General features: G+C 40.5%; 4 protein-coding genes across 29 annotated transcripts; 1 reads left to right on the top strand and 3 right to left on the bottom strand.

Annotated features, from left to right (window-relative positions):
* Nucleotides 1-3091: 3091 nt before the first annotated feature.
* LOC139975994 (uncharacterized) lies at nucleotides 3092-50124 on the bottom strand. 4 transcript variants are annotated; one of them, XM_071984332.1, is made up of 13 exons: nucleotides 49915-50124; nucleotides 46632-46836; nucleotides 43357-43556; nucleotides 31451-31655; nucleotides 27934-28133; nucleotides 17074-17252; nucleotides 13312-13386; nucleotides 12558-12656; nucleotides 8974-9120; nucleotides 7970-8122; nucleotides 7170-7235; nucleotides 5985-6080; nucleotides 3092-4382 (listed from the first exon to the last, which is right to left on the bottom strand). In XM_071984332.1, the coding sequence occupies exons 7-13, from the start codon at nucleotides 13319-13321 to the stop codon at nucleotides 3583-3585; spliced, it is 1371 nt and encodes a 456-aa protein (XP_071840433.1). In that variant the 5' UTR covers nucleotides 13322-13386; nucleotides 17074-17252; nucleotides 27934-28133; nucleotides 31451-31655; nucleotides 43357-43556; nucleotides 46632-46836; nucleotides 49915-50124; the 3' UTR covers nucleotides 3092-3582. The 4 variants fall into 4 exon arrangements, with proteins under 4 accessions (XP_071840433.1, XP_071840430.1, XP_071840432.1 ...); XM_071984329.1 differs by having other exon boundaries at nucleotides 5985-6083; nucleotides 49915-50119; XM_071984331.1 differs by lacking the exon at nucleotides 17074-17252 and having other exon boundaries at nucleotides 5985-6083; nucleotides 49915-50120.
* LOC139976331 (uncharacterized) lies at nucleotides 33485-42094 on the bottom strand. The gene is made up of 2 exons (XM_071985011.1): nucleotides 41791-42094; nucleotides 33485-35570 (listed from the first exon to the last, which is right to left on the bottom strand). Exon 2 carries the CDS (start codon nucleotides 35565-35567, stop codon nucleotides 34896-34898), a length of 672 nt encoding a protein of 223 aa, XP_071841112.1. The 5' UTR covers nucleotides 35568-35570; nucleotides 41791-42094; the 3' UTR covers nucleotides 33485-34895.
* Nucleotides 50125-54788: 4664 nt separating the features above from the next.
* LOC139976068 (FAST kinase domain-containing protein 5, mitochondrial-like) lies at nucleotides 54789-66172 on the top strand. Of its 18 annotated transcripts, XM_071984485.1 has the most exons (12): nucleotides 54789-54893; nucleotides 57299-58765; nucleotides 59144-59247; nucleotides 60790-60955; nucleotides 61376-61417; nucleotides 61704-61745; nucleotides 61868-61909; nucleotides 62032-62072; nucleotides 62195-62236; nucleotides 62358-62675; nucleotides 64724-64838; nucleotides 66148-66172. In XM_071984485.1, exons 2-10 carry the CDS (start codon nucleotides 58138-58140, stop codon nucleotides 62376-62378), a joined length of 1128 nt encoding a protein of 375 aa, XP_071840586.1. In that variant the 5' UTR covers nucleotides 54789-54893; nucleotides 57299-58137; the 3' UTR covers nucleotides 62379-62675; nucleotides 64724-64838; nucleotides 66148-66172. The 18 variants fall into 18 exon arrangements, with proteins under 18 accessions (XP_071840586.1, XP_071840591.1, XP_071840589.1 ...); XM_071984490.1 differs by lacking the exon at nucleotides 61376-61417; XM_071984488.1 differs by lacking the exon at nucleotides 61704-61745.
* A 31848-nt stretch (nucleotides 66173-98020) lies between these two features.
* On the bottom strand, nucleotides 98021-102871 carry LOC139976173 (uronyl 2-sulfotransferase-like). 6 transcript variants are annotated; one of them, XM_071984685.1, is made up of 4 exons: nucleotides 102662-102871; nucleotides 100988-101313; nucleotides 100365-100448; nucleotides 98021-99604 (listed from the first exon to the last, which is right to left on the bottom strand). In XM_071984685.1, the coding sequence occupies exon 4, from the start codon at nucleotides 99457-99459 to the stop codon at nucleotides 98473-98475; it is 987 nt and encodes a 328-aa protein (XP_071840786.1). In that variant the 5' UTR covers nucleotides 99460-99604; nucleotides 100365-100448; nucleotides 100988-101313; nucleotides 102662-102871; the 3' UTR covers nucleotides 98021-98472. The 6 variants fall into 6 exon arrangements, with proteins under 6 accessions (XP_071840786.1, XP_071840784.1, XP_071840782.1 ...); XM_071984683.1 differs by lacking the exon at nucleotides 100365-100448 and having other exon boundaries at nucleotides 102658-102871; XM_071984681.1 differs by lacking the exon at nucleotides 100365-100448.
* Between the last annotated feature and the right edge of the window lie 21405 nt (nucleotides 102872-124276).

Here is a 124276-nt window from a genome sequence, read left to right as displayed (position 1 = left end):
TATTACGTGTAGGCATAAGAGAGGAGAAACGAGAAGTTTTGAGAAAGGATCACTCCAAGACAAGCTAGGATTATGTAGAAAGAAGAAGTGGATGCAATGGTATCACCAGACTTTATTATCTGGGGGGGGGAGGGTAAGGGGACAAAGAGTTCGAGTGGGGGCAGGTTTCATGCAACCAGTTCGGTCATTTGCAATATGCCCCATTCCCAAACACTTGTAACCAGTGGCGGAGAAACAGGGGGGTTGGGGGGTTTTAACCCCCCACTTTTTGAAGAGGGGGGTTGGCCCACACAATCAACCCCCCCTAGTTTTTGCCAGTAATGTTCTGCTATAGCCTTTGTTATGTGCTCCAAATTGCATAATAAATCAAATTATTAAATTTGAAATTGTTAAAGTCATTTCAACCTTTTACCTGGTAGGCTACATCAACAATAAACGACCGAAAACCGAGTTAGAATTGACCCACACATTATTTCTAGACCCTTTCCCCCACCTTGCGCATTGGAACTTGTAGCTCAAAGCGCTAACTTCACCCCACAACAGACATACACAAAATAACGTTTTGTTGCTGTTGAATAGCTTTGGAACTGTATACACTTGCCAACTTCAACGAGGTGAAGGAAGGAAAAGAAAAAGAAGAAAGAGAGAAAAGGAGAAAAGGATGGAGTAGAAAATACGGCAAGAAAAAGGGAAGAGAAAGAGGAACAGTGACAAAATTATTCGAATTTGTAAAGCAAACAGCAGATATCACATCATATCAGTGAGCATGAAAATGGCGTTCCACGATAAACAGCCTCCAAACCATGGACGCAGATCCTGGTGAGGACAGCGGGACGCGTCCCCACCAACTTTTTCAGTAGTGGGGACATGATATACCGTGTCCCCACCAATTTGTCTTGACCAATAGCTGCATTTCAAGTTCCCCTGTATTGAACTTTGGCGCAGTTTGATCCAGCATTGTGCAAATGACATGCAGCAGTTCTCATTTTATTGTATTTTATCCACAGTTGTTAAATATAGGACGGAAATTGCATTTGCGGCAGTCTATATTTGTTTTCTGGGAGAGGACCCCAGACCCATCGTATATACAAAAGTCTACTTGGATTATTTGTCCCCTGATTTTCTTTCTGCAGACGCCCATGTATTTCTCCAAACTAAATTTCTAAGCCATGAGATCTAAAACTTAAGGAGGTTTAGGAGCATCATTAGGTCTGGGAAGTGTTATTTCCGGCGATCTGGGAGGTACATTTGCCCAAAAAAATCGTACGCTACGCGCGAACCCATGGTCGCTCTCCGCTTAGATAGTGTCATAGAACAGACACGCGTCCCCACCATTATCCAAGACTGATCTGCGCCCATGCTCAAAACTGTCGATGTGTGTAGTGTTCGGTTTCGGAAATATCTGGTATATTTTTATTTCCTTCAACGAAATCTTTTAGTAGCCGTCTGAATTTTCGAAAATTCCCTAACCAACATACTTCATCATACTCGTGCAATTTTGACCCGTCTGTTAGGGTTTGAAGGAGGTTTTTCTATATCGGTTGTCCATAGATGATATTTTGTGCAACATTATGGGTATGTTTTGAAGTGAATTTATTCACGAGAATTGTGAATTTTCAAATTCTGAACAGTGGGGCTGACGGATATTGTGGGCCCCGATGAAGAATCACCTACAAAAGCAATGATCCACAGGATATGTGATGAAGTCGAACATGATGTGTGACTGGTGACAATCTTCAAAAAGGTTATAGATGAGAAAAAAAGTATTTGGAAAAAACTTGATTCTCAGGCAAAAGTGTACATATGGTTGGTCAGTTTCAAGCCCGAGAAGTGCCATTTCCGGTGATCTGGCGTTACCAAAACCAGAAATTTGCTTGTACGCTGCGCGCCAACTAATGGTGGCGCTACGATTAGATAGTAATACGCACCCCCGGGTTAGAAAATCCTGCATACGCCCCTGGTTAAATGCAGCTTTTCAAGGCCTGGGCAGTGCCATTTACTGCAATCTGGGAGGCAATATTTGCCAAAAAAATCTTGTGCACTTCGAGCCAACTTATGGTGGCGCTCCACTTAGATAGTGAGCCAGCAGTTATGACTTTTTATTTCATCAATGGCCTGCAACCCCCCCCCCCCCCCCACTTCTGGCAAGAAATCTCCGCCACTGCTTGTAACCATAGGCGTAGGAGCCCAATTTGATTTAGGGGGATGTTAGGACTTGCGCGAAAAATATAACCAACATTTTTTCGCGCGTTCAACATCTTAATGTACATTTCATATAGGGATGCATCGGTTATTATATCGTATTCCAGTTACATACAATCATTTGCTGTGTTATAACCATTTCTGGGGAAGTCGTTACAATAAAAATGATGATAATAATATGACTTTAACCATTGAGAAACACATTCCAATTTATTTTATTTCAGTAGGTGCCCGAAAAAATTCTCAGCATATTGCCCGAATTTTCACTAAAATTATTTGATTGGGGGGGGGGGGGGCTGCAGCAGCAGATTCAATGCTGATTCATTCAGCTGTCTGCTTTATATAAGTATGTCAGAAAAAGTGAGTCAGGAAATCAAATGATACATTTCCGAGTCAAATACATCATGGTCGCTCAAACTTATCGTATTAGACCGGAAATTCGAAATCAAACGAAAATTATGGGGACATAAAAAGTAATACTTTTGATGAAATGCCAAAATTTTGTCCTCTGTTTTTTTTTTTAAGGGGGGGGGGTGAAAACTTTGTCATACAAAGTCAGACTTTTTCTATAGACTTTCCCGATGAAACATCTGTATTGGTAGTTCATAAGTAGGTAATCCAATTCCATACATAATGTCAGCAGCATTGACTCATAATCGAAATTTTGCCATAAACGGCCATAATTTCAAAGAACATGTCGCAACACAGAGAAAGGAGAACTCTGAAGGGGGCTAACGATATATATGACTTAACTAATAAAGAACTTCTAACTTTTTCACATCTGAGACATAAAAATTGGTTATATAACAATTTCAGGTAGCCATCATGTCTGTCTGGTCTGCTAAGACTATGATTTCAATAGTTTGGGGAAGATAATGGACCAAGAAAATGTTTTGCTACCCACTCTTTATTATTTTTCACTTTTTCAAACAATATTATTTCAAGTAATTATGAAAGGAAAGAATCATAGCCTTTGATATGTTAGAGATTCTTGTCAACTCTCTGAATACTGATCTTATCAGTGTTTTCTGTAGACTTAGTAACAAAGTTCTCATTCTTCTGCAGATGTACAACCAAGTCCTCAAGTTTGCAGGTGTACAACCAAGTCCTCAAGTTTACAGGTGTACAACCAAGTCCTCAAGTTTGAAGGTGTACAACCAAGTCATCAAGTTTGCAGGTGTAAATCCAAGTCCTCAAGTTAACAGGTGTACAACCAACTCTTCAAGTTTGCAGGTGTAAATCCAAGTCCTCAAGTTTACAGGTGTACAACCAAGTCCTCAAGTTTATTACCTTTGCCATGTATTTTGTCCACTGTCTCCATAAAGTTACTAGCTGTGTTCTGTGGGAGTAAACCACTGTTCTCTAGTTTATATCATAAATTCATAAATCAAAATGATGAAGGAGTTCATGCTTCTTCAACATTGACCTCTGACCAAAGGCTCTTGGACAGTTCTGACAACGATAGGGTTTCTCTCCTGTATGAGTTCTCTCATGACTTTTCATGGCGTCTGTACGAATGAAAGTTTTCTCACAGTAGGAGCATTTATGCGGCTTTTCTCCTGTGTGTGTTTTCTCATGACTCTTCCAATTTGTGCACTGAGTAAATGCCTTTGGACAGAAACGACATTTATACGGTTTCTCTCCTGTATGCATTCGCTCATGTACCTTCAGACCTGCCGAGGAAGAGAAACCTTTGCTGCAGTATGAACAATAGTAACTACAAAGCTTGTCTTTGATTGTCCTATGCTGTCTTTCATCTGGAAGTTGATAACTGAGACTTCCAGCACCTCGTTGGTCAGTTCCATACACCCGTCCAGTCTGTGAGTTCTGAGGAACAGAATAAGACGACTTCCAGGACTGACGTTTCCTTCTGTTGGCTCCCATTTGATCCTGTGCTGGCTTATTATACCTTGGTGATAATGTTTGGTGCCCTCCACTGCCTTGTAATCTTTGTAAACAGCTCTTACAATGAAGAACAATATTGGAAGACAACTGTCCTTCATTGTCCTCAAATTGTCCTCTGAATGGTATCAGATTTGGACATGCAAGACATTTCTGCATTGCTTGCTGGGACTGTCCTTCCTGTTGGTGACCAGTCATTGTAGATTCACTTAACCTCCATTTGACAGCGGTGAAAGCTTCATCTTCTTCATCATCAAGTTGAACTACAGCTATCTCATCTAAGAAGGAGAAAAACAAAGAATGATATCATTGAAAAACAAAGGAAATGTATACATGTTGTATAACACATATGGTGATATCCAAACAACAGTTGATTTGGATAAATATTAATACAGTAATATACACTGACAACAATTCAGATGGAAAAAAAGTAAACATTTCAGATAGACAGAGTGAGAGAGAAGTTAAAAAATAACAACAGCAACAAATACAATAACAACAGTAACAAATACAATAACAACAGCAACAAATACAATAACAACAGTAACAAATACAATAACAACAGTAACAAATACAATAACAACAGTAACAAATACAATAACAACAGCAACAAATACAATAACAACAGTAACACATACAATAACAAGACATTTGAGATGAAGTGAAAGTATGTTAAAGAAAAGAGAAGATAGTAAAAATAGCATCACACAGATGAATGGCTAAAAAACATGACAATCACTTGATGGTTACAGATGGACAACTTGAAATGCATGAGGCAACTACTAAGCAAGAATTTATCTTTGAACATACAAGCAGTTTCTTTACTGAAACCATGGACTCATACATTCAGATAGTTGCTACATAAAACAACTAGCTGCAATACTACTATAATTTAAGTGCAAATGGTATGTCATTCCTTTACAGGGTTACATACTTAATAATTAAACATATCCCCCACCCCATCCTTGCCTACCTGTTCTCCTAACTCCACATCCCATTTTGTTTATTTTTTGTTGTTTTGTATTTTAATACAGCATAATCAGTTTATCAAGATTGGTTGCATATTTCCATATTTGGTGAAAGTGAAAGACTTTAAATTTCATTTACTTCTGAATCATGCCAATGTACTACACTTACATTTTCCAAACCACAGGTTCCACAACATTGAAAGGAGCAAGACCCAAATTCCTCAAGAATCCTCAAAAGTTATAGTTGTGAACTAGAGATATTGTAGACATCCTGAAATTATTTTAACAATTCTATTATCTCTGGAATCAGGAACACTAGTAACATAATTCAATTCTCTACAATCTTGAGAATTTCGATATCTTTATGTACTGTAAGTTATATTTCTATATTATTTTTGCTCTATCTTTTGTATTTGTCCACATGCATGTCATAGTCAATACAAATTGTCCATAAATGACTTTCATGAAAAACAAATATCAGAGCCCATGTTTTCTTTTACTTGAATATTGAGTATATGTATATCAAATATACTGAGCTGCAAAAATAGAAGCCTAGCAAACAAAATTTAAGTGGAAAAACAGAATTCTTGAAAAGTTCTTTAAAACATACAGAATGAAAATGATTGTTTCTCTTCTGTAAAACAAAAGTGTTCTAGTAAGAAGACAAACTTATAGCAAAAGGCTATATAGCATATGGATGGTCTGCCGTTTATCTTGCATTAGAAAATGTATACTTTGCAGGAGGGCAAAATAAAGGATATTAATATGTCTGTGTTCTGCTTAACCAAATAATCTGTCATATGTGTATTTCATCAAGTACTTAATGTTCCAGTCTCTGTTCGAGAGAAACAGACTAAAGCTGCTGATGCACAATTCAAAACATTTTACAATGAATTGATGGAGTTCCCTCACCTCCGTGCGATGACAGCCTGTCAGAACTTTCCATCTGTTCGTTCTGGTAATTTAAATTGTCCTCATTGGCCTCTGTTGGAGCAGAGTGGACTTCTCCTACTGTGACAGGTAAATGAAAGCATAATATGTCTTGACAACCAGAATGTCACACACATACAAACAGACACATCAATTGAAAAAAGCCTCGAAAAGGTATAAAATAAGTAACCTCTAAGCTACTGTAGGTCAGATGAGGTATTCTGTGAGTATATACTAGTAGCAGTGAAGACCAAAGAAGCTGCAGTATCAAAGTTGTTTGCAGTTCAATGTATACTTCAAAGACATATCTATACATACTTCAAATACATATCTATACATACTTCAAATACACATCGATACATACTTCAAATACATATCTATACATACTTCAAAACCTATCTATAAAAACTTCAAATACATATCTATACATATGTCAAATGCATAGCTATATATACTTCAAAGACATATCTAAACATACTTCAAATACATATCTATACAAATGTCAAATACATATCTATACATACTTCAAATACATATCAATACAAACTTCAAATACATATCTATACATACTTCAAAGACATATCTATACATACTTCAAATACAAATTTATATCTAAACTTATGTATACATACTTCAAAAATATATCTATACATTCTTCAAAGGAGGTCAGGGTTTCACTCGCCCTGAAACTTCAATTACGCTGTCTTGTGTGTCCTGTCTGTGAGCAAGCTATGTAATATGCCTACCTAACCAACTCAGACAGCTACCATGACCTTTGCTCAGTCTGATCATTACAAAGTTTTAACAAACAAGTCTGCAGTAAGGAAGTCGACAACAACCCCTATCTAGAATGTCCCATTTATTTGTTATTCTTTATTTTTATTTTTATATCCCTTTCATTTTCCTTATTTTTTTTTTGTTAGTAAAACTAACAGAAAGTACATTTTAAAATCATAAAACAATTCACATACCACATTTGTTTCACGAAGTTAGAAATAAAGATCAGAATAAAGTTTTGGAAAATACTGCAAAAAATAGACAAAAAATAGTTGTAATAGACAGCAAGTTGAATTTAAGACTCAGTTGAAGACGTGTGAGCTTTTGACAAGTATTTGTGTGATCTTAAAACTGCCCTGATTTAATGTGTTAAGCAGTAAAAGTAAGTACCTTGGTCACAAGTTTGTGGAACATCTTCTTTTTGTGCTTCTGACTTCACAGTGACATCTGTTCCCTCTGAATAAAAATATAATTATTAAAAACTTCAAGCCTTCATAAAGTAACATGTTAAAAGGTAGTACTTTCCAGTAATAGAAAACAATAGCCTCTGGCAAACTCAACATTACTGAATATTAATGTCAGTTTAGTGCATCCGTTGCCAAAGAAAGGAATCAAGTTGGAATATTTTCTTGCATACAGTGAAACCTTTGTATTTAATTTAATGATATCATCAAGGTAGAACACTGAAGAGACATTTGTCATTCTGTGGAAGTTGTTCATTTAAACTGGAACTTATACAATCTAGAGGACTCGGTATTGTAGCAGATAAGTTCAACACAGATGAGAGGATGATGGTAGGTCATCCCAAAACAGGCACTAGCAGATTTTTTTTTTTTCAAATAATGTTACACTTTGTTTGATAAACCAGTAATTTTAATAGAATGTAGCCCCAGTCTGTGTGAGATATAACTCCATCCCCAGATATGTGCCTAAGACCTGGTACTATCATGAGCACTCATCAGTATCTTCATGCAGGAGCGATAAAATGAAGTATAAATTCATGGAACCAAATTCATCGCAAGGACTGCCTGACTCTGATTATGTTAATATATAAACAACATTTGGAACACAAGATTCTCTCAAAGCTATTAATATCAAACTGCTAGTGTCGAGTACTCTATCTAGCACTTGAGGCATCATCATATAGTCACTTTAAATGTTAATTTCCAAAGATAGAGTAACCAGCAAACCTGAAGCAGCTACTTCCCACTCTTGCTGGAAATCTTCCTGATCTTGAGGGACTTCTCCACAGTCTTCAATAGCTTCTTCATCAAATCCAGTATCACCATAGTAACTTACTGGTTCTGTAGTTGGTATGGTGTAACCTGTCAGGTACACAACTCCTATGATTGAGAAAGTAATTTAAATTAAAACAAAGGGATATCTTTCAATTTTAGGGGTATCAGTGCCAAGACCATTAGAATCATTTTCACTCAACTTAATTTCAATATATATCTTCAAACAACATATTCAAAATATAACCAAATTAAACATTCACACTGGAAGTGAAATTGAAGAAATTCCAATCAGAAAAGTGTCAAACTTTGTTATCAGTTATGAATTTGCCAAACATGTGAAAACAGTATTAAACATACAATGATTTACTGTGTACAAGACATGTGACACCATCATTACAATAATCACTATCCCAATACAATCGATGCTGGAAGACTGTTATTCTAGAAGCTGAATGGCTTATTACTCTCACTTCACATCAGGAGCCTACCTAATTTACACTTTTTGGTAATTTTGGATCTTATACAATTTGCATGACTATTTCAGAAGGGAAGACTGTAGATTTCTCTTGGATGAAAAAAATCCAAATTACTTTTGTCCATGCTTCTTAAGCCATCGCCTTCAGTCACTGGACCATACCACTTGGTAAACAAATATGCTATATAGTCTAAAAATGGTCACACAAATTTCAAGAATCACTTAACTGCCAGTCTCAAACCCTACATTCCTTAATGAGGGATTTCATTTTGTAACCAAACACTGAATCATGTGGAGGGTCAGAACCTCCCAAAGAGTTTGCCTAGAAACTTTTAGCTAAACTACTAAAATTCCAGGTCAATAGTGAGGGAATTCTTTGAGATGTCATCTGAACCTATTAAAACATATTTAATTAACAAAATTGTTTAAATTTACTCCCAATTTTCAGACAATCATCAAAACAATAGCTGCATGACCGTACCTGATCCCTCCACACTAAATGTGATTTCTTCCTGCGGTTGAAGGACCAAGTCTAAATTCTGCTGCGGTGTTGGTCCATATCCCAAAGAGCAGAGCAGATACTCGCCAGTATGAGTCCTGAGAATAACATGGGCAGTCAGGTCTTTCTCTGCAAGAATAAACAAGTACAGTATATATAGAATTAATCAAGATGAGGGTCTCAAATGATGTTTGAAAGTATGCAACTGAAAACCTACTCTGCAATAGGCTATAAACTATAAAGAGATTTGATACAGTCAGAAACAAACTACATCCAACAGAACAAATCACAATTCCTGTCAGTGGTAGTGTTGAGGGGAGGAGATTGTGCTGCTCATTACAATAGTACATACCGGTCACTGTGCATTAACAACCACACTCAGCAACCTGTGTGCTGCTCATTACAATATTACATACCGGCTACTGTGCAATAACAACCACACCCAGCAACCTGTGTGCTGCTCATTACAATATTACATACCGGCTACTGTGCAATAACAACCACACCCAGCAACCTGTGTGCTGCTCATTACAATATTACATACCGGCTACTGTGCAATAACAACCACACCCAGCAACCTGTGTGCTGCTCATTACAATATTACATACCGGCTACTGTGCAATAACAACCACACCCAGCAACCTGTGTGCTGCTCATTACAATATTACATACAGGCTACTGTGCAATAACAACCACACCCAGCAACCTGTGTGCTGCTCATTACAATATAACTGGCCGGCTACTGTGCAATAACAACCATACCCAACAACCTGTGTGCTGCTCATTGCAATATTACATACAGGCTACTGTGCAATAACAACCACATCCAGCAACCTGTGTGCTGATCATTACAATATTACATACCGGCTACTGTGCAATAACAACCACACCCAGCAACCTGTGTGCTGCTCATTACAATAAAACTGGCCGGCTACTTTGCAATAACAACCATACCCAACAACCTGTGTGCTACTAATTACAATATTACATACCGGCTACTGTGCAATTAACAACCACACTCAGCAACCTGTGTGCTGCTCATTACAATATTACATACAGGCTACAGTGCAATAACAACCACACCCAGCAACCTGTGTGCTGCTCATTACATTATTACATACCGGCTACTGTGCAATTACAACCACACTCAGCAACCTGTGTGCTGCTCATTACAATATTACATGCCGGCTACTGTGCAATAACAACCACACCCAGCAACCTGTGTGCTGCTCATTACAATATAACTGGCTGGCTACTGTGCAATTACAACCACACCCAACAACTTGTGTGCTGCTCATTACAATATAACTGGCTGGCTACTGTGCAATAACAACCACACTCAACAACCTGTGTGCTGCTCATTACAATATTACATACAGGCTACAGTGCAATAACAACCATACCCAACAACCTGTGTGCTGCTCATTACAATATTACATACCGGCTACTGTGCAATAACAACCACACCCAGCAACCTGTGTGCTGCTCATAACAATATTACATACCGTGCACTGTGCAATTACAACCACACTCAGCAACCTGTGAGCTGCTCATTACAATATTACATGCCGGCTACTGTGCAATAACAACCACACCCAGCAACCTGTGTGCTGCTCATTACAATATAACTGGCTGGCTACTGTGCAATTACAACCACACCCAACAACTTGTGTGCTGCTCATTACAATATAACTGGCCGGCTACTGTGCAATAACAACCACACTCAACAACCTGTGTGCTGCTCATTACAATATTACATACAGGCTACAGTGCAATAACAACCATACCCAACAACCTGTGTGCTGCTCATTACAATATTACATACCGGCTACTGTGCAATAACAACCACACCCAACAACTTGTGTGCTGCTCATTACAATATTACATACCGGCTACTGTGCAATTAACAACCACACTCAACAACCTGTGTGCTGCTCATAAAAATATTACATACTGGCTACTGTGCAATAACAACCACACCCAACAACATGTGTGCTGCTTATTACAATATTAGATCCTGGCTACTGTGCAATAACAACCACACCCAACAACATGTGTGCTGCTTATTACAATATTACATACTGGCTACTGTGCAATAACAACTACACTCAGCAACCTGTGTGCTGCTCATAAAAGTATTACATACCGGCTACTGTGCAATAACAACCACACCCAACAACATGTGTGCTGCTTATTACAATATTACATACTGGCTACTGTGCAATAACAACTACACTCAGCAACCTGTGTGCTGCTCATAAAAGTATTACATACCGGCTACTGTGCAATAACAACCACACCCAACAACATGTGTCCTGCTTATTACAATATTACATACTGGCTACTGTGCAATAACAACCACACCCAACAACTTGTATGCTGCTCATAAAAATATTACATACTGGCTACTGTGCAATAACAACTACACTCAGCAACCTGTGTGCTGCTCATTACAATATTAAATACCGGCTACTGTGCAATAACAACTACACTCAGCAACCTGTGTGCTGCTCATTACAATATTACATACCGGCTACTGTGCAATAACAACCACACCCAGCAACCTGTGTGCTGCTCATTACAATATTACATACCGGCTACTGTGTAATAACAACCACACCCAACAACCTGTGTGCTGCTCATTACAATATTACATACCGGCTACTGTGTAATAACAACCACACCCAGCAACCTGTGTGCTGCTCATTACATTATTACATACCGGATACTGTGCAATAACAACCACACCCAGCAACCTGTGTGCTGCTCATTACAATATTACATACCGGCTACTGTGCAATAACAACCACACCCAACAACCTGTCAGATTTAACTGTGTTTACCATTCCTAAAGCCAAAACCGATCAATGTTCATAGTTTACGACAAGGGGAACGAAATTAAATTTATTGCAGGTGCATGCCTTTCGCATAACGGTATAAATCATTATCTGTTAATAGTCAAACAGAATCCGATAATCATAAAATTACTTATTTTCATATGGCAAAGGTGAGTACTGTTCAAACCATTGTTTTGTATATTATTTGGTCTAAGAAAAGAATTGAGGTTTTGAACTGCTGGTTGACAATGCTGTCAGAAAAATGTTCAAGTGACTAGGTACCACATATTGTCAACATGTGTTCATCAAGAACTACTCAAATTGGCGGTCATTATGCGGTAGTGTTAGGATCCCATGATACATAAAATGTTCTTGGTCATTATGTGGAGGTGCTAATATTGCCACATAAAGACTTGAATTGTTCTTGGTCATTATGTGGCCATAAATTTGTATTCACATAAATGACTTAGGTTTACATAATTTGTTTCTGCATTTTTGTCGGTTTTGGCGTTCAATACTTGTGGCACATGGACCACAAACAAATATAGTTTAGAGAACACAAAGAATTTTTGCCAGGAGGGTTATTCCATAGAATTATTAAGACACTGAACAATAGAAGCCTCTGGGCAGGCTCTTGCGTATCTGGGTCCCTTACCACTAAAAATCATATAAGATTTGCTATTCATTGCGACATTTAAACATTTAAGGAAGTACAGTATTATAGATTACTGGATGATAGCCTTGGTCTGCATTCTAAGGAAGCCATTGAGAGATGAATTTCACTGTCAACCACTTCTGTGAGTGATTCCCCTGGATGAAGGACTTTACCTGATGAAATAGAACGAAAGAAGAATTAAAAGTCCTAGTAATTATTTGTTTTTGCTTGTTTTGCAGAAAATAGCTTGCAGCGATCAATTATGAAGTCTTCAATCATAAATCTACAGTATATTTACATGAGAAGGCATCTAGGAAACATGCTAACAACCAGCAGTAAGAATTTTATAATGAAATCAAAATAATGAAAACAGCAGCTGTTCTGTGGTTACTTTTTAAAAGAAGAGCAAATTTGATGGCAATTACTTTAAACACTTGTTACTAATTCAAGCTAAGCTTCTGGCTGAGGGAGGAAGGTCATCACAAATGGTGATTTGTGTTGACCTCCCTCCCTCAGTACATTGACTGAGGCAATCTCTGAATCTCTCCATGTCACACACATATATGCAGTAATTATGCACACAGAACCCAAGAAAGGGTCTGAAGATATTAGTCCAATGACACCCTATCATTCCTTATTACAATATCATTAACTCCATTCAGCTAAAATATTGCTTTGATTTCTATTCTCGCAAAACCTTCACTTTGAAGTTACGATGTACTGTAAAATGGTTACAGACTGCCACTCCTGCAGTCATTTACATATAATTATGGAACATATTTCAGGGTTTTTACTCCCACCATTGTACAGCAATTATGAAACATTTACCCCATATCATTTTGATTTCTGTATGGACTTCTGAAGCAGGGCTTCCGTATTGTCTGACAGATGAAAATGAGAAACCTGATCAACAAAAGAAAGAACAATTTTTAACTTGAGCAAAGCAAATAGACTAAAACATGAATATATAGATGATTGGTGGCACAGATATGAGATTGTTTCAATGGGATGCACTGAAGGCATATAGCACCAATTTCCTCATTTCAGATTGTACCTCTTACAAGGAATAATAATAATTTCAGGATAGAAGGGGTGCAAACATGGGTGGGTATATAGTAATGGAAAATGGCTAGGTCCAACCTATATATGTATCATGATAGGCAGAGTAGATCCATGTCCGATTTGTCGATTGTTGATAAAACATAAATCACATTAAAAACAACTTGTTCATGTTTACAGGTTGAAAAAAGCATTCCAAAGAAAACAGTTAGGACTGTGAGCAATATTGGTCCCAATCATTAGCTTTACTGTTTAAACACACATAATTTCCTACTTTGTGATATATATATGCAGCAGATACTTATTGCAGTTTTCTAGAATGATATTTAGATAACAGTAAACATTAGCTACTTATACTGTACACAGTATGCTGCCTCAGAGGAGTGATCATCATTGCAATAAATGTTGTTTTTTGTTGTGTTGACTAACACATCATTATAAGGGTACATATTTCTGGTCACAAAATTTTCCATAAGATAAAAATGACCAAACACCAATCATAAACTACAGTACTGTAGTATTACAGTACTACTGTAGTCCTACTCAGCACCATCTAAGGTCTACTGTACAGTAGGATAAGTAAATAATATCAGTGTTAAGTCAACTTGAAGTATTACAAGGGCCTTTGAGAAAACACAGGTAGTTACTCGAAATGTTTATAATAAAAATAGTTTATATAGTGATGCATCTTGGTGTACTACTGGCTCCAACGATAACAGTACCCAGAAGAGCGTGTGACCTTAATTTTGAATAAAATGATACAAACAGCTGTGGAATCTGACGCTAGTGTTGTTGTTTTCGTTGGTGATTTCAACTATCCAAGTATTGATTGGTCTTTCTGAGTGACATCTCACTCAGAGTTGCATATTGAGAACATTTTTCAACAAGTAAATCAGCCATCGAGATTCCGAAGTACTGTACCTGTAGCGATGAACCACACCTTTAGGATTTAATTTTGTCAAAGGAAGAAGAGGATATATGCAGCAGGTGGATAATTTTTCACCAATTGGCAAAGCGACCATTGTGTTATTGTCTTTGATATTTTATAAAGTGTTTCCAAATTTTATGGTGTAAAGAAAGAATCTTGGAGGTACGATAAGTGTAATTTTGCTAAATTCTCAGAGGAATGGAGTAATATCAAATGGGATGATAGGTTCCTTGGAAAGAATCTTGATGCAATGTGGGATGAATTTGCTCTGAAATATTATTCTAGTGTTAAAAGCATACGTTCCAATGTCTGTCTATTATCCAAGCCATAATCCAAAGCCTACAGTACTTGGATAACTGCCGAAACTCTAAAGAGTGTTAAGAGGAAACAACATGCTTGGCAAAATGACAAGTATTCTAGGCAAATTAAAGATTTTGAACTTTTTAAAATTGCTTGAAAAAAAAATTCTGTGGGCTAAAGACACCAATTGGTCTCATGAGGGCTTAGTTGCCACCAAAATATAGACTGACCCAAATCACTTTTGGAAATATGTTAGAAGCAAATCTTAAGTTACCACATCTGTAAGTGATCTCATTTTGCCTGATGGTTCTACCACCAAGTCTGATTGATTTTACCAGCGTGTTCACCAAAGAAAAACAGGGTGAGGTTCCATTGCTGGCTGATAGGGGATTTATTGAGACTTTAAGCCACATTGCTATTACTGAGGATATTGTAAGCAAAGGAATTGAGAAATTAAATCCTAGTAAATCACCAGGTCCAGACAATATTCATCCACCACATCTTCTAAAGGAAATGTCAAGCATTTTTGTTGATCCACTAACAAGAATTTTTCATTCAACTATAAGCATAGGAAGACTTCCTAGAGCATGGAATTATGCTGCAGTAGTTCCCATTTAAATAGGGAAAGAAATCTGAGCCATGTACTGTAACTACTTTATCAACCAGGTAGCTTAACCCCTGTTGTCGGCAAATGTATGGAACGTATTATTAGGCATTAACTAATTTCCCATCAGTGGAGTTCCAAAAGGGAGTGTTTTGGGTACAGTGTGGTTCTTGATCTATATCAATGACCTACCAGAAGTTGGGCAGAATATCATAAGAATGTTTGCTGATGTTACAAATATTTATTCTAGAGTCAGCCTAGACAATGATAAAGCAGTCCTGCAACATGATGTTTACAACTTGCAACAGTGGTCTCAAGTGTGGCAACTCTCCTTGAATATTTGTAAATTTAATGTTATGCATTTTGGAAGGAACAATACTAAAACATCATTATTTCTTTCTTGGTTATAATGACACTAAATACAATCTATTGCAAAGCGTAAGTGAAGAGAAAGACCTGGGGGTGCTATTCCAGGATTCCTAAAATTTTAGCAAGCACATTTCTACCAAGGTGAACAAAGCAAACAGCATACTTGGTTTGATTTAGCCTTTCGAGCTGTAAATGCTACTTTAGTTATTATCTTATCATACAAAGCACTTGTGAGGCCACATCTAAAATATTGTAATGTTATTTGGCTCCCACATCTAACAAAGGACATAAGCAGTATTGAGAGTGTTCAACACAGAGCTACATGTTTTGTGCCTGGTCTGTATAACTATGATTATTGTGACAGATTACGTGCACTTAAGTTACCTACATTCAAATGCAACAGAAAGAGAGGTGATCTACTGTCATTCAAACTTATAAGATTGTTTATGGTTTGGAAGATATTGAGTGTAGCAAATTGTTTTCCTTTGATCAGTCTGCCAAAATCAGAGGGCACAGCTACAAGATTGCCAAAAAGCATTGCAAATCAAATACACGTCTCAACTATTTTTCTTACCAACTAGTAAGTACATGGAACTTTCTCCCTGAGTTTGTTGTCTCTGCAACTCCATTGGATAACTCCAAGGCAAACTTGGACAACCACGATGATGAGGAACATAGTTTTAGGCTTTTGGAGTTGTATACGTTAATGTGCAGGGCTGTTAGTTTATTTCTGTTGTTTGTGAATTTTTCTATCTGTTTTGTGCTGAAGTTGGGAGGGTTTGAAAAAGACTTTCCTTTCTTGGAGCCCGTCAAGAATCAAGACTATGTGGCATACCTTGGTAGACACTGTAATTGCTATGTTTAATTGTCAAGTTGTTTTCCACATTTTCATTGAAAGTTTTGATCCATAACATAACGAGAACAAAACCAGCTAACATTGATACCTTTAAACATGGAGATATTCATTTTTAAATTTGCAGCACTTTCATAAAATACTTCACTAACATACAGGAAATATATAGCAAAGATTAACCATGCAGAATTTATTTTTTTGGGAACACGGGATATACGTTGGCTTGGTATACACTCCCTAGTAATATAGCAAGTCAACACAGGCCTTATTAACGCGTGTGATTGTACAACTCGAAACATATGAATGTCGTGGAACTAAGCCTAACGTTACAAAAAGTGTAACATAACAATAAGTTGGTGTCCCCATCCAAATCAACAAATCCAGCCATCTCTGTCGATGCAAAAAAAAATTAATGCTATCCTCTTCACCTTCCGATAAAGGGGTTTTAAAGAGCTATTTTCGACAAGTGAGACTTACTGGTAATTATATCGTTGATGACTGCAGAGTTGGAAATTGTGTCTAGCTGGGCGCCTAGGCACAGATGTTCGCTAGAGTCCAATCCAATATTGTAAACAAACGGAGAAAGGACACTCGCTCCTTTTACAGATATATACAGTGAAACTGTATGACGTCACGTTTTCATTCCATGATGAAGTCTAGTATTATTACGGATAAAAATAGGAAACGGGTATCAGAGGACAACGTTAGAAATAAATATTTGGACTTGGCAAGATTTATCTTCCCATGTGGCCAATTGCATTGTCCTTCTTTTTTTTTGTACCTTAAATTTCATGAGGAAACACTTCAGGGGCGGATCCAGGATTTTGAGAAAGGGGGGGCCGACATCCCGATGGTAGCACTTTAGTGATCTGCGTCCTGGGGGAGGGGTCTAGGGGGAGGGGTTGTCCCCCTCCCCTTGGAAATTTTTGGTTAATTGTGAGTGCTTAGATGCAAAATGGTGAAACATTTCGCCAAAAACTAGAAAAACCAGAAACGTTGCAGACACGCTTTTTTGTGCACATATTTTTTCTCGATAGACACATTTAACAACGCTCAACAGTGCATGTACAATGGATACACTATTATTGCGTCGATTCGTTTTTTCTTTTGCGCGAAAATTATGACACCAGATTCACCCCAAGAAAAAACATAAAACAAGATATATTTAATGAGATAATTATGATATACTTATTAATGAAAAGGGGGTGTAGGCGGTTTTACACTAGGCCTATCTAACGCAACCTGAAGTATTTTTAAGGTAGGGCCCGATAATAAGCGGAAACGGATCACCGACCGAAAAAATATCGGAATTTGTGGACTATTTCTTGCTTCCTATTGTATTAAAACAAAGCACCTATGTGAAAGACACAAATCACATTCTGAAATTGTGGAAGCCACCCCGTTACCAAAAGCAGTATAGTACTTGCTACACTCGATGTCGTCGCCATGTATACCAATACTCCCCAAGAGGAGGCATTAGATATATGTCAAGAAGTCTATGAAAAGGCGGAAAAAAGCGAATATGGAATAAATAAAATATCTTCCATATCCATGCGCAAACTAATTGAACTTATTTTTAACAAGAAACTGTTTCGAGTTCAATAACCAATTCTATCTACAAAAGATCGGATGCGCCATGGGTAGCCAAGCCTCTCCGGAAATCTGTGATATCGTCAAGCATAGACTGGAAAACCAGATTTTACCGACAGATAATAAAATCTTAAAATGGCTCCGCTATAGAGATGAAATTCTATTGCTTTACGACGGTTCACTTCAGGAACTTGAACAACTACACTGTAAAACCCAACACGTCAAGACAACTTGAAAAAGTCGAGGTAACCCGCTGCCTTAACTTTTTTAAGTTCACTCTACTAACCCAGAAACTCCATAAGTAAGACTTGACAGTAGTGGTTACAACCAACTCACTGGTTTTACTTTGTTACACTTCATGTTCATCAGTTGTGGCAACAGATATCAGCAAAGTCCAACAAATTTAATCTTTATCTGTTTTTGAGAAAAAGCTGGGCAAGTTGTGGTAACTAAAACATTAGAGCTGATACAGCATAGCCTTTCCTCGTTAAACTGACAAGACCAATTCAAGTTTTTCCCACTTTCCATTATCTCCAGAGTTAACTTTGAATATTTAAGTTGACGCTACTTGGCATATTCTAGGCAGCGGGTTACCTCAATTTAATTGAGTTATGACAACAGACAATTTTAGTAAAGAAAACTATATATTGCTAAGTTAACAACACAACTTTATTTTCAACCTCTGAAGTCAGTAACAATGTACTTTAACAAGGAAATAGAAGAAATAATCAAACGCATAAAAAGTGCCTAATACTTTTATCGGTGGAAACAACGCCAAAATGTATCAATAATGAGATACAGAAGAACATGGAGCATGGGTACATGCCTGCTGCAATCATTCATTTCCATGATTCATTTGAGATAGTAAATACCAATTTCAAGTGCATGTGTTCTTTGGTATGAGATACAGAAGTAAAATTAATATGTTATGGCTGCTGGAAATAACCAATGTTGTTAAAAGCCAAGAAGAAAGAAGTAACCATTCCTCTCAGCCATTTACAATATGATTGTTTTAGCTAAAGACTTTTAATTTTGTGGCAAATAGTTTTATAGGTGAATCATAATTACATCATCATGTAAATAGGCAACGATGCTCAAAACACCAATGTTTCATTAACTAAAGGAATGCACTTAAAGTTGTCATTAGCAAAGCTATAGTGATGCGACCAATTGTTCTTGCATCTGTTTTTATGACAAAGACTAGTTATGATGGATAAGAGCATTGTTCAATTGTGAAAACCAAGCATAGAACAGGAACTTCATCTTTTCAATGATATGAAAAATTTCTTTTCAGGGTATTTTGATCCCTTGTATTAAAAATTACCATGAAACTAGTTCCCATGAAAGCTAAGGATATGTTTGGGGAATCACATACAACCTTTCATCCTAGAAAGGGGTATATGAAATCAAGCCAGGGTTCAGCAAATAGCCCCTGTTTGGTCCTTTGTACTCAAAAACTTACATTTTAATCAGAAGATAAAGCAACTCTGTAAAACTCTTTTAATAATCTGAGAGGAAGCACAACAGTCTTTGCTCATGAAAACCTGCATGCAAAGTAAAGTCATAATGAAAAATGTTTGTTTTAGATCTTTACAGCAAAGCACTTTATTTTTACCCATTTGGAACACAAAATACTTTGAAAGAATTCCATTGTCAATCCTGTCTTTTGCCAGTTTTTGGATCCTTCAAACACTTGTATTACTGTGATTTGAATAGTTTCATCACAACACAGATATATCTGATGCATTTTCCTTTATCAGTATATATAATATTAATACTGACTTCCTGTAAATGATTTCACAGTACATCCCTCATTGGGCTTTGTTTAGGATGAACATGTTTGTAAGTTCAAATTTTGCAAATTATTTCTGAAACATATACTATGATACCAATCACATTGATGCAAGCAAGCTGTTAGAAATTCTCCATAACTAAGCAAGTACAAAGTGATTATTTGACAAACAATGGCTCTGAATAAAAATGAAAATGTAAACTAGAGTTTAAGCCCGATAGAATTTTTTTCAGACATTTTTGGACCCTTCCAACTCACTAGAGGTGTGGGCTATTATATCATTTCTCTGCCTGAAGAAAACATCGGCATATCATAAAATTAACTTTGTTTCGCTCTTTGATTATTACAATGATTATTATTGGTGCCTATTCACCCAATCAACAATTCTTCATAAGTTGAAATGTAAAAGCAGAGAAACAATTTCCCATGGCATCCTGTTCCATATTACAATTTGTTTCAACACATTTTCAAGATTTACCAAGAAACAAGATAATTACCAGTCAAATGGAGTTTTGCAATATCTCTCTGGACACCACATGAACTATTTAAACACTTCAGATGCATGATAACTATGAATGTTTATAATGGAATGTAATGCCACAGGCATGGTTTTAAATTGTTAAGAGGGTTATTTAAGTAGTTTATTTTTTGTTAATAAATTACACTAAAACAGCAATATATTAACTTCTTTAACTAAAGAATATTATTGTTTAAGCTGTCAATTAGCAAAAATATTCAGCAGTCCCTTTTTCTTGAATCTATATCCAGGACACAATTTGTACTTACGATGGATCAAATAAACCAATGGTGTTGTTAACATATACAGTAGAATGCAAAAATGAAACAAACCAAAATTAAAGTAGATTTCCTCCAAGGTGGTAATAAAAACAGTGTAAGAATTTTGACCAAAGGTGACCATATTTGAATTTCTGGTATATTTGGGGCAAATACAGCATACAGTACCTTTATGCTACCAAAGGTAACCATATTTGAATTTCTGGTATATTTGGGGCAAATACAGCATACCTTTATGCTAGTTTTGCATGTAATATTGTACAAAATGTAACTGTTAAATTGTCACAAGGTAATTTCTAATAAAAAGTATGTACTCTTATTTACTGTATTTTAAGTATTGCTAAAACAAGAATATAGATGAATGAGCTCTTGTATTATCTGATCATACCATACACTACAGAATGAGTTATATAGCCTACCCCTGTCTCAAAGTGAAACAAGTTCTGAAACTTTTGTCTGGTTGACAATATTTCCACCATTCTGTCAAGGTGTTGGTCTAGTGAAGAAAAGAAACTGCTGTCCAGAGCAAGGTTGCTTAACCTCGAAAACTCAGCCTTCAACTGAAAGAATAAAATGAGAAATGTAGAAAACAATATTTAGTTAAGTTTGCCATATGAAAAGAAGATGGCTCCCTTTTGCCAGGTAGCAATATTATAGAAAGCCTTTTCCAAGGTGAGAGTATAAATGCAACTTGTAAGTGCATTTGTCGATGGTAGTCAACTGCCAATCGGAATCCTGGGTAAGACCATATATAATATACAGTTATAAACTAATTTTACAGGTATTTAGTGCAGATATTAGTGACAAACAAAATAAGTAATGGTGACTGACATCCATGGGTTAAAAAATACTAATTACTAATGCTAAAAAATGCTTAAAATGCTAATTACTGATCAGATCACCCTGCTGCACCATATTCAGACCACATACTTTGTATCTCTTTTTTTCTGTATTTTACCAAAATTTTATACATAAGAAATAAAACATCTCTAACACTAATCACCCACTGTGATTACTTTTATTACTCATTATACACTGCACTACTATATCATGAAAAATACAAAACAAAATGTCCAATTTTAGTGAAGGAGACAGCACCCCAATGAATTAATGAACAATTAAGGAACTTACTTCACTGGGAAGAAATAAGGCGGGCATCTTTCTACCATTTCGTTGACGGCTGGCGCATTTAAGACCAGGTCCTGTCTACGGTATGCATAGGTCCTTATCATCATTTTTTTAATCTGTCCATGTCCCTGTTTCTCTTTTGAACTTCTGTGCAAAGTTTTCTCAATAAGACTCCATACTTGTTGCATCTTCTCCAATTGGAATGTCTGGTAAGTAATTTATTTCTGCTCTCTTTGGTTTTTTGTGTTTTGATGAAGCATTCCAGGGTAGGAGCGCTTCCTTGGGTTAACGTTTAGATGTAAACGTTTAGAAACTGCCTTCAAGGCTTAACTTATCTTTCAAAGTTTCCATAAGGTTCTCAACAGACTCTGGACGTTGCTCAAGGGACACCTTCTGAATGTCCTTTGGTGACAACACTACCCTCAATTTGTACATAGTATCAATTTCTGAGCAATCCTATGCATGAAAAGAGAACAATGTAAGTGAGTTAGAAGCTGGCTATATCGTCTCGTACACTCCCCTTAGAATTACAGTACTGTACCACATAGTAATATTTTAGCAGTAAGTGCAACAACCCATTCAGCTGCAGTTTACCAAATGCACTGCATAAATATGCAGTATGGCAGCTGATCTACTGTACATCTACTCTTGGCTACTTGCAGGAGTAGAAATTTTGCATGTAAATGTCATCCAAGTACTGCATCTTTCAACGTTTAGTAAGGCTCATGCTTTATCACAGACAACTCAACTTAGGGTAACTCCAGTTGTTCTTCATGTATATCTACAGAGTGTTTTAACACAACCACTTTAGCTTCTCTCATAGTGTAGGAAGTTAGAAGGTAGTAATCTTTAAGATTACCTGGACAAACTACTTGATCATAGTTTTCAGTCTCTGTCACTTTGTATGCTCCAATGTGGCTCTGAAAAATAGATGTATGCAATTTTACTACAAGCCATCCATTGTTTTTATCAACAATAATAGTTTGTATATTTGCTAGTACAGAATGACCACTATCACTGCCAATCACAACAAACATATCTCTAACTTATACCTCATTCAAATTTGCTAATCAGTACCATGTATTAACCACATGAGCTCATGCTGATGAACCGAATGTTTTACTCCTTTGTCTCACACTGCGCAACTGTTAATGGTTAGGCCTATCTGTAAAGCTCTATAGCCTAACCTAATGCACAGCCTACGTTCAACGTGAAATGGAGCTTATAAATGTTGTAGGCTAGGCTGTTGAAATAGTAACTTTTCTAATCCAATTCAATCACGCATATAATTTCATGCTGCAAGTTTTAAACTTTGACTTGGGCTAATTTTAACAACATATTTCAGATTCAGTCGAATTTTTGCGAATATCATTACTGTATTGAGCATTAATCATTCTAAATACGAACCGTAAATCATCCAAGACTTGGAAAAGCTGGCCCCTGACGTATGTTATCTACTTAGTCGATATACGCGCGCGAGCGATCACTTACCGGTAATTTTGTTGAAAATACGCACAGTCTTCTCTTTCCAGTCGTTTTCATGTAGAAATCTTTTGATACTCGACCATCACAAGTTGAAACAACGATATCTTCATACGTTGATCTACGTTTCCGCATAAAACTTACGTAAATCATGTTGTAACGCTTATTTTAACATTATTGAGTCATCCTGACTGTCATAACCCTTGTTCAGAAAGCTCATCTACCGGTTGGGTTTTACAGTGTAGTAAACAGGTTGAATGAAATTCACCGCTTCTTAAAGTTTACGGTAGAAATATTACACACCGAGGTAACATACCTAGATTTGAAAATCTTCAAAGGTCCAAGGTTTGAAACCAATGGGTTATTAGACACCAAAGTCTACACCAAACCCACGGAAACCTTCCAATACCTCGACAGAAACTCTGCACACCCACTTGCCACTTTTAAAGGCTTCATTACAGGGGAAGTCTTACGATACGCACGTCTATGTAACAATGAGACTGATTTCTTACAGAAAAAGAATGCGTTCACAGAGAAACTGTTATTCCATAACTTTATGAAAGAGGAAATTGCCTCAGCCACGAAAGGCATAAAATTTGAAAACCGTGGGCAATACCTCACTACCAAACCTAAACAAAAGGAACCACCAATGGTGTTCAAGCTTACCTATACACCCCATTTCAAAACCACGCATTTGAAAAATGTACTTTTGAAACATTGGCACTTAATCTCGCAACACGCGGACAGGGGCGTAGCGAAGATTTTTTGTTGGGGGTGGGTGGGATGTGGAGGATTTGATTTGCCGACGGATCTGGAAGTGGTGACTGAAATGGGGGAGGGGTCTAAGGGGAAGGGGTGTCCCCCTCCCCTTTGGGAAATTTTTAGTTTTAAACGTCCTTAGATGCAATCTGGTGCATATTTTAAGTCAAATTTGGCACCGTAGAATTTCCATTTCGATATTATTTTTATGGCAGTCGGCAGAAGAAGAATTAATTGGGACCAATTATCGAACTGTGTTTTCTCTTTCACCGATTGTTGAAGTAGTGAAACTTCGTGATGAAAATGTTCAGAAAACTTTCCGGTAATGAGAAATAACAATATTCATAGATATACAAGCGAGAAGCGTTAAAAATTGTGTACAATTCGGGAGCCGTGTCCTTAAGTTTTCCACGGAGAACGAATGACATCTGCGATGACGTCATTCTGAACAGAGGATAATGTGTGACAACACGTTGTCACACGATAGCACGACTCATGGGCTGCGGCCTATACGGAAGCCTTTAATTCCATTTCTTTCACTGAGTTGCCGGCGATTCTGGCACTCGTCTATAACACAGAAAAAAAAATGTACCCTCCATTTGAGTAAACTTAAATCCCTGATACTACTAGTCATATCAGTGTAGATTTACTTGAAAAACGAGTATGTTGAGCAAAGAGAGCAACATATGAGGAGTAAAATTACTAATTTGGTTTGTAAACTTAAATCCCTATAACTACTAGGGCATTTGTTTAAATTTAATTCTAAAACAGGAATTTTCAGTAAAGTTACATGGAAAGAAAACACAAACAAGTAAAGTTACTCATTGTAAAAACTTTTATTAAACAACTTTAAAATAACATCAGCAAGCCTCACAGAGACAATAACCCCTTTTTTTCAATAAAAAAGGTTGATAAACAAATGTTGGTAAACACAGAATATAAAAGTTCAACTTGAAAAGTAGATATAGATAAAACATGCTCAATTTTTTGATAAAACAAATCATAAATAACTTAAAATGAGAAAGGAAGAAAATCTTGTGATGGCTTAGTACTTTAATTATATGCCCACCTTTTGAGGATTAAGCTGACAACTGGCTGATTTACTGAGGCAGGCGTTTGAAAGACAGTGTGATAAAAACAGGTACGGTAACGTCATAAACAATGCCACGAGCTCTCGGTGCATTACAAACGATCGAAATGTGCGGTATTCATGACGGTACACAAAGCAGATAATGCAGATACAGCAGACATAGCCGAGAATAAAACCTAGTAGCGTGGAGGATTCAATTATGACATACTAGGACTTTCTACTGGTAAACTTTGCTCATTGTCGAATAAATCTAATTTCTACCTTATCTAGCTTTTGCTCTGTATTTAACGTATTATGACCAAAACAAATATGAAATTCACGACAATTCCATGGGACTTGTATATTCGTTTAAAAATAGCTCCGTTTCGATTCTAACGCTCCATTGCTATGGTAACATCGTGAATAATAGCCCTGCCGCTAATGGATGGATGACATTTAGAAGATGGCCATCGATGGCGCCTACAAGAAGTAACCGACATATTACTGGCGCAATCCCGACCGAACATATTTTAACTCTCCTACAGACTTTTCTACAGTGATCCCAGAAAGCATTAAGTGCCGTCAAAATGCCTCAGTTGCTGATAGGTACATGTCCATGACGTAACACTGTTCTCGTTGTGCATAAAACTGGAGTCAAAAGTAAGGCATATACTGATAGGCCTAGACTAGGTTTACGTTGTAGACTATGCATATGCTAACTTCACAGACAGATATACATGCATACAGATCAGGCGCGTATCCAGGATTTTCTAACCCGGGGGGCGCGAATTACTATCTAAGCGGAGCACCACCATCGGTTGGCGCGCAGCGTACAAGAAATTTCCTGGTTTTGATACCACCCAGATCACCGGAAATGGCACTTCTCGGGCTTGAAAATGACCAACCAGATGCACACTTTTTGCCTGAGAACCAAGTATTTCCCAATACTTTTTTTCCATCCATAACCTTTTTGAAGTTTGTCACCAGTCACACATCATGTTCAACCTCATCGCATCTCCTGTGGATCATTGCTTTTGTAGGTGATTCTACGTCGCGGCCCACAATATCCGTCAGCCCCACTTTTCAAGGTTTTAAGCCCATTATTTGTTGAGAATTTGAAAATTTACGTTTCTCGTGATTAAACTCAATTCAAAAATACCCATAATGTTGTAGTTGTAGTTGCTAATGTAGGAATCTTCCGAATTAGAATTTATTTCTTGTTAATATCTTACGATTTTTTTCCATTCGAAATAGCTTTGAGTTTGACCCACAGAAATTCATTAGAAAGTCAGCGGCGTAGCCAGGATTTGCAAAGTTATATGCACAACTATCTGAGCGGAGCGCCACCATCGGTTGGCGCGGAGCGTGCAAGAAATTTTTTGGTTTTACAAACCCCTCAGATGGCCGGAAACGGCCCTTCCCGAGTGTTCATTCTGGTTCCCTGGCCTCTAATTGCTAACTTGAGACACCTCCATTTTTATGTAGAAAAAGGGCACATTTTTAACCTGAGGAAAAGTGGGGGGGGGGCACGTGCCCCCTGTGCCCCCCGGTTCCGCCGCCCTTGGAAAAACCTCCTTGAACCCCTAACAGACCGGTCAATATTGCACGAGTAGAGGGACTTGTGATGAAGAATGTGGGTCAGAAATTTTGGAAAATTCCGACACAGTTAATTTCTTGGTGTAGAAATATTGCAACCTGTTATAACGGCTATTATAAAACTTGGTTGAAGGAAATGAAAATATAGCAGATATTTCATGTAATAACCGATGCTTGCTTATATGATATTGACATTAACATGTTGGACGCGCGCGGGGCGCGCGAAAATTTCTGGTTATTTTTTTCGGGCAAGTCGGACAATTTTGAGGCTGTTCATCCTGGAACGCCATTTTCATGCTCACTGATATGATGTGATATCTGCTGTTTGCTTTACAAATTCGAACAGGCGCGTAGCCCTTGCCAAGGAAAGGGCGAAGCCTGTAGGCAAATTATCTAAGCGTAGCGCCCCCATGGTTGGCGCGAAGCGTATAAGAAAATTTTGACCGAAATGCCTCCCAGATCGCTGGAAATGACACTTCCCAGGCCTTGTAAGTTGCATCGAAGCACTTTCTATTTTGAAATTACTAGCGATATCATTAAATAATATGCTGAAGGGGGGGGGGGGGGGCGGTCGCCCCCCTTCCCGAAATTTGTCATGTTCCCCGACGATACGGTCGAGTTCGAGACAAGCCACAGTTGGTTTCATAGCACCGTTCTACAATTGATTAAGGCGTATATACACACTCACACACACGCGTTATGATATACCATATATAGTATATAAATAGATCATGAGTAAGAGAAGAAAAATGGAAACGTCAAAAATTGAGTTGTCGGTGTAAGGGGTAGGGTGAGGCACACGCCTTTTCCGAAATCCTTGATCCGTCACTGGCTACCCTGTGTATATATTAGGGATCAGCGCTGTAATAATGTCACTGTTCCTTTTTCTCTTCCCGGTGTCTTGGCGTTTTTCTTTAACTCCCTCCTTTTCTCCTTTTTCTCTTTTTCTTCTTTTTCTTTCCCCTTGCTTCCTCTCCTCCTCCTCTTTCCCCCCTCTTTTTTTCCTTTTTTCTTCTCTTTTTTTTTCTCTCCTCTTTTTCTTACCCGGGGGGCGCGCGCCCCCAACGCCCCCCCCCCCTGGATACGCACCTGCAGATAACTTCAGATAATGTAAAATATCACTAACCGTAATCACGTTATGTTTACTGTGTCTTCAAATGTCGTCCTTTTCTTCTCTGCAACCCCGGGCCGTCATTGGAGTCGTTCGAACAACTAAATTAAGGCGAAGAACGACGTCAAGATATATCCAACGTCTAGACTACACTGCTTGCAATGGAGAGAGAACTGCCCAGTACAGTACAGTACAGTACGTGTTGATATGAACGCCTACAAAATGACAACAAATATTTTCCATTGAAAATCCACTGTGTATGACGGTATAGTAAACACTCGTATATAGATCAACGCACACGCGCGCGCGGATGTATTGTGTACGTACAGCATGCAATGCAGACAAATATTTCGGAGCGAGCGCTTCTGATTTTATGCTGATATTATTGTGAGCGCTCTTGTATCACTGTTTGCATGCGCGCACGGACAAGATAGACGTCAGACTATCACGCTGTAGCTACTAAACCTTTACTTAGGCCTACATGTGTACAGCAGTAGACTACTGTGATGGTTGCATGTGGCCGTTTAATTTTGTGTGCACAATGTGTCAGCATTGTACGGTGGCTTAATAAGGACTTAGGAAAGAAAAACAGTGTCCCCAAATCTCACAATGTTGTCTTTTTATCTCAAAATGTTGCCTCTTTTTTTCCATTCAAAATTTGGATCCCCCAAAAAAAGTCCAAATGTAGAGACCAAAAGTCCAAAGTTTCAGATTAGAGCAGACTTGTTTCCTTTCCTATGTACCTATTAAGCCAACGTAGTATTGTAACTATTCTATGATCGGAAAAACTGTACAAATCTAACGGAATTGCTAATGTTAAGAGACTGACCTTTATCATCCCTGTAAAGTCAGAACGCGACGGTGTTTATTTCAGTCACAGTTGGCAGCCCTCTTAGGGTTTTAATCAGGAGCTTTCTATTTTATAGCTGTTGTAGGTGTCGTACCGGAAGTAATCCTTCCATTATCTTACTCACTAAGTCCGTCACGTTTAGGGTCCGCTAAAGTATAGCTAGAAGTTGTCAACTGACAAATCATACCCCCCCCCCCCCTCCACGTTGATATCTGAGGGCTTGGCCTGTCGGGATGCATGCAGATTTCTATATCATGACGCAGTTAAGACTTTGAGCTAGAAGAGGAGCAAGTTAAGCACACTGAACCGTCTGCTCGCACGGAGAAACATATCCAGATTTAAACACAGAATTTCTTAACTGCTCTGTGTCACCTCCAATCCTCCTTATTGGCACATCATCTCTACTTTGATTTATGCGCTTCCACATCAAGACGATCAAAACGATCGTGGTGACTGGAAATATGCCAAAACAAGCACTGCGTTAGGTCATTTTACGTCTTGTGTTTGTGTGCTTTTGTTTTACTTATCTTTTCGTGTTGTTTTTTTTTCGTTTTTTTTTTTTCACGGTTTAACTTTTGTGCGAATGTACAATACTCCAATTGGGGCATGGTATGCATTCATATCACATTGTTTTGGAACAATCTGGAACTCTAGGTATTATTTCGACCCAAGAATCACCAGGCTGGCGTGGTGGCCTGAACGGTTGGAAGACAGCACTACGCGTCGGTGTTTGTTGTCAGGCTGTGTGAATCGCGCCGATCGGATGACAGACACTGCTTTGTTTATAATGGCATCGCCAAGGTGGAATTTTTATACGGGCCTAGGATCCCAATTCCGTATCCTCCCTTAGTTCGCAAAAGCATCCGGGAGATTACGTTTAGAGTCCGGCCTTCGGGCCAGAAGTGGGCTAGCTGACTTGCAATGGAGGGCTCACGTCGATTCGGACTGGGTTGATGTTCAACGTTCAGTGAAACCATGGCCTCGATGAGGCGTAATCTCTTGTTAATTTTAGCTTTCTGTCTTCCATTTTATAATACAATAATTCAAATTAATTATTGCCTTTTTCATTCATCTTTTTCTTGCTAAGTAATCACAATTTATTTAAGATTAAATTGATGCTCATGTCTGCCTAGGTTCGATTCCCCGCCGAAGCACTCTTTTTTTATTATTATTATTATTATTATTATTATTATTATTATTATTATTATTATTATTATTATTATTATTATTATTATTATTATTATTATTATTATTATTATTATTATTATTATTATTATTATTATTATTATTATTATTATTATTATTATTATTATTATTATTATTATTATTATTATTATTATTATTATTATTATTATTATTATTATTATTATTATTATTATTATTATTATTATTATTATTATTATTATTATTATTATTATTATTATTATTATTATTATTACTATTTATTTTTTGGGTTGTAGTTAATATCTGCATGTATATACATGGTGTTTAACATTTGTTTTGCTTTGTTTGTTTGTCTGTTTTTTTTTTATTGGGGGTGGGGGTGGTTGTTTCTATTTGGTATTTTGTTTCGTGTAAACAAAGTAGGTCATTGCAATATTTTGCACAACTTGTCAATAGAATTCGATCGGAACTTAAGACCTGAGTAGTAAATTTGATTTCTGTCTCGCTCGTCGCCTTTCACTGGAAATTTTAATGAAAGTATACATAAGCACGAAAACTGTAGCTGCAAAAAGGAATGCTCCTTTTGTACAGTGTAAGGCCACCGCGACATCTTTTCTGAAAAGCTTGATAATATTTGTTCTTCGGGAATGTTGTGTCATTACTTAGCCTTTATATTATAAACCGTTAAGTGTGGAAACAGCTATGCTCCTGTTAGAACAACTTCACATTTCTTAAATGCTGATTTACTGAGGCAGGCGTTTGAAAGACAGTGTGATAAAAACAGGTACGGTAACGTCATAAACAATGCCACGAGCTCTCGGTGCATTACAAACGATCGAAATGTGCGGTATTCATGACGGTACACAAAGCAGATAATGCAGATACAGCAGACATAGCCGAGAATAAAACCTAGTAGCGTGGAGGATTCAATTATGACATACTAGGACTTTCTACTGGTAAACTTTGCTCATTGTCGAATAAATCTAATTTCTACCTTATCTAGCTTTTGCTCTGTATTTAACGTATTATGACCAAAACAAATATGAAATTCACGACAATTCCATGGGACTTGTATATTCGTTTAAAAATAGCTCCGTTTCGATTCTAACGCTCCATTGCTATGGTAACATCGTGAATAATAGCCCTGCCGCTAATGGATGGGTGACATTTAGAAGATGGCCATCGATGGCGCTCTCAACTTCTCGTGCCACGTCTGGCACCTACAAGAAGTAACCGACATATTACTGGCGCAATCCCGACCGAACATATTTTAACTCTCCTACAGACTTTTCTACAGTGATCCCAGAAAGCATTAAGTGCCGTCAAAATGCCTCAGTTGCTGATAGGTACATGTCCATGACGTAACACTGTTCTCGTTGTGCATAAAACTGGAGTCAAAAGTAAGGCATATACTGATAGGCCTAGACTAGGTTTACGTTGTAGACTATGCATATGCTAACTTCACAGACAGATATACATGCATACAGATAACTTCAGATAATGTAAAATATCACTAACCGTAATCACGTTATGTTTACTGTGTCTTCAAATGTCGTCCTTTTCTTCTCTGCAACCCCGGGCCGTCATTGGAGTCGTTCGAACAACTAAATTAAGGCGAAGAACGACGTCAAGATATATCCAACGTCTAGACTACACTGCTTGCAATGGAGAGAGAACTGCCCAGTACAGTACAGTACAGTACAGTACGTGTTGATATGAACGCCTACAAAATGACAACAAATATTTTCCATTGAAAATCCACTGTGTATGACGGTATAGTAAACACTCGTATATAGATCAACGCACACGCGCGCGCGGATGTATTGTGTACGTACAGCATGCAATGCAGACAAATATTTCGGAGCGAGCGCTTCTGATTTTATGCTGATATTATTGTGAGCGCTCTTGTATCACTGTTTGCATGCGCGCACGGACAAGATAGACGTCAGACTATCACGCTGTAGCTACTAAACCTTTACTTAGGCCTACATGTGTACAGCAGTAGACTACTGTGATGGTTGCATGTGGCCGTTTAATTTTGTGTGCACAATGTGTCAGCATTGTACGGTGGCTTAATAAGGACTTAGGAAAGAAAAACAGTGTCCCCAAATCTCACAATGTTGTCTTTTTATCTCAAAATGTTGCCTCTTTTTTTCCATTCAAAATTTGGATCCCCCCAAAAAAGTCCAAATGTAGAGACCAAAAGTCCAAAGTTTCAGATTAGAGCAGACTTGTTTCCTTTTCCTATGTACCTATTAAGCCAACGTAGTATTGTAACTATTCTATGATCGGAAAAACTGTACAAATCTAACGGAATTGCTAATGTTAAGAGACTGACCTTTATCATCCCTGTAAAGTCAGAACGCGACGGTGTTTATTTCAGTCACAGTTGGCAGCCCTCTTAGGGTTTTAATCAGGAGCTTTCTATTTTATAGCTGTTGTAGGTGTCGTACCGGAAGTAATCCTTCCATTATCTTACTCACTAAGTCCGTCACGTTTAGGGTCCGCTAAAGTATAGCTAGAAGTTGTCAACTGACAAATCATACCCCCCCCCCTCCACGTTGATATCTGAGGGCTTGGCCTGTCGGGATGCATGCAGATTTCTATATCATGACGCAGTTAAGACTTTGAGCTAGAAGAGGAGCAAGTTAAGCACACTGAACCGTCTGCTCGCACGGAGAAACATATATCCAGATTTAAACACAGAATTTCTTAACTGCTCTGTGTCACCTCCAATCCTCCTTATTGGCACATCATCTCTACTTTGATTTATGCGCTTCCACATCAAGACGATCAAAACGATCGTGGTGACTGGAAATATGCCAAAACAAGCACTGCGTTAGGTCATTTTACGTCTTGTGTTTGTGTGCTTTTGTTTTACTTATCTTTTCGTGTTGTTTTTTTTTTGGTTTTTTTTTTCACGGTTTAACTTTTGTGCGAATGTACAATACTCCAATTGGGGCATGGTATGCATTCATATCACATTGTTTTGGAACAATCTGGAACTCTAGGTATTATTTCGACCCAAGAATCACCAGGCTGGCGTGGTGGCCTGAACGGTTGGAAGACAGCACTGCGCGTCGGTGTTTGTTGTCAGGCTGTGTGAATCGCGCCGATCGGATGACAGACACTGCTTTGTTTATAATGGCATCGCCAAGGTGGAATTTTTATACGGGCCTAGGATCCCAATTCCGTATCCTCCCTTAGTTCGCAAAAGCATCCGGGAGATTACGTTTAGAGTCCGGCCTTCGGGCCAGAAGTGGGCTAGCTGACTTGCAATGGAGGGCTCACGTCGATTCGGACTGGGTTGATGTTCAACGTTCAGTGAAACCATGGCCTCGATGAGGCGTAATCTCTTGTTAATTTTAGCTTTCTGTCTTCCATTTTATAATACAATAATTCAAATTAATTATTGTCTTTTTCATTCATCTTTTTCTTGCTAAGTAATCACAATTTATTTAAGATTAAATTGATGCTCATGTCTGCCTAGGTTCGATTCCCCGCCGAAGCACTCTCTTTTTTTTTTATTATTATTATTATTATTATTACTGTAACGTCACTTCCCTGTCTGGTGGGGCAGTCTTAAATGATGGGGTTGGCGGAAGAGAGTCTCGACAGAAAGATGACAATGAAGAGGATGATAAAGTGCCCGTGGCACAGTGGTACCGTTTATTCAGACCTCCGTGTTCTTACACTTAGGTTCATTAAAGGTTCTTACTTAGTGCTTATCCTTGCATTACGCAGTACGTAAAGGTTAACGCAATTCCTAAACGCGGCGTCTAAACGCAGCGTAGAACACGGCACTAAACGCAACGCCCAACGCAGCGTCCAACGCGGCGCCACACGCAGCGTATAACGCAACGCACAACGCGGCGCCAACGCAGCGCGGAACGCAACGTAAAACGCGGCGCCCAACGCAACGTCCAACGCGACGTCCAACGCGGCGCCACACGCAGCGTATAACGCAACGTATAACACGGCGATAAACGGAACGCCAAACGCAGGCTCTAAATATGTAAACAGATTCAAAGCTATAGGGTTAACTAAACGGTGTCTGCAATACCGTTAACAGATACAAATATACTAAGAACCAATCGATTGACTAAATGGCAGTAACGTATATGGCAAATATCTGACCTAGGCTATTCACTTATATTCCTACTTACGGACTAACTGAAAATATACAATCACGGCAGAATACTGATCTCTACTAAAGTACACACATTGTCACGTAGTTCAGAGCGCTACTGAATAACGTAAAATGATAACAATCGGTTAATAACGTTACTCGTAAATAATTGGGCGTAATCTATCCCTCAGTGAAATATCGCAGTTTGCTAACAATTTATACAACTCACAAATGTACTCAATAATATTCTGAGCGCTTACAATATCTAAGAACAGTTATACACGGTGCCGTGGTATTAGAAACCTACCAACTTGGATAATAGTAAATGATATGATAACGTACCGTACGTAGACGTCTTGTGATATTTTGGCAAAGAGTCCCTCGCTGCACGTACCAACAGCTCCTTTTATACTAGCCTGAACAATGGCTTAAGTTTACGCGCGTGAGAAAGTTACTACTTCAAAGAGCACCGCCTTAGTGTTGCAGTCACCAGACTTCCGGAGACCGAGAGGCCAGGTGCACGATTACTTACGTCATAGTAAACAACTTAACGGGGATTTCCCGGCATATAATCATAACATTACGTAAACAGTTTATACAGCTTAAAGAATAACCCTCAAAGCTTAAGCACTATGCAAGTTCGGTTACACACCTCCCACCTTAGCTCCAAATGCGTCCTCGCATTTACTTACTTGAGAATAACTATTACTTTAAACAAAATTTCCTTCGTTAGAATAACACGGCTACCACTCTCGTTATCTTAACACAATAACACAGAAAATATTAACATATTTACATTATAAACATATTTACAAACTTATATAAACAACTGGTTCAGTTCCACGCGTCGTTCCTCTGGAATCTTTCAACCACGACCTTGATCCGTCCATCTGGGAATACGTTAGTGGTCACCCTTTTTTCCAACTTGCTGTCGTCTTCCAGGTCAACTTTATCCTCTCCTATAATGGACAGGGCCGATCGAGGGGATTGCCGGTTTGACTGTTTGGCCAATGGGTTGGTGATAACGGGGGAAGTTTTCTGGCAGTTCTTTTTCCTCGCCGGTGTCGTTCTTGGTGTAGGCGGAGGGGACGGGCGATCTTTGCCCTCCCTCTTGTCCTTCCCGTCATTCGGTCCACCAATGTCCTTGGTCGGAGATCCAAGTAGGGAATCCAGTGATGGCCATGAATTTTCCCTCCTCTTGACCTTCGGAGGTGTCTTAACGCCGTTGCTTTGCCGTTTTCTTGATCCATGTCCTGGTTCTACTTCGTACGTTTCGGTGGTAACAGTGCAATGATCTTTCGGTTTGGCATTCTCGGTGTGTCGGCTGGCAGTGTGACGTGTGATGTCGAATTTCCTGTCAGAAGAATAATCACAATGCTGGCAAGTGAACTGTCGTCGAGGTCTCTCGTGTTTCTCCTTGTAGTGGTTTTCAAGATCGACCCTCTTTGAGAACTTCTTACTGCAGCCTGTACAACAGTACTGAACCTCGAACTTATCTTTCTCCATTTTCTGAAAAATAAAAAGAGAAAGAAGAACATTAGGATAACTTTGACATTGTGGAGACTATTTTGGTTTCCATCTCCGGCTCTCGTTTTAGGATCCATAAAGGGGGATTGTCACCCGTGTAAGCTTTCAATCGGTCATGATGTATCACTTTTGGTCGCATTCTTGGCCCCATCTTAACACGATAGAGTACGTCAGTCAGTTTCTTGAGTACTTTTCCTGGTCCTACCCAGGGTCTCTGCAGTTTAGGGGAGATGCCTTTCTTCCTGGTAGTATTCAGGAGCCATATCAGATCTCCATCCTGATAGGTCTGACAAAAGGCTCTCCTGTCATGTAATCTCTTCTGTTTGTTACTCGCCATCTTGAGATGTTTCCTTGCATTTTCATGTTCTGTCATCAATCGCCGTTCGAGCTCCTCGACGTACTGGTTAAGCGATTTAGTCGTCTCATCACGTGTCTTCGGGAGGTGAAATTGTAACGGTAGTATGACTTGTCGCCCTAGCAAAAGTTCAGCGGGGGAATACCCTGTACTCTCGTGCTCGGCTGATCTGTAGGCCATCATAACAAAGGGAAGCCAGGAATCCCAGTCTTTCTGATTCTCGCTTACGACCGTAGACAGCATCGCCTCCAGCGTCCTGTTAAATCTTTCCACCATCCCGTCTGATTGCGGATGAAATGGTGTAGTCCTGGTCTTTTTGACGTCAAGAAGTTTGCACATCTGTTGGAACAATTGGGACTCGAACTGTCGTCCTTGGTCTGTGTGAATTTCACCTGGTATTCCGAAGCGACAGAAAAACTCTTCTACCAATACACTTGCAACTGTTCCTGCCTCCATATCCGGCATTGCATAAGCCTCTGTCCATTTGCTGAAATAATCTGCTATCACCAGCACATACTTATTGCCCCTGTCTGACACTGGAAGTGGACCCATTATGTCCATAGCGCATCTTTGAAGAGGCTCACCGGAGATATACTGCTTCATTTTCCCCTTCGGTCTCTTCATAGGGCTCTTTCGTGACGCACAGGTATCACAATTCTTGCACCACTTCTCCACAGCTCGACGGTACCCGCTCCAGTAGAAATAATCACGTATTCTACCTAGTGTTTTCCTTCCCATGAGGTGACCAGACAGACGATGGTTGTGAGCATTTTCCAGTATTTCTTCTTGCAGTTCCTGTGGTACTACAAGTTGCCATAACTGCGTTGCTCCTGTTCCAGACTCGAAGCAGCGGTGGAGGACTCCGTCTCGCAGCTGGAGCCGATCCCATTGTGTCCAGTAATTTCTCAAAGTGGGACTCTCGGATGCGACTTGTTCCCACGTTGGCCTCGAGTTCTGAATCTGCTTCCAAAGAACGATTTTTCCAACATCTTTATCACGAACTTGTATGTCCCTCCATTCTTCGTTCGTTCTGGTCCGAATCCATGAGTTCGTCTTCTCCTCGGGCGGTGTACCTAGTTCACTGTTAGTCTCTGGGTTTTCGATAACATTGTCCTCTTCCTTTCCCGTTAACGTGTATAGTCCTGGTACTGTAATATCAGATAGTTGTTCATTAACACCAACTTGTTCTCTGGCTTCGACCCTTTCGCAGTAGGTACAGTCTTCACAAGGTCTTCGTGATAAGCCATCAGCATTTCCATGTTGTTTTCCGGGTCTATGTTGTATTTCACAGTCATACGTCATGAACGTTTCCAGCCATCTCGCCACTTGTCCTTCGGGATTTCGAAAGTTCGTCAGCCATCTGAGTGCTGCATGGTCCGTTCTCAACAAAAACTTTCTTCCGTATAGGTAGTGATGGAAATGCTTTACTGAGGCAACAACAGCCAGCAATTCTTTCCGAGTAACACAGTAGCGTCTTTCTGTCTTCGAAAGAGACCTGCTAAAGTATGCAATCACCCTCTCGCACTGTTTGCCTGGCTGCCTCTGCGAAAGTACAGCGCCGATTCCTACGTCACAAGCATCCGTATCCAAGATGAACGTTTCATCGTCAATAGGGTATGCTAACACAGGTGCTGACGTCAGGGCTCGTTTCAGTTTTTGAAAGGCTCTCTCGCAGTTTTCTGTCCATCTGAACTTCACATTTTTCTCTGTCAACTTATGCAAAGGAGAACATATTTCGGCAAATCCTTGGATGAACCTTCGGTAATAAGAGCAGAGTCCTACAAAGCTACGAACCTGCGTCGTGGAAGATGGAGTTGGCCAATCTGTTACAGCTTGTGTTTTGTCCTTATCTGGTAAAATGCCATCTTGGGAAACGATGTGGCCCAAGTAGGTTACTTGGTTCTGAAACAGGTTACACTTCTTGGGAGAAAGTTTTAGTCCGGCGTCCCGTAGTTTACCCAACACTTCGGTCAGCCTGAGTATCGCTTTCTCAAATGTTTCTCCATAGACTATGACGTCGTCCAAGTACAACAGACACGTCTGCCACTGTAGCCCTTTCAACACTCTCTCCATCAATCTCTCAAACGTAGCGGGAGCGTTGCATAACCCGAAAGGTAATACTTTAAATTGATAAAAGCCACTGTAGGTCACGAATGCCGTCTTCGGTCGGTCTCCTTCCTCCATTTCTACCTGCCAGTAACCACTGGCCAGATCCAATGTGGAAAACCACCTCGAACCTGCCAGTGTATCCAGAGAGTCATCAATACGGGGTAGGGGATAACAATCCTTCGTAGTGACGGCGTTCAGCTTCCGGTAATCTACGCAGAATCTAGTAGAGCCATCTTTCTTCTTAACCAATACCACTGGAGAGGACCAAGAACTAGATGAAGGCTCAATAATGTCTTCACGTAACATCCTGTTAATTTCCTTTTGCGCTTCCACTTTCTGATGAATTGGGAGTCTTCTAGCTGCCTGTCGAATAGGTTTCGCGTTGCCAATGTCTATTCGGTGCTTCGCCAAGTTGGTTCGTCCCAGGTCCTCAGGAGACTTCGCGAACACATCAGCAAACTCAGCCAGCATCTCCGTTACGCGCTCCCGTTGAGCCGTGTCCAGGTTGCAGCAGCTTCTTTCGGCTAGATCCCGCACGTGTTCCGCCAGCTCCATTCGTCTTGTTGCTCCGGACGACCGCCTTGAACCCGAGGATTCCGATACAGATCGGCATCCTGATATCCTATCCGTGTTATCATCAATTACATTCACAGCATGACACGAGCCAACCATCGTACCTTTGTAAATAGTGACTGGCATCGCACTGGGATTCAATAGCCGTAATGGCACGTCTTCCTCTGAAGTATCCACCACAACTCTGGCCAACATCAGTCCATGACGCTTCAGGAACCTCTCGCTGTACTCCGTCACAGCCGGTCCTCGATATCGTTCCTCTTTTGTAAGCCTCCCTGTCACCACTCGTTCGCTCTCTGGTGCCACCACTACGGTTTCCCCAAGCGCAACCCTACAACAGCCTTCCCTTGGCTTCTCCTTGTTGTCCTGTTGCCGCTCACAACCAATAGTTAGCTGACCGTTTCCAGCGTCTATGGTACAGTTGTACATCTGCAAGAACTTATATCCCAATAAGCCATCTGTGTCGATATTAGCCACCCAGATTTCGTGTTTCACTTTCACACCACTGATTTCTAGTTGAAAATCGCCTCTGCCGTGAAAAACAAGGGGTCTGCCATCCGCTACGTTCATCTCAAGAGAAGCGTCTGTTAAAGCTGGTCTTCCTTGTTCTGGTAGCATCATGTAGACTTCAGGACTTATCAAAGTGATATTAGCTCCAGTGTCTACAAGGAAATTCACTTGGACACCTTCAAGCCTTCCCGTCACATAGAGTCCGTTCTGCCCTACCGACAATGCTCTACTTTTCAACGTTATCTTTGTGGGCGTGTCATTGCTGCTAGCCAGTCTCTGCCCTTCGAGGCTGGCTACTGCTCGTTTCCCTGTCGTTTGTACTTTCTTGGGAAAGTCTGTCCCTTCTTGCGCTCTGGACAGTCTCGACTAAAATGACCTGTCTCACCGCATTCCCAGCACTTCCCGTCGTTCATCTTCCTTCTGTATCCACCTGGCCCATTCTGTCTACTTGTTTGCAATTGGGACAACTGTTGAGTCAAATTTTGGAAACCCTTCTCCAGTGCAGTCATGAGCGTTTTCGCAAGTTCATCACCCACTTCCGGTTTCATCTTCGGCTCCACTTTTTCACCAACAGTACGTACCGCTAGTTTTCGGGACGAAGATTTCTTTGACTCAGCTAGGCCAAATGCTTCAAGCTCTACTGCTATAGTCACGGCGTCTTCTAAGCATCTTGGGCGTGCTTGGTATACTTTCCATTTGATGTCACTGTCTCCAAGAGCGTCTATAAAGAAATCTTTAGCCAGCGTCTCCTTCATCTCTAATGAGGCATCTGGATAGGCACGGCTAAGCAACCGTTTGATGTCGTGTGCTAGTTCAGGCAGGGTCTCTGTCGGGTTCCTGGATCTGTTTCGTAGTATTGCCTTGAAAACTTCTGTTTGATTCCTTTTTCCAAATCGCTGCTCCAAGGCATCAACCAGTAAATGAAACCTCCGTCTCCTAACTGGTTCCATATCAGCCAGAACTGCTTGCGCCGGACCACGTAGACTTGCAGCAAGCTGCAGGGATCTACAGCGTTCGTCCCATCCGTTGAGTTCAGCTATCAGCTCGAACTGTACCAAATAATCCTTCCATGGTGTTGAGCCGTCAAAGGTAGGAGGTGGGGCCCTGTGAGTGTTACCTATCGGCATCTGCGGCAATCTTCTGTCAGCACCTGCAAAAAGTAAATTGTTCTTACCTATGTTAGTTTCACCACCGTCGCCGTACACGTGGGGTTCTCTCCCGTCGAAGTGTCTCTCATCGGCCGGTCGCATGTCGCCGAGGAATGGGTTTCCACTGTTCAACGCTGGTGGGCCACTGTTTGGCGCATCTTTCCTCTTCGAGTCTCTCCGTTCTCTCTGACCTCGTGAGTTGACGTCAGCGCTAAATCCTTGGTGTTGCTCGACACTACTTGCCACCGGAATCCAAGTTCTTCCTCCTCGAAAGGGCTCCCTTTTTGGTCCACCTTCACCCTTGCTAGTCCGACCGCCATCCTCCGTGTAGCCGTCCGTTCCGATAGGGCACCGTCCTGCAGTTTCTCTGTCTCGACACCACTGTGCTGGCCACGATAACATCCCCTCCTCCGACCATCCTGACAGATTCTCATCCGGTTGTTCTTCTCCCCGTAAAGCCCAGGCCATCCTGTCACTACTTAGGCTGTCGTCAAAGGGATTAACCCCAGGCATCTTGGACTGGTTTGTCGCCGCCCAGTTCACCAACAGTCAGCACGTGATACAAATCCCAACCGCTGCCACCAATGTAACGTCACTTCCCTGTCTGGTGGGGCAGTCTTAAATGATGGGGTTGGCGGAAGAGAGTCTCGACAGAAAGATGACAATGAAGAGGATGATAAAGTGCCCGTGGCACAGTGGTACCGTTTATTCAGACCTCCGTGTTCTTACACTTAGGTTCATTGAAGGTTCTTACTTAGTGCTTATCCTTGCATTACGCAGTACGTAAAGGTTAACGCAATTCCTAAACGCGGCGTCTAAACGCAGCGTAGAACACGGCACTAAACGCAACGCCCAACGCAGCGTCCAACGCGGCGCCACACGCAGCGTATAACGCAACGCACAACGCGGCGCCAACGCAGCGCGGAACGCAACGTAAAACGCGGCGCCCAACGCAACGTCCAACGCGACGTCCAACGCGGCGCCACACGCAGCGTATAACGCAACGTATAACACGGCGATAAACGGAACGCCAAACGCAGGCTCTAAATATGTAAACAGATTCAAAGCTATAGGGTTAACTAAACGGTGTCTGCAATACCGTTAACAGATACAAATATACTAAGAACCAATCGATTGACTAAATGGCAGTAACGTATATGGCAAATATCTGACCTAGGCTATTCACTTATATTCCTACTTACGGACTAACTGAAAATATACAATCACGGCAGAATACTGATCTCTACTAAAGTACACACATTGTCACGTAGTTCAGAGCGCTACTGAATAACGTAAAATGATAACAATCGGTTAATAACGTTACTCGTAAATAATTGGGCGTAATCTATCCCTCAGTGAAATATCGCAGTTTGCTAACAATTTATACAACTCACAAATGTACTCAATAATATTCTGAGCGCTTACAATATCTAAGAACAGTTATACACGGTGCCGTGGTATTAGAAACCTACCAACTTGGATAATAGTAAATGATATGATAACGTACCGTACGTAGACGTCTTGTGATATTTTGGCAAAGAGTCCCTCGCTGCACGTACCAACAGCTCCTTTTATACTAGCCTGAACAATGGCTTAAGTTTACGCGCGTGAGAAAGTTACTACTTCAAAGAGCACCGCCTTAGTGTTGCAGTCACCAGACTTCCGGAGACCGAGAGGCCAGGTGCACGATTACTTACGTCATAGTAAACAACTTAACGGGGATTTCCCGGCATATAATCATAACATTACGTAAACAGTTTATACAGCTTAAAGAATAACCCTCAAAGCTTAAGCACTATGCAAGTTCGGTTACATTACTATTATTACTATTTATTTTTTGGGTTGTAGTTAATATCTGCATGTATATACATGGTGTTTAACATTTGTTTTGCTTTGTTTGTTTGTCTGTTTTTTTTTATTGGGGGTGGGGGTGGTTGTTTCTATTTGGTATTTTGTTTCGCGTAAACAAAGTAGGTCATTGCAATATTTTGCACAACTTGTCAATAGAATTCGATCGGAACTTAAGACCTGAGTAGTAAATTTGATTTCTGTCTCGCTCGTCGCCTTTCACTGGAAATTTTAATGAAAGTATACATAAGCACGAAAACTGTAGCTGCAAAAAGGAATGCTCCTTTTGTACAGTGTAAGGCCACCGCGACATCTTTTCTGAAAAGCTTGATAATATTTGTTCTTCGGGAATGTTGTGTCATTACTTAGCCTTTATATTATAAACCGTTAAGTGTGGAAACAGCTATGCTCCTGTTAGAACAACTTCACATTTCTTAAATGCTGATTTACTGAGGCAGGCGTTTGAAAGACAGTGTGATACAAACAGGTACGGTAACGTCATAAACAATGCCACGAGCTCTCGGTGCATTAAAAACGATCGAAATGTGCGGTATTCATGACGGTACACAAAGCAGATAATGCAGATACAGCAGACATAGCCGAGAATAAAACCTAGTAGCGTGGAGGATTCAATTATGACATACTAGGACTTTCTACTGGTAAACTTTGCTCATTGACGAATAAATCTATCTAATTTCTACCTTATCTAGCTTTTGCTCTGTATTTAACGTATTATGACCAAAACAAATATGAAATTCACGACAATTCCATGGGACTTGTATATTCGTTTAAAAATAGCTCCGTTTCGAATCTAACGCTCCATTGCTATGGTAACATCGTGAATAATAGCCCTGTCGCTAATGGATAGATGACATTTAGAAGATGGCCATCGATGGCGCTCTCAACTTCTCGTTCCACGTCTGGCACCTACAAGAAGTAACCGACATATCACTGGCGCAATCCCGACCGAACATATTTTAACTCTCCTACAGACTTTTCTACACTGATCCCAGAAAGCATTAAGTGCCGTCAAAATGCCTCAGTTGCTGATAGGTACATGTCCATGACGTAACACTGTTCTCGTTGTGCATAAAACTGGAGTCAAAAGTAAGGCATATACTGATAGGCCTAGACTAGGTTTACGTTGCAGACTATGCATATGCTAACTTCACAGACAGATATACATGCATACAGATAACTTCAGATAATGTAAAATATCACTAACCGTAATCACGTTATGTTAACTGTGTCTTCAAATGTCGTCTTTTTCTTCTCTGCAACCCCGGGCCGTCGTTGGAGTCGTTCGAACAACTAAATTAAGGCGAAGAACGACGTCAAGATATATCCAACGTCTAGACTACACTGCTTGCAATGGAGAGAGAACTGCCCAGTACAGTACAGTACAGTACGTGTTGATATGGACGCCTACAAAATGACAACAAATATTTTCCGTTGAAAATCCACTGTGTATGACGGTATAGTAAACACTCGTACATAGATCATCGCACACGCGCGCGCGGAGGTATTATGTACGTACAGCATGCAATGCAGACAAATATTTCGGAGCGCGCGCTTCTGATTTTATGCTGATATTATTGTGAGCGCTCTTGTATCACTGTTTGCATGCGCGCACGGACAAGATAGACGTCAGACTATCACGCTGTAGCTACTAAACCTTTACTTAGGCCTACATGTGTACAGCAGTCGACTACTGTGATGGTTGCATGTGGCAGTTTAATATTGTGTGCACCATGTGTCAGCATTGTACGGTGGCTTAATAAGGACTTGGGAAAGAAAAACAGAGTCCCCAAATCTCACAATGTTGTCTTTTTATCTCAAAATGTTGCCTCTTTTTTTCCATTCAAAATTTGGATCCAAAAAAAAGGTCCAAATGAAGAGACAAAAAGTTTAAAGTTTCAGATTAGAGCAGACTTGTTTCCTTTTCCTATGTACCTATTAAGCCAACGTAGTATTGTAACTATTCTATGATCAGAAAAACTGTACAAATCTAACGGAATTGCTAATGTTAAGAGACTGACCTTTATCATCCCTGTAAAGTCAGAACGCGACGGTGTTTATTTCAGTCACAGTTGGCAGCCCTCTTAGGGTTTTAATCAGGAGCTTTCTATTTTATAGCTGTTGTAGGTGTCGTACCGGAAGTAATCCTTCCATTATCTTACACACTAAGTCCGTCACGTTTAGGGTCCGCTAAAGTATAGCTAGAAGTTGTCAACTGACAAATCATACCCCCCCCCCTCCACGTTGATATCTGAGGGCTTGGCCTGTCGGGATGCATGCAGATTTCTATATCATGACGCAGTTAAGACTTTGAGCTAGAAGAGGAGCAAGTTAAGCACACTGAACCGTCTGCTCGCACGGAGAAACATATCCAGATTTAAACACAGAATTTCTTAACTGCTCTGTGTCACCTCCAATCCTCCTTATTGGCACATCATCTCTACTTTGATTTATGCGCTTCCACATCAAGACGATCAAAACGATCGTGGTGACTGGAAATATGCCAAAACAAGCACTGCGTTAGGTCATTTTACGTCTTGTGTGTGTGTGTGTGTGCTTTTGTTTTACTTATCTTTTCGTGTTTTTTTTTTCTTTGGTTTTTTCGTTTTTTTTTTTCACGGTTAAACTTTTGTGCGAATGTACAATACTCCAATTGGGGCATGGTATGCATTCATATCACATTGTTTTGGAACAATCTGGAACTCTAAGTATTATTTCGACCCAAGAATCACCAGGCTGGCGTGGTGGCCTGAACGGTTGGAAGACAGCACTGCGCGTCGGTGTTTGTTGTCAGGCTGTGTGAATCGCGCCGATCGGATGACAGACACTGCTTTGTTTATAATGGCATCGCCAAGGTGGAATTTTTATACGGGCCTAGGATCCCAATTCCGTATCCTCCCTTAGTTCGCAAAAGCATCCGGGAGATTACGTTTAGAGCCCGGCCTTCGGGCCAGAAGTGGGCTAACTGACTTGCAATGGAGGGCTCACGTCGATTCGGACTGGGTTGATGTTCAACGTTCAGTGAAACCATGGCCTCGATGAGGCGTAATCTCTTGTTAATTTTAGCTTTTTGTCTTCCATTTTATAATACAATAATTCAAATTAATTATTGTCTTTTTCATTCATCTTTTTCTTGCTAAGTAATCACAATTTATTTAAGATTAAATTGATGCTCATGTCTGCCTAGGTTCGATTCCCCGCCGAAGCACTCTTTGTTTTTATTATTATTATTATTATTTTTTGGGTTGTTGTTAATATCTGCATGTATATACATGGTGTTTAACATTTGTTTTGCTTTGTTTGTTTGTCTGTTTTTTTTTATTGGGGGTGGGGGTGGGGGTGGTTGTTTCTATTTGGTATTTTGTTTCGTGTAAACAAAGTAGGTCATTGCAATATTTTGCACAACTTGTCAATAGAATTCGATCGGAACTTAAGACCTGAGTAGTAAATTTGATTTCTGTCTCGCTCGTCGCCTTTCACTGGAAATTTTAATGAAAGTATACATAAGCACGAAAACTGTAGCTGCAAAAAGGAATGCTCCTTTTGTACAGTGTAAGGCCACCGCGACATCTTTTCTGAAAAGCTTGATAATATTTGTTCTTCGGGAATGTTGTGTCATTACTTAGCCTTTATATTATAAACCGTTAAGTGTGGAAACAGCTATGCTCCTGTTAGAACAACTTCACATTTCTTAAATGCTGATTTACTGAGGCAGGCGTTTGAAAGACAGTGTGATACAAACAGGTACGGTAACGTCATAAACAATGCCACGAGCTCTCGGTGCATTAAAAACGATCGAAATGTGCGGTATTCATGACGGTACACAAAGCAGATAATGCAGATACAGCAGACATAGCCGAGAATAAAACCTAGTAGCGTGGAGGATTCAATTATGACATACTAGGACTTTCTACTGGTAAACTTTGCTCATTGACGAATAAATCTATCTAATTTCTACCTTATCTAGCTTTTGCTCTGTATTTAACGTATTATGACCAAAACAAATATGAAATTCACGACAATTCCATGGGACTTGTATATTCGTTTAAAAATAGCTCCGTTTCGAATCTAACGCTCCATTGCTATGGTAACATCGTGAATAATAGCCCTGTCGCTAATGGATAGATGACATTTAGAAGATGGCCATCGATGGCGCTCTCAACTTCTCGTGCCACGTCTGGCACCTACAAGAAGTAACCGACATATCACTGGCGCAATCCCGACCGAACATATTTTAACTCTCCTACAGACTTTTCTACACTGATCCCAGAAAGCATTAAGTGCCGTCAAAATGCCTCAGTTGCTGATAGGTACATGTCCATGACGTAACACTGTTCTCGTTGTGCATAAAACTGGAGTCAAAAGTAAGGCATATACTGATAGGCCTAGACTAGGTTTACGTTGCAGACTATGCATATGCTAACTTCACAGACAGATATACATGCATACAGATAACTTCAGATAATGTAAAATATCACTAACCGTAATCACGTTATGTTTACTGTGTCTTCAAATGTCGTCCTTTTCTTCTCTGCAACCCCGGGCCGTCATTGGAGTCGTTCGAACAACTAAATTAAGGCGAAGAACGACGTCAAGATATATCCAACGTCTAGACTACACTGCTTGCAATGGAGAGAGAACTGCCCAGTACAGTACAGTACAGTACAGTACGTGTTGATATGGACGCCTACAAAATGACAACAAATATTTTCCATTGAAAATCCACTGTGTATGACGGTATAGTAAACACTCGTATATAGATCAACGCACACGCGCGCGCGGAGGTATTATGTACGTACAGCATGCAATGCAGACAAATATTTCGGAGCGCGCGCTTCTGATTTTATGCTGATATTATTGTGAGCGCTCTTGTATCACTGTTTGCATGCGCGCACGGACAAGATAGACGTCAGACTATCACGCTGTAGCTACTAAACCTTTACTTAGGCCTACATGTGTACAGCAGTAGACTACTGTGATGGTTGCATGTGGCAGTTTAATATTGTGTGCACCATGTGTCAGCATTGTACGGTGGCTTAATAAGGACTTGGGAAAGAAAAACAGAGTCCCCAAATCTCACAATGTTGTCTTTTTATCTCAAAATGTTGCCTCTTTTTTTCCATTCAAAATTTGGATCCAAAAAAAAGGTCCAAATGAAGAGACAAAAAGTCCAAAGTTTCAGATTAGAGCAGACTTGTTTCCTTTTCCTATGTACCTATTAAGCCAACGTAGTATTGTAACTATTCTATGATCAGAAAAACTGTACAAATCTAACGGAATTGCTAATGTTAAGAGACTGACCTTTATCATCCCTGTAAAGTCAGAACGCGACGGTGTTTATTTCAGTCACAGTTGGCAGCCCTCTTAGGGTTTTAATCAGGAGCTTTCTATTTTATAGCTGTTGTAGGTGTCGTACCGGAAGTAATCCTTCCATTATCTTACACACTAAGTCCGTCACGTTTAGGGTCCGCTAAAGTATAGCTAGAAGTTGTCAACTGACAAATCATACCCCCCCCCCCCTCCACGTTGATATCTGAGGGCTTGGCCTGTCGGGATGCATGCAGATTTCTATATCATGACGCAGTTAAGACTTTGAGCTAGAAGAGGAGCAAGTTAAGCACACTGAACCGTCTGCTCGCACGGAGAAACATATCCAGATTTAAACACAGAATTTCTTAACTGCTCTGTGTCACCTCCAATCCTCCTTATTGGCACATCATCTCTACTTTGATTTATGCGCTTCCACATCAAGACGATCAAAACGATCGTGGTGACTGGAAATATGCCAAAACAAGCACTGCGTTAGGTCATTTTACGTCTTGTGTGTGTGTGTGTGTGCTTTTGTTTTACTTATCTTTTCGTGTTTTTTTTTTCTTTGGTTTTTTCGTGTTTTTTTTTTCACGGTTAAACTTTTGTGCGAATGTACAATACTCCAATTGGGGCATGGTATGCATTCATATCACATTGTTTTGGAACAATCTGGAACTCTAAGTATTATTTCGACCCAAGAATCACCAGGCTGGCGTGGTGGCCTGAACGGTTGGAAGACAGCACTGCGCGTCGGTGTTTGTTGTCAGGCTGTGTGAATCGCGCCGATCGGATGACAGACACTGCTTTGTTTATAATGGCATCGCCAAGGTGGAATTTTTATACGGGCCTAGGATCCCAATTCCGTATCCTCCCTTAGTTCGCAAAAGCATCCGGGAGATTACGTTTAGAGCCCGGCCTTCGGGCCAGAAGTGGGCTAACTGACTTGCAATGGAGGGCTCACGTCGATTCGGACTGGGTTGATGTTCAACGTTCAGTGAAACCATGGCCTCGATGAGGCGTAATCTCTTGTTAATTTTAGCTTTTTGTCTTCCATTTTATAATACAATAATTCAAATTAATTATTGTCTTTTTCATTCATCTTTTTCTTGCTAAGTAATCACAATTTATTTAAGATTAAATTGATGCTCATGTCTGCCTAGGTTCGATTCCCCGCCGAAGCACTCTTTGTTTTTATTATTATTATTATTATTTTTTGGGTTGTTGTTAATATCTGCATGTATATACATGGTGTTTAACATTTGTTTTGCTTTGTTTGTTTGTCTGTTTTTTTTTATTGGGGGTGGGGGTGGGGGTGGTTGTTTCTATTTGGTATTTTGTTTCGTGTAAACAAAGTAGGTCATTGCAATATTTTGCACAACTTGTCAATAGAATTCGATCGGAACTTAAGACCTGAGTAGTAAATTTGATTTCTGTCTCGCTCGTCGCCTTTCACTGGAAATTTTAATGAAAGTATACATAAGCACGAAAACTGTAGCTGCAAAAAGGAATGCTCCTTTTGTACAGTGTAAGGCCACCGCGACATCTTTTCTGAAAAGCTTGATAATATTTGTTCTTCGGGAATGTTGTGTCATTACTTAGCCTTTATATTATAAACCGTTAAGTGTGGAAACAGCTATGCTCCTGTTAGAACAACTTCACATTTCTTAAATGCTGATTTACTGAGGCAGGCGTTTGAAAGACAGTGTGATACAAACAGGTACGGTAACGTCATAAACAATGCCACGAGCTCTCGGTGCATTAAAAACGATCGAAATGTGCGGTATTCATGACGGTACACAAAGCAGATAATGCAGATACAGCAGACATAGCCGAGAATAAAACCTAGTAGCGTGGAGGATTCAATTATGACATACTAGGACTTTCTACTGGTAAACTTTGCTCATTGACGAATAAATCTATCTAATTTCTACCTTATCTAGCTTTTGCTCTGTATTTAACGTATTATGACCAAAACAAATATGAAATTCACGACAATTCCATGGGACTTGTATATTCGTTTAAAAATAGCTCCGTTTCGAATCTAACGCTCCATTGCTATGGTAACATCGTGAATAATAGCCCTGTCGCTAATGGATAGATGACATTTAGAAGATGGCCATCGATGGCGCTCTCAACTTCTCGTGCCACGTCTGGCACCTACAAGAAGTAACCGACATATCACTGGCGCAATCCCGACCCAACATATTTTAACTCTCCTACAGACTTTTCTACACTGATCCCAGAAAGCATTAAGTGCCGTCAAAATGCCTCAGTTGCTGATAGGTACATGTCCATGACGTAACACTGTTCTCGTTGTGCATAAAACTGGAGTCAAAAGTAAGGCATATACTGATAGGCCTAGACTAGGTTTACGTTGCAGACTATGCATATGCTAACTTCACAGACAGATATACATGCATACAGATAACTTCAGATAATGTAAAATATCACTAACCGTAATCACGTTATGTTTACTGTGTCTTCAAATGTCGTCCTTTTCTTCTCTGCAACCCCGGGCCGTCATTGGAGTCGTTCGAACAACTAAATTAAGGCGAAGAACGACGTCAAGATATATCCAACGTCTAGACTACACTGCTTGCAATGGAGAGAGAACTGCCCAGTACAGTACAGTACAGTACAGTACGTGTTGATATGGACGCCTACAAAATGACAACAAATATTTTCCATTGAAAATCCACTGTGTATGACGGTATAGTAAACACTCGTATATAGATCAACGCACACGCGCGCGCGGAGGTATTATGTACGTACAGCATGCAATGCAGACAAATATTTCGGAGCGCGCGCTTCTGATTTTATGCTGATATTATTGTGAGCGCTCTTGTATCACTGTTTGCATGCGCGCACGGACAAGATAGACGTCAGACTATCACGCTGTAGCTACTAAACCTTTACTTAGGCCTACATGTGTACAGCAGTAGACTACTGTGATGGTTGCATGTGGCAGTTTAATATTGTGTGCACCATGTGTCAGCATTGTACGGTGGCTTAATAAGGACTTGGGAAAGAAAAACAGAGTCCCCAAATCTCACAATGTTGTCTTTTTATCTCAAAATGTTGCCTCTTTTTTTCCATTCAAAATTTGGATCCAAAAAAAAGGTCCAAATGAAGAGACAAAAAGTCCAAAGTTTCAGATTAGAGCAGACTTGTTTCCTTTTCCTATGTACCTATTAAGCCAACGTAGTATTGTAACTATTCTATGATCAGAAAAACTGTACAAATCTAACGGAATTGCTAATGTTAAGAGACTGACCTTTATCATCCCTGTAAAGTCAGAACGCGACGGTGTTTATTTCAGTCACAGTTGGCAGCCCTCTTAGGGTTTTAATCAGGAGCTTTCTATTTTATAGCTGTTGTAGGTGTCGTACCGGAAGTAATCCTTCCATTATCTTACACACTAAGTCCGTCACGTTTAGGGTCCGCTAAAGTATAGCTAGAAGTTGTCAACTGACAAATCATACCCCCCCCCCCCCCCTCCACGTTGATATCTGAGGGCTTGGCCTGTCGGGATGCATGCAGATTTCTATATCATGACGCAGTTAAGACTTTGAGCTAGAAGAGGAGCAAGTTAAGCACACTGAACCGTCTGCTCGCACGGAGAAACATATCCAGATTTAAACACAGAATTTCTTAACTGCTCTGTGTCACCTCCAATCCTCCTTATTGGCACATCATCTCTACTTTGATTTATGCGCTTCCACATCAAGACAATTGAAGATTTCGTCACTTGTAAACAAAACCCTTTACTCGATAGTAAACAATTTTCGTACGCTGCTCCTGGGAAGCCTCAAGTTGTTACAAAATTCCATCAATTCACCCAATCTTTGCACCACATGTCCTTCCATTCAAGCTCTTCAACATCCAAGCCACAGAAAATCATATCCTATTTGAAAACATATAAAACAAAGATGTTCTCCTGCTGTTTTTTTTTTTTTGGCACTTTTCAATGGGAGTATGACAATACTTGGTGCATTAATTTTTATGGATTCTTGCATGCATGTATTACTGTGAGTTTGGCTCATGGATACAAATCTACATGTTAGGTAGCTGAAGGTAGCATAAGACTATTAAAAAGCCCCATTGACTTACACACTAAATCACAAAAGTCATGTGGTTCCTAAGTCTAGATAGAAGTTTTCACTAGCTAAACACTACCCATCACGGGAAAGCTGACAAGTTGGCCTTTCATGGCACCATCAATTTTCCGTACCATGACCGTGACATTTTTTTGCTATTCGAGCCGGAAGTTTTCGTCACTTGTAAACAAACCTCTTCACTCAGTTGTAAACAAATTTCCTACGCTGCTCCTGGGAGGCCTAAAGGGGTCTAAAATTGCCTCAATTGACCCAATTTTCTCACCACATGTACTTCCATTCATGCTTTTCAACATGCAAGCCACAAAAACTAGATTATGATTGATAACAGGTCACAAAAGATGTTCTCCCGCTGCTTTTTGGCACTTTTCCTGAGATAGGAGAACAATCGAGCGGATTGATATAGACTCTAATAGGAGTATGCCACCTGAATCGATGAATGTAGTTATATGCATGTCAGTCTACTCAGTCTATATGGTGGCATACTCCTATTAGAGTCTATATCAATCCGCTCGATTGTTCTCCTATCTCAGGAAAAGTGCCAAAAAGCAGCAGGAGAACATCTTTTGTGACCTGTTATCAATCATAATCTAGTTTTTTGTGGCTTTCATGTTGAAGAGCATGAATGGAAGTACATGTGGTGAAAAAATTGGGTCAATTGAGGCAATTTTAGACCCCTTTAGGCTTCCCAGGAGCAGCGTAGGAAATTTGTTTACCACTGAGTGAAGAGGTTTGTTTACAAGTGACGAAAACTTCCGGCTCGGATAGCAAAAAATTTTCATGGTCATGGTACGGAAAATTGATGGTGCCATGAAAGGCCAACTTGTCAGCTATCCGGTGATGGGTAGCGTTAAGCTAGTGAAAACTTCTATCTAGACTTAGAGACCACATTACTTTTGTGATTTAGTGTGTAAGTCAATGGGGCTTTTAATGGGCGTATGCTACCTTAAGCAAAAATGCCAAATTTTTCATTTTAAGTGCTAGAAGTCCCAATTTTGGATCAAAGTAGTTGCTATGGTGTGTAAAAATGGTTTTCAAGCAAACGTCAGAAAATTTCACGCTTGGGTGATTTTTACGCATAAATTAGTATTACAGCCTTAAAGTACCACAAAGAGCATGTGCGTGTCCATACATTAGACTAGAACAGCCTTCTGAGCATTTCTAACCAGTTTTCCTCCCCAATAAACTATTGGGTCATTAAGCCTTGACCTACCAAAGCTTCCGTAGTATGATTCCTGCCTTGAATCTGCTAAGTAGGTGCCAAATGCACGAAATTCAAAATCCTTCAGAATCAGACCAAAAAGCCTGCAGTGTGTGTGACATGAACGACTAAGTTCAGTGAAATTTGACATCTGTGGGCACCTAAATTACATGGTAATCATACTTTAGGTTATTTTTGCTAAAGCTGGAAGTACCTGGTGTTTAACTAAGGACAAAAACTCAGTTTCAATGCATGAAATACCTCTAATGTTGTTAGCTTAGGCCTAGGCCTCAGGTTCATAATGGCGCTACGTTAGTATCCTAGACCAAGTCTACACCAGCTGTAGCACAATGTTGTATGAGGTCTGTATCCTAAGTGGAGTGGCTGCTGAGGGTTAATACCTTGCACAGAGAATGTTTTGAGTCTTATTTAGCAAATAATCCACAAAGGTATGCATATTCTGCTTCTGCCAATGTGCATCAAGGGGGTTTTGAGCCTATTCACTCCTCATTAGTTTTCTGTTGTTTTGTCAATTTCAGAGAAAGTTGATGTGCTAAGTCCTCAGCATGCACAGCGATATACTTTGAATGGGTGTGGTATCAATGGACTCAACTGGTTAGATGAGGTAACAACAAATCCCAAACAACTCTGACAGCAGAAAGAGATATCCTGATGCTTCCATGGGAGATCTACTGTAGTAACTATAGGAACCAGTGCTTGCCACCAATGGAGAATAAGGTAATTTGACGTTGTTGTTCTCTGCCGAGCAACAAATTTGAATGTTTTATCATGAAATATGCCCCCCTATCCACCTCTCTTCTCTTATAACTGTCTTTAATACATTGTAACAACCTATGCACAAACCTTTAAATGGACTGGATATGCTATTGAGGTGAACAGTGTATCTAGATAGCATTCCAGTAAGCTTTCCTTTTGACTGCTGTAATACTGTTACAGTGAGGCTGTTGTTTACAAATCCCGATGATCCAGTTTTGGCAAAGAACACCTTCAATTCTCTTCTTTTATTCTTAGTAACTTAACAGTTGCACTGGAGTGACATGCAATATCAGTTTAACATGTTCCAAACAGTTCAGGAATACATTGGGGTATGTCCTGTGGGTCAGTTTGTGAGGAATCTGCTGAGCTAAACAAAAGTAGTTTTCATCACTTTTCAGAGCCAGAGACGAAAAAGCCCTCACCGCTAACCCTTCTATGGATGATGTTTCTGCAGGTAGGGCAAGCCAGACCAAGTGGATTGTGATCAGGGATACCAATAATACCTGCAAGAATCATAGATGCACCCAAATTGGTCAAGCTTATCAAAATTGGTGACTGGAAGTGTTGTTGCAGACATAGACCTGGTTACTGCTTACACAGTATTGCTCATATGTGTATTTACACACTGCACCGTGCATACTGAAATCTCTGAAAATACATCTTTATGGACCTAAAATGATAATTGCATATAATTCTGTTGTGGTTTATATTGTGACGACTATGAAAAGTATCATTTTGGAAAAAAAAAAAAAATTCAACTCTCACTTAAGGTGGCATACTCCTATTAGAGTCTATATCAATCCGCTCGATTGTTCTCCTATCTCAGGAAAAGTGCCAAAAAGCAGCAGGAGAACATCTTTTGTGACCTGTTATCAATCATAATCTAGTTTTTTGTGGCTTTCATGTTGAAGAGCATGAATGGAAGTACATGTGGTGAAAAAATTGGGTCAATTGAGGCAATTTTAGACCCCTTTAGGCTTCCCAGGAGCAGCGTAGGAAATTTGTTTACCACTGAGTGAAGAGGTTTGTTTACAAGTGACGAAAACTTCCGGCTCGGATAGCAAAAAATTTTCATGGTCATGGTACGGAAAATTGATGGTGCCATGAAAGGCCAACTTGTCAGCTATCCGGTGATGGGTAGCGTTAAGCTAGTGAAAACTTCTATCTAGACTTAGAGACCACATTACTTTTGTGATTTAGTGTGTAAGTCAATGGGGCTTTTAATGGGCGTATGCTACCATATCAAAGCCATATCACTTCACTAGCTAACGACCATAATTTTGTCGCAGAGCACCATACTGTACATATTGCTCAGAGGTTTCCACGAAATGTAATACTACGGTAAATAAACAAGATCAATTACAAAAGGATAGGCCTAATGATAGTAAATAAGTATTGATTACGCAGTTTTACATTTCAAAAAAGTTATATGCATTTCTATGAATGCTATGTACTGTACCTTGCACGAACTTCGCGGAATAGGGCCGAATGTAACTTAAAGCATAATGTCTGTGTAGAACCTAGCACCTAGCCTTCGGTCAATCAGTGGTATGGGGATTACGGTATTTTTAATTTTCCAGTTTCTGTAACTTTCCCGTATAATGTTCTACCAATTCCGCTGCACGCATGGTATGATGTGTCGCTGCCGTGGTTCAAAATGTTCGCATGGTATGACTTTGAGTAATAAAAAAGACGTTTGAAACGTTTTATTTTCGTGTAAATTACTTACATAGATTACATGGAGTCAAAGTAAACTTCTTAGACACGGAGACAAACGTTTTATTTTCCTATCATTTGCACTAGACATGCACTGCTGTCTGGTGAGAGAAGATTACCAATATTAACTAATACTAAACTTGTTCCCAATACAAACTTAAAATAACCTGACCATCCAGTATACATAATTGTATATATTCAAATGCTAATTGCAGACCTGTCAACTCTCCCGGTTTTACCGGGAGACTCCCGGTTTTTACCCGAATCTCCCGGCCTCTCGGTTTCATATTCTATTCTCCCGGTTTTTTAATGTTTCATCACTTGCGAAATTTCTGAAAACAGCCAACAGTTAGTCCTATGCCTATCGCGTAATAAGTGTAATCTAAAAATAGATTGACTGTTTATAAACACGTTACGACTGACACAGTGCTGTGCGGGACGCGAATTTTCTTTTCCTGAACCTTTCGGGCAGTGTACGTGGAGTTTAGCCAATCAGAGCGAGGCTGTGATGATGACGTACACAGCCTCGCTCGTGTTGATGACGTACTACTCAGTAAAGATGGTCAGTCGGGTAAATGCGTCGCTTCAAAACATAAGGTGGGAAACGAAAGACCGTGAGTTCGAGGCCCCGTGTGGATTTTTTCCGCCACTTTTTCTCATGTCCAAGTAGTTACGTCCAAGTATTATATCATGAATTGAAAAGGCTTATATACATTAATACTTTCTGCTGTAGTACAACAATTATGTTGACTTATCGAATGTGATTTCCCCACTTCAACATTTGGTAAGCACGCCGCCATCTTACTGTAGTACGTCATCAACACAGCCTCGCTCTGATTGGCTAAACTCAACGTACACTGCCCGAAAGGTTCAGGAAAAAGAAATTCGCGTGCGGGACTCTCAACCAATATCAGGCTGCTTTGTCAGTTCTCAGACTTCGCCCAATGTCGTTATTGTACGTTGGCCTTGGTCGAGTCCTGAATACAGTACAGTCGTACGGCGTGCACTGTGCATATGCCATGGTGCACAAGTTTAATAAACACAAGTTGTCACTTGTTTGTATATGCGGCGTACCGAATGTGTGCAGTTCGCATGTAGGCTACTTGTATACGACAAAAAACAGTTAAGTTCTATGCTGGCACACACTTTACCTGCGTCCTCTTCGATGCTAGGTGAATATCACGTCTTAAACTACAATTTAAGAAACAGCTGTTTCAAACATCTCACTAATTCTTTCGGCGACTTAAAACCCTATTCATTGAGCACAATAGCATAACCTGCGTATAAACTCGTACAGGGATTATACAAGGTGTCTACACGACAATTTGTTTGTCAACGAATATTTATACGCGATTGTACTTGTTTATATGTCTTTATACGATCCTGTGCGCATACACATGTCCAGTTATACATGAGCGGTACTGTAGACTACTGTATTTATTTAGGAGTATTTATATAATTTCAGTTGAAAATTACCAACCTCCCTATTTTCCCCATATTCTCCCGTTTTTTGGGCCCTGAAAAATGTTATTCTCCCTATTTTGGGGTCAAACAGGTTGACAGGTCTGTAATTGATATGCCCAAAATATGTCGGTCACCAGTGCAAGTCCTCAAGTATTCTTTTGATTTAAGTAAAAACTAAAAAAATCACATCGCATTGAATCCCCTTATTGTACAGTTACAACCAGCCCAGAATAGTAGAAATGAACATTCATCTGCAGGAACCAGAACAATAAATATGTGCAAGCTAACTTAACATAGCAATATATGCAGTATATACTAGTGTTAGGCCTAAGCCTAGCAACACAAGTTTGAATGTAAAATATGTAGCTTCAAAGGCTGAAGCCTGTTACACTTATTGTCCTGAGCAGTCCAGAGATTTTAATCTTGAAACAGGAAAAACTGTAAATGAATTAACTAGGATGCAATTTTCATTTTTTCCTTGGACTATGACATATCAAGGTTTCAGCCTCTAATATTCTTTTTTCTTTCATCCCAACCCCCCACCCCCACCTCACACATTCCCTCAGCATGTACTTGTACAGTAGCAACATACTTTCCTATACACTACTGTGGGTACCCTACAGTCCCATTAAATGACAGTTATGTCCAAGACAAAGCTTTTAGAAGTCTCTGGGTGGTCCTTGAGGAGTCTTTCAAGAGGTCTCTCCTGCAGGGTGATGATGAACAGGAGAATTTGTACTACTGTAGGCTGACAGTTTGTTGGAGAACCATGCGTTTCTCAACACCATATACAAGCAGCTGCAAGATCCTAACTTGGGAATATTCACCAATTCCAGCCAAAGAATCGCGATTCTATAGTTCTAAGGTACAGCTGGAAGGCTTACTAAATGGTAGTGAATATTTGGATAAATATTCATCGCCAATGCAGTTTGAAAGGTTCCACACAATAGGAACTCCACGGTTATTTCAACTTGGAAGCCCCAGTTATGCTGATGTAGCCGTTTTGCTGTTAACGCCAACTTCTAAGAAGGATAGTACGCTCACCATTTTAAGTCGATTGAATGATAGCTGTCTTGTTGGGAGGATACCAGCAGTTGCATTAACTGAGTTCTTCCAATCCTTGTTAAGTCTTCAAAGGAAGCATTTGCAAGAGTATTGCCTGTTCTAAGTTTAAGTACTTCTTGTCGTCGTTGTTGACCATGTCGGATTCTTGCGCCAGGTTACCGCAACAAGAATTTGAATAATTCCTGTTTCATCTAGCTGCATTGAGATACAAAATCAAGTTTTTGATGGTATCCAAGTATTTCAAAGAATGTGCAAATGTGTTTAGTCAAGAAAGTGTGATCAGAAGTAGTGACTGGCAGTTGAAACAGCTGCTGAAAGTTGAGGTGTTCCAAGGAGATTGATGTCAGATTTGGAATCCAGGGCTGTGACAGTATTACGAGATAAGGACCTCTCCTTTGTCGAAATCGCAACTGTTTGTACAGCTTTCTACAAATCAAACTACAACCACAGTTCTCTCGACTTCATGAATTTGTTGAGGGATGTCTTGTTTGCATCTGACCTCTGGAGACATCCCAGCTATCACATCGTCGGTATTCTGAAAGTGTTTTGTCATAACTACTATGGATACAGCAGCCTGTTTGAAAGACTCGGTGACCAGATAGCTAAGGAAGCTCACAGATATCCCATCAAGTCAATCATGCAATTTGTGGTAATTTTTGCCACACTCCATAATTTCCACAAGGATCTGATGGACGTTGCCTCTAGAGAAGTCCTACAGAAGATCGAACAGTGTCGCAGTAAGGATGTAGCCAAGATCATCTGGTCGTTTGTGACATTGAATTACGAACCCACTGATTGGAAGCTGGTTGTCGATGTTCTGCAAGCAAGGGTGGAAGAATTACGAGAGGAGATGGCGACATTTCCCATCTATTTTATTTCTTTTCTACTCTCGTTGGCTTACATAAATGTCTATCCCAGTGACCTCTTGAAGAAGGTCTTCAGTGACGGTTTCTTACAGCATATCAAAGGTTCGTATTGGCTCCTGTAATTGTTTGGAGGGGTTTAATTTCAAAAAGATAGTTCAGTGGTAAAATTTGGACTGGCGAATTGTGGAATATGTTCCAAGTATCAGGGTGAAAGTTACATTTTAAGTTACTGGGGTACTGTTATGGAGTTACTGATAGTTGGAATTGCCACAGTTTGTAATACAACACAATTTATCTCAATGGCAAGCGACTTAGAATGGGACCGATCAGTCAAAAATTTAATTTTGACAGTGTCGTTTGTCATGATTTCCCCGAAACTTTTACCAAGTTCTATAAATTAACATTGTGTGGAAATCTTTTGGGAGTAAAATTCTTTGAAAAAGGAGCTATTCTTGTGGGTATCGTTTTTTCTTTTTTCAGACTACGAAGAGAGAGAAGGAGTAGATCTTAGGAGTAATCTCTTCACGCTTCATGCTGCTGCTTCTTTAGAGAGTCCAGTGAAACTAGAACAAAGATTAAACTTAGTAAGTGAAATCAAAATCTTTTCGATTTATTTCTCTGACATTGTCTTGAATCTGTCTTTCACCTGTTGTCTTAAATTGATTAGGGCTTTTAACAGGACAAGGAAGTTTTGGTATAAAAAATTGTTATTCTTTATTAATACAGGAACCTTACATTTCCATGTTAGTTTGACTGTTCATACCTTTTTCATAAAAAATAACCCAGTTTATATTCTTTGCTTATTGACTACTAGTACACAAACTGTCTGTTTTGGAATCAGTGCAGTACAAGTAGATAGATACAGTAGAAAGCAATTAATGGAAAATTTAAAAGTATATATATATATTCATTCTTAGCTTGGGTTTTTTTCTACAACATTTTGTCTCCAGATTTGATAGAATGTTTGTATCTTGCTAGTAATACTGTAGGTCTCTCTTGGAATTGTTTTACAGTTTTCCTAGGGAAATGTGCAACGTATGTTCCAATTGATGTAACTATAGTTGCGTACTGACTTATGGTACTTTGATGAAAACATTATGATAAATATGTCCATTATGGTCCCCCCTAACCCTCCCACCATGTTGACATCAAGGAATGTGTGCGATTTTGAGATCTCAATGTCTGGTGGTGATATGTATCAAGAATGAAGGTGCAAAGTTTCTATCATACATTCTCTAGAGACTATGTTCATTTGTTTCTTCAAATTTACTTTATTCTGGACCTTTCAATAAATTTGGGAATGATCGGTGACAGTACATGAAATCCGTAGACTATTCCATGTACACTTTAAATCCGGAGACTATTCCATGTACACTTTAAATCTGGAGACTACAGTATTCCATGTACACTTTAAATCTGGAGACTATTCCATGTACACTTTAAATCTGGAGACTACAGTATTCCATGTACACTTTTAATCCGGAGACTATTCCATGTACACTTTAAATCCGGAGACTATTCCATGTACACTTTAAATCTGGAGACTATTCCATGTACACTTTAAATCTGGAGACTATTCCATGTACACTTTAAATCCGGAGACTATTCCATGTACACTTTAAATCCGGAGACTATTCCATGTACACTTTAAATCTGGAGACTATTCCATGTACACTTTAAATCTGGAGACTACAGTATTCCATGTACACTTTTAATCCGGAGACTATTCCATGTACACTTTTAATCCAGAGACGGTCCATGAGGTCCGAGGACAGTCCCCAGAAAAAAGGCAGACATCTGGTGAACTTCATTTTGACTGAAGGTTAAATTGTGTAGATTTACATAGATTTTTGAACAGGGCTCAATCAAATTTCAACTTATTTAAAGGTTTCATGAATTTTTCCAGGTCTGATAAGTCTCTTTTCCAAATTTTGGGAAAATTTTAAGCTGTCCTGGGCTTCAGTGTCACCAGCATTACCATCTGATGTAGTGGATAATTTACCAGTTGAACATTTAAAATATTTACTAGACCATGTTTTGTTTTGTTTTCAAAACCCAAAAACATGAAGGTGTTTGAAGAAAGATTTTGCATTACAATCTCTTATCTATCTTTTTTAAATCCACAGGAATATTTGACATCCAAACCATTCCCTCATCAAATGCTAGGTGACATCAGAGAGGAACTAAAGCAAAGGTCTGAGTTACGAGAGGTTGCAGACTGCGTCAAATCTATCGTTGGAGGAAGCAAGTACTGCAGAGTACACTTCATCTTGCCTTACATGAGAACAGCAGGTATGGACCTTGTGATTTCTTTAGGGTTTTTTTTCCATCCACAGGGGTTAGTGGCAGAGAAGTAATGTTCACTGGCTTTCAAACATGAGCATTATCACAATACAATGACCCTAGATCCATTGTGGGTTGCATAGGTCAGAGAAAATTTTTAATTTTTTGTCGGAGATGGAATTTCAGAGTCCAGAGAAAAGTTCAAACATTCCCTCAGGGTTTGAATTAAGTATAGTAGTACCTGAGATATAAAACCCAGAGCTTTACCCATTATGACACAAAGGTACTCAGGCAAGTAAGTTTGGTGTTTATAACCAGACCTGTTCTTAATTGTTCTTCCAAATAAATTTTGTTATCTTCATTTTGGTTATTTTTCCATTTTTTACTCTCTCTCTCCACCTCTCTCTCATATTTTCTTCCTTACACCAGACATTGAAATTTGCTTGGATGACACCAATTCACCCCTACCTAGTAAGTTTGGTGTTGATAACCAGACCTGTTCTTAATTGTTCTTCCATATAAATTCTGTTATCTTCATTTTGGTTATTTTTCCATTTTTTACTCTCTCTCTCATATTTTCTTCCTTCCTCCAAGCATTGAAATTTGCTTGGATGACACCAATTCACCCCTACCTAGTAAGTTTGGTGTTTATAACCAGACCTGTTCTTAATTGTTCTTCCATATAAATTCTGTTATCTTCATTTTGGTTATTTTTCCATTTTTTACTCTCCCTCTCATATTTTCTTCCTTCCTCCAGACATTGAAATTTGCTTGGATGACACCAATTCACCCCTACCTAGTAAGTTTGGTGTTTATAACCAGACCTGTTCTTAATTGTTCTTCCATATAAATTTTGTTATCTTCATTTTGGTTATTTTTCCATTTTTTACTCTCTCTCTCATATTTTCTTCCTTCCTCCAGACATTGAAATTTGCTTGGATGACACCAATTCACCCCTACCTAGTAAGTTCGGTGTTTATAACCAGACCTGTTCTTAATTTTTCTTCCATATAAATTCTGTTATCTTCATTTTGGTTATTTTTCCATTTTTTACTCTCCCTCTCATAATTTCTTCCTTCCTCCAGACATTGAATTTCCTTGGATGACACCAATACACCCCTACCTAGTAAGTTCGGTGTTTATAACCAGACCTGTTCTTAATTTTTCTTCCAAATAAATTATGTTATCTTCACTTTGGTTATTTTTCCATTTTTTACTCTCTCTCTCATATTTTCTTCCTTCCTCCAGACATTGAAATTTGCTTGGATGACACCAATACACCCCTACCTAGTAAGCTTTGTGTTTATAACCAGACCTGTTCTTAATTGTTCTTCTGAATAAATCCTGTTATCTACATTTCGGTTATTTTTCCATTTTTTTACTCTCTCTCATAATTTCTTCCTTCCTCCAGACATTGAATTTCCTTGGATGACACCAATACACCCCTACCAATAAATGGAAGTACATCACCAGCAACCGAACGGGATGATAACTCTAGCAGCAGTATACCTCTCAACGATGACATCATTTCACATTTAACTTGACTTAAATCTGTCACAAGTGCAACTCACCTTGGTCATAAGAAAGGTCATGATAACATCTTTCATAGTAGAAATAGAACCTTAAGAACAACAGAAGAAAAGGAAGGCAGCATTGACAATCCATAAGAGAGGAGACTTAAGCAAGTCCAACTTCCTCAGCCATTACCTGTATCAGCCAATCAGAGATGGTATTGTGTTTCATATTATATTTTGATACAAGTGTAGGTTTCATATATATATATATATATATATATATATATATATATATATTTATAGGGTTGCATTTTTTATTTGAGAGAAAAAGGAGGACAAGCTGAAGCAGCCTGTGGGTGGAGGAATCTTGGTTTAGTGATTCTCCTCCCCATTTGTGGAAAATATATTTTGAAGGTGACCTTCAAGATGAAAGTAGAACAAAATGTGAAGTTGATGAAAATGTTAATCTCAATGTTAGATCAGAGCTGTTGAAGGACTATTACTAATGAAAAATTGTCTCTCAAATTGGAGAAACCTGATCTTCAGGTTCGGAAGCGGGATCTTCAAATTGGAGAAGCCAGATCCTCAAATTGGAGAAGCCGGATCCTCTAATTGGAGAAGCCGGATCTTCAAATTGGAGAAGCCGGATCCTCAAATTGGAGAAGCTGGATCCTCTAATTGAAGAAGCCGGATCTTCAAATTGGGAAGCCGGATCTTCAGATTGGAGGAGCCGGCTCTCCAAATTGGAGGAGCCGGCTCTCCAAATAGGAGAAGCTGGATCTTCAAATTGGAGAAGCCGGATCCTCTAATTGAAGAAGCCGGATCTTCAAATTTGAGAAGCCGGATCCTCTAATTGGAGAAGCCGGATCTTCAAATTGGGAAGCCGGATCTTCAAATTGGAGGAGCCGGATCTTCAAATTGGAGAAGCCGGATCCTCTAATTGAAGAAGCCGGATCTTCAAATTTGAGAAGCCGGATCCTCTAATTGGAGAAGCCGGATCTTCAAATTGGGAAGCCGGATCTTCAAATTGGAGGAGCCGGATCTTCAAATTGGAGGAGCCAGATCCTCTTACTGGAGAAGCCGGATCTTCAAATTGGAGGAGCCGGACCTCCAAATTGGAGAAGCGGGATCTTCAAATTGGAGAAGCCAGATCCTCAAATTGGAGAAGCCGGATCCTCTAATTGAAGAAGCCGGATCTTCAAATTTGAGAAGCCGGATCCTCTAATTGGAGAAGCCGGATCTTCAAATTGGGAAGCCGGATCTTCAAATTGGAGGAGCCGGATCTTCAAATTGGAGAAGCCGGATCCTCTAATTGAAGAAGCCGGATCTTCAGATTTGAGAAGCCGGATCCTCTAATTGGAGAAGCCGGATCTTCAAATTGGAGGAGCCGGATCTTCAAATTGGAGGAGCCGGATCCTCTTACTGGAGAAGCCGGATCTTCAAATTGGAGAAGCCGGACCTCCAAATTGGAGAAGCCGGATCTTCAAATTGGAGAAGCCGGATCCTCTAATTGAAGAAGCCGGATCTTCAGATTTGAGAAGCCGGATCCTCTAATTGGAGAAGCCGGATCTTCAAATTGGAGGAGCCGGATCCTCTTACTGGAGAAGCAGGATCTTCAAATTGGAGAAGCCGGACCTCCAAATTGGAGAAGCCGGATCTTCAAATTGGAGAAGCCAGATCCTCAAATTGGAGAAGCTGGATCCTCTAATTGGAGAAGCCAGATCTTCAAATTGGGAAGCCGGATCTTCAAATTGGAGAAGCCTGATCTTCAAATAGGAGAAAACGGATCTTCAAATTGGAGATGCCGAATCTCCAAATTGGAGAAGCCGGTTCTCCAAATTGGAGATGCCAGATCTTCAAATTGCAGAAGTCGGTACTCCAAATGAAAATCAGTGAAGTTTTCCACTGTATTTTCATAATTACTACTTTGTTAGACTAATAATTACTACTTAGCAATTCCTATATGATACAGTGTTAGCATCCATTTTGTGTTTGACACATCAGTTCAAGTTGCTTACATAATGGTTAGTGTATGAGTTTAGCTGGTAGTAAACAGGTTAAATCTTTTATGTGTCAGCAATTTTCAAAATGTATCGAGCATTTTGTATTAAAATCAAATGACAACGATTTAATGATTACGAATCATTTTATGTCCTTCTGTTGTCATACTTTGTCCTACCCAAGACCATAACCACACTTATAAATGATCAGTTTAAATTGTGTAGTATTTGGGATCATGTCTTTCCATTCAATTCTTACCCAGGATTGCGATACAAGTGTCTTCGAGAAACCACCATCACTTCGGAGGCAATAAGTTGTTAGGTCTTCACAGTATGAAGAGACGACATCTAGCTGAATTAGGTTACCATGTTATCAACGTAAGTGATATCGGTTATCATTTTTGGCAACAAGTAAAAAAAAAACATGCAAATTTTCTAAAGGATATACATTTTCCTTTAAGGATATAGTTGCTGCCCGCTGACTAAATGGTAAACCGTATCTTTTTCCTCTGTGATTGCTGTAAAGGTTTCAAGTTAAAAAACAAAAATTCACTAAACTGAAAATGTTAAATATTGTCTACATAGCGTATCCTGTTTTATGGTATTGGTTTTTAAAACTTAAAACTCTTTGACTATTACAAAGATATCTGTAAAGTCAAGTAGGAACTTTGTATCACTTTACCCTTTCTCAATTGTGGCCAGTACACAACCTGTGATCAATATGTGCAGTCCTTAGGGAGTGGCCTGATCATATTTGACAAGTGCAATAACCCTGCTTTAAGTGTCTCTTATGTATTTTTATCAATTTCCTCACTAGGAAATATTCTTACGTAATGTTGTTCTTTGTAAAGGATGTATTCAGAGTTGTATATTAATTGAAAAGCAATTCGTGAAGGATTTATATCCTTACAGTGAAATCTAACTGCTATGGTTGGTACATGCCAAAGAACATCAATGGGTGAAAAATTAAGGAATCTTATTCATTCCCCAAAAAAAATGTGTCATGCAGGCCACTTTTTCATATCACTATGAAAATTAACATGGAATAAGCAAATGTAAATAAATTTTCAAAAGTTTTCAAAAATAAAAAAAAAACATGCAAAACTTTCCTTTACCAATTTGAAGATAATCTGACTAGCTAATCTAATAAACTGCATCGGTAATTGCATAATATAATATAGACTAGTATTAATCAATAGATTAATGTGTAACACAAAGCTGTGCAGCGAAGTATTGCATGAAAATTAGAGAAAAGATATTACAAACGACGAGTACAAATACTTTTCAAAGAAGGCTTCTTCCTTTATGAATACTTTCTGTTTCCATACATACTGTGGTATGAAAGTTCTAGGTATAATAGGCACCTGCACTAATTTCAGACCTGAGAAATATATGTATTTTATGTCATTAAAATTAACTATCAATTCATGATACTGGCAGGCGTAGTATCAACATGTTTACACAAATATATTTTATGGACACATTAACAGTGCCATCAGTTATAACCTCTGTTTCTTTAGTGCAGTAGTCACACAAGACCGTCTGTTTTCACATGAACAGTCTCAGCTGTTAACAATGCAGCCCTTCCATTGAAGTTGTTTCAGTATCTTGTGTCCAGTGAAGACGTTAAACATATTTCGCACAACTGTCCAAGTGTGCTAACATGATCGTCGTATCATTTTTCCAGATTCCTTATCACGACTGGGAGCTTGTTGGAAGACACGGCCCAGCTGCTAGGAAATTACTTGAAAAAGAAACTGTTCAGTTCTCTTTGAAAAGAGTTGCATTAAAATTTAGTGTATCACAAATGGAGCAAATCACAGAAGATAACGTACTGGTCGGATGGAATGTGTTTCGCAACGGGAACGTCACAGACAAACGAGTGTATTCAAATGCCGAATTGTTGTCCTCCTTGATTTACTAGCCAACCGTGAATTGCAGAGCGCATTGAAACAAATATAGCTGGTGGAACAAACTTGCTGCCAGGGTAGTTGGTATTTTGGCTTTAGAACAGTCGTATGTCCTCTACATTCGGCATTTGTTCTCTGAAATCCACAATCACTGAAGAGTTTGTTAAATGTCTAAGGCACAATGCAAAAGGCTTGCATCTTCCCTGAAAACTGTTTGACAATATTTCTGTTTTAAGTTTACAAACACATTTCATCCACCGATGGTTTGGTATACGGCTAGTATCTATATACCAGTGTTGCGGACAATCAACCTGGAAATTTGCTATTTCAATATAGGTTGCTACTTTACACCTATACTTTAGGCTGTGCAATCTATTTAGATACGGTCGACCCTTCTCCACGATTGATGCGTTCCAGCAGTTCATGAATATTCAAAGCTTCTCCTGCAGTAGAACAAACAAAAACGAACAAAACATTGAAGATTGCTTACATTCAGGTTTAAACTGCCCGCTTGGATTAATGTTGTTAAGTTTTGGCTGATATTCAAATACTGTTGTCCCAGTGGTTAGGGTGTCCGAGTACAGAGCGGGAGGCCCGTGGTTCGAATCCCGGTGGAGGCTGAAAGTTTTTTCACTGTTCTTGATTTTCCAACTCATTACGATTTTCATTTATATATATATATATACATATATATATGTATAAATACATAGATATAGATATGTATATATATATATATACATATATATTATCAAGGATACCTTTTGGAATATTGTATCCTCTTTCAAGTCCATGAGGGTTAGAGGGTGTTACACAGTCCATTTCCATCTCCTTTCGAAGCACCTTGTCAATATCCATTGCACTAAAGAAGGCTACAGACTACGATAAAAAGTAAGAAAAACGTTTGCATGAAAATTGATTACAGTTTTAAGAAAACACAAAAGACACAACAAAGTATTGAATTGTCATGTATATATATATATATATTATCCTTTACCAGGGGCGTCAGTCCGATTTGAAACGTGGGGGGGGGGGACGTAATCGATTCGAGTATTCCGGCCGTAAGTAGGCCTACTATCTAAGCGGAGCGCCACCATCGGTTGGCGCGCAGCGTACCAAGAAAATTTCAGATTTCAATACCTGCCAGATCGCTGGAGATGGCACTTGCCAGGCTGGATAGCAGCCATCTAGTTGCGTGATATCGGGTGAAAATTACAAATTCGTCACTCAGGAAATCTGCAAGAAAGTTCATGCGACCTTCATTTTAGGTGGATTATTTCTTTTATTAGTGATTCCAATTGACATGAACATTAGAACCCAGTGCAAGTTGACAAATGATGCGGCGAACTGGAACCCCAGCCCCATTTTGCCCTATGTTTTAGGATAGAATACCTCTCAATTGTTCGAACCCATGACAACTAACAATGTGTGAATAAATTGTATCGTCAGACTTAGAATAGGTCCCATGTGAGTGGTGGCTAAAGTGATGAAGGCATCCAAATAAATCAGTGGTTGTTCGTTGGAGTCCTCACGCAAGTTACCTCGGTTGCTAGGTGGATCTGCATCTTGAATCGGGTGAATTCTGGTCGGAGCGTACTATGTCACCACCTTGTAATCAGGAACGTAGCTAAGGCCTGATGATTGAGGGGGGGGGGGTGTAGTGGCTGAAAATCCAACTGGATGGGTTTAAGCCAGAAAATTCCGACTGCTGCTTTGTACCCCCATCCCCCTCCCCACCCTCGCGCTACTCGTCAATGATACGGTCAGTGTCAGTCAGACACCCAATCTTTCGCGACTGCACTTTTGTTCCGAATTTTTTTTCGATACATTTGTACCCACTGGCACTCATTTCACAAATTTATTAGCCCCCCACCCCAACCAAATATTTTTGTGAAATTTCGGGCAAAATGCTGATAAATTTTCGGGCACCTACTGAAAGAAAGATAATTTGCAATGTGTTTTCAGTAGTTAAACTGATATTATTATTACCATTAATATTGTAACGACTTTCAACTATAATTCTAACCAATATGGAAAGGTAATAAGACGGAAATGATTGTATGTTATTTGCATGCGATGTAAAAACCGATGCATGTCTATATGATATGCATTCACATTTGGAACGCGCGCGAAAAATTTTGGTTATATTTTTCGGGCAAGTCGTTAAAACACCCCAAATCAAATTGGCTCCTACGCCTATGACGGTAGTTCTATTGGCCTTTTTTTTTTGAGTATTCAAAATCATACGAAGTTTTGTACGGTGGAGTATAAGAATCGCGAGGTACAATTTCTCAAAGTGGCAAGGAAAACGTGGTCAATATGACAGATTAAAGGTAAATTTTGACCGACATTTTTCAATTTTTAGGTCATGCACAATCACAGGAATAAATGAATAGGCCTAGATAAACTAGAGTGCGACAGTCGGAAATTCCGACTGTCGCACTCCAATTTTCCATCTATCGTCAGTTTGACCAAGTTTGGGGTGAGACACTCCCACACCCCCCTCTAGAGACGTCCCTGCGTGTACCCAGTGTTCTCACTGTGGAGTAAACTCAACAACAAGGTAACATGGGATGCGCTGCCACGGAATATGCTCCCTATTTCATTTCCCCAATATTAGGGAACGGGCACCGTCTTTGAAACACCATCTACAACTAAACAACCACTATGTACAAGCTTTGGCTCTAGCTATGAAGTGCTGTCTCCTATGATAATGACGGAGTGCACTAGTTTTCAACTGGAATCGCCCGAAGATGCGGCGTCTGTAATCCGAGGAACCAACGAACTTCTCTGCTAACTCCTCAGGCTTCAACTGGGCTAGACGTTCGCGGTGAATATAGCACACCATCACATGGTTCAGCCTCTGTTGAGTCATGGTGCTCCGTAGCCATGTCTTCAAACGCCTCAAAGCACTGAAAGATCTCTCGGCTTCCGTCGAACTGGCGGAGGAGACGAGGAGCAACCACAAGAGAGCTTCGAATTCACCAAACATATAGCCTGTACCGCTGGATTCATCAACTTGAATATTTGTCTATACCCTTCAACCGACAACGACTGGAACTGGCCTCGAAAGAAAGGCAGACTAAGCTTAAGATTGTCGGAGAGCTCAGGGTATACTCACGAGATCTGGGTGGAATTCTCCATTCAGCAACATTGAGTGATATTCGATGATATGAATCCTGAGATGTGTAAGTCCTAACCAAATAGAGACACGACATTACTCTTTTCCAAATGTGTGGGGGGGGACATTTGATATTGTTTCCACCCCCCTGGATTGACACCCATGTCCTTTACTCTATTTAATTTGTTTCGGGAAATTATTGCCCTCATTTTGCTGCTTAATCCTGAATGAGAGACATCCATCACGGTGGATTTGTTGCTATTACTTCAATTTCACTTCATCAGAATCGGCAAGGTTTTTTCGACCGATTCGAGAATTAGGCAAACTGTGTGACAGTGTCTCCTTGATAGCATGGTAATGTTCATTCTTATATTAAAGACATTTAGAACAAGAAAGCAACACTTTTGTTATATACCTGAGGTAAATCGTTCATTCCTAGTTTATAAGCAAACATACATCTGGTAAGAAGATTAGCTATCTGTAAAGCTAACGCTGCCTTGTATCGGTCTTCACTCTTGACCAGGTATCGCACCTGCGAAAGAAAAGTGAGAAATCAACTGGTCAGTGACCGTTACAGCTTTCAGCACTTGAGGTGCGGGAGGGGGGGGGGGGAATCAAGGGAAGTGGGAGGTGATGCTCCAAAATTGTATCAATGTTTAACTGCACTTTATGGAACAAGCAGCGATAAGCTTGGTTGTTCTTCCTTACATCAGATAATGACACATTCTATTTTATTCAGCATCTACCAGATTCCAACCTGACATTGAGTTTTACCACCACAAGTATTGCAGTACATTTCTAAATCTACTTTTAGTTTCTTTATGTAATTTACAATAAAAGTAATCACCTTTGCAAAGAACCATGGTCGCAGAGTAAATTTGTCCGAGTCTAGGGACAACACAGCTTGTTATTACCTAAAAAGTAATATTAAAAAACCCTCCTGCTTCACCTTACACAAACTAAAACCGTAGACACAGATCGTGCTCAGTTATATCACTTGAGCGCTGTCATTTTACCACCATTGTTGGTCGTACAATGACGAACGCAAGCTCTTTTAACTATGTTTGTGTCTAGATATAGGTATTTACAAGGGCGGCGGAACCGGGGGGCACGTGCCCCCCCCCCCCACTTTTCCTCAGGTTAAAAAATGTGCCCTTTTTCTACATAAAAATTGAGGTGTCTCAAGTTAGCAAGAGGCCAGGGAACCAGAATGAACACTCGGGAAGGGCCGTTTCCGGCCATTTGAGGGGTTTGTAAAACCAAAAATTTTCTAGTACACTCCGCGCCAACTGATGGTGGCGCTCCGCTCAGATAGTCGTGCATATACAACTTTGCAAATCCTGGCTACGCCCCTGACTTTTAATGAATTTCTGTGAGTCAAACTCAAAGCTATTTCGAATGGAAAAAAATTGTTAAGATGTTAAAAAGAAATAAACTCTAATTTGGAAGATTCCTACATTAGAAACTAGCATGATTTCACCTCATTTTGTCTCAAAAGAAAACTTGTTCCTAGTTTCCCAATTTGCACATTGGTTATTGCAGTGCTAGTATGCATATTTTCCTTGAGGGGGGGGGGGGGTGTTGATAGAGTGATGTGTATACACAAATAAGAAAATACAATAAGAGTTATAAAGGGTAATAAATATAAGGCTGCATCAGTCCAATCGAATTTCTGCAAAGTGCCCTTTGATGTCGGTGCCCCCCCCCCCCCCAGAATAAAAGTGCTTCCGCCCTTGTAATAGTGGGGCTTACATATAATGACAACTTTTCCACTGTATTGTAAGAAGAAAAGTGCACCCACAGGACTATCAGGGGCGTATCCAGGATTTTCTAATCCGGGGGCGCGAATTACTATCTAAGCGGAGCGCCACCATCGGTTGGCGCGCAGCGTACCCAAAAATTTCGGATTTTGATACCCCCCAGATCACCGGAAATGGCACTTTTCGGGTTTGAAATGACCAACCAAATTTACACTTTTGCCTGAGAACCAAGAATTTCCCAACAGTTTTTTTTTTCTTCCATAAGCGTTTTGAAGATTGACACCAGTCATACATACTGTTCGACCTCATTGCATCATCTGTGGATCATTGCTTTTTGTAGGTGATTCTAAAAAATGTTCGACCCCATATGTAACCCATGCTGAAATTTACTCCGTAATTCCATAGTATATATTACTAGTATCGTGTGGAAATATGATGCGCGGGAATCTACTTTATATGTAATACCAAACACCCACACCATTTCCTTTTTAGGCCTTCTGCCTACGCTTTCATCATTTGTCCTATATATAAACATGTTGACTTAAGTGCTACAGGGAATGAGTATATCAGCTGCTGATATACAATTTGCTGGGGTTTTTCAACTCTGCGAAAGTAGTGAAGTCATGAACAGTTCCCTAGGGTGGTACTAAGTACCTGTATCCACGTCTGATTTCGGAAACGAGCAATTTTCTGAGCAGGAGAAGGAGAATGATACAAGCTGTCATATCTCAGAGAAAGCAACCAACCAACCAACAACCAATTTCCGTTAGTTCAAATTTAAGACATACTTTTTGACATTAATAGTTGTATAGAGATAGAGGGGGGACGGGGAGGGGGTGTGTAGGGGGTGATAAGATATTAGAGAACGTATGCCACCTAAACTCTCCCAACTGTTATTCAAAAACGTTTGGTATGTTATTGAGATGTTTCTTAGCAAATAACTTGGAGACGACTCGACCTCCTTTATAGATGATCCATCTATAACCGCTTCGAAATGTACAGTTAGGTTAGTTACGTTACGAAATTATGTCAAATTAAGCCCAGTTATGAAAACGGATTTTCTGATCATAAAAGTTTGTTTATCTACAATTATGTCGGCTTTGACAGAAAGTGAAATTTTCTGGTAAAATTTCTATCAAATTGTTGAATCACACGTGGTAATGTGAAAACTGCATTTTTTTTTTTCGTTGAATTCGAAACATCCTGACAGAAACACATTGCAAGGTTACTCAAAATATAAGGTATCTGATAAGAATTTAATGTGTGACGTCACTCAATGAAACGTCGGGCAGATTGAAACGAGACGGTAATATTATCAAAGATTTACCCATTCAAACAGTAAACAAAACCCATCAAATTCGTTATAGACAAATAATTTGTGTGCGTGTGTTGTCTGAGTGTGTGTCGGTGTGTTAGGATAAATATTTCGGTGATTTGAATTCTTTCTGGCGGGATCATGTCTTACATATGCAAAGTATACTACTATCTGTTAAATTTCAATTGTAATCTTAGCTACAAGATTTCTCTTTTTCCTTGTCAACTAATTTGGAACAATAGCAGGATTCAAGTTGATAACAAGCCAATAATTGCTTACCATGCATTGGAGTGAGCGTGACACATTTGCTTGTTACCAAATGGTAATACCAGTTCCTATTACCATGGTTATACGTACATTAGTTTAACCCCTCACTCATTCGCACAAAAATGGGAGAATCCCTGCTAGGGAGAATCCCCACTAGTGAGCCTCTGCCAATCGTAGTTCATGCGATTGAAAGATTAAAAAGAGGTGGGCCACGGTTGTAATATTCACTTCCTTTCGATCTAATGTCGTTAATTTTAAATCCATAGAAAGGATCAAGCTGCATGTAAAGCTCTTTTATGATTGCATAGAGTGTTTATTTTCAGTTGGAATTTCTTACAAGAATGATTTCCCTTTTAGCATTCCTCAAAGAATACTTTGTAACATAATGTTTTTTCAAGATTCAATAAGTTGCATGAATAAATTTGGTCAGGTGATGAAATGAAAGTAAAGCAGAGTTCTGGATGCGCTTTGGATTAATTCCAAACCCATACTCTATATGAGAGGCGATTCAAATACCTCTTTTCAAATCAGCAGAAGAAGGAGGAAACTTTATTTTTATTCTGTTTATCGGAAACTGCAATTGAATATTTCATTGTCATAGAGATATAATATACAATGTTCATGGTTCAGTAACGTACCGGCAAATGGTATGCGAAGGAGGGGCGGCGGTGAAGGGAGGGTAGCTATGACCATGAAAGGGATGCTATTGCCTCCTTTAAATTATGTTTTATATGAGTGATTATAGCTGGATGTAGTCGACCATGTCATAGTGTTGACTTGTACTGCACATATAAAAGCTATAAAAAATATCCAAACCCCGTCCTCGTCACCGTCCCTTTTTCGTTACGATTCAGTCTTTCAAAATGCAACAATTGTAAACAACGTGATCAAGTTGGCTGCTAATAGATCTAAATTTGATATTTATAAAGATGATTCTAATATTTTGTATTAAGCTAAATATACACGTGTGGAACACAGTCGTTTGGGCGGGCGGGGTGGGGCGGGACCTATCCGCGCAAATGCCGCAGTTTCAGAGGATCAACTTAGCAGAGTCACTGCGCACTAAACACAGTCTTGTAGTTGACGAATTCCCGATCCCTGTGTTTCCCAAATCTACTTGCATAAACTCAAAACCCGTGAATCCTGTTTCGGGTTTCGAGTAACCGTGCAATTTCCAGCCATTCAGATCCTTAAATAAGATTAGTCACATGAAGTTAACGTGTTTGACTTAAGTATTGTCCCTTCCTAATTCAAAACGGTACTGACATGTGAATAGGTATTGTTTGATCGTCTGCATAGAAAATGGTTGTAAAAGAACACAACTTACAGCAAGACCTCTCTTGCGAGTATAATCTTAAGCAACCTTTTGTGAATAAGAAGATTTCACGGAATCCGTTTGTCTTTTACTGCTTGTTTGGAGTCATCGATAGTATCGGGGCATAAGCCCATTGTACATTTACGTCTTAGAAGGAAACGACATTCTTACTGCTTGCTGCAATGTAAACAAAGACAAACGTGAGCGTCTTGTTAATAAAGATATTCAGATCCGTTGTTCTAATGAGTAAAACAAGATGAATAGAGATTTCGTTGAAGGCAGTGTCGTTCACTGTTACCAATAGATTGTATCCAACCAACAATACTAATTTAAGCTCGTAGAAAGTTAACTCGTCAAATGGTTAGGAGGGTAGAGCAGTGGACTGGTAACCTGATGAACTGAGTTCGACTCCATCAATGATAATACACGTTTAAACATTCTTTTTCTCTTTCAGCAGTCCACGCTGAAGTCTTTATATATTAATTCAACCATATAATTCACTAGCTGATGTGATGGCCGATGCTGTTAAGAGGGTGACGAAAGACTCATTCCTCGTCGGTCGTGTAAATCGTGGCTAGGGTTCAAGACAGGCCTCTGGCGATAATACCTCTGGCTGTGGCATGGTGCTTTTTTTGTGGCCTAGGATCCCGTACCATGTCTCCCTTGTTGTCGCAAAAGAACCCGGGAGGATGTGCAGAGGGTCGGTCAAATTGACCAGAAGCGTACTAGGTGGCGTGCGTGAATCCGTGCCTTTGGCCAGAGGTGGTGACATCTCTGCGACCGGCATGCTTGCAGCCACCGTCCACTGAATACGTGGCCTGATGACGCGCTATTCTCCTAAAAGTAAATCTACGGATGCCTTTAAAAGCCATATAATTATTTTATATAAAAAAACACCCTGTTTCAAACTAGCGCCACCGAATTCCTTAAAAGCCGTATTTTTCTTGTTACTCTGAAGGTGGAATGAATTTTATTGTAATGGGTTATTTTAGGTAAGCCAAGCCAAACATTCAAACAGTCATGCGGTTCATAAGGGTCTACAGGAGCTTACTTAAACTCATGCTTGACATAAATGTGTTGGCAAAGATTTACACAACTTACACCAAAACATGCATTATATTCGTTTCAATACCAGAGACATACAAGCTAGCAAGACCATGAGATAAAATTTTAATATACATAGAATTCAAACTATATCACTTTTGCAATAAAACAAAAGTGTCAATATGGTCCCTTTCTAAGCCACAGTGTTGTAGCAAATTCTCATACCGGATAGTAGGTAAACATTTTCGGAAACAGTGATTCTTAAGAACTTTGTTTGAGATTTACAAAAAAAAAATACCTCGTATTATGTTTTGATAACTTCAGAAACAAAACTAACTTTGATATACCATGGACCGTTATAAACCACTGCGCTCAGGCTAGCTAGGGTTGTATTCCTATAACACAATTTCTTATTTTTTGTTTGTTTCTTGAATGACCCTTTAAACAGTTGAGGTCCACTAGTTAAAGTGACTGGACCTTTTAGTTTAGTACACAGCCCACCAGACTAGTTCCTCAGTTGCACTACAAACTCAATAGGCAAAATTAAGATTATATGGTCTCAAATGACATGTTTATAATTATTACAAATTTATTAATGACAAATGGTGTTAAATGCCATCCAAGGGTGCTCTGTTGTTTAAATGAAGTTTAACGAACGTATTCTGGTTGACCTCAAAACCAACGGATTAACATTAACTATAAAAACTACCACGAGGAGCCGACGTCACCATCAAGTTAGCCTAAACGAATATTCCAGAAATAAGTGTCGTCAACGAAAAGCACCCAGGAAAACCAAACCACCGAACGTCTGATCCGCTCTCAACCCCAGTCCCCTTGCATCGAGACTGTGACTGTGTGATCGTCAGGTGTGTATCACCATTCCCCTCGAAAGAGAACAGATACTACACATGATCTTCGGGGATGTCTTCAACTCTTCAGTCGATCTGTTAGTTGAACTAGTTTGATCTCGGAAGAATGTTATCCGATTCCTTGTTCTTTATTCTATTTGTTTCATAAGTCAATGAATTGCATTCTGATGAACAATGAACAATGAACAGATGAAGATAACTGCCATTTCTGGAATACCAAGTACTCCCCGTTATGTCGAACACGTAACTCACTAATGGACTTTATCGATACTTAATGACGAACCACATCTGCCTTATTTGAAACAAGTTTATAACAATTGAGGTTAATGCCATTCAAGTTGTCCATTTGCTTTCATACTTCTCAAACCTGTACGACAAGATATATGAGCAGTCGAGAATGCACAGTGAACGTGTAGCGCTTTATCGGCTTCCGGTAACACGTATCAAACATTCAATTGATGTATATTGTTACGTGACCGTTCTCATACTTAATGTGGAGAACAGATCACGTGACATAAAAAAGGAGAACACGAGGATGAAAGTAAGTTTAAAGCATTTAATAAGCTATTTACATGGCAGAACAAAGTATAAATATGAACATAATACATAACTATAGTTTCTTAATTCAATTAACGTCTTTCTGGACTTGGAGAGCCGGGGGAGAGTTTCTGCTTATTTCTTGAGTTACCTTAGTGCTAGGCGGATAGTGTCCAGGTTTGCTTTAGAAGTAGTTCGGCTGGATGTAGATAAAGTTCAGGTAGAGCGACGAGAATCCATTAGAGTGAGTAGGTCGGAGTTCCGACAAAAGTATAGAGTTAAAATATATACTGTGTTTAAAATGGGCACAGTAATCAAGCCAAGGAACCATCAGAGGTGTGGCGACAACCTCTTAACGGAACGAACGGGGAAAACTGAGAGGGCGCTCAATCGGGCGTCTGCGGCTTTTATACCCGGAGTGTAAAGGAATGTTCCAGTAGGCTATGAATATTCACGAAGTCTGCGAAACACTTTGTTGGCGAGTTCCAGTTATGTAGAATGCGTGAGCGCATATGGGGTCGTAACAATCGGAAGACTCGGAGACTTGAATGGTAACTTATATTACGTAATAGGGTAGGTGAATAAGTGGGTTACATAACGACATAACGATATAACGACAAAAAGACATTAAGCATATGGATATTAATATCCTCTTACTTGAGGTACGTCTGTGAGGCTCATTTGCTTTCATTATTATCATTTGCTGCAAAATCAACTTTGGTAGCATATTTTCTCGCAATCTGGGAAATCAAACTCGACCTCTTCAAGGAAACTTAAGGTCCCTGAAAAATCACCGTGTCATGGTATCCCCTCGGCAGTGGCATTGCTAGGGGGTCAAGGGTGGGGGCACGTGCCCGGGCTCCGGGTTTGGCTGAAATGGGATAATGTTAGTTAAAAAAATAAGCACTTTTTAGAAAAATACATGACGAAATTGATGTATGTCGTCAGGCATGAATATTCTCCAGTGACTAATAAGAAGCTGAACTGAATGTAGTTGTTTTTATTAGCAAATTTATAGATTGTGATTTCTTTTCAGTCCATTTCGACCGTTTTCTCTTTGTTTTATCCTGACTGTAATGACTACATGTCACGGAAATTCCGGTTATTTCAGTATACAGTTCCAATGCAGTAGATTTCGAAAGGTGGAAATATATACCACGACATCGAGCGAGATTATCTGCTTTGGCCCTCCTTAGTATTGAGCGCGATGAAGCAGTCATCATTAACTTTGATCATGGGCGCAGATCCTGGTGGGGACAGCGGGACGCGTCCCCACCAACTTTTTCAGTGGTGGGGACATGATATACCGTGTTCCCACCAATTTTTCTTGACCAAACGCTGCATTTAAAATTCCCCTGTATTGAACTTTGGCGCAGTTTGATCCAGCATCGTGCAAATGACATTCAGCAGTTCTCATTTTATTATATTTATCCACAGATGTTAAATATTGGACGGAAATTGTATTTGAAATTTTAATTGTATTTGTTTTCTGAGAGAGGACCCCAGACCCATCGTATACAAAAGTCTACTTGGATTATTTGTCCCCTGAATTTTTTACTGCAGACGCCCATGTATTTCCCCAAACTAAAGTTCTAAGTCATGAGATCTAAAAGTTAAGGAGATTTGGGAGCATCGTTGGGTCTGGGAAGTGTTATTTCCGGCGATCTAGGAGGTAAATTTGCCAAAACAAATCTTGTACGCCACGCGCAAACCCATGGTCGCGCTCCGCTTTACATATAGTATCAGAGAACAGACACGCGTCCCCATCATTATCCAAGACTGATCTGCGCCCATGACTTTGATCATGTTATTGACTTATTTGCTGATGAAAACTCACGCAAAATGCAGTTGTGAGTTTAAACAATGTTCAATACAAATTAAGCAACTTACAAGACGCTACTATAAGATCAATTTAGAGAATAAGAATAATAAGCTGTATGCGATAAATACAACATCCTTACAACTTAGGTTAATGGTAAAGTTGTATACAAAGTTGCAAACATCATAATGCAGTTTCAATAGTAAGAAAAAACCTACTATCTATGAGAGAATAATAATAGTTATTCGGGTTTAAATAATGTGTTTTAGACAGTTTACTTATTTTTACAGTGCATGGTACGGTACGGATATGCTTAAAGTCCATGCAACCAATATCAATTTATTTCACAATATTATAATTATAATTTTCTACTCCTGCACCCGGGCGCCAAAACCTCTAGCTACGCCACTGCCCCTCGGTGGGGCCAGGGACGATTATATAAGAAAACCCCTGTCATGGGTTCCAAATGAGCAAAATATGAGACTGAAAATTAAATTCGTTTACAATTCGTTATTTGTACAAGTGCATGGATATAGATCCAGTTATATTTTTGTATTACGCTGTTTGGTCAAAGTAAGGCAAACCCGGTCACGATGTGGTTCCAATCGTTAACCTAAAATCCAATGGCGTGCGCAAGGAGGGAGGGCGGGAATGTCCCCTCCTCCACAAGATCTTTCAATCGCATCTGGCTGTTTCCATAAAATTGTCAGCCTCCTTTACCTAATTCGTCGCTGCTACTGGCATCTGTTCATGCTTGTATATAAAATAAGTCTCTAATAATATATTTACATACCCATCTTAGAAGAGTATATTCATCTTGACTGTCCGTTGGGAAGATTCAGGATACTGTATCGTCTTTAAGACCTTGAAAGATAACTTTAGGGAGATTTTTTGTCTTGATAATAAAGAAAAAGAGAGTGCTGATGATAGTGTTTCAATATACATAGCTACTCCGGTTTTCTTGATCTTAAGCATTAAAATATGCTAAATCTCTGTATAGCTGTTTTAAGGTTAACATTGATGGTGACGTCATTTCCTCATTGCATATCTAAAGGTCCACTCTTCTATCAATTTTAACTTATTAATATCATATAACAACAGAGAGCATCGTTGGATGACATTGAGCACCATCTGTATATGCATTGTTAACATGTCATCTGAGGGCCATAAAATGTATTGTTTTTCCCATCGAGTTTAGTGTTACATCAGATGGAACTGATCTAATAGTCCAATAGTTAGACTACATAGTCCAGTCACTTTAACTAATGAACGTCAACTGCTTAAAGGGTATACATGAGGAAAAAATGAATACAATAAGGAAGATAGGTCTAATAATAATAATGATAAGAAGAAAAAATAAATAAAACTAAGTAAAAATTAAAAGAAAAGAAAAGATCTTCATTCCAGCCTGACTAAACTTCAATAAAAGAAAATAATGTGTGTATTATGATTCCAGTTCATATCAAATGTCACAAACACAAATTAAACCGTATATCATATAAATAAGTGTGCAGCAGATTATGAAAAGTTATTCAGGTGGGAGTTTCTTGTACCGTTTCAATTGTGTATTTTTCTTGTTAGTCGAGAATTCATAAGCAACTTCATACCACAAAATATAATACCAGTGACTTTCAAACCATTTTACCGATTTGTTTTTATGAAATTGAAAGAGAGGATTTTGACAACCTCGAATAATTTAAAAAATAAGATATAGATGCATTTGCAGTTATCATCATGCAAATACTGGGATTATCAACTGCATTGATTGCCTTCTTGTTTTAACCATGATTGGTCCATTGTGTCAGCAACCAGTGTATCGTCTTTACTATATCAAACTGATTCGAAAATCATCTGCAGAGGTTTTCGAGATTTACGGAATAGTGTCGGAGCCTTTACATTTCCCTTTTGTACGAAATACAACCTGATCTTCAATCTGTTAAGCTAGAATGTCCTTCCTACAGATACAATGGAAATTAGATCGAATTATAGCTCGGCGGCTATTTAATGTTTTTGTTAAGTTTAACGACATGAGGTGGAAGGTAAACGTTACAGAGAGACACTGCATATGTGCTATTTGCTCAAATTGTCGGGGATAAAATGAATGGCATCTATCATCGATGAGGCATGTGTGTGTAAGGTATCTATAAACTCACTGCAAGTAATCAATGATAAAGACAAAGCGTGTGTATTGGCGATTTGTATGGAGCCAATATACTAAACACAGTCGTTAGAGGTGACTTAACTAAAGGAGGAGAATGAACCAAAATGTGACGTAAGAATTATTCAGACAACATAAGCGTGTGGATCGTGAACCCCGAAAGGTTCAGCGTTACATTAAAACATTAAGTCCATTACAAAAGCTCAAGCGATCTAAGCATTTCCGTTTTATAGTAATGACTTTGCAGCACACTTTTCTGTACGAGTTTGGCCAATTCTATATATAGCCTACTAAAATCGCGTGCCGGTAATTCACCTTCTACAGGAACGACGGAGAAGGGGGAGCTGAGGTGTGGATTTATTCGTCATTTTTAGATTTGCCATGTCTTAACATGTATAATAATAACCCAGGTAGATTATTGAAATTCGAGTCAATGTTACAAGTATATGACTGCATAGCACATTTGTGTATACCCTGTGACGTCAGTGAACAGAATTGTCCACAGTGCTTAAGATATCGACCCGGTTAAAACTGTCCGTAGTTAAAGCAGCCCTTGGAGTAAATGGTGATAAAAATTGCCCATATTGCTTCACCCTCGTATCCTCAAACCACCTTACCCTGCCCCACCCACCCCACCTCCATCCTCCTAAAATATACCTCTTGCTTTGAGACTGCTCATAACGATTGCAAATATAGGAGAGAAATTGATGGTTGATGAATATTGCATCAACCTCCCTACACCCGTAAGCAGGGGCGGACTGGGTCTTAAAACCGGCCTGGGCATTTTCTACCTATAGACCGCCCCATTATTCATTGATATGCTACTTACATAGTGATCGCCGTCCTGGGGTAGGGAACTTAGTTAAGTTAAGATGCAAAATGGTGCTATATTTCTCAATTTTGTAGGTTACAATCATCTTTTAAAAATGACCCAAAAATAATTTTCCAGAAACGACACTTGATTAAACTGTGGAAAGATAAAAACGTAAACAAAAATATAAGTTTTAGACTGGAATCTATTTAGTTTTTCAAGCATTTTGTGACAACATGCTTGATTTTTTTTTTTAAACCTAAATAAAATCCATTAGCACGGACGGGTTGCTAATAGCACGTTTTTTGTTACGAACTAACAGACTATAGCTTACTAACATGGTGATTTTATGAGCTGATTCCCACAGTTAAAAATATATATCTACACAGCCCGTCTGTATTCTATTATAACTATACTGTGAAAATGGGCTGTAAATTTCTACCAGGCTCCCCAGCCCACCGGCCCACCGGGCATTGCCCAAATGCCCGTGTGGCCAGTCCGCCACTATTTATATCAATTATTTTCATTGTATTATATTAATTATTTTCATTGTGAAATGAACATATTTTGGAAACGGAAAAGTTGAAAGCCTAAGAATAACATGGGGATATCAGAGACCTTTGATTATTATTATTATTATTATTATTATTATTATTACACGAGATTTATATAGCGCCTTATTCAATTAAAAAATTGCTCTAAAGCGCTTTACAGCAAAAGATAAAAAATTTGTTAAAAGTAAAAAAAAAATGTAAAAAGAAGTTAAAAAGGATATAAAAGTTAAGATTGTATAGAAAAATAATAATGTTAAAACATAAATAGAAAAATAAATAGAAAAATTATGACTAAAATACAATAATAACACCTAAATTAAGTATGTACAGCAAGTATAAAATAAGTACATTAATCTGTGTTGGCAGCTCTGAAAAACAGTGTTTTAAGTAATTTCTTGAATTGCGTTAAGTCTATATGAATATTGCATATGATTACAACTACAAGAAATTATATCCAAAGTAAATGAAGGGATATAATCATTATTAGCATTACAATATCTTTTAAGTCACCCTTTGTGACTAAATAAACTTTCTTTAGAGACTGGCATTCTAGTGCGGATCAGTACTTGAAGTCAAGGGCGTAGGAACCGGGGGGCTGAAAAATGTGGAGGGGCGGAAGTATCATTCCGCCCCCCCCCCCCCCGCTCCGCAAGTCAGAAAATCCCTTTTTCATTTCCAAATGAGTAAAAAAATCTCATTTGGAGCACCAAATTGCATCTAAGGCCAGGTGAAAATACAAAATTAAGTTTACAAAATGGAGTGGGTGTTGAAGTGTGCTATATTGCACCAAATTGCATCTGAGGCCACCTGGAAATGCCAAAAATTCCAAAGGGGAGGGGGACACCCCCTCCCCTTAGACCTTCCCCCAGGCCGGCCATCAGTCCTCAGCCCCCCCCCCCCACTCAAAAGTACCTTCCTACGCCACTGCTTGAAGTGTTCTTTGATTATATTATAGTATATACGAAGAAATTAAAGATATTATTAAAAAGGCATTCATGAAGGATCGCTGCAGGCTTTATTCTGCAGAAAAACAACAATAAATATTTACAAGTTTTAACGTAATTCTGCTTTCGTTTTTGTCTCTTTTTTTCTCTATCAAGTAAGTCCTTTGTCCAGTGGAATCACTCACAGAAGTGGTCGACAGTGAAATTCATCTCTCAATGGCTTCCTTAGAATGCAGACCAAGGCTATCATCCATTAATCTATAATACTGTACTTCCTTAAATGATTAAATGTCGCAATGAATAGCAAATCTTATATGATTTGTAGCGGTAAGGGACCCAGATACGCAAGAGCCTGCCCAGAGGCTTCTGTTGTTCAGGGACTTTATAATTCTATTGATTAACCCTCCTGGGTTTTCTAAACAATACGTATGTCGTCCATGTGCCACGACAAAACCGACAAAAAATGTAGAAACCAATTATGTAATCCGAAGTCATTGTGTGCAGTGGCGTAGCTACGGGGGGGCCTGGGGGGCCGAGGCCCCCCATGAAATCGGCTGCCCCCCCCACTGCCCCCCCCCCCCACTGGGAATGGGGTAAAAAAATGTTGTAAAAAAAAAATAAGTGCGATTCACTAATATTTTTTGTTCAATAATTTGGGAAATAGAGTTACACAATTTTCTCGTCTGCATCTGGTAGAATAAGAATAATACAATATCTGTAGTAATCATGAGAATGGTCACACAGCATGGCATGGCAATGGTCGATGCGACGATTGCGACCATAAACCACGAACCTTGTTGTGCTGCGCGATATCGATATCTGCTGAATATGTTCAGTGCTTCCACCTAGCGCAACAATCTATCAAAAGATTGGCACCGTTTGTACTGAGCCGAGGTATCAGGTATTCATATATTGCCTCGAGTCAAATAAATATATGAAGGTGCGGATCCAGGGGGTCCAGAGGGTCCGGACCCCCCCTGCTCTTGGCCAAAAAAAAAAAGAGAAAAAAAAAAGAGAGAGAAAAAAATAATTAAATTAAACGCCAATTTTAAACATGTAGGACGTCAGAAAAGCGGTTATCCTCACAAGTCAGCCAGGTGTGTCTTTTCCGTCAAATAAACTATAGTGTGCACGCGTGCTACACGTGCCAAAAATGTCTTACAATCTCAATTTTCAGACAGAAAAGTTTCAAAATTGATGTGGTGTTCAAATTTTTTTGGGCGGTGAGGTTACAGAGCGGTAGGCTGCTAGGATGCGCTAACGAATTTTTCATGAGCAAACCCCTCACCCTTCCAGAATCCTGGATCCGGCCCTGCATCAAACAGTGGTGACGGAACGGGAGGGGATTGGGGGCTAAAGGCATTATGATTTTTGTATCATCTCAACTCATCTGGTATGTAATACCATATTTCATAGATTGTTTTTTTCTCATCAATTGAGAAATTGCAGACATGAGATCCATATTTTCAGGCTAGGTACATGCAGCTTAGAATACTCGGGAAGTGCCGTTTCCAGCCATCTGGGGGGTTTGTAAAGCCAAAAAATTTCTTGTACGCTCCGCGCCAACCGATGATGGCGCTCCGCTTAGATAGTCTTACGTTCAGGCGCGGCTGGACCAGTCAGATCCCCCCTGTCACAAACCCTGCATCCGCCTCTGATATGTCATTGAATATTCCACAAAACTACTTATTTTATGCCCACGAAACTGTCGAAACATGATTTTCCACTACTGGTAGAGATATAAAATATTGGTAATTCTGATATTCCTGCAAACATGCGGCTATGCCTGTTCACTACTCACTACTGTATCGCCTTAAAAAATGATGAGTGGAAATTATTTCTCCAGGACCATATCGTATCGTGGGTATTGAGTGCGTCTGATATACGAACGTACGTAGTACGTCTATGATGATATGCACTGTATTGTACTGATAAAAACATAGGTGAATTTCACTCCATGGGAGTGATCACTGAGCACATTCCGGTATAAGAGTGAATTTCCACTCCATTGGAGTAAATCTTGACTCCTAATAGAGTTATATTCACACATATTAGGAGTGAGGGATAACTCCAATAGTGTTAAATTTCACTCTTAATTTGAAGTGCGCCGAGTGATCACCCCAATGGAATGAAATCCACTCATTTGTTTTTAGAGTGTTGCTAGATATATGAAGAAGAAATTTACATACCAATACATGTTATCGGTCATCGATTGGCACAAAAACCCAGATTCTGATGACAGCTGCCTCAAAAAACCCAATAAATGGCCTAATTAGCACCGAGCCACCAATGTGGACCATTACCGAAACATCGATGCGTGTTAGTCTTCCATCCCCTTCCTCTAATGCTATTTAAGTCCACATGTGGGCATATCCTACAAACCTACCGGTAGCCCACAGGGGTTTGAGTAAGGAGAAAGGCCTTGACACCTTGAAACGACAAATGATGCCAACTTCCCTCAAGTTAAAAGTCTGGCTGAGTTGGCAAGGCAGTCAGCATGAAAGAGAAAAATTTTTTTTGGCATTTCTGTCACCAAAGTTGCACATCTTTTTGGTTGCTATTTTGCCTCACAGGTGCCATCTCCTGCGATCTGGGGGCTGCTGAAATCTCAAATTTTCTCTGTACGCTCCGCGCCAACCAAGGTGGCGCTCCGCTTAGATAGTAACCTCCGGCCCCCCCCCCCACAAGAAAGAACAGCCCCCCATGGGCCCCCCACTCAAAAAATCCTAGCTACGCCACTGATTGTGTGCATACAAAGTTATCGCCACACAATGACCAATAACAATTTAAGTCCTTATGTGGCACTAACAGCACCTCCACATAATGACCAAGAACATTTTATTTATCATGCGATCCTAACATGGCCACATAATGACCGCCAATACCTATAATCTTCACAAGTCGTTATACTTAAGGTGTACATGATGTTTTTCTGCATTTCTGTCGGTTTGCGCGTTTCCATACACACGTACATCACTTCACTTTTGCTGTGTGCTGGCCGAAGCTCAGGATGCAAAAGGAGGGCGTCAACACAAATCAACCTCACCTTAATGTAGGTGATCCCAGAAAGGTTCGCTAGGCAGCGTACATTAGATTGCAATATATTTACGAAGAAAGCATACTTTTTTTAAGAAAAGTCACTCAGGAAGAACATGGGCACGAATAACCAAACTACAAAACGACTGATACGCTCTCAACACCACTGTCCCCTTACATCGAGACTATGACTGTGTGATCATCGTCAGGTGTGTATCACGATTTCCCAAGAAGGGGAACATAATGCTACACATGATCTTATCCGAAAGCCAAAAGACTACGAAGAAATCATTGTATCAGTAACCTCAGAAAGCCTGGTATGAGATAAAACAGTGTAGTGAAGAGAATCAACTACGGAACGTTAAATACTTCCTCAGCAACATAATATACATTTGGTGTTCCCATTGACTTTAATTCACATTTAGATATTAATCTTATTTGTTCTCCTGTGCATTCATTGTCTTTTCTTGTAGCAGCTTTTGTTAGCTACTTGCTCTCCGTCTTTGCATATGATGACAAGTTAGTTAGACATTGTCAACCACTGCATATCATGACTTCATGACCATGTAGCATGTTAGCTATGTGAGGTCAAACATATGTCAACTAGTTAACAGCTGCTTAAAACCGCCTAGTTCATTCTTGCAGGAAGAGATTTGACCAAGCTCACCCATTCTGCAATGGCAAAAATAAAGGGTTCTGATATGACACTGCAGAAGCCCCAATGTAACTCCTTACATATTCTTCCAGTGTTAACTCCTTACATATTCTTCCAGTGTTAACTCCTTACATATTCTTCCAATGTTAACTCCTTACATATTCTTCCAATGTTAACTCCTTACATATTCTTCCAATGTTAACTCCTTACATATTCTTCTAATGTTAACTCCTTACATATTCTTCCAATGTTAACTCCTTACATATTCTTCCAATGTTAACTCCTTACATATTCTTCCAATGTTAACTCCTTACATATTCTTCCAATGTTAACTCCTTACATATTCTTCCAGTGTTAACTCCTTACATATTCTTCCAGTGTTAACTCCTTACATATTCTTCCAGTGTTAACTCCTTACATATTCTTCCAGTGTTAACTCCTTACATATTCATCCAATGTTAACTCCATACATATTCTTCCAATGTGTTGCTCTTGCAATGACTTTCTCATAACTCTACAAAAAACTTGTATTAAGCTAACAAAACGACGTTCATATAGAACGAAAACCAGCGGTATTTTTGACGTCACAGCTCTCGACAACAACAGGGGGAGGGGTGAGAAGTTCAAGTCATCCCCCCCCCCAACTACATAAGGGGATGCACGTTTAGGGATGCGCTGTAAGGGTGTGGTAGAGGGGTCGCCTAAGCGACTCCCTTGTGAGGAGGGAGGGGGGATCTTGTGGACCTCCCCAGAAAGAAATCAAATTAGTATGTCAAACATTGTACTTTTACCATAAATATTGTCAGGCGTACGGGGATACGAGAGATGTACTACTCATTGTGCTGTGTTTTAATCTGACTCAATCATATCAATTTAATGTTACTTAAGGTCTCTAAAGATCTTGAGGTGATGCCTCATAACGTATCGTGTACTTTTACCTTTAAAAAAAATTCTTCTGAAATCTACAACATGTACAACATTTACAAGGTGCTGGTCTTAACACCTCCTTCGTGAATATGAAGTATTCTCGGTGATCAGTATGAGCATCAAAACTACAGTATGAAATGCCCAGCCCCCACCCCCCATCCCCAACAACATTAACAGGGTGCTGGTCTTTACACCTCCTTGGTGAATATGAAGTATTCTCGGTGATCAGTATGAGCATCAAAACTACAGTATGAAATGCCCAGCCCCCACCCCCCATCCCCAACAACATTAACAGGGTGCTGGTCTTTACACCTCCTTGGTGAATATGAAGTATTCTCGGTGATCAGTATGAGCATCAAAACTACAGTATGAAATGCCCAGCCCCCACCCCCCATCCCCAACAACATTAACAGGGTGTGGTCTTAACAAATCCTTCGTGAATATGAAGTATTCTCGGTGATCAGTATGAGCATCAAAACTACAGTATGAAATGCCCAGCCCCCACCCCCCATCCCCAACAACATTAACAGGGTGCTGGTCTTAACACCTCCTTGGTGAATATGAAGTATTCTCGGTGATCAGTATGAGCATCAAAACTACAGTATGAAATGCCCAGCCCCCCCCCCCCCATCCCCAACAACATTAACAGGGTGTGGTCTTAACACATCCTTCGTGAATATGAAGTATTCTCGGTGATCAGTATGAGCATCAAAACTACAGTATGAAATGCCCAGCGGCCCCCCCCCCCCATCCCCAACAACATTAACAGGGTGTGGTCTTAACACATCCTTCGTGAATATGAAGTATTCTCGGTGATCAGTATGAGCATCAAAACTACAGTATGAAATGCCCAGCCCCCCCCCCATCCCCAACAACATTAACAGGGTGTGGTCTTAACACATCCTTCGTGAATATGAAGTATTCTCGGTGATCAGTATGAGCATCAAAACTACAGTATGAAATGCCCAGCGGCCCCCCCCCCATCCCCAACAACATTAACAGGGTGTGGTCTTAACACATCCTTCGTGAATATGAAGTATTCTCGGTGATCAGTATGAGCATCAAAACTACAGTATGAAATGCCCAGCCCCCCCCCCCCATCCCCAACAACATTAACAGGGTGTGGTCTTAACACATCCTTCGTGAATATGAAGTATTCTCGGTGATCAGTATGAGCATCAAAACTACAGTATGAAATGCCCAGCCCCCACCACCCATCCCCAACAACATTAACAGGGTGCTGGTCTTTACACCTCCTTGGTGAATATGAAGTATTCTCGGTGATCAGTACGAGCATCAAAACTACAGTATGAAATGCCCAGCCCCCCCCCCCCGATCCCCAACAACATTAACAGGGTGTGGTCTTAACACATCCTTCGTGAATATGAAGTATTCTCGGTGATCAGTATGAGCATCAAAACTACAGTATGAAATGCCCAGCCCCCACCCCCATCCCCAACAACATTAACAGGGTGTGGTCTTAACACATCCTTCGTGAATATGAAGTATTCTCGGTGATCAGTATGAGCATCAAAACTACAGTATGAAATGCCCAGCCCCCCCCCCCCCATCCCCAACAACATTAACAGGGTGTGGTCTTAACACATCCTTCGTGAATATGAAGTATTCTCGGTGATCAGTATGAGCATCAAAACTACAGTATGAAATGCCCAGCCCCCACCCCCATTACCAACAACATTAACAGGGTGCTGGTCTTAACACATCCTTCGTGAATATGAAGTATTCTCGGTGATCAGTATGAGCATCAAAACTACAGTATGAAATGCACAGCCCCCACCCCCCATCCCCAACAACATTAACAGGGTGCTGGTCTTTACACCTCCTTGGTGAATATGAAGTATTCTCGGTGATCAGTACGAGCATCAAAACTACAGTATGAAATGCCCAGCCCCCCCCCCCCCGATCCCCAACAACATTAACAGGGTGCTGGTCTTAACACATCCTTCGTGAATATGAAGTATTCTCGGTGATCAGTATGAGCATCAAAACTACAGTATGAAATGCCCAGCCCCCACCCCCCATCCCCAACAACATTAACAGGGTGTGGTCTTAACACATCCTTCGTGAATATGAAGTATTCTCGGTGATCAGTATGAGCATCAAAACTACAGTATGAAATGCCCAGCCCCCACCCCCCATCCCCAACAACATTAACAGGGTGTGGTCTTAACACATCCTTCGTGAATATGAAGTATTCTCGGTGATCAGTATGAGCATCAAAACTACAGTATGAAATGCCCAGCCCCCCCCCCATCCCCAACAACATTAACAGGGTGTGGTCTTAACACATCCTTCGTGAATATGAAGTATTCTCGGTGATCAGTATGAGCATCAAAACTACAGTATGAAATGCCCAGCCCCCCCCCCCCATCCCCAACAACATTAACAGGGTGCTGGTCTTTACACCTCCTTGGTGAATATGAAGTATTCTCGGTGATCAGTATGAGCATCAAAACTACAGTATGAAATGCCCAGCCCCCCCCCCCCATCCCCAACAACATTAACAGGGTGTGGTCTTAACACATCCTTCGTGAAAATGAAGTATTCTCGGTGATCAGTATGAGCATCAAAACTACAGTATGAAATGCCCAGCCCCCACCCCCCATCCCCAACAACATTAACAGGGTGTGGTCTTAACACATCCTTCGTGAAAATGAAGTATTCTCGGTGATCAGTATGAGCATCAAAACTACAGTATGAAATGCCCAGCCCCCACCACCCATCCCCAACAACATTAACAGGGTGCTGGTCTTTACACCTCCTTGGTGAATATGAAGTATTCTCGGTGATCAGTACGAGCATCAAAACTACAGTATGAAATGCCCAGCCCCCCCCCCCCGATCCCCAACAACATTAACAGGGTGTGGTCTTAACACATCCTTCGTGAATATGAAGTATTCTCGGTGATCAGTATGAGCATCAAAACTACAGTATGAAATGCCCAGCCCCCACCCCCATCCCCAACAACATTAACAGGGTGTGGTCTTAACACATCCTTCGTGAATATGAAGTATTCTCGGTGATCAGTATGAGCATCAAAACTACAGTATGAAATGCCCAGCCCCCCCCCCCCCATCCCCAACAACATTAACAGGGTGTGGTCTTAACACATCCTTCGTGAATATGAAGTATTCTCGGTGATCAGTATGAGCATCAAAACTACAGTATGAAATGCCCAGCCCCCACCCCCATTACCAACAACATTAACAGGGTGCTGGTCTTAACACATCCTTCGTGAATATGAAGTATTCTCGGTGATCAGTATGAGCATCAAAACTACAGTATGAAATGCACAGCCCCCACCCCCCATCCCCAACAACATTAACAGGGTGCTGGTCTTTACACCTCCTTGGTGAATATGAAGTATTCTCGGTGATCAGTACGAGCATCAAAACTACAGTATGAAATGCCCAGCCCCCCCCCCGATCCCCAACAACATTAACAGGGTGCTGGTCTTAACACATCCTTCGTGAATATGAAGTATTCTCGGTGATCAGTATGAGCATCAAAACTACAGTATGAAATGCCCAGCCCCCACCCCCCATCCCCAACAACATTAACAGGGTGTGGTCTTAACACATCCTTCGTGAATATGAAGTATTCTCGGTGATCAGTATGAGCATCAAAACTACAGTATGAAATGCCCAGCCCCCACCCCCCATCCCCAACAACATTAACAGGGTGTGGTCTTAACACATCCTTCGTGAATATGAAGTATTCTCGGTGATCAGTATGAGCATCAAAACTACAGTATGAAATGCCCAGCCCCCCCCCCATCCCCAACAACATTAACAGGGTGTGGTCTTAACACATCCTTCGTGAATATGAAGTATTCTCGGTGATCAGTATGAGCATCAAAACTACAGTATGAAATGCCCAGCCCCCCCCCCCCATCCCCAACAACATTAACAGGGTGCTGGTCTTTACACCTCCTTGGTGAATATGAAGTATTCTCGGTGATCAGTATGAGCATCAAAACTACAGTATGAAATGCCCAGCCCCCCCCCCATCCCCAACAACATTAACAGGGTGTGGTCTTAACACATCCTTCGTGAAAATGAAGTATTCTCGGTGATCAGTATGAGCATCAAAACTACAGTATGAAATGCCCAGCCCCCACCCCCCATCCCCAACAACATTAACAGGGTGTGGTCTTAACACATCCTTCGTGAATATGAAGTATTCTCGGTGATCAGTATGAGCATCAAAACTACAGTATGAAATGCCCAGCCCCCACCCCCCATCCCCAACAACATTAACAGGGTGCTGGTCTTAACACCTCCTTGGTGAATATGAAGTATTCTCGGTGATCAGTATGAGCATCAAAACTACAGTATGAAATGCCCAGCCCCCCCCCCCATCCCCAACAACATTAACAGGGTGTGGTCTTAACACATCCTTCGTGAATATGAAGTATTCTCGGTGATCAGTATGAGCATCAAAACTACAGTATGAAATGCCCAGCGGCCCCCCCCCCCATCCCCAACAACATTAACAGGGTGTGGTCTTAACACATCCTTCGTGAATATGAAGTATTCTCGGTGATCAGTATGAGCATCAAAACTACAGTATGAAATGCCCAGCCCCCCCCCCCATCCCCAACAACATTAACAGGGTGTGGTCTTAACACATCCTTCGTGAATATGAAGTATTCTCGGTGATCAGTATGAGCATCAAAACTACAGTATGAAATGCCCAGCCCCCACCCCCCATCCCCAACAACATTAACAGGGTGCTGGTCTTTACACCTCCTTGGTGAATATGAAGTATTCTCGGTGATCAGTACGAGCATCAAAACTACAGTATGAAATGCCCAGCCCCCCCCCCCCCGATCCCCAACAACATTAACAGGGTGTGGTCTTAACACATCCTTCGTGAATATGAAGTATTCTCGGTGATCAGTATGAGCATCAAAACTACAGTATGAAATGCCCAGCCCCCCCCCCCATCCCCAACAACATTAACAGGGTGCTGGTCTTAACACCTCCTTGGTGAATATGAAGTATTCTCGGTGATCAGTATGAGCATCAAAACTACAGTATGAAATGCCCAGCCCCCACCCCCATCCCCAACAACATTAACAGGGTGTGGTCTTAACACATCCTTCGTGAATATGAAGTATTCTCGGTGATCAGTATGAGCATCAAAACTACAGTATGAAATGCCCAGCCCCCCCCCCCCATCCCCAACAACATTAACAGGGTGTGGTCTTAACACATCCTTCGTGAATATGAAGTATTCTCGGTGATCAGTATGAGCATCAAAACTACAGTATGAAATGCCCAGCCCCCACCCCCATTACCAACAACATTAACAGGGTGCTGGTCTTAACACATCCTTCGTGAATATGAAGTATTCTCGGTGATCAGTATGAGCATCAAAACTACAGTATGAAATGCCCAGCCCCCACCCCCCATCCCCAACAACATTAACAGGGTGTGGTCTTAACACATCCTTCGTGAATATGAAGTATTCTCGGTGATCAGTATGAGCATCAAAACTACAGTATGAAATGCCCAGCCCCCACCCCCATTACCAACAACATTAACAGGGTGCTGGTCTTAACACATCCTTCGTGAATATGAAGTATTCTCGGTGATCAGTATGAGCATCAAAACTACAGTATGAAATGCCCAGCCCCCACCCCCCATCCCCAACAACATTAACAGGGTGTGGTCTTAACACATCCTTCGTGAATATGAAGTATTCTCGGTGATCAGTATGAGCATCAAAACTACAGTATGAAATGCCCAGCCCCCCCCCCCCGATCCCCAACAACATTAACAGGGTGTGGTCTTAACACATCCTTCGTGAATATGAAGTATTCTCGGTGATCAGTATGAGCATCAAAACTACAGTATGAAATGCCCAGCCCCCACCCCCCATCCCCAACAACATTAACAGGGTGTGGTCTTAACACATCCTTCGTGAATATGAAGTATTCTCGGTGATCAGTATGAGCATCAAAACTACAGTATGAAATGCCCAGCCCCCACCCCCCATCCCCAACAACATTAACAGGGTGCTGGTCTTAACACATCCTTCGTGAATATGAAGTATTCTCGGTGATCAGTATGAGCATCAAAACTACAGTATGAAATGCCCAGCCCCCCCCCCATCCCCAACAACATTAACAGGGTGTGGTCTTAACACATCCTTCGTGAATATGAAGTATTCTCGGTGATCAGTATGAGCATCAAAACTACAGTATGAAATGCCCAGCCCCCACCCCCCATCCCCAACAACATTAACAGGGTGTGGTCTTAACACATCCTTCGTGAATATGAAGTATTCTCGGTGATCAGTATGAGCATCAAAACTACAGTATGAAATGCCCAGCCCCCCCCCCCATCCCCAACAACATTAACAGGGTGTGGTCTTAACACATCCTTCGTGAATATGAAGTATTCTCGGTGATCAGTATGAGCATCAAAACTACAGTATGAAATGCCCAGCCCCCCCCCCATCCCCAACAACATTAACAGGGTGTGGTCTTAACACATCCTTCGTGAAAATGAAGTATTCTCGGTGATCAGTATGAGCATCAAAACTACAGTATGAAATGCCCAGCCCCCACCCCCCATCCCCAACAACATTTACAGGGTGTGGTCTTAACACATCCTTCGTGAATATGAAGTATTCTCGGTGATCAGTATGAGCATCAAAACTACAATAAGAAATCTCCCCCCCCCCCCCACCCAAACAACATTAACAGGGCGCTGGTCTTAACACCTTCGTGAATATGAAGTATTCTCGGTGATCAGTATGAGCATCAAAACTACAATAAGAAATCTACCCCCCCCCCCCACCCCAACAACATTAACAGGGTGCTGGTCTTAACACATCCTTCGTGAATATAAAGTATTCTCGGTGATCAGTATGAGCATCAAAACTACAGTATGAAATGCCCCAATTTTAATGTTCCTTTGATAATTTTATTTTACCTGTTGAATGTGTTCTCTTACATTGAACAGTGAAGACCCCACAATTAATATAAGATAAAATCAACTTTATTAAACTCCACAAGGGATAAAAATGCTCGCATAGAACAGTAAATAGTATACAAAAATATAAAATTCTAAAGGCATGTACAAATAATCCTACAATGGAAAAGGCAAGAGACAGGAACAGTCTTAACAAAAAGTACCAAAACAGGCAAACTCTAGCGTTTGAAATGAAGTTTTATGTAATGTGTAATATATGAGGAGGAGGGTCGATTTGTACTGTCAAAGGGCAACCGCATCCTACACCTTAGAGAGATCACCGCGCTGTCCAGATAGACGTGACGTGAGTGGCCATCATCAGGAATAACCTTGTCAAGTTTAACCACTATAGAAGCTGTTGGTCAGACGAGGCCATTGTTGGCTAAATTTCCTCGATCACACACCCCTCCCCCTCCCCTTTCTAATAATGGCTTCAAAATGGTGTTATCTATTACTCGCATTACCACCCCACGAAACCAACTTATATTGCCATAGCCTACAAATAACATGGCAAGAATAGTGTTATTAATACTGAATTTGTTCATCCTACGCAGACAACACATTCTAGAGTTCAGTTTCTTCAATAATACATTTACGTATTCATGCTAGGAAAGAGGTTTATATATCACCACCCCGAGATACTTATACTTATGAATAGTTTTAGTAATAGCAACCTATCGGAGATATGACGGTTAAACAACGAAGTCTTCGGCTTTGAGTACAGCGTTTCTGTATGTGTTACCGTGTTTGACGAATCTAACCTTAACTACCGACTTTACGATATGCGTTATAGTCATTGCCGCCTTTGCAATCCGCATTCCCCGTCACAATTTTGCAAGGTCGGTAGACGTGATTCCATAGTTTTCCCTTTGGAAAACCAAAAAGCTTTTTCCCGCTCCTCCACCATACGTTATGCGTGCGTGGATATAAGAGATAAGTCACACGAAAAATTGAGGGTTGCTCTCCGTTCATTGCCGTCCGTATTGTATACCCGCTTCAAACCACAACCTTTTTATCTCTGCCCTCTTGTCTTGACATTTACACGGCACACACAAACAGATAACAAGATACAAAAGTGACATTTGAAGTATGCATACAATACAAAGGCAAGCATACATACAAATGAGTTACATGTATACTATTGATGGCTGTCACAATAATCTATAATAAGGTTATACACGCAAGGTTCCCCGACTAACGTTACCCCCCCCCCCCCAACTGACTATAAGAACACTAAGGGACTATTTTGTTCCCAATAATTCCACGTTATTTTTTGTTGTTGTCCCAGTTAGAAATTGTTTGATCGTTTCAACCCCCAGTAATCTGAAAAGGAACCAAGAATGTCTATTAGACAAGTTTCTGGTAGATTGCTCGGAGTTCGCACCGCGTTATCAGTAATTTACCTTTGAACAAATATTCAGTGGGAGTATAATTGCCAATAAATATATTTTGATTATCGAGTATGTTTACACAGATTTACAGAACTCCTGCTTCGATCGGTTGTGTAGTAACAGAATATCATCTTCATACGGTATCCACTTGATTATTATTGGATCAGAAGGGGTTATATGTCGATAACTAGCTTAACTTCCCATAGCGTAAGCGACTTTTGTCGGTAAAATTCACCGTTAAATTCCAACATAGACGTTCACAGAAAGAAAACCAAACTAAGGGGGGTGGGGGTGGAAACGCTTCTGCCTAAAGGATGAACCGGTTAACTGTCATGGTTGAGCTTGTGTTTTTTTTTTTTTACTTTTTGTGTTGGTATTTTAGGATTATTTTTATTAGGTTATTATTTGTTTTCACTGTATTTATTTCCTTTTTATCGTTTTTTGCTTTTGTGAAGCGCTTTAATACTGTTTGTGATTTAGCGCTATATAAATGACGTATTTATAATATATATTTGGCACCTGTATAGACTACAGGATATGGCATTCTCGGGCCTCCTCTGTTTTGTGACAATTTTGTTTTATAGTGACAAGTGCCGCATATACTCAGACAGGTAGGAAGAACTGCCGAGTGTGTGCTACAATGTATAGGCTCGGGTGACATGGCGGTACAGCATTTTCAGATAGTTTTAAGGCTCTGTTATATAGATTTTGAAGCATGTAAATACATATCAGAAAGAAAAATTACTCTTATTTTACTCTGGGGAATACCAGACCTCGGGGCCCGATAGTGCCGGTCCATGAGACGAAGCCCCGGGAAGCTGCAGCTATTCAGGGAGTTCTTGTTCTCTCGTATAACGAGTTTAAAGCACGAAAAAACATGTCAGAAAGAGAGCGAGAGAGAGAGCAGTCTTCTAATTTCAATAAAAATGTCAAACCTTTTGGCTTCATTCATTTATAAAGAACATATATTCAAGTGTAAAATATGCAGTGTAATGCTTAGCATTTCAACAAATATGGGGAGGCGGTCGGGGAGGGAAAATAAGATAAACGTAACATGTATGTGGTTCTGACGAACCTTTCCCTTCTTATAAGATTCAAGGGTACATATGTGCAAAAATACTGCCAATTCACATGAGGTGAACCATATATGGTAGAAAGTAATGGAATTTTGCGCGACAACGGTGTAATACTCTATACACAATGATAAATACTATACTCAAGTTTGAAATAACGATTTATTAGCTAAATTTCCTTAAATAAACTTATATCAGTATCGGGGACATCCACTCTTGGCGTTCCACAGCAAGCAGATCGGAATAAATATGATAACTCTGCCCATATTAAAGGTCAAAGCATTTACCACAAATAATTTGTCCCATTGTCTTATACACTAAATCGTCAAAGTACAGAGATCGCTCAGTCGTTCTATAGAACTTGTCACTAAATAAACATACCGCAAGTTCTCGTCAGCTGTAAACAAGCCGCTTTTCTCACCTGGTAGACAAATTTCCTAAGCTGGGTTTTATTGGTCTAATATGTTGCCACGTTGACCACTGTGTACTTGCTCTTCAGCATACAAATCACAAAAACTCTTAAAATGCACTCCTGTTGCCGTTTGTCACTTATCCAAAGGGAGAACAATTAGAGGGACAGATATCGACCCTATGTGGAGTATGCCACCTAAAGGTGTCCATACACAATGTATTACTACAATGACTTATACACAATAAATTTGTCACTTTTCAAGGCGACTATTAGAATATATAGAATTTCAATGGACTTGTGTTATATTATAGTTGATGGCTTTTCACTATCATTTATAGCCTACCCACATTGGCTATATTCAGTTAGAAGAGGAGAAAGTGTCTTAAATTGCCTTAATTCTATCATCTTCCAACCTCCTTACACTTTAACCATCAATAGTTTAATCCTTTCTATCTATATCTATATCTATATATATATATATATATATATATATATATATATATATATATATATATATATATATATATATATATAGATATACATATATATATATATATATATATATATATATACATATACATATATATATATATATATATATATATATATATATATATATATATATATATATATATATATATTATGTATATATATATATAGAGAGAGAGAGAGAGGGGGGTGGAGAGAGAGTATATAACACATATATAGGACTCTGTCACTCTCTGAGACTCTGAGTTAAGGGTCATTTCTACTTTGAGAATACCTCGATGTCTGATATATAATTCGGAGAGTCAGTCTAATCTTCACATACCTTAGAAAGTGATAATATTATGGTTAATATATATTGATGATCGTTTACCCTGTGAATTAAATTAACCCTAAAATAAACTGTCCTGTTGACCGTTTTGCACACAGCAGGGTACCAAACAATAGAATTCAACAACAACGATCGTATCACTGCTGCTGGTAATTTAGCCACTTGGATAATAAATACAATAACGAGTTTCAAAAAGTTGATATAACAAAGTGGTATATACAACGCGAAGAGCTCCTTGCAAGTTATGTTACCGATGAATTTGAGACTAGTAAATCTTTAACCCGAACACGATTTCCGTTTCTGTTCATAAAATCGGTACTTAACAAAGTTGTAAAAGTCGTTATCAGGCTGAAGTTTCTCGGTCATGAGCCGACGTGTTTCATTTGATGGATATACTTTTCCCTGTGTTTTCATATTGGCGGTTTGTTTTTGCAAGCCCCGATACTTTTGACGTGCTCCGTTCAGCAAGCTCGGGAACATGCATTCAGCAACCTCCACAAATGACGTGTAGTCCTCCATTATACCCACTACATCAAAATAATGCACAACGTTCCATTTTGCTTTTTGTAAAGCCCAAGTTACATTCGTGCTGCACTTTGGGTTCGACCCGCAAAAATGTGCTATGGTTGACATTGCGGTAAATTTACCGGTGCACTCAGAACGATTTAGACGGACACATTGATCGTACGTCTCATTGGAAAGGTCTGTCAGGGTACTACGCCATTGTTTCTCTTTGTCCGTAAGATCTGTTTTGTCACGGTGACGTCGGTAGTAGTAACCAGATACAAGTCGACTAAACGGCTCCCTAATTACACTGATATACTTAACTGGTCTTCCTATGTGCTCACTTAAATCCACGAATCTGGCATGAGTGTAAACAAAACTAGGCTTAGTAACCGGTATGTTTCTCAGATTCTTGGACAGGAAATTCTTAGCGGATTCCTCATTAAAGACAGTTTCACGTGGTATGTTGGTTAGGTTGCTGTTTACCGTTATGCGGCCTTCACTATAGCCGTCATTCATCTTTACTAACGTCAAAAGTGTTCTGGATCCACACTTAGGAAGAGCATTAAACATCAGTAACGTGTCTGTCCTCTGAGTTGCTTGCTTCAGGGACAAAGAACGTGCAAGCGATGTTCGAGGAAGTGGGTTGGGAGAGAAAGAGGATGACTCAGTTGATGGACGCGTGTCCAGTTCGTTAAAGATACAATACAACAACAAGGTGCATGCAGCAACCCCATACGCAGAATTAAGACTCCTCATGGTGTCCTCGGTGTGTCCCCAGAGCGAAAATTAGGAAGTGTGTTCAAGATTGGTACAAGGTGAACAAACGTTAAATCCAGTCCATACGATACGTGTTCAATCTAAGGGATCGACCTCCAAGTTGTAGTAGGCTAGAGATTCTTTTCTAAAGTTAAGAAAGGGAGATAAACAATTGAATTAAGTTATTTTATTTGGAGGTGTGAAAAGACCTGTGCCTGTAACACATCTCTGTGATGATCGAGTCGATGTTTGATTCATAGTCTAATATTGTTAACAAACTCCAACAGCGATATTTGCACAGGACCCCGATGACGGCTTATGGCGGTGTATGGAGATATGATGTAGATTGAGCGTGGTGACAGTTACACCCTACGCATGTTAAGTCTTAAAACGCTACAACAGTACATGTATGCGCTCTATACGTTTCTCTACTACAATATATGGCGAATATCGTTACAACAGTACATGTATACGCTCTATCGTTGTATCATCCTGGCACTTATTGTTGGTCCTCCAATGACAGGAATTTGACCATACAATTATCGTTAATAACGTCATTAATAATTTGTATATAAAATCGACCACGATATAATTGTTAATCATAGCAATGTTACGATCGACATATGACAATGATTTGTGATAATGTAAGTAAATGTTAATCAGAATATATACAGTCAACTTTCATTTCAAACAATGAAGGAAAAACCGAAAAATTAATGTTCTATTTTATGTTGTACTTTTTGTATTATCATGATTAATAATCATTAGGATGGGAAATCTTTACTTGGTAAAATAAGCTATAGAAGAGTTCTTAGTTTGATTGATTGAAATATTATTTGGAGTGATATACTGGGTAGGTTTTGTAAACGCAGAAAAAAAAATCATGGATTCATTTAAATACTTACTCGCTGATAAACCTTCGTTCCTTTAAAAAAGATTAATAGGATCTCTTAGTCCAATCAATGTCATCATAGTTTGAGTAATGCTCGCTATAGGTTTGGTAAAATGATGGTAATCAAACCAATAATAATTTGCTTTAAATGCTATCAAAACATTTCCAGAGATAATCAGACGTCCACAGCAGAAGCCACCACTATTTAAATTATGCATTAGAAACTATACTTGCCATATCCTTAAAGAAAAAAACAACATTATTATTATTATTATATATATATATATATATATATATATATATATATATATATATATATATATATATATATATATATATATATTCGTGTAACCAATAGACGTCAGTTGTCGGTCGACAAGCTTAGTTACGAAAAAATCGTATCCATTAGAGTGAAAAACTTGGCACAATGATTAGTTCCAAGCACCCAGGAATAAGTACGTTTTCACTACTATTGTAGGTTACGTTGTACGGTGTATATGAGACAATGACAAGGCATTCCCTTTCAATAAAACATATTGTAAGGTCGTGGTTACGGTTAAAGTCCGTTTCCGTTTGATGTATAAAAGTTTTTCCTTAAGAAACACAAACAATTATATCACTTTGATATTTACATACCCTTGATGTTATTCATAACTGTTTCAGAATGTTCCAGTACATAATAATTGATCAAAGGCAGATAGTCTCCTCGTTGAAAGCTGTACACTGCAACATACATGAGAAGTACAGATGCAAGCATCCTAACAAGGACCTTTGTACACTCTGAGGCTATGAGCATATACGCCGTAGCTTAAGCAAACGGCAAACTGTTGTTTCTTCAGATTAGTCCATGCATTCACCAATCCTACAGACAACGGATGGTATATTCGAGTATTTGCTAAGTAAGTCAAATACTGACCAATTCCAATGTTTAACCGCGGATTTCGGTACTCGAGTAAGTTTTTCTGAAATTTGATGATGTGGATGTATTATAGACATTTAATGCATTCATTAAACGAATGACTGATATGTATGTATGTATTAAAGAAATTTAAATGTCTTTACTAACGATAACATTGAATGAATTGATGTATTCAAAACATTTAAATTTATTTACTAACGATAACATTAATGAATTGATGATAAGGCTGTATTTAAGACATTTAACAATTTCAAGTTAATTGACTGGAATAACAATAATAAAATAAGTCCTAGAGTAGGAACCTAATCCATTGTCATGTCCACAGCTCATGTTACAATTGCAATGTCCTTTTACCACATGGTAGAACTGCACTCTTAGAACCAAATCAAAATATTTAAGGGGAACATCCCTATACATGAAATAGTTAAAATCCTATCGATTGTGTTAATTGCAGCACCACTGTAACTAGTCACTCTAAACATCTATATTTTCAGATATCATCAACATATGAAGTGAAATGAGCAGGTAAATTGGTTGAAAATAGAATTAAATAGATTGAAAGGACAATATTGTAAAATTGTCGAATTATTACTTTTTACTTTTGTGATCACTTTTTCTAATAAATATACAAACGGTGTGGAGTGCTATTGTTTGTTGTTTTTATATTATTAGTCACTGTATGAAATGAAAATAACTAAAACTTCACTGATTCAAATGTAATATTTAATCGAAATGACTAAGACACTGCGTAAACAAGCAGAGAGCAAATGAAACTTGCTTTAATTAGACGAGCGGTGATTAACACAGATGCCGTTGATAAATAGGTGACTGAGTTCGAGTTAAACAGCCAAATGAAGGAAATACAGATTCTGATAGAAAAGTTAGATTTACTCATGACAACAATGCAATAACGTGTTGATTGAATTGATGGAATATTGAATGGTATTTATAAGATAGGGACATCAATAACTCAATTGTCGATAAGCATCAATATGTAATACAGCTGGGAACAAAAAGTGGAAGCGAGAATGACCATGTTGAGGATTGTATCACCTACTTAATGTAATATACTCAGCAACTAATATAATGCTTAGAACTACTGTAATTCAAATCTACCACTAAAGTAATAACATTCATACAATAATGCTATAAGCAAATTAACCACTGATGTAATAAGCAAGGTAACCCCTATTTAATAACCCCTAATGTCATAAACAAAGTACCGGTATTGCATAAGCATGGTTAGCAATTGATTACACGCAGGTCTCAGTCTATAGTGGTTGATTTTTATTAACAAAAGTGGTTAGTGTTATAGGCTACATTAATGTATGGTACAAGTTGATGTTTGACATTATAAGCAAAGACATGGAAAACTTGAAAAACTCACTCACAAAGGTATTCATAGAAACGCGGCTATACGCTATCTTGGTGATAACGTAACGTAAAACACTTTATTTTAACAATGTTCCCCTTATGAGTACATCTCGTACGGTATATAGTTTCTTCTATATATGCGACACGTTAAACTGACAGTAGGCCTATGTCAAATAGACATAATAGATTTAGTTGGGTCTGTATAATCTGCACACTACGCTATATAACTATGATTCATACTTAGCCCTGCTATATATGTATTGACTAACAATCCTTGTATTGTGTGAAATCCTTGAAATGTGTGAAATCCTCCACGCTCTGGTGGTGCCGACGTTGTACTCAAAGACATGTACAGGTCTACTGAGACTGTGTATTAAAGTAGGACCCACTCAACACAGGTGAAAACTGTCTGTACGTCCATTACAGATTAAACGCGCCCACGCAACACAGGTATACACTGTCTGTACCAACGAGGTAAATGAATCTGGAGGATTCATGTCAATTGGGTGCGCGCGTACCATGTATGGAGGGTCATGTGATGTGTTCCAGGGTGGTACCAAACTGATATTTCTCTGTAACAGTTCGAGGATAGTGTTAGTGACTTCGTAAAAGATTTGCACCAAGACGGATCGGACATGGGAACTAACGGCATAAGGAGGTACTGGTACTTCAGGCCTACGAAATAGTGCTAATATGCAAACGTTCAACTTTATTCTCTTGAATGAAGGCAGGCCTTCTACATAATAGATCTTACTTATTAATACAGCTCCAGGGGCAAGCTTTGTCTCATATGGCCTAACGTTATTACTACTTGCTCTAAGTGAATGTAGAAATGGGAAATGTGGGGAAATGTTTAGTTCAGTGCAACCACGGAATTCTCCATGGAACAGAGCCTAATGCTGCTCGACGGGAATATAGCTATCACGTTAGGCTACAGGCACGGTTATTGCTAGGTAACGGGTGTCATCTGCTGCTCTAAGCACGCAAACACATTTACGTACTAGTTGGGTGAAATCATCATGCGTAATAGGGAGAGTAGTATATTAGTACCACCCTGGAACACATCACATGACCCTCCATACATGGTACGCGCGTACGCGCGTATTTACTGTGTAATAGTTTCTCCAGATTCATTAAACTCGTTGGTCACAGCTGTACGTCCATTACAGATTAAACGCGCCCACGCAACACAGGTAAACACTGTCTGTACGTCCATTACAGATTAAACGCGCCCACGCAACACAGGTAAAAACTGCCTGTACGTCCATTACAGATTAAACGTGCCCACGCAACACAGGTAAAAACTGCCTGTACGTCCATTACAGATTAAACGTGCCCACGCAACACAGGTAAAAACTGCATGTACGTCCATTACAGATTAAATGTGCCCACGCAACACAGGTATACACTGCCTGTACGTCCATTACAGATAACGCGCTTGTTATATAGCTAGTTTGTCTCTTGTTTCACGAAGTAAAATACATTGGGAATTCCGAGATAAAATTCCTGAGGTATAATATAAGGAGAAAGAGATTAGAAATTACTTGGGGGAACTGAGCCTAGAATTTTGCTGTTAGAACCCATAAATGATGTTTCCAGTCAGTGTCTATACGCGAAATCTTTTCTAAGTTAAATAATTATATATTATAAATTGTGTGTGATACAGAGAGAGTATATGTGGGGCTTATATTGATATGTGTGCAGTGTGCTTTCCTTCTTTGATTTATGTAGGCTTATATCAGGCGCGTATCCAGGATTTTCTAACCCGGGGGGCGCGAATTACCATCTAAGCGGAGCGCCACCATCGGTTGGCGCGGAGCGTACAAGAAAATTTCTGGTTTTGATACCCCCCAGATCACCGGAAATGGCACTTCTCGGGCTTGAAAATGACCAACCAGATGTACACTTTTGCCTGAGAACCAAGTATTTCCCAAAAGTTTTTTTTTCCATCTATAACCTTTTTGAAGGTTGTAACCAGTCACACATCATGTTCGACCTCATTGCATGTCCTATGGATCATTGCTTTTTTAGGTGATTCTACGTCACGGCCCACAATATCCGAAACCACCACTTTTGAAGGTTTTAAGCCCATTATTTGTTGAGAATTTGAAAATTCACATTTCTCGTGAATAAAAATCACTTCAAAACATACCCATAATGTTGCACAAAATTCAATCTATGGACAACCACTGGCGGATCCAGGGCCTTTGTTTGGGAGGGGCCAAAGTGGCATCAGAGTGATATGGGGGAGGGGTCTAAGGGAAAGGGGTCTTTGGAAAATTTTCTATTGCTGAATGCCCTCAGATGCAATTTGATGCGACAAAAGTGTACAATGGTGATGTTAATTTACTTCTAAAAAATGTTTCCCCGGTGTAATTTTCTAAAATATATATGAAACAAAGTTGGGATCATCTTTCTCAAGAAATTTTATTTCTAATAGGTTATAAATTTCTTACAACCAAGTACCAACCTGTAACTGCAAAAATGGTGTTAAACTGTAAATCCTCATGCTCATACATTTACATAGCTCCCAACTCTTGAGAAGGCAAATGCTGGTCCATGCCACGAATCGCCGTCCTGGGGGAGGGGTATAAGGGGAGGGGGTGTCCCCCTCCCCCTTTTGATTTTTTTTTGGAATCCTGGTGATGCCTACATGTAAAATGGTGGCACTTAGAAAGGCTTTTGTCACCCAAAATTTTCTGAGAAATATGCAGTTTTTTGTGTGTAACATCAATAAATTGAATAATAGGTGATAATTCATTCTTTCCCGTGGCATGAAAATGTTCGCTGCTCGCCCCAATGAAAAGAAATATAGGCTAATTTGAGGTTCAAATGATGCTGTAAAGGAGGTTTTATACTCTATTATGCTAAATGCTAAAGAAATGATGGTTGCTAAGTCAAAATTTGATGCAAATTTTTTTATGTATACTTGACAATTACAATGCGGTTTTTTCGGACGCTTGTGCGGGTCAGCCGGTTTGGGTGTTAGAATGCGGGTCTAATTCCCGCGAATTGCGGGTCAGTTGGGAGCTCTGTATTTAATTTTAAACCAGAAAACGAAAAGGTTTAGACTAGTCTACCACTGCTATTCCTCTCGATTTTGTTAATTTCCAATCATATGATTTAGCGGATGTTCGGAAACACTTTTTGGCTCACCTTTGGGGGGCCATGGCCCCCGCTTTGCCCCCCTTGGATCCGCCAGTGTGGACAAACAATATAGAAAAAACCTCCTTCAACCCCTAATAGACAGGTCAATATTGCACGAGTAGAAGAAAGTATGATGAAGAATGTTGGTGAGGAAATTTTCGAAAATTCAGACACAGTTAATTATTGGTGTACAAATGTTAAACCTCTTATAATGGCTATTATAAAACTTGGTTGAAGGAAATGATAAATACCAGATATTTCCGATATCAGGTATATCGAAACCGAACACTACACACATAGGCGTAGGTCCCGTAGGAGGCTGGGGCTGCAGCCCCCCCCCCCCCCCGCAACCATTTTTTCGGGCACCTACTGAAAGAAAAATAAATAGCAATGAATAGCTTAAAAATTATCTCCTTGGTAATTAAAATAAAGTTCTAAGCTTGGCCGACATTACTACTGTAAAAGAGAGTTTTGACATAAATGGATCTGTATGCTTTTTCTCCATCTACATAAGACATTTGGTTGTTTACATTAGCATCCGGCGGTATACTGTGCAACTTTCACGGACCGTGCGGTACACTATGCCATGCAATGTAATGAGCGATGCTTGCTTATATGATATTGGCATCGATATGTTGAACGCGCGCAAAGCGCGCAAAAAATTTCGGCTTTTTTTCGGGCAAGTCGTTACAGCCCCAAATCCAATTAGGCTCCTACGCCTATGACTACACACATAGACAGTTTTTTTGAGGCTGTTCATGTGGAACATGCATTTCAATGCTCACTGATGTGATGTTATATCTGCTCTTTGCTTTACAAATTCGAACAGGCGTGTAGCGAGTAATTGCCAAGGGAGGGGCGAAGCCTGTAGGCAAACTATCTAAGCGAAGCGCCACCATGGGTTGGCGCGAAGCGTACAAGAAAAATTTTGGCCGAAAATGCCTCTCAGATCGCTGGAAATGACACTTCCCAGGCCTTGTAAGCTGCATCTAAGCATTGTCTATTTTGAAATTACTAGCGATGTCATAAAGAAAATTTGCTCGGGGGGGGGGCGGTCGCCCCTTCCCGAAATGCGTCATGTTCCCCGACGACTCGGTCGAGTTCAAGACCAGCCACAGTTGGTTCCATATAGCACAATTGTACTACAATTTGTACAATTGTTTAAGGCTTCCATACACACACGCGCGTTATGATAGACCATATATAGTATTTATATAGATACATTAGTGAGAGAGGAAAAATGGAAACGTCAAAAATGGAGTTGTCGGTGTAAGGGGTAGGGTGAGGCGCACACCCCCTCCGTAATCCTTGATCTGTCACTGGCTACCCTGTGTATATAATTGGGATCAGCGCTTTAACTATGACTGTTCCTCTTTCTCTTCCCGAGGTCTTGGCTATCTTCTACTCCCTCCTTTCTCCTTTTTCCCTCTTTTTTCTTTTTCTTTTCCTTTCCTTTCTCTCCTCCTTTTCTTTTTTCCCCCTCCTTTTCCCTTTTTTCTTCTGTTTTTTTCGCTCCTCTTTTCCTTACCCGGGGGGCGCGCGCCCCCAACGCCCCCCCTGGATACGCACCTGTATATATATATTTTTGGCTCTCCATTAATTTCAGCTTTATTAAATAAAATGAAGGAGAATATTCAAAGAGTAAACATACCTACCGATATATCCGGCGAGAGATTGTTCATAGTGCATGTGATAATTTCCTTAATGTGTTGTTTGTTCAATCCGCCAACTCTCTAATTGGTCAAATTCCTACAACGACAAATACAGAAGATTATGGAAAAAGCGTACTTAAGTATACTTCAACAAGGGCGGCGGAACCGAGGGGGCACAGGGGGCACGTGCCCCCCACTTTTCCTCAGGTTAAAAATGTGCCCTTTTTCTACATAAAAATTTAGGTGTCTCAAGTTAGCAAGAGGCCAGGGAACCAGAATGTACACTCGGGAAGGGCCGTTTCCAGCCATCTGAGGGGTTTGTACAACCAAAAATTTCTTGTACGCTCCGCGCCAACTGATGGTGGCGCTCCGCTCAGATAGTCGTGCATACAACTTTGCAAATCCTGGCTACGCCCCTGACTTTTAATGAATATCTGTGGGTCAAACTCAAAGCTATTTCGAATGGAAAAAAATTGTTAAGATATTGACAAGATATAAACTCTAATTCGGAAGATTCCTACATTAGCAACAAGCATGATATCACCTCATCTTGTCTCAAAAGAAAACCTGTTCCTTGTTTCCCAATTTGCACATTGGATATTGCAGTGCTAGTGTGCATAATTTCCTTGAGGGGGGGGGGGGGGGGCGTTGATGGAGTGATGTGTATACGCAAATAAGATAATACAATAAGAGTTATAAAGGGTACTAAATATAAGGCTGCATCAGTACCATCGAATTTCTGCAAAGTGCCCTTTGATGTCGGTGCCCCCCCCCCCCCCAGATTAAAAGTGCTTCCGCCGCCCTTGTACTTCAAAGGTGGCAGTATGGTAAACGAGTTATCCAAACTGTGTTACAAATTAACTTCTACATAATACCTGCCAGGTTTTCCCTTGCTACCAAAAGTGAATTCAAGTTAATAACAGCGCTACACCTGTAAAGATACAAGACACTTCCATTTGCATTGTTTGAGTTAAATTAACGACTAAAATTGACCCTATAGCCTTCTAAATCTTATATTACTGATGAAGCTTCCGTGAAGAAAATGGTTTAGCTTGGTTCAAGCCTATACTTACGTTCCTATCCGTGCTTGCTTAAGAAACAACTTTTGTTAGTGGGCCAAGGAAGGCCAACTTTGTAAGGTTCTAAAACCGGGAGAATTAGAAAGCCTCGTCATCTGAAAGCAAGCTTGTGATCTGATCCTTAGCCGCCTCTAATGATCACGAGCTCGTAATTAAGAACTTGAGTGACTTCCTTATGGGGGTGGGGGTTGTCCGTTATATAACAACGAGCGCGTTGTTCCTTGTTAACGTATAGCATAAGTACATGTAAACCGCTTACATTGTATATACCTTGACCGAAACTGAGAATTTCTTATAACAGTATAAGCAACGTTTTGGCCAACAACCTGCGTTTGATATTCCTGTCGAGGTGCTCAAACTAAATGAGCGGCTTAAGGCCGGCCTGAGGTGGTTGATACGGGGCGAAACACCGAGCCCCGTAGTGTTACTGGCCCAGTGCTTATAGAAAACGGTTCACGCAGTACATTCCGTTTAAAAGTGACGAGTTTAATATCATCATGAAGGTTTAAGAACACAATCTCATTACGCTAGTGTGCTCTGCTGAGGGCCAATCTGGAATTAAACGTAATTGGCACATGGTTACCCAAATAAATCGTTACGCCTCTGGAGCAAAATTAATATATGGCGTGTCAAAATTACGCAAAATTCTCAGTGATGAAAGTACAATTGTGTGTGTGAGAGATAGAGAGAAGTGCATGTGAGGGTTTGTTATCGTGTGGGTAGTGTGAATAGGTATAGGAACCCAATTTTATTTGGGGGCTGTAACGACTTGCCCGAAAAATTAAAATAAACATTTTTCGCGCATTTTTCGCGCGTTAAATATCTTAATGTACATATCATATAGGCATGCATCGGTTATTACATCGCATTCGATTTAAATGTACCGCACAATTATGTAACGGTATACCGCCCAATTCGATTTACGGTACCGCTTATTCGATTGATCGGTACCGCACATTCGATTTAACGGTACTGCACATTCTACTAATCGGTACTGCACATTATATTGATTGGTACCGCACATTGGATTGATCGATACCGTATATTCTATTTAACGGTACCGCCAATCGATTTAACGGTACCCCACATTCTATTGATCGGCACCGCTCAGTCTATTTAACGGTACCGCACTTTCTATTAATCGGTACCGCATATTCGATTGATCGGTACAGCAAATTCGAAGCAACGGTTCCGCACATTCGATTTAACGGCACCGCACATTCGATTAGTCGGTACCGCACATTCGATTTAACGGTACAGCATATTCTACTAACAGGTACAGCACATTATGTTGATTGGTACCGCATTTCTATTCAACAGTTCTGCAAATTTGATTTAAATGTACAGCACATTCGATTTAATGGTATCGCACATTCCATTAATCGGTACCACACATTCGATTGATCGGTAACGCACATTCGATTAATCGTACCACACATTCGATTTAACGGTACTGAACATTCGACTTAACAGTACCGCACATTCTATTAATAAGTACCGCACCTTCGATCGATCGGTACAGCACATTCAATCGATCGGTACCGCGGCAATTCATCGGAACAGCACATTCGAAGTAACGGTACCGCACATTTGATTGATCGGTACCGCACATTCGATTGATCGGTACCGCACATTCGAAGCAACGGTTCCGCACATTCGATTTAACGGCACCGCACATTTTATTAAACGGTACCACACATTCGATTTAACGGTACCGCACATTCTATTGATCGGTACCGCTCATTCTATTTACCGGTACCGCACTTTCTATTAATCGGTACCGCACATTCGATTGATCGGTACAGCACATTCGAAGCAACGGTTCCGCACAACGATTTAACGGCACAGCACATTCGATTGATCGATACCGCACATTCGATTTAACGGTACTGCACATTTGATTTGAATGTACCGCACAATGGAATGTGCGGTACCGATAAAACGAATGTGCGGTACCGATAAATCGAATGTGCGGTACCGTTAAATAGAATGTGTAATACCATTAAATGGAATGTGCGGTGCCGATAAAACGAATGTGCGGTACCGATCACTCGAATGTGGGGTAACGATAATTCGAATGTGCCGTATCGATAAATCGAATGGGCGGTACCGATAAATCGATTGTACGATACCGATAAATCGAATGTGCGGTACCGATAAATCTAATATGAGTAAACGAAAAATCGAAAGTGCGTTACCGATAAATTAAATGTGCGATACAGATCAATCGAATAAGCGGTACCAATAAATCGAAAATGCCGTTTTGATTAATCGAATGTGCGGTACCTTTCAATCGAATGTGCGGTACCGAAAAAGCGAATGGGCGGTATCGATCAATCGAATGTGCGGTACCGATAAATGGAATGTGCGGTACCGATAAATGGAATGTGCTGTACCGATAAAACAAATGTGCAGTACCGATCAATTGAATGTGCGCTACTGATAAATCGAATGTGCGGTACCGATATATGGAATGTGCGGTATCGATGAATCGAATGGCGGTACCGATTAAACGAATGTGCGGTATCAATCAATCGAATGTGCGGTACCGATAAATCGAATGTACGATACCGATAAAACGAATGTGCGGTACCGATTAATGGTATATGTGCCCAGCCAATCAATCGAATGTGCGGTGCCGATAAATAGAATGTGCGGTACCTATAAATCGAATGTGCGGTACTGATAAACCGAATGTGCGTGACCGTTCAATCGAATGTGCGGGACCGATCAATCGAATGTGCGGTACCGATCAATCGAATGTGCCGTATCGATAAAACGAATGTGCAGTTTCGATAAATAGAATGTGCGGTACCGATCAATAGAATGTTCGGTGCCGATGTATCGAATGTGCTTTACCGATATATGGAGTGTGCGGGACCGATCAATCGAATGTGCGGTACCGATCAATCGAATGTGCTGTACCGATAAATCGAATGTGCGATACCGATTAATTGAATGTGCGGTACCGATAAAACGAATGTGCGGTACCGATCAATCGAATGCGCGGTACCGATAAATCGAATGCGGTACCGATCAATCGAATGTGCAGTATTGATCAATCGAATGTTCGGTACCGATCAATCGAATGTGCGGTACCGATTAATCGAATGTGCGGTAAAGATCAATCGAATGTGCGGTACCGATCAATCGAATGTTCGATACCGATCAATCGAATGTGCGGTACCGAACAATCGAATGTTCGGTACCGAACAATCGAATGTGCGGTACCGATCAATCGAATGTGCGGTACCGATCAATCGAATGTGCGGTACCGATGAATCGAATGTGCGGTACCGATCAATCGAATGTGCGGTACCGATCAATCGAATGTTCGGTACCGATCAATCGAATGTGCGGTACCGATCAATCGAATGTGCGGTATTGATCAATCGAATGTTCGGTACCGATCAATCGAATGTGCGGTACCGATCAATCGAATGTTCGTTACCGATCAATCGAATGTGCGGTACCGATCAATCGAATGTTCGTTACCGATCAATCGAATGTGCGGTACCGATCAATCGAATGTTCGGTACCGATCAATCGAATGTGCATTACCGATCAATCGAATGTTCGGTACCGATCAAACGAATGTGCGGTACCGATCAATCGAATGTGCGTTACCGATCAATCGAATGTTCGGTACCGATCAATCGAATGTGCGGTACCGATCAATCGAATGTGTTGTACCGATCAATCGAATGTGCGGTACCGATCAATCATATGTGCGGTACCGATTAATCGAGAGTGCGATACTGATCAATCCAATGTGCGGTACCGATCAATCGAATGTTCGGTAGCGATCAATCGAATGTGCGGTACCGATCAATCGCATGTGCGGTACCGATCAATCGAATGTTCGATACCGATCAATCGAATGTGCGGTACCGAACAATCGAATGTGCGGTACCGAACGGTCGAATGTGCGGTACCGATCAATCGAATGTTCGATACCGATCAATTGAATGTGCGGTACCGAACAATCGAATGTTCGATACCGATCAATCGAATGTGCGGTACCGATCAATCGAATGTGCGGTACCGAACGGTCGAATGTGCGGTACCGATCAATCGAATGTGCGGTACCGATCAATCGAATGTGCGGTACCGATCAATCGAATGTGCGGTACCGATCAATCGAATGTGCGGTACCGATCAATCGAATGTGCGGTACCGATCAATCATATGTGCGGTACCGATTAATGTGCGATACCGATCAATCAAATGTTCGGTACCGATCAATCGAATGTGCGGTATTGATCAATCGAATGTTCGGTACCGATCAATCGAATGTGCGGTACCGATCAATCGAATGTGCGGTACCGATCAATCGAATGTTCGTTACCGATCAATCGAATGTGCGGTATTGATCAATCGAATGTTCGGTACCGATCAATCGAATGTTCGGTACCGATCAATCGAATGTGCGGTACCGATCAATCGAATGTGCGGTATTGATCAATCGAATGTTCGGTACCGATCAATCGAATATGCGGTACCGATCAATCGAATGTGCGGTACCGATCAATCGAATGTGCGGTACCGATCAATCATATGTGCGGTACCGATCAATCGAATGTGCGATACCGATCAATCAAATGTGCGGTACCGATCAATCGAATGTTCGGTACCGATATATCGAATGTGCGGTACCAATCAATCGAATGTGCGGTACCGATCAATCGAATGTTCGATACCGATCAATCGAATGTGCGGTACCGATCAATCGAATGTGCGGTACAGATCAATCGAATGTGCGGTACCGATGAATCGAATGTGCGGTACCGATGAATCGAATATGCGGTACCGATCAATCGAATGCGCGGTACCGATCAACTAATGTGCGGTACCGAACAATCGAATGTTCGGTACCGTACCGATCAATCGAATGTGCGGTACCGATCAATCGAATGTTCGGTACCGATCAATCGAATGTGCGGTACCGATTAATCGAATGTGCGGTACCGATGAATCGAATGTGCGGTACCGATCAATCGAATGTTCGATACCGATCAATCGAATGTGCGGTGTTGATCAATCGAATGTTCGGTACCGATCAATCGAATGTGCGGTACCGATTAATCGAATGTTCGGTACCGATCAATCGAATGTGCGGTATTGATCAATCGAATGTGCGGTACCGATCAATCGCATGTGCGGTACCGATCAATCGAATGTTCGATACCGATCAATCGAATGTGCGGTACCGAACAATCGAATGTGCGGTACCGAACGGTCGAATGTGCGGTACCGATCAATCGAATGTTCGATACCGATCAATGGAATGTGCGGTACCGAACAATCGAATGTTCGATACCGATCAATCGAATGTGCGGTACCGATCAATCGAATGTGCGGTACCGAACGGTCGAATGTGCGGTACCGATCAATCGAATGTGCGGTACCGATCAATCGAATGTGCGGTACCGATCAATCGAATGTGCGGTACCGATCAATCGAATGTGCGGTACCGATCAATCGAATGTGCGGTACCGATCAATCATATGTGCGGTAAAGATTAATGTGCGATACCGATCAATCAAATGTTCGGTACCGATCAATCGAATGTGCGGTATTGATCAATCGAATGTTCGGTACCGATCAATCGAATGTGCGGTACCGATCAATCGAATGTGCGGTACCGATCAATCGAATGTTCGTTACCGATCAATCGAATGTGCGGTATTGATCAATCGAATGTTCGGTACCGATCAATCGAATGTTCGGTACCGATCAATCGAATGTGCGGTACCGATCAATCGAATGTGCGGTATTGATCAATCGAATGTTCGGTACCGATCAATCGAATATGCGGTACCGATCAATCGAATGTGCGGTACCGATCAATCGAATGTGCGGTACCGATCAATCATATGTGCGGTACCGATCAATCGAATGTGCGATACCGATCAATCAAATGTGCGGTACCGATCAATCGAATGTTCGGTACCGATATATCGAATGTGCGGTACCAATCAATCGAATGTGCGGTACCGATCAATCGAATGTTCGATACCGATCAATCGAATGTGCGGTACCGATCAATCGAATGTGCGGTACAGATCAATCGAATGTGCGGTACCGATGAATCGAATGTGCGGTACCGATGAATCGAATATGCGGTACCGATCAATCGAATGCGCGGTACCGATCAACTAATGTGCGGTACCGAACAATCGAATGTTCGGTACCGTACCGATCAATCGAATGTGCGGTACCGATCAATCGAATGTTCGGTACCGATCAATCGAATGTGCGGTACCGATTAATCGAATGTGCGGTACCGATGAATCGAATGTGCGGTACCGATCAATCGAATGTTCGATACCGATCAATCGAATGTGCGGTGTTGATCAATCGAATGTTCGGTACCGATCAATCGAATGTGCGGTACCGATTAATCGAATGTTCGGTACCGATCAATCGAATGTGCGGTATTGATCAATCGAATGTGCGGTACCGATCAATCGAATGTGCGGTACCGATCAATCGAATGTTCGGTACCGATCAATCGAATGTGCGGTACCGATTAATCGAATGTGCGGTACCGATGAATCAAATGTGCGATACCGATCAATCGAATGTTCGATACCGATCAATCGAATGTGCGGTGTTGATCAATCGAATGTTCGGTACCGATCAATCGAATGTGCGGTACCGATTAATCGAATGTGCGGTACCGATCAATCGAATGTGCGGTACCGATCAATCGAATGTGCGGTGTTGATCAATCGAATGTTCGGTACCGATCAATCGAATGTGCGGTACCGATTAATCGAATGTGCGGTAAAGATCAATCGAATGTGCGGTATTGATCAATCGAATGTTCGGTACCGATCAATCGAATGTTCGGTACCGATCAATCGATTGTGCGGTACCGATCAATCGAATGTTCGGTACCGATCAATCGAATGTTCGGTACCGATCAATCGAATGTGCGGTATTGATCAATCGAATGTTTGGTACCGATCAATCGAATGTTCGGTACCGATTAATCGAATGTTCGGTACCGATCAATCGAATGTTCGGTACCGATCAAACGAATATGCGGTACCGATCAATCGAATGTGCGTTACCGATCAATCGAATGTTCGGTACCGATCAATCGAATGTGCGGTACCGATCAATCGAATGTGTTGTACCGATCAATCGAATGTGCGGTACCGATCAATCATATGTGCGGTACCGATTAATCGAGAGTGCGATACTGATCAATCCAATGTGCGGTACCGATCAATCGAATGTTCGGTAGCGATCAATCGAATGTGCGGAACCGATCAATCGCATGTGCGGTACCGATCAATCGAATGTTCGATACCGATCAATCGAATGTGCGGTACCGAACAATCGAATGTGCGGTACCGAACGGTCGAATGTGCGGTACCGATCAATCGAATGTTCGATACCGATCAATTGAATGTGCGGTACCGAACAATCGAATGTTCGATACCGATCAATCGAATGTGCGGTACCGATCAATCGAATGTGCGGTACCGAACGGTCGAATGTGCGGTACCGATCAATCGAATGTGCGGTACCGATCAATCGAATGTGCGGTACCGATCAATCGAATGTGCGGTACCGATCAATCGAATGTGCGGTACCGATCAATCGAATGTGCGGTACCGATCAATCATATGTGCGGTACCGATTAATGTGCGATACCGATCAATCAAATGTTCGGTACCGATCAATCGAATGTGCGGTATTGATCAATCGAATGTTCGGTACCGATCAATCGAATGTGCGGTACCGATCAATCGAATGTGCGGTACCGATCAATCGAATGTTCGTTACCGATCAATCGAATGTGCGGTATTGATCAATCGAATGTTCGGTACCGATCAATCGAATGTTCGGTACCGATCAATCGAATGTGCGGTACCGATCAATCGAATGTGCGGTATTGATCAATCGAATGTTCGGTACCGATCAATCGAATATGCGGTACCGATCAATCGAATGTGCGGTACCGATCAATCGAATGTGCGGTACCGATCAATCATATGTGCGGTACCGATCAATCGAATGTGCGATACCGATCAATCAAATGTGCGGTACCGATCAATCGAATGTTCGGTACCGATATATCGAATGTGCGGTACCAATCAATCGAATGTGCGGTACCGATCAATCGAATGTTCGATACCGATCAATCGAATGTGCGGTACCGATCAATCGATAGTGCGGTACAGATCAATCGAATGTGCGGTACCGATGAATCGAATGTGCGGTACCGATGAATCGAATATGCGGTACCGATCAATCGAATGCGCGGTACCGATCAACTAATGTGCGGTACCGAACAATCGAATGTTCGGTACCGTACCGATCAATCGAATGTGCGGTACCGATCAATCGAATGTTTGGTACCGATCAATCGAATGTGCGGTACCGATTAATCGAATGTGCGGTACCGATGAATCGAATGTGCGGTACCGATCAATCGAATGTTCGATACCGATCAATCGAATGTGCGGTGTTGATCAATCGAATGTTCGGTACCGATCAATCGAATGTGCGGTACCGATTAATCGAATGTTCGGTACCGATCAATCGAATGTGCGGTATTGATCAATCGAATGTGCGGTACCGATCAATCGCATGTGCGGTACCGATCAATCGAATGTTCGATACCGATCAATCGAATGTGCGGTACCGAACAATCGAATGTGCGGTACCGAACGGTCGAATGTGCGGTACCGATCAATCGAATGTTCGATACCGATCAATTGAATGTGCGGTACCGAACAATCGAATGTTCGATACCGATCAATCGAATGTGCGGTACCGATCAATCGAATGTGCGGTACCGAACGGTCGAATGTGCGGTACCGATCAATCGAATGTGCGGTACCGATCAATCGAATGTGCGGTACCGATCAATCGAATGTGCGGTACCGATCAATCGAATGTGCGGTACCGATCAATCGAATGTGCGGTACCGATCAATCATATGTGCGGTACCGATTAATGTGCGATACCGATCAATCAAATGTTCGGTACCGATCAATCGAATGTGCGGTATTGATCAATCGAATGTTCGGTACCGATCAATCGAATGTGCGGTACCGATCAATCGAATGTGCGGTACCGATCAATCGAATGTTCGTTACCGATCAATCGAATGTGCGGTATTGATCAATCGAATGTTCGGTACCGATCAATCGAATGTTCGGTACCGATCAATCGAATGTGCGGTACCGATCAATCGAATGTGCGGTATTGATCAATCGAATGTTCGGTACCGATCAATCGAATATGCGGTACCGATCAATCGAATGTGCGGTACCGATCAATCGAATGTGCGGTACCGATCAATCATATGTGCGGTACCGATCAATCGAATGTGCGATACCGATCAATCAAATGTGCGGTACCGATCAATCGAATGTTCGGTACCGATATATCGAATGTGCGGTACCAATCAATCGAATGTGCGGTACCGATCAATCGAATGTTCGATACCGATCAATCGAATGTGCGGTACCGATCAATCGAATGTGCGGTACAGATCAATCGAATGTGCGGTACCGATGAATCGAATGTGCGGTACCGATGAATCGAATATGCGGTACCGATCAATCGAATGCGCGGTACCGATCAACTAATGTGCGGTACCGAACAATCGAATGTACGGTACCGTACCGATCAATCGAATGTGCGGTACCGATCAATCGAATGTTCGGTACCGATCAATCGAATGTGCGGTACCGATTAATCGAATGTGCGGTACCGATCAATCGAATGTGCGGTACCGATCAATCGAATGTGCGGTACCGATCAATCGAATGTGCGGTACCGATCAATCATATGTGCGGTACCGATTAATGTGCGATACCGATCAATCAAATGTTCGGTACCGATCAATCGAATGTGCGGTATTGATCAATCGAATGTTCGGTACCGATCAATCGAATGTGCGGTACCGATCAATCGAATGTGCGGTACCGATCAATCGAATGTTCGTTACCGATCAATCGAATGTGCGGTATTGATCAATCGAATGTTCGGTACCGATCAATCGAATGTTCGGTACCGATCAATCGAATGTGCGGTACCGATCAATCGAATGTGCGGTATTGATCAATCGAATGTTCGGTACCGATCAATCGAATATGCGGTACCGATCAATCGAATGTGCGGTACCGATCAATCGAATGTGCGGTACCGATCAATCATATGTGCGGTACCGATCAATCGAATGTGCGATACCGATCAATCAAATGTGCGGTACCGATCAATCGAATGTTCGGTACCGATATATCGAATGTGCGGTACCAATCAATCGAATGTGCGGTACCGATCAATCGAATGTTCGATACCGATCAATCGAATGTGCGGTACCGATCAATCGATAGTGCGGTACAGATCAATCGAATGTGCGGTACCGATGAATCGAATGTGCGGTACCGATGAATCGAATATGCGGTACCGATCAATCGAATGCGCGGTACCGATCAACTAATGTGCGGTACCGAACAATCGAATGTTCGGTACCGTACCGATCAATCGAATGTGCGGTACCGATCAATCGAATGTTTGGTACCGATCAATCGAATGTGCGGTACCGATTAATCGAATGTGCGGTACCGATGAATCGAATGTGCGGTACCGATCAATCGAATGTTCGATACCGATCAATCGAATGTGCGGTGTTGATCAATCGAATGTTCGGTACCGATCAATCGAATGTGCGGTACCGATTAATCGAATGTTCGGTACCGATCAATCGAATGTGCGGTATTGATCAATCGAATGTGCGGTACCGATCAATCGCATGTGCGGTACCGATCAATCGAATGTTCGATACCGATCAATCGAATGTGCGGTACCGAACAATCGAATGTGCGGTACCGAACGGTCGAATGTGCGGTACCGATCAATCGAATGTTCGATACCGATCAATTGAATGTGCGGTACCGAACAATCGAATGTTCGATACCGATCAATCGAATGTGCGGTACCGATCAATCGAATGTGCGGTACCGAACGGTCGAATGTGCGGTACCGATCAATCGAATGTGCGGTACCGATCAATCGAATGTGCGGTACCGATCAATCGAATGTGCGGTACCGATCAATCGAATGTGCGGTACCGATCAATCGAATGTTTGGTACCGATCAATCGAATGTGCGGTACCGATTAATCGAATGTGCGGTACCGATGAATCGAATGTGCGGTACCGATCAATCGAATGTTCGATACCGATCAATCGAATGTGCGGTGTTGATCAATCGAATGTTCGGTACCGATCAATCGAATGTGCGGTACCGATTAATCGAATGTTCGGTACCGATCAATCGAATGTGCGGTATTGATCAATCGAATGTGCGGTACCGATCAATCGCATGTGCGGTACCGATCAATCGAATGTTCGATACCGATCAATCGAATGTGCGGTACCGAACAATCGAATGTGCGGTACCGAACGGTCGAATGTGCGGTACCGATCAATCGAATGTTCGATACCGATCAATTGAATGTGCGGTACCGAACAATCGAATGTTCGATACCGATCAATCGAATGTGCGGTACCGATCAATCGAATGTGCGGTACCGAACGGTCGAATGTGCGGTACCGATCAATCGAATGTGCGGTACCGATCAATCGAATGTGCGGTACCGATCAATCGAATGTGCGGTACCGATCAATCGAATGTGCGGTACCGATCAATCGAATGTGCGGTACCGATCAATCATATGTGCGGTACCGATTAATGTGCGATACCGATCAATCAAATGTTCGGTACCGATCAATCGAATGTGCGGTATTGATCAATCGAATGTTCGGTACCGATCAATCGAATGTGCGGTACCGATCAATCGAATGTGCGGTACCGATCAATCGAATGTTCGTTACCGATCAATCGAATGTGCGGTATTGATCAATCGAATGTTCGGTACCGATCAATCGAATGTTCGGTACCGATCAATCGAATGTGCGGTACCGATCAATCGAATGTGCGGTATTGATCAATCGAATGTTCGGTACCGATCAATCGAATATGCGGTACCGATCAATCGAATGTGCGGTACCGATCAATCGAATGTGCGGTACCGATCAATCATATGTGCGGTACCGATCAATCGAATGTGCGATACCGATCAATCAAATGTGCGGTACCGATCAATCGAATGTTCGGTACCGATATATCGAATGTGCGGTACCAATCAATCGAATGTGCGGTACCGATCAATCGAATGTTCGATACCGATCAATCGAATGTGCGGTACCGATCAATCGAATGTGCGGTACAGATCAATCGAATGTGCGGTACCGATGAATCGAATGTGCGGTACCGATGAATCGAATATGCGGTACCGATCAATCGAATGCGCGGTACCGATCAACTAATGTGCGGTACCGAACAATCGAATGTACGGTACCGTACCGATCAATCGAATGTGCGGTACCGATCAATCGAATGTTCGGTACCGATCAATCGAATGTGCGGTACCGATTAATCGAATGTGCGGTACCGATGAATCGAATGTGCGGTACCGATCAATCGAATGTTCGATACCGATCAATCGAATGTGCGGTGTTGATCAATCGAATGTTCGGTACCGATCAATCGAATGTGCGGTACCGATTAATCGAATGTTCGGTACCGATCAATCGAATGTGCGGTATTGATCAATCGAATGTGCGGTACCGATCAATCGAATGTGCGGTACCGATCAATCGAATGTTCGGTACCGATCAATCGAATGTGCGGTACCGATTAATCGAATGTGCGGTACCGATGAATCAAATGTGCGGTACCGATCAATCGAATGTTCGATACCGATCAATCGAATGTGCGGTGTTGATCAATCGAATGTTCGGTACCGATCAATCGAATGTGCGGTACCGATTAATCGAATGTGCGGTACCGATCAATCGAATGTGCGGTACCGATCAATCGAATGTGCGGTGTTGATCAATCGAATGTTCGGTACCGATCAATCGAATGTGCGGTACCGATTAATCGAATGTGCGGTAAAGATCAATCGAATGTGCGGTATTGATCAATCGAATGTTCGGTACCGATCAATCGAATGTTCGGTACCGATCAATCGATTGTGCGGTACCGATCAATCGAATGTTCGGTACCGATCAATCGAATGTTCGGTACCGATCAATCGAATGTGCGGTATTGATCAATCGAATGTTTGGTACCGATCAATCGAATGTTCGGTACCGATTAATCGAATGTTCGGTACCGATCAATCGAATGTTCGGTACCGATCAATCGAATGTTCGGTACCGATCAATCGAATGTTCGGTACCGATCACTCGAATGTTCGGTACCGATCAATCGAATGTTCGGTACCGATCAAACGAATGTGCGGTACCGATCAATCGAAAGTGCGTTACCGATCAATCGAATGTTCGGTACCGATCAATCGAATGTGCGGTACCGATCAATCGAATGTGTTGTACCGATCAATCGAATGTGCAGTACCGATCAATCATATGTGCGTTACCGATCAATCGAATGTGCGATACCGATCTATCCAATGTGCGGTACCGATCAATCGAATGTTCGGTACCGATCAATCGAATGTGCGGTACCGATCAATCGCATGTGCGTTACCGATCAATCGAATGTGCGATACCGATCTATCCAATGTGCGGTACCGATCAATCGAATGTTCGGTACCGATCAATCGAATGTGCGGTACCGATCAATCGCATGTGCGGTACCGATCAATCGAATGTTCGATACCGAAAAATCGAATGTGCGGTACCGAACAATCGAATGTGCGGTACCGAACGGTCGAATGTGCGGTACCGATCAATCGAATGTTCGATACCGATCAATCGAATGTGCGGTACCGAACAATCGAATGTGCGGTACCGAACGGTCAAATGTGCGGTACCGATCAATCGAATGTGCGGTACCGATCAATCGAATGTGCGGTACCGATCAATCGAATGTGCGGTACCGATCAATCGAATGTTCGGTACCGATCAACTAATGTGCGATACCGAACAATCGAATGTGCGGTACCGATCAATCGAATGTGCGGTACCGATCAATCGAATGTGCGGTATTGATCAATCGAATTTTCGGTACCGATCAATCGAATGTTCGGTACCGATCAATCGAATGTTCGGTACCGATCAATCGAATGTTCGGTACCGATCAATCGAATGATCGGTACCGATCAATCGAATGTGCGGTACCGATCAATCGAATGTTCGGTACCGATCAATCGAATGTGCGGTACCGATCAATCGAATGTGCGTTACCGATCAATCGAATGTTCGGTACCGATCAATCGAATGTTCGGTACCGATCAATCGAATGTGCGTTACCGATCAATCGAATGTTCGTTACCGATCAATCGAATGTGCGGTATTGATCAATCGAATGTTCGGTACCGATCAATCGAATGTTCGGTACCGATCAATCGAATGTGCGGTACCGATCAATCGAATGTGCGGTATTGATCAATCGAATGTGCGGTACCGATCAATCGAATGTTCGGTACCGATCAATCGAATGTTCGGTACCGTTCAATAGAATGTTCGGTACCGATCAATCGAATGTTAGGTACCGATCAATCGAATGTGCGGTACCGATCAATCGAATGTGCGGTACCGATCAATCATATGTGCGGTACCGATCAATCGAATGTGCGGTACCGATCAATCGAATGCTCGATACCGATCAATCGAATGTGCGGTACCGAACAGTCGAATGTGCGGTACCGATCAATCGAATGTGCGGTACCGATCAATCGAATGTGCGGTACCGATCAATCGAATGTGCGGTACCGAACAATCGAATGTTCGGTACCGTACCGATGAATCGAATGTGCGGTACCGATCAATCGAATGTGCGGTACCGATCAATCGAATGTTCGGTACCGATCAATCAAATGTGCGGTACCGATCAATCGAATGTACGGTATTGATCAATCGAATGTGCGGTACCGATCAATCGAATGTGCGGTACCGATCAATCGAATGTTCGGTACCGATCAATCGAATGTGCGGTACCGATTAATCGAATGTGCGGTACCGATGAATCGAATGTGCGGTACCGATCAATCGAATGTTCGATACCGATCAATCGAATGTGCGGTGTTGATCAATCGAATGTTCGGTACCGATCAATCGAATGTGCGGTACCGATTAATCGAATGTGCGGTACCGATCAATCGAATGTGCGGTACCGATCAATCGAATGTGCGGTGTTGATCAATCGAATGTTCGGTACCGATCAATCGAATGTGCGGTACCGATTAATAGAATGTGCGGTAAAGATCAATCGAATGTGCGGTATTGATCAATCGAATGTTCGGTACCGATCAATCGAATGTTCGGTACCGATCAATCGAATGTGCGGTATTGATCAATCGAATGTTTGGTACCGATCAATCGAATGTTCGGTACCGATTAATCGAATGTTCGGTACCGATCAATCGAATGTTCGGTACCGATCAATCGAATGTTCGGTACCGATCAATCGAATGTTCGGTATCGATCAATCGAATGTTCGGTACCGATCAATCGAATGTTCGGTACCGATCAATCGAATGTGCGGTACCGATCAATCGAATGTGCGTTACCGATCAATCGAATGTTCGGTACCGATCAATCGAATGTGCGGTACCGATCAATCGAATGTGTTGTACCGATCAATCGAATGTGCAGTACCGATCAATCATATGTGCGTTACCGATCAATCGAATGTGCGATACCGATCTATCCAATGTGCGGTACCGATCAATCGAATGTTCGGTACCGATCAA

The sequence above is a fragment of the Apostichopus japonicus genome, chromosome 11 (genome assembly GCF_037975245.1).
Source record: "Apostichopus japonicus isolate 1M-3 chromosome 11, ASM3797524v1, whole genome shotgun sequence".
In the NCBI taxonomy this organism is placed as follows: domain Eukaryota; kingdom Metazoa; phylum Echinodermata; class Holothuroidea; order Aspidochirotida; family Stichopodidae; genus Apostichopus; species Apostichopus japonicus.
Note: the sequence above shows the minus strand (reverse complement) of the source record. Positions and strands in the feature narration are given on the sequence as shown.

Excerpts from the sequence above, each read along its gene's own strand:
- LOC139976068 (XM_071984485.1), top strand. The coding sequence starts at position 58,138 with ATGTCAGATTTGGAATCCAGGGCTGTGACAGTATTACGAGATAAGGAC. Across the intron at positions 59,248-60,789 it reads TAGAACAAAGATTAAACTTA|GAATATTTGACATCCAAACC; the intron begins GTAAGTGAAATC and ends TTAAATCCACAG. Across the intron at positions 61,746-61,867 it reads CACCAATTCACCCCTACCTA|ACATTGAAATTTGCTTGGAT; the intron begins GTAAGTTTGGTG and ends TCCTTCCTCCAG.
- LOC139975994 (XM_071984331.1), bottom strand. Across the intron at positions 6,084-7,169 it reads TCCACAAACTTGTGACCAAG|TAGGAGAAGTCCACTCTGCT; the intron begins GTACTTACTTTT and ends TACCTGTCACAG. Across the intron at positions 4,383-5,984 it reads CAGGCTGTCATCGCACGGAG|ATGAGATAGCTGTAGTTCAA; the intron begins GTGAGGGAACTC and ends TCTCCTTCTTAG.
- LOC139976173 (XM_071984683.1), bottom strand. The coding sequence starts at position 99,459 with ATGAGGAGTCTTAATTCTGCGTATGGGGTTGCTGCATGCACCTTGTTG.
- LOC139976331 (XM_071985011.1), bottom strand. The coding sequence starts at position 35,567 with ATGGAGAAAGATAAGTTCGAGGTTCAGTACTGTTGTACAGGCTGCAGT.